At 42.6% G+C, this 102487-nt stretch overlaps 2 protein-coding genes and 1 pseudogene across 5 annotated transcripts; 2 read left to right on the top strand and 1 right to left on the bottom strand.

The window, feature by feature from the left end:
* Positions 1–10366: 10366 nt before the first annotated feature.
* On the top strand, positions 10367–10859 carry LOC133088515 (CDP-diacylglycerol--inositol 3-phosphatidyltransferase-like). The gene is made up of 2 exons (XM_061186481.1): positions 10367–10756; positions 10803–10859. Exons 1-2 carry the CDS (start codon positions 10367–10369, stop codon positions 10857–10859), a joined length of 447 nt encoding a protein of 148 aa, XP_061042464.1.
* Positions 10860–21718: 10859 nt separating this feature from the next.
* Positions 21719–95587, top strand: AK4 (adenylate kinase 4). 4 transcript variants are annotated; one of them, XM_061184066.1, is made up of 6 exons: positions 21719–21803; positions 22361–22632; positions 56673–56792; positions 83758–83930; positions 87080–87198; positions 89830–95587. In XM_061184066.1, exons 2-6 carry the CDS (start codon positions 22488–22490, stop codon positions 89942–89944), a joined length of 672 nt encoding a protein of 223 aa, XP_061040049.1. In that variant the 5' UTR covers positions 21719–21803; positions 22361–22487; the 3' UTR covers positions 89945–95587. The 4 variants fall into 4 exon arrangements, with proteins under 4 accessions (XP_061040049.1, XP_061040048.1, XP_061040050.1 ...); XM_061184065.1 differs by lacking the exon at positions 21719–21803 and adding an exon at positions 21813–21891; XM_061184067.1 differs by lacking the exons at positions 21719–21803; positions 89830–95587 and adding exons at positions 21813–21891; positions 88759–88919.
* LOC133089042 (phosphatidylinositol polyphosphate 5-phosphatase type IV-like) lies at positions 69176–69958 on the bottom strand (annotated as a pseudogene).
* Positions 95588–102487: the final 6900 nt, after the last annotated feature.

Raw genomic sequence — 102487 nt, 5'->3', positions numbered from 1 at the left:
AGACTACTTTGAAAGCAATGGTAAGATTGAAACCATAGAAGTTATGGAAGACAAGCAGAGTGAAAGAGAGGATTTGTTTTTGTAATTTTTGATAATCATGATAACAGTTGATAAAATTGTTGTTCAGAAAGACTACATTATCTTTTTTATATATAAATTTATTTATTAATTTTTGGCTGCATTGGGTCTTCGTTGCTGCACGTGGGCTTTCTCTGGTTGCGGCGAGCGGGGGCTACTCTTCGTTGCGGTGCGCGGGCTTCTCATTGCGGTGCGCGGGCTTCTCATTGCGGTGGCTTCTCTTGTTGCGGAGCACGGGCTCTAGGCACGCAGGCTTCAGTAGTTGTGGCTCGTGGGCTCTAGAGCACAGGCTCAGTAGTTGTGGTGCATGGGCTTAGTAGCTCTGCGGCATGTGGGATCTTCCCAGCCCAGGGCTTGAACCCGTGTCCCCTGCACTGGCAGGCGGATGCTTAACCACTGCACCACCAAGGAAGTCCCGAGACTACACTATTAATGAGCATAATTTTGAAGTGAAAAAGGCTTTTTCTTAACAGGAAGCACAGTCTGCTGGGTTACAAAGAGGTCATGGAGAGGACGTGGCAACTTTAGGGGTCGTGGAGGAACTTCAGCTATAGTGGTAATTTCAGGGGAGGCAACTATGATAATAGAAGTTGTGGCAGCACAGGTAGTTATGAAGGGCATAATGGTAGATATGGAGATTTGTAGGTGATGGTGGCAACTATGGCAGATGGTAATAGAGGGGGGAATGGACCAGGATGTGGAAACCAAGGTGGAGGATATGGTGGCAGTGGTGGAGTATATAATGGCTGCAATGAAGGAGAAAATTTTGGCAGTGGTAACTATGGTGGTGGTGGGAACTATGATTTTGGAAATTATAATGGACAACAGCAGTCAAATTATAGACCAACAAAGGGGGGCATTCTCTATAGTAGTGCTTATGGATCTGAATGTAGTGGTAGAAGTAGTGGATATGGTAGTAGAAGGTTCCAAAAACTTGGCATAAAAGGGCTACAGTTTTAGTAGGAGAGAGAACAAGGAGTTGTCAGGAAAGTTGCAGATTACTTTGAGACAGTCGTCCCAAATGCATTAGAGGAACTACAGAAATCTGCCACAAAAGGAATAATGAATGACGATCATCCACAGTCAGAAAAGTTACTGCAGCTTAAATAGGAAACCCTTCTTGTTTAGGGCTGTCATAGTCAGTTGGCACAAAAGGCAATTAATGACTAATGCGATGTAGTGTCAATTAGATGTACATTCCTGACATCTTTTAACAGTTGTAGCTTTTTCCTTTTCTTTTTATTGCATCAGGCATATTGCCCTGATTTGCAAATTGTGGTAGTAGTACCAGACATTTTAAAAATTAAGGAAATTTTAACTACCCCACCAAAGAAAGGTGAGGCAATGTTTGTTTGTTTTTTTTTAACTTTTTGGGTTTATTTATTTATTTATTTATTATTTATATTTATGGCTGTGTTGGGTCTTCGTTTCTGTGCGAGGGCTTTCTCTAGTTGCGGCAAGTGGGGGCCACTCTTCATCGCGGTGCGCGGGCCTCTCATTATCGCGGCCTCTCTTGTTGCGGAGCACAGGCTCCAGACGCGCAGGCTCAGTAATTGTGGCTCATGGGCCTAGTTGCTCCACGGCATGTGGGATCTTCCCAGACCAGGGCCCGAACCCGTGTCCCCTGCATTGGCAGGCAGATTCTAAACCACTGCGCCACCAGGGAAGCCAATGCAATGTTTTTAAAATGTCAGTATTTAGGAAATTACTTAGGAAATTACAGCCTTTGCAATTACTTCAACTAATGATAAAACCTTCTAGATGTCAACATGAAAAGGTACAAGGTGAACAAAAATACTTAAAGACCACAGGTATAGAGATAAGAGCACACAGGCTTTGCTGTGAGGAGGCATAGGGGCTGTTTGTCAGTTGTGTGTCCTTGGGGAAGTTACTTTACCTCTGTTCAGTTTCCTCCTCTGTGTATGCAATCCTTGTAGGAGGATTAAGTGAAATAGGACACATAAAAGAGCGTGGAACAGGGTAGATAATAAAGAAATAGAACTTCCTTCCTCCTTACAACAATGCTTCAAGAAGGTATTGATTGATTCATTCAGCAGTTATTTTTAGCACCCACGTGTCTGTCACTATTCTAGGACCTGCAGATAGGGGCTGAATAAGGTAAACAAGGTCCCTAGAACATGGATAAGAGTGGGCTCTTGGAGCCAGATTGTCTGGATTTGAATCCACTCTTTACTAGCTGTATAATCATTGACAACTTATTTAATTTGTCTCAGTTTCATGACCTGCAAAACATGGATCATAACAGTACCTCAGAGGGTTGTTGTTTTGCATTGTAAAGGAGCTAGCAAAGGAGCTGTGTGTTTACCTGGCACACAGTAAACACTCAGTAAATTTTACCTATTAATGTGATTCTTCATGAAGCTTGAGGCTGATGTGGAGAGAAGGGGGGAGAGAATATTGGTCTGCATTTTATAGGTAAAGAAACTGAGGTTCAGAGAGGTTAAGTAAACTGCCTAAGTCAAATAGTAGGGTGAAGTCCTCTGTTGCATCAGACTTCAAAGCCTGCGTGCTCGACTATTTCTGTCTAACCGAGTGGACTCTTTCATGGCCTGTCTTCTCCCGGACATTCCCCTTTACAAATTCCATTGGTGGGGGCAGGAGTTTGAAAGATTTTTCAATGGGGATGTAGGAAAATCCAAGAACACAATTTGTAAGCCTCCAGAGCTCTTCATTATCAGGTCTGTCCACTGCAAAGTCTAGCTTCTGTCCCTTTGGATAAAAGAGAGCATCAAACGAGTCGTAAGGAAGGAACTCAGAATAAGTCTCAGGAAACATGCCATACATGGAGGTGGGGATTGCCTTAGGTTCGATACAATATCGACACTGGCCTTCTGTTTGTTTGTTTTAAATTTTGAAATGGTGCCATGTTACAGGCGCTTTCCTACATGATGAGCATATCAGGTCAAATACAGTAGTCTCTGCCTCTTCACAGCACGCAGAGTCCCACAGGTGAAACCAGAAACCCTTGCACAATGAGCTGTATCCTACGATAATGATATGAAAAGCCAGCTGTAGGACTCCTGAGAAGGAGCGAGCTCTAGGGCCAAGTGAAACTCCAGAGGAGGCAGCATGCAAACTGGACCTTGAGGCATAAGTAGGTGCGTCCTAGTTAGAGAAGGGGAAGTAGAATATTCTGGGATCTGAACAAAGATCTGAAGAGAGGGAAGGAGAGTTAGATGGAAGGGGCTGAGACACAATGTGCAGAAAGGAATTTGGTGGACAGGCAAGAGGATGCAGTGCCATGATGGCAGGGACTTTCCTTGTTCACTCTGATGCCTCAGGTGGTGCCTGACACATGGTTGGTACTCATTAATTACCTGTTGGCTAATTGAATGCTAAAACACGTACCTACTTCCGGTGATTCTGACTTGACTGATCAGGGAGAGGGCTGGGGCACTGGTATGTTTTAAAAACTCACCAGGTGTTTCTAATGTACTTCCAAGTTTAGTACTGAACTGAATGAATGACCTGAACCAGTGGAGCTGAGAAAATTTATCTTTCTAGTTTTCTGTGGGTCAGAAACCTTACTCCTTGAAAACGTTTTGGGTGAAGGTACAACGGTATTTTCCTGTTTTATACAAGGGGGAAATGTAAGCTGCCAAAGATTTGTTTAAAAAATAAGTCTGGCTGATACGGTAAAATATTCATGGTAGAATCTTGGTATACAGGTGGGTGTATAAAAAATTTCAATTTAGATGTTTTCAAATTTTTTCTTAATAAAATGTTGGAGAAAAATTAGCTTGAATCAGAGCTAAAACATGATAATTGAGTCTCAATGAGAAACTGACAGAAACCTGAATGTCATTTAGTCCAGTATCCTATGAGGAGGCAGAGAGGAACAGTAGAGGCCTCCCTGGTAGGAAACAGTGGTGCTGTGGTGGTGTGTTGGTCCGCTTGGTTGGAGCAGAAGCAGGGGTCTCTGCTAAATGAGCCCAGGTTGTTGATTCAGCTGGGTTCAAGTGACTTTAGGTAATTGGTGTGATGTTTCTGCCCCTTAGTTTCCTCATCTGTTAAGTGAGAGTCATATTAATAGCTTTCGTAAGTACCAAACTCACAGAGCTGCTATGAAGATCAAATGATGTAAATGGTATAAATCTAATAGTTTTCAAAGGTAGTTACAAGGACTTTCCAAGAAATCGGATGATACAGATACTGTTAAGGGAATTAGTTTCTGGATCTTGGTTTCCATAAGTAATTCTGCTAGAAAGGATTTCTCTGAGGAAGTGATGAGTACTGAGGTGTTAGGCCGGTTTTCCATTCCCAACTCCCCATGCATAATCATCTTTATCCCATTTGATAAAATAAAAAGACATAGTTGTCCCCATCTTATTATGGTAACTTGCACTGGGTGTAAAAACCTCCAGGCCTCCAAAGAGACTATTTAAAATACTAGGGTAGGCTAAGCCTCTTCTAATCCAGGCTGCCTGCACCCAAAGTCGGGCTTGTGTTTTTTCTTGACTTATGCCCACCCTGTGAAGAGGGAAATGTGGCCTCTGGGATGGACTATTTTGGCCCCTGTTAGATGTTTTGAATCTAGTTACACTGTAGAGTAGGGACATGATGGCATTTTTTATTTAACAGCCTCAACCTTTCTGTCCCCTGACTAATGTCAAAGAATCTATCACTTCTGGAAATTCCCTGGTGGTCCAGTGGTTAGGACTCCGCACTTCCACTGCAGGGGGCATGGGTTCGACCCCTGGTCAGGGGAACTAAGATCCTGCATGCCATGCGGCGTGGCCAAAAAAGAATCTATCACTTCTGACAGTCTTGTGACAACAAACAAATGGGGGTGGGGGAGGGGTGGGGAGTGCTGATCAAAAATTTAAAAACCTAACGGTACTTTATATACTTTATTTCATTCAGGAACAAATTTCTCAGCAAGATCCTCTCTCTCTTTGAATTCAGAAGTGAGATGGTTGTCATGAGGATGTGTCTTAATATATTTATTTGGATAGAAAAATGTAGTCAGATCTTTTTTGACAGAAAAACAATCTGATTTGGCTGGTTGGTTTGACAGTGAGGGCTGACTTTTCCAGTTAGGTGTTAGGCAGATATTTCCATGAGCTAAAAATACAGCACCAAGATTTTTGAATAAAATATATTTAAATCACACTATTTAAGAGAGAAAAATTCCTTGTCAAAATTTTTATTACCTAAGGTATTTTGAAATTAATGGTATTTTCATTTTCTAAACCTTTCTGAACATACCAGGTTAATCAAAATGCCTCTAGGTGGAAAAGTAACAAGTCCGATTTAATAATTGTTTGATAATTCTTGAGAAAGCCCTTTTGATAAACTTCCCAGAAATCCAGAAAGTCAATGGCTCTCCTGACTGGATAACAAATGCTTTTGCAAGTCAGGTATTTTCTAATTCTTTGCTTGCAACAGAATTGAGGGAAGAATCGAGTTTCAGCTAACAGATAAAATGCATTTTAATGATAGATCATTCTGCAGTTTTTGGAATATAACTTGGAAGGAGTTCAAAGAACTGAATGATATTGCTGCAACAAAACTCTATTCCCATCCTCTGATTTGCGTGGAAAAGTTTTCTTAACGCTTATGTCTATAAAACGGAAAATAGAGTGGAATTAATGCTGAACATTATCTCAGCCTGGCAGTAACATTTATATGAGGTAATTTTTTTAAGTATAATTTATCTTAGTAAGAGAGGCATTTATAATAAAATATTAATTTTATTAGTATGGCAGAGCTGCTGTCCCTCACCCATATCCCCTTAACCCTCCCATGAGATCACCGGCAGACAATTCCTATCATGCAGATGGCTTGCTGTGTTTTTCTGCTTGAGGGCCGCCTCAGGAGCAACCTTCTACCAATGAAAACAAGCTGGTGGACTAATATCCCAGGACAGTTCTGAGCTGTGTTCTACACAGTCATTCAAAAAGTCCCTGTGAGGATGAGCTCCAGTTGCCTCTCGAGGTGATCCGCTAATTCATGTGTACTATATCGGGCTTTTTTCTCTTTTCCTTTTTCGCTTCTCTCCCTTACCATGCTTTCCAGGATCACCTCTCAAAAAAAAGACTTACGCCCAATTCCTTTACTCAGGATCTGGGAGAATCCCAAGTTAAGAAAGTCAGATTCTAAGGATACAACAGTGAGCTTTCAATATATGTATTTCATTATATGTATTATATTGCATGAAAATAGTATTGTAAGCTATACAAGGACAGAGATTTTTGTCTGTTTTATTCATTGATATATCACAAACGTCTAGAACAGTGCTTGAATCATAGCATTTAATGAGAAGTAGTAATAGCTAATATTTATTGTGTGCTTAGTATGTGCTTGATATATGATTTTTTCAGAAAGCATTTAATCATCAAAAAAAATCTTATGATATAGCTATTATTATTATTCCCCTTTTGGATATAAAGGAATTAAGGTTGAACAATGGATCCATAGCACCCATCTTGTAAATTGTGGATCCTGGTTTCTAATTAAGGTCCCTTTGATACTGGACCCCATTCTTTTCCAATTTTTTGTTTTTGCTTTGTTTTGTTGTTGTTGTTGTTATATGTCCGACTCCTCCATTGGTCTTAAATTTTATGAAAGGTAGGGTCCCTATTCAACTCTATATCCCCAACACCTAGCCTAGAAGCTGGAATAAAGTAGGAACTCAGTAATGTTTGTTGAATGAATAAAATGAATAGTGGCTTATTTATACATATCTATGTTGAGGAAGAAAGGAAAAGGATGTATTCTGGATCCAATTGGAGAAAAGCCTTGAATATAACCTGAGATATGGTCTACTTTAAGACAAGGCATTTTTAGGATGCTGCCATTTAAAACTCCCCTGAGATTTTTTTTTTTCCCTTGACTGCACCCCATGGCATGGGGAACTTTCCCAACCAAGGATGGAACCCACATCTCCTGCAGTGGAAGCTCGGAGTCTTAACCACTGGACCACCAGGGAAGTCCTCTCCTGAGATTTTTGATTCCACCACCAATTCAACCTGGACTCTATTTTGGCTAGTGTTTGGAACTGACTTCCTTGTTGAATTTTCCTTCATCTAAGAATTTAACCCATATCTCTTTTTTTCATTTAGGGGTTTCCTCACAGAGGTATTTAAACCACTTCTGAACCTGAATTCCTTGTATCCGATAATCTGTAAGTCAATGAAAATGGGACTCTTTTGACCATTATTGTATTAAGTGCCTGGCATGCAGTTGGCACTCAATAAATGCTGTTAAATGAATGAATGAGGCAGAAGTAGAGAGTGGAAATTGTCTAGTTTCCAGTGATTATCCATGAACAATTAAAAAATATGTATATCTTCAACGCTTTACATAAGTTAATACTTACTGGGTTTGCGAAAAAAGCAACTTCAATTTTATTTATTTATTTATAAATTTAATTTATTTTTTTGGCCGCGTTGGGTCTTCGTTGCTGCATGCGGGCTTCCTCTAGTTGTGGCAAGCGGGGGCTGCTCTTCGTTGCAGTGCGTGGGCTTCTCATTGCAGTGTCTTCTCTTGTTGCGGAACATGGGCTCTAGGCGTGAGGGCTTCAGTAGTTGTGGCCCATGTGCTTAGTTGCTCTGTGGCATCTGGGATCTTCCCGGGCCAGGGCTCGAACCTGTGTCCCCTGCATTGGCAGGCGGATTCTTAACCACTGTGCCACCAGGGAAGTCCCAACTTCTATTTTAGATAATGTGAAATGTTAGCAAAACGAATCTTAGTTCTTCAACTATGATGTGAAAATTGTAGCTTTTAAATTTTTCTATGACTAAAATTAATATTTATTATGAATCTATGTCAGGATGCTTTAACTGTGGGCAATAGAAAATATAACTCAAATTGACTTAAACAATAAAGAATTTATTGGCTAATGTAAGAGGACATCCAAAAGCAGGGAAGAATTCAGGGTTGGTCTATTGGTTGAATTATGTCATCAAGGACCAAGTTCTTTTCATCTTTCTGCTCTGTCATTCATGCTGTTGGCTTCAAACTCATTCTGGTCCCCCTCGTGACTGTAGGGTGGCTCTCAACAATAGTTGGGTTACAAAGACGTCTTGTTTCAAAGAAAGATAGATTGGCCCCCATTGCTGACTCTGAACTTTCCCAGAAACTTCCATAAATTGCTTTTACTCATAATTGCTCAGAAATGGATCACTTATCATTCTTGAATTAATTAATGGCAGGGGGCAATTGAAATGCCCTTGGACCAATCAGGTATATCACTTGAGTCAGGATCAGTTTCCCAAGTTTCATTGCTGGTCCTCAATTAGAGAGAGAGGGAATAGCTACTAGGGAGTCAAACACAATGTCTAACCCAACCCTAGCTTATACCTAGGTTGTAAAAGCTTCATCTCAGTCAATTCAGTGTTGCTATGCTTTGCCCCAGTTTTGGTGGAGAGTGGGACTTTGGAAGTGCCATAACTTTGAGGAAGCATCCTGGTCTAGTTGTCACCCATCCACATCTGTTCTTGGTTTTGTTTTGTTTTTTTGGTGGGATCTTAGTTCCCAGACCAGGGATTGAACCCCTGGGCCCTCAGCACTGAGAGTGCAGAGTCCTAACCACTGGACTGCCTGGGAATTCTCGTGTTTACATCTGGTTTTCAACCACAGCTGACCCGTCCTCTTTCTCTTCCTCTCGCACCACTCTCTTTTGAGTAAACAGAAATACTCTGCTGAGGCATATTGCGAACTGTGTGGAGTATTTTCATGTCTGTCTGTCTAGTCAGGGATTTTAAACTCAACGCCTGGGGACTTCCCTGGTGGCGCAGTGGTTAAGAATCCGCCCGCCAATGCAGAGGACAGGGGTTCGAGCCCTGGTCTGGGAAGATCCCACATGCCGCGGAGCAACTAGGCCCGTGTGCCACATGAGCCTGCACTCTAGAGCCCGTGAGCCACAACTACTGAGCCCACGTGCCACAACTACTGCAGCCCGCGTGCCTAGAGCCTGTGCTCTGCAACAAAGAGAAGCCACCGCAATGAGAAGCCTGCACACCCCAACAAAGAGTAGCCCCCGCTCTCTGCAACTAGAGAAAGCCCACGCACAGCAACGAAGACCCAACTCAGCCAAAAAATAAATAAATAAGTAAATAAATTAAAAAAAAAAAATAAATAAACTCAGTGTCTGTAGGGGAAAGTCAGTATAGTAGACCAGGTACAAGATAATAGGGATTGAGGACTGGTGAACCTAGGAAGGGCATGCTCCACTCAAAGTCATTCAAAATCACATAGTTTAAAAACCCTGTGCTTGCCAAACAAGACCTGCTTGTGGACAAGATTCATTCTGTGATGCACTTCACTCTGGGGTTTTGCCATTTCTCTAGGTCCTACCTGGGGAAGCGGCTACACACCTTCCCTGCATTTGGATCTTCCCAGTCTCTGTTGTTTCTTTCATCCTCCCTGCTGGACTCAGTCCTGGGAAGTAAACAGGTAGGCAGGTAACCCCTTCTTTCCAGGAAATCATTTTCACTTAAATTCTCCTCTGACTCTCTCATCTTCCTAACCCAGGGGATTTTTCCAATTTCAGGATATGGGAAGTAGAAAGCTTTCTACCATTTGCAGACTCCCAAATCAATTGTATTTACTAAGCACAAGCATGTTTTTCCACTTCTTCTGGGTCCCTAGCCCAAAACTCAAAGCCAAGAAAAGACTCTTGGCTTCTCTCTTTCTGCTGCATTACCTTTCTTAAGATGATGGGCATAACATTCCTCAGCTGTTGCATGAAGAAGGAGAAGGATCATGGGGTGAAATAGGGGAAAATGTTATCCTGCTATAGAAGAAATATAGTGTCCAGAACAAGGGAGCGTTCATCAGACTACACAGGGAATGTCTTGTATGTTGCTGTGTATCTCATCTTAGAAAGAATATATCTATCCACAGAAGATCCAGGGAGGTGAAGGGATTCTGAATCACATTATATAAGTATCTAATCAATAAGACTTCTATACAACATTCAGCATCCAAGGCTGAGGATGTAACAGTCAAGATAGGCTAGTTTATGCTGTGATAGTAAATGACCTCTGCTCTACGCACAGCTGGGTTGGCCCATGCTCCGGCTGGCAGCGAGCTTTAACATCTGGGACCCGACTGGGGCAGCGGGGACCTGCGTGCAGTGGGCACGGCCAATGCACCGGGCTGGAGGGTGAGCCTTGTGCCCGGGGTGGGACACAGCCGACACTTCCAGATAAGGCCCAGGGTGGCCAGGGGACCTCCGGTGCCAGGAGAAAATATCTTCCTGTTTGCGTCTAACCTCATCAGTTATGCACAGATTGTCTTCGCCATCATTTCTTTCTACTTCATGCTCTGCTGCCCCCTCACGGCCTCCTCCTTCTACCTGCTCAGTGGACTTCTGGATGCTTTTGATGGACACGCTGCTCGAGTCCTTAATCAAGGGACCGGGTTTGGGGCCACGCTGGACATGCGGGCAGACTGCTGCTCCACAGCGTGTCTGTTGGTCAACCTGGCCCTGCTGTACCCTCGCGCCACCCTTCTCTTCCAGCTCAACATGAGCTTGGATGTGGCCAGCCACTGGCTGCACCTCCACAGTTCTGTGGTCCGAGGCAGTGAAAGTCACAAGATGATTAACCTGTCTGGAAATCCAGTGCGTTGCATCTACTACACCTCCAGACCTGCTCTATTTATCCTGGGTGCTGGAAATGAGCCCTTCTACTGCCTTCTCCTCTGTCATGTTCTCTGTAATCCTGGGGACCAGTCCCACCCCTGTGATCTCTCAGGGACCTTTAGTTGGCTTTGTGGGTCTTTTCCGAATGCGCCTCTGGATCACCACCTGATCACAGCCGCCTGCAACATGGCTGCCTTGGACGCAGCAGATCATGCCAAGAAGACGTGACCCTGGAACCCCCAGTCCCTGGCTGCCCACCGGCCCTGGGAGTCTCACTGTGCCACGTGGCTCCCCTGTCCCTCCTAGGAGGTCCCAGGCTCACATCTTCCCAATGTGTCATCCAACCTGCTGGGAAGGGGGACCAGCCTCTTTGGTGATGTCATGTTCTCCGTAATCCTGGGAACCAGTCCCACCCCTGTGATCTCCAGGGACCTGGACTTCAAATCAGGAAGGATGCTCAGGAGCCCCCATCCACACGGGCAGTGCTCCTGGGGCCCCAAGAGAGCTGTCTGAGGACTGGGTATTGTCACACCCGCTGACTCAGCCCTGGGATCTGGCTTGGCCTGAGACCTTAGGGACACTTGAGCGAGGGAGGTGGGGTTGGGGCCAGGTTTCCCAAAAGGCAGGGATTCAGACCTCTGCCCCTGGCTAGAGGAATCCTGTGGGTCTAGTGGTCAGGAGAGAAGGGGCTGTCGAGATCCCCATTGCAATCTCCTCTGTCCTGGCTCTGAAAACCTTGATAATGAAGGTGGGAGTGTCACTGGAAAACAAACTAACAAACAAACAAAAAAACCCTCAAAAATCTTGTTGACTTACAAAATTAAAAATTTATTTCTTGCTCCTGTTACATGCCCATCACGTCTCATTCTTTTCTAGGGAGATGGAGTCAGCTTTACTCTGGAACACACACCATTAGCTGACCATTTTGGCCAAGAGGAAATGGACAAGGGGAACCCTGACTCTTAAAGCAATTGCTAATATTTGCTAAAGTAAATCACATGGCCTGAGATGGCAAAATGAGGAGGGCTATTTCATGATGGGAAATCAGAATACTTCATGGACAGTTATATAATCTACCATGTGGGAAGTCCTGTATCATCTTCTTTGGGGGGCCTCTGTGGATCATCGAAGAACCCCCAGGGATTTACATGGTTCAAAATGAGGTCTCATACAAGGCATAGTAATATTTAATACATATTAGCTGTTATTGTTATTATTATTAATATTTCATTAAGAAGGGAACATTCTATATGTTACCTATATATAAATCTTTTGAGGATGAACAGGAGAAATTTCTGGTATTTTTTTTTTAATTGAAGTATAGTTAATTTACAATGTTGTGTTAGTTTCAAGTGCACAACAAAGTGATTCAGTTATTTATATATATATATATTCTTTTTCAGATTCTTTTCCATTATAGGTTGTTACAGGACATTAAGTATAGTTCTCTGTGCTATACAGTAGGTCATTGCTTACCTATTTTATATATAGTAGTGTGTATAATTTAATCCCAAACTGCCAATTTATCTCTCCCCCCCTTACCTCTGCTAACCCCTTTGGTAACTATAAATTTGTTTTCTATGTCTGTGAGTCTATTTCTCTGGTATTTCTTGCTTGAACAGCAAAGGACACACTGGTGTGCTAGTCTCCAGCAAGATACCATATTACATAAGGAATGGTTGAGTAATTCAGAATATTCAGCACGAGGAAGAGAAGCCACAGGTGGGACAATACGGCTGTTTTCAAATATATGAAAGTCTTTATGTGAAAACAAATTACACGAACAACGTGCAGGTCCTCGGGAGACAGCCCTGGTAGTGGAATAAATTTGTCTGGCAGGCTTAATTCTTCAGAACCTGCCTTTAGTGTCATGAAGCACAATGAGCTTTGTGGTGGTTGAAGAACCAATAATAATGAAACTTACACTTATATAGTCCTTAGTATATGCCAGGCATTGTTCCAAGTCTTTACATATACTAATTTAAGCTCTAAACAATCCTATGAGATAGGAACTATTATTTTCCCATTTTTCAGGTGGAAAAAATGAGGTACAGATTAAGGAACTGCTAAAGTCACACATCTGTAAGTGGTAGAGCCAATGATTGAACTTGCCAATCTGTCTCTCGGGTGCATTCTCTTAACCCTTGTGCTATATTGCCTTTGTATAGTTGGAATTCACTTGGAAAGCCTTATTTAATCAGTCTTATAACTGGTCATCGAATTTCTGATCTTTGTTTCCCCTCTGGGTCTTCTGTGCAACTCTACAACAAGACACTTTTAAAAAAGTTGAAGTACAGTTGATATACAGTGTTGTGTTTCAGGTGTACAGCAAAGTGATTCAGTTATATATATATATATATATTTTTTTTTTTTTTCAGATTCTTTTCCATTATAGATTTTTACAAGATCCTGAATATAGTTCCCTGTACTATACAGTAGATCCTTTTTGTTAATCTATTTTATGTATAGTAGTGTGTATCTGTTAACACCATACTCCTAATTTATCCACCCCCCTTTCCCCTTTGGTAACCATAAGTCTGTTTTCTATGTCTGTGGGTCTGTTTCTGTTTTGTAAATAAATTCATTTGTATTATTTTTTAGATTCCAGTGATGTCATATAATATTTGTCTTTCTCTGTCTGACTAACTTCAGTTAATATGATATTCTCTAGGTCCATCCATGTTGCTGCAAATGGCAAGATTTCATTCTTTTATGGTTGAGTAATATTCCATTGTATATATATACCACATCTTCTTTATCCATTCATCTGTTAATGGACACTTAGGTTGCTTCCATGTCTTGGCTACTGTAAATAATTCTGCTATGAACATTGGGGTGCATGTATCTTTTTGAATTAGATTTTTTCATCTTTTCCAGATATATGCCCAGGAGTGGGATCACTGGATCATAGGGTAGCTCTATTTTTAGTGTTCTTTTGTTTTTTGGCCTTGCCCCACAGCTTGTGAGATCTTAGTTCCCTGACCAGGGATTGAACATGGGCCCTCAGCCATGAGAGCACAGAGTTCTAACCACTGGACCACCAGGGAATTGCCTATTTTTAGTTTTTTAAGGAACCTCCATACTGCTCTCTATGGTGGCTGCACCAAATTACATTCCCACCAACAGTGCAAGAGAGTTCCCTTTTCTCCACACCCTCTCCAGCATTTACTGTTTGTAGACCTTTCAAAATTTTTATTTATTTATTTATTTATTTATTTATTTATTTACTTTTGGCTGTGTTGGGTCTTTGTTTCCGTGTGGGCTTTCTCTAGTTGTGGCAAGCGGGGGCTACTCTTCGTTGTGGCGTGTGGGCTTCTCATTGCGGTGGCTTCTCTTTGTTGCAGAGCACAGGCTCTAGGCACGCGGGCTGCAGTAGTTGTGGCACGTGGGCTCAGTAGTTGTGGCTCGTGGGTTCTAGAGCGCAGGCTCAGTAGTTGTGGTGCATGGGCTTAGTTGCTCCACGGCATGTGGGATCTTTCTGGACCAGGGCTGGAACCCGTGTCCGCTGCATTGGCAGGTGGATTCTTAACCACTGCGCCATTAGGGAAGTCCCATGTAGACCTTTTGACGATGGCCACTCTGACCGGTGTGAGGTGATACCTCACTGTAGTTTTGATTTGCATTTCTCTAATAATTAGCGATATTGAGCATCTTTACATGCACCTCGTGGCCATCTGTGGGTCTTCTGTGGAGAAATGTTTATTTAGGTGTTCCGCCCATTTTTTGATTGGGTTGTTTTCTGTTTTGATATTGAGTTGTATGAGCTGTTTGTATATTTTGGAAATTAGCCCCTTGTCAGTCACATTGTTTGCAAATATTTTCTCCCAGTCCACAGGTAAGACACACTTTTTAAATTATACTCAATTTCTACCCCTTTGGTTTGTCACTCAGAATGAGTTGTCTGTAGTGACCTCTCACACAGTTGGGGGGTCTATGACCGAGGCTGGAGAGCTGGGAGCCAAGTTTGGAATTGGTGTGGTAGAGAGGTGGCAGTGGTGGCGGGGGAGGGCAGCTGGAACTTGACTCTGGAGTTGGTAGGCTGGCCTGTGGTCATGGGGTGGAGAACAAAGTGAGAATGCCATTTGGGAGCCAGATCCACAGTGAGCCAAGCTCCAGTCAAAGGGGTCTGGAAGAAAGATCTGGGGCACAGCAATGACTTGGCAACAGGCTGGCAGTGGGAGGCTGACAGATGAACTGGCAGGTTCAGGAAGGAAGATGTAAGTTAAAACCTGCAGAGATTCCTGAGACGGAGGGCCCAGTGGGAAGAACCTTTCATAGGACCCTGCTGCCCTCACCTAGCGAGTAAAGCCAGGTTGAACATAAGTGACTTTCTCCTTGCTGTTAGTATTTCTCTACAGAGCAGCAATCCGGTGCAAAGCCCTCCTGACAGAGTCTTAGGACCCTCTTCACTCAAGTACTGGGGAGACTGGGTAGTGTGTAGTGGTTATGTGCCTTGACCCTGATGCCTGGGTTCAAATCCCAGCTCTGGCTCAGTGACACTGGGGGATAAATTACCTAACCTCTTAGTGTCTTAGTTTCTTCATCTATAAAATAAAAAGATAACAGTGTTACTCCTGAATCAGCGTAGCACAGTGATTAAAGAGCACTGTCTCTGGAGTCAGGATGCTTGATTTATGTCCTTAATCTTCCACTTATGTCTGTGGGACCTCAGGCAAGTTACCAGATGTCTTGCTCCAGGTTTAAGGTCTATAAAATGGACACAAAATAATAGGCACTTATGACATAGGGCTGTGACAAGAATTAATATTATATATAACATAATAATAATATAATTATATATTATATAATAAAATATATATATACACACATACAGAGAGAGAGAGAGAAACACTGGCACATAGCAAATACTCAATAAATGTTAATTATAGTCTATACTGCCCATATCAGAAGACCAAACTCAGAAGGCTCCCACAAGCAGGATCCCCTTTACCCATCGAACCTGATGAGCAATACTTGGGCGGAATAAACTCAGTGTTCAGTTCCAGTCCCTTCATCCAGTTGCAGCAGGAAGAAAGTTGCACTCCCCCTGGCAGTCAACTTTGCACAGAGGAAAGACACAGTCAAAGGCATCCAAAGTAGAGACTTGCCTACTAATCCCAAGGCAACTCTAAGAAGGAGTGATTGTGGTTAGGAAGGTGGCGTGAAGAGTGAGAATGACACAGTCTTGTTCATCCCCACTACCAGATGTGCAAATCAGAGCAAAGTTCTGAGCAAGATATCATCATTAGATCACTACATTTGGAGGGTAGAGCTTAACAGATTGTTACCTTGCTTTTTAGTGTTTCACAGTGAAAAGACCTAGGGTGGGAGTTCAACACCTTCATCTCCTGAGGAAGCACCTCTATCATAGACTGTTATTCCAGGAGCAATTTGTAAGTAGTCTTTTGCTCATGGAGAATAATGGGTCATGCCAGGTAAACATGAAGAATGTTGATTTCTTTCCTCCCAGTTCTTTTTTTTAACTGCTTGGGAACTTTTTTTTTTGTCTGAGAGCAAGCTTGTAAAAAAAAAATGCTGCTGCCTCTTTTCAATAACTGTTAAGATGTTATAGGTTAATAACCATGTTAACTAGTAAAATTTGGAGATAAGATGATTCTTTCACTTGTAAGAATGTACTACTGTCACACATAATGCCATGTGAGTCCTCACCATTTATTCTTCTCTCAATACAATTGTTACTGAGTGCAAGCTCACTCTACTCGCCACATGACAGGCCAATAAATCGGGAGGTGAGGTGTTGAGGCAAGGAATGGTGACTTTATTCAGAAAGCCGGGCGTCTGAGAAGATGGCAGACTAGCGTCCTAGAGTACCATCTTATCAGGGTCTGGATGATAGTTTCTTTTATAGAACAGAGAGGGGGAGGCGGTGAGGAAGTAAAGTAAAAGTAAAAAGGCCATAAGTCTTGCAAAATATCTCCTGGTTTGGTCAGCCCCGGGGAGGGGATGTGTTAATTTCTTCTTTCCTACAGCCATTCACAGGTGGGCAGGGTCAGAATGTTTCCCTGAGAACTGAACAAAGGCACTTTAGTTTAACATTCAGGCAGAGGGGCAGGTTCCCCGAGGCAGGCCATTTTGTATGCTTAAAGCTATAGACAGCATCCTTTTAGTGATTATAGCAACAAAAAGCAACGGAGAGCAAAGGTTAAAGTAAAAGAAACAGGTCCAACATAGAGTCAGATTTTGTTCTTCCCTGTTACACAATCTTTTGGTGTCTTAAATATTTCATAAGTGCCTATAGGGAGAAAGGAGTCAGGCACTCTGGGGCTGATATCTTGTCCCTTCTTCCCATTATTTTACATCTTTCTTTTCTGAACCTTGCCATTTCCAAGTCACTAGCCTTTCTTCTGTCTGTCCAGAGACTTTATCCACTCTTCATTCAGCTGTGAGTCAGTCATTCAGTGATATTTACTCTCTATGTCTGGAATCGATACCTAACTCTGTGGAGGCCACGATATACAAGATGAAGCCACTTTGTAAGCAGATAGATTGCAGGGGCCTTGGAGAAAGAGAACCAGGAATGGCTTTCTTGACACAAGTGAACTCATTTTGGCCTAAGCCATTTTGTGAACTCACTTTGGCCTAAGCCTAGCCAAAATGAGTTTACAATGCTCGCCCTTGAACAGGTCTTGGTAATTAATGATCTTAAGGGAACAAAGGAATGCAGGAACAGAGAAAAGATGGTCAAACGATAGTGCAGTGACAAAGCAGAGTTCTGGTTCCTCCTTAAGGGATATACATAATAATATATCTTTGACTTCTGCAGGAATTAAGACCCCCACCCAGGTGGAGGACAGGATGATGATGTTGACCCTTCTTACTTCAGTCAACTAAGACTTGGACTCTCTGGACCTTTGCCCCAATTTTATGCTGAATTCTACTTTACTCAAGCCCCTTCTTGAATATGCATGTACCCTTAGCTTAAAACTTCCCCAGTTTGGCTGTTTGGGGGGACATTGCTTTGGGAAAGATCTCTGGTGGTCTTTTTACTTGCTGCAAGTAATAACAAATCCTTCCTTCTCCCAATCTTTGGCTTGGTTGTGTCTATTGGCTCAACACCCACCAAGAGGCAAACCCAGTTTTCACGTAACAACTATGTTCAAGGAACCTACAGTCTATATTAAATACAGCAGAAGTAAGCCTGAAATGATGATAGAAAGACAGTGATGGAGAATGATAGTGTGAAGAATGGGGGTGGGGGGGGCGTGAGGGTTAATGTTTGAAGTGAGAGCAGCATAATATCTGTGAACTATGGTTGAAGTGGTCACATCATTTAAAAAAATCCTGGTGAGGTTATATTAAATTACATTTCAAGGGTACACTTTGAAGTATGTGAAAGCATCCCTGATGAAGCAAGAGATAATTTGATGTGGAGCTAGAGCTGACTCTAGGTGGTACATGGATCTGGCTTTAGATAATAATAAACTAAATGTTAAGAAAGTATTCCCTTTCTAATCCTATTTTTAAAATATATTTTTAAAAATTTATTTATTTGTTTGTCTGTGCCGGGTCTTAGTTGCAGCACGTGGCATCTTCGTTGCCACGTGCGGGATCTTCAGTTGTGGCATGTGGGATATTGCAGCACGTGGGATCTAGTTCCCTGACCAGGGATCGAACCCAGGCCCCCTGCATTGGGAGCGCGGAGTCTTAGCCACTGGACCACCAGGGAAGTCCCCCTTTCTATTTTGAGCTGTATGTTTATAGACAAACAGAAAGTCTCATTTAGATGCTGCATGTCTTTTTTTTTGTTTTTTGTTTTGGCTAACACTTGGTAAACAATACACTTTTTTTTTTTAAACAAAGATTAAGCTCAGAAACTCAAGAGGTAGATTTCAGCTGGAATTTGGTAACTTTATTTTATTTTTCTTGCATTTATTCTAGTGTATCCTTTTATTTATGGTTAGTGAGTTATATACAGTTTCTTTTCCAAATAAATTATTTAAACAAATTGAGTTGATATAAAGAAACATGATAAGCAGATTAGAACCAAGGTGGTACAAGGTTATGGCAAAATTGTGAAAGTAGTATGGAAATGACTGAAGTTTAGTAAATAAGACACTATGCCTGGAATGAGAAAATCTGGGTTTGAGTCCCTGCAATACCACCAACTAGCTCTGTGACCTTGGGAAGTTCACCTAATCTCTCAGAACCTTAGTATTCTCGTCTGTAAAATAGGAAGAAGAATCTCTACACAAACTTCTTTGCAAGCTTGTGAGAATCTGATGAAGGAAGGTGTAAAGTGTGAACAAATGTTGACTTTATATTATGTGAAGCTGCAGAGAGGCAACATGGCTTGATGGTGAGTGTGTTAGGATGGGGAGGGAGATTTGCCAACATTTACAGAGTACTTACTATTGGCAAAGTGCTGTAGATTTTTGAAAGTAGAAAAATGAATTCAATTTGGCCTTAGCCCTCAGAGTTTACTGTTTGTCTATGGACTAACACATAGATGTGTATTATTTTGTAGACTGTGATACATATTATAAATGGGTTTAAAACCCTAGGCAAAGCAAATAGGAAGAAGCTGATTACATGAGCGTTTGTGATAAGAAGAGCTACCATTATGGCCCTTCCAAGGGCTAGGGAGTCTGTTAGGTACTTTGTCATACTAGCTCATAACTCAGGAACTGAGATCAGAGAGGCTAAATAATTGTTCCATGGTTAATCATGGTGATGTTCGTGAATAAATACTTATTATATGCCCAGTCCTGTGCTAAATTCTCTTATACATTGTTTCATTTAAGCCTTATCACAAGCCTGTGAGATAAGTCCTATCTCCCTTTTACAGATAAGCAAACTAAGACTCACAGAGATCAAGAGGCTTGCAGTTAGTGAATGGTGCTGTTGCAGTTTAATCCCGGGGTGTCGTTTGATTCCAAAACCCATTTCTTCCAATTCTACGGCTTCCAATCAGCGGCTGAGTTGTGGGACTGAGGATGGCTGTGCACAAGGAAGGTCCATTCAGGGCTCTTGAAATGTTAGGTTCTAATCTCAGCTGGGCTTCTCTAAGTTTACTATGTCAGAACTCTTTTGTTTCATAATATATGTTCCTAAACTCTTAAAGGACCAAGTCCTAGGACCATGTGAGTGGCTAATATGGCTTCATGACACCATAAGATGATATTGGTGAAGACATTTCAAAACTAGGCAAAAGAACTGGGTGAGAGGGCAAGGTAGGCTATCTACATCTAGTTTGAGGGCGCTAGAGGCTCTCTTTCCTGTGGAAACTTATAGGATCAATTCTTGGTAAATACAAAGGGACCTTGTGCTAAATCCAATCTCCTCAATTTCGAAAGAGAAGACATTAACGGCCAAAGGTCCCACAGCAGGCAGAGGAATCAGAGACCCGCACATCTCCCCTGTCTCAATGCTCATTTCCCAAGACCAGTGGTTTTCAGTGTGCTTTCCAGATCAGCAGCCCTAGCACTACCTGGGAACTTGTTAGAAATGCCCACCTCAGAACCACAGAATCAGAGACAGTGGAGGTGGAGCTCAGCACTCTGTTTTAACAAGCCTTCCGAGTCATTCTGATGCATGCTCAGGTTTGAGAATGACTGCAAAGTATCTGCTATATACTATACAGCACATGGCAGGAAGAACAGTGGAGATTTAAGTCATCCCCTCCAAACCCCCAGAAATTCTTTTCCCTCTTTGTTCCCAGGAGAAGGGCTGAAGGGGCTCAGTGTAACCACCTCCTGAGATCCACAGAACACTGAGATATTTTAGACAGGGGGATGAACCTATGGAACAAACACTGGCCGGGGGTTGGCAGCCTAGGTGTGCTCGCAGGTAGCCAGAGACAGGTGCTGTCTGGCCATCAGTGTGTGGAGGAGAAGGGCTGGGACCTGGGATACCATCAGGCTTCCCCATCCCCCAGTCCCCCAACACAGACAGAGCAGCCAGGAATCTAGAGAAGGCTCTTCTCCACACTGTCCCTCCGAGTCTGTGAGCCACGAGTTGGGCGCACTCAGAACCCTGCAGTGGATTTCCCAAAGGCAGGAGGCAGGAGGCCTGTGGAAGGAGGGCAGAGGACCAGAGCCGGTGGGATGCAAAGGTGTATGGGAGGCACCTGTGTGCCCCTGCTGACGATTTTTTGCTTTATGTTGAAGGGACGATAAAATCTGAGGTGGGGAAATAATGGAAATTGATTTGCACTTTAGCAGTATCTCTGGCCGCTGCATTACGGATGGATTGGCGGAAGCCGGAGACTTGTGGGCAGGCGGTTATCACGCTAAATCTGAGTGGGAAATGAAAGCTGTGTGTGGTGTGGGAACAGATTTCAGAGAATATGGATTGGGATATTTGGTTATGCCGGGGAGGCGAGGGAGGAGACAGCACCCACCGGGACTTAGTGAGTTGTAAACGTAGTGCCAAAGTCCTGGCTTCTGAAGTCATGGAACCAGTCGGCTATAAGACCCTGAGGGCTGGATGATCTCCTCCCTCCCCGCCCCACCTTCTCCTCCCAACCCAAGGAACCTGGGCTTTGGAATCCGGCAGATGAGAGCTCAAAATTCCCGCTGGAATGTAACTTCCACCGGGGCAGGATTCTATCTCTGGTTCGCAGCTATATACTGAGGGACTAAAACAGTGTCTGGCACATAGTAGGGGCTCAATAAACATTTGCTGAATGAATGAATCAATGAATGAATGGCCATACTCCAAGCCTCCCTTCCTCCCTTGTGCATACCCTACTTGGAACGGTTGTTGCTGAAGGAAATCACCTAGCCGCGAACTTGACGCACAGTAGGCGCTCAGCATGTTGTGTTTTTCCTTCCTCTCCACAGGAGACCGGGTCCCCAGGCGACCGCAAAAGAGGGGTTTTTGTCCCTTGCGTCTTCTCCACCTCCCTTCGCCCCCGCGGACCCCACGGGGTCTTGGGGAGCAAGCGGGCCGGGGAGGCGGGTGGGAGCGGAGCTACGGGGCGGGGAGAGGCGCGGGCGGACTGACAGGCGGCTAGCGCGGGGCCGTTCTCCCCGCTTACGTAAGGCGCGAGTCCCGCGCGGCCGGCCGGGGCTCCGAATGGGGGCGGGCGGAGGCGGCGCCGCCCAGCGGGATCCGGGCTGGAAGCCTCGCAGAGCGCCGCGTCCCGGCGGAGGTGTGTGTTTATTTGACTGCTCCGGGTGGAGAGGCGCCGAACTCCGGCTCCTCACAGCTGAGAGCGCATCCGTCAGCCCTCGGCGGAGGTGGGCGCTGGGCCGTCCGCGCGGCCGGCAGCCGCTGCGACTCCCCGGGAGGTGACAGCCGCCGGGGAGGGGCCGAGGCGCGGACCAAACGCTGCCCACGTGCGGGGACCCGGGTTGGGGCTCAGCCCCCAGGACTCCCGGGGCGTGGGCGACTGGAGGCGCGCCTGGGGTCAACGCCTAGCCCGGCCCCCGCACTCGGGGGAGGCTGGCGTGGGGATGCCCTACTCCCTCCTCGGACGGGGCGTGGGGCGCGAGGTTTAGGAAGGGATCGAGGTGGGACGGGCCGGGTGGACCTCCGAGCTCCCGACGGCTGCCCCCACCAGGGGCGGGCGCTCGGGCGTTCGCCAGAATCGCAGCGTGGGGGCGAGAAGGGCGGGGAGGTGTAGCGTGGCGCTTACTCCGCCTTCGAGCCGCCCCGCCGCGGGGCGGAGGCGAGGGGTTGTCTCAAAAGTCTCTCCTTCCCCTGCAGGGGCCGCGGCAAGTCCCCGCGCGAGCCCAGGGTGTCAGAGGCTGAGGCAGAAGAAGCAAAGTTCCCGGGGCTTCTCCGAGGCCGCTGTCCGGGTTGCCAGTTCGGCCTCCCCCTCCTCGCCAAGGCAATGGCTTCCAAACTCCTGCGCGCGGTCATCCTTGGGCCGCCCGGCTCGGGCAAGGGCACCGTGTGCCAGAGGATCGCCGAGAACTTTGGCCTCCAGCATCTCTCCAGCGGCCACTTCTTGCGGGAGAACATCAAGGCCAACACGGGTGAGGACGTGCGGAGGCGAGGGGCGGGGTGAGCCGACGCGGGATCGGGTGAGGCCGGGAGGCGAAGGGCCGGCGAGGGGCCGGGTCTCTTCGGTCCCCGGGCGCCCTTCCCCCGCCCGCGTGTGGTAGTGCAGGCTCCTACGTGCCGGGGCGCATGCAGCCGGTGGCCCGCGGCCGTGCGGCTTAACCGCGCCAGGGAGGAGGCCGAGGCTCGTTGGGAGGAGGGTGGGAGGTGCACGCGGCCCCTCTCTCCGCGCGGGCTGCTCTTGCCGTGGCGAGAAGCCGGTTACCACCCAGCTGAGGAGCGAGATCCAGGCAGCTGAAAGCCCCGAGCTTCCCTCTCGCCCGGCTTCCTTAAGGCCAAGCCATCCCCGTCCCTCGGCCGCCTCCTACCCCGTCCACCGCGTCCCTGGTGACCCGCAGAGTCCCCTCCTCTCGCCCGAGCCCCCCGGGCCGAGCGCCGCCCACCTGTGGGAGTCGGGCGGGGCCGCGCGCTGGGGAACCTGTGGCGCCGCGGGGCTCGCAGCCGCGCGCTGCTCCAGCCCCTCCGCGCCGCCTGGGACCGCTGGGCAGAGCCCTGGGTGGCTTTGAAAGGCCTGTCTGTTCCCTGCCGCCTTCTAAGGTAAACTCTCACCACTAACTCCCCCCTCCTCTCCAAGCCGGGGCCTGGCCGTTAGGAGACAAGGAGGAGACTCGTTCTGATAAATTACATTTTTGAATCCAGCTTCCCTGGAAATGGCTTCTTGAGAATGCCTCGTTTGGCTTGCGTGGTGAATTGGGGGCTATAGATCGCCTGCTCTCTTACCCTTTCAGTACGGCCCTTCTCCCCTCTCCTCCCACCCCACGTTCACACCAGTTCATAATGAATTGGCGTTCAAAGGCGAGAGGTAGCTGTGGTGCTGCTGCGAGGTATATACATGGCCCTTCTGGGATGCAGATGCTCACGATTAGCAACTCCTTTATGAAAACTTGTTATTGCAAACGGGGTGCTACACTGTGGCTTCTGTTCTCATCAGTGTCCTGGGTGGTTATGGCCTATTATGGGCTAATTATACAGGGATCTTCATTACAGAAGCACAGATTAGTTTGGCGAGGTAGGTGGAGGACGGTGCTGGAAAACAGAAAGCCTGAAAGCGGGGAATTAAGATGTATCTCAAAGGTGAAGTTTTGTTCATTATCTCTTAAGCAGGTTGTAAAAGCAAGCTTTTATTTTGATCTTCAAGAATCCTGTCACCCACCCTCAACATACACAAGGCCGAGTTCTGTGTACCAGATTGCACCTGGAATTTTCTCTTGTGGGTATTGTTACCACGATTGGGTCTATTTTAATTTTAATACCACATTCAAATGCATTTTATTCCTTCCATGTTTGGAATGCAGTTTGGGCAGGGGGGAGAACTGTGTGAGAGGGAAGGCTGGCTCTCTACCCAAGGGTTTTGTGGTCAGGTGGGGCTTCTCCTGGTAGGCATAATGAGGGGAGGAAACTGCTGGGTGGGAGCCCATTTTTCTGCATTCTCTATAGCAACTGACTTGGTAACTTGTTTCTTCTGGCATGAAGGGCTTCACACCATCCATCCTGGTTCTGGATTAGTGGCTCTTTCCATTTTTAAAGAGAATATGATGGGAAATAGTTTATTTCTGCACTTTTTTAGGGGTTTTGAAAACTTTCCTCTTGCTGTTTTCCCTTATTTTGTTCATTTTAACTTTCCTTTGTTCTGAATTTTAGTTTCCATTCTCTTTCAAATGCTTTTATTTCCCTCCCAGTGTTTCTCCCTGGAGTAAGAAGTGACTCTGCAATGTTTAAATTATCTTTTTCTGTTGGGAAGCAAGTAGTTTATGCATGAACAATTAAAAAGCTTTATCAGGGAAACAACAAGAAGAGAAGGAATAAAGGACAGTGATTCGTTTTGAAAGTGGCCTGTTTCTAGTGGACTTGGAGGATGTTCTCAGATTATTTTTTCTCTCTCAGAAGGTCTAAGAGTCTTACCGGCTCATTGCCTGGTAAATAAGAAAACATTCCACAGCATTTATTTTTCTGTTAGCTGCTGTTTGCTTTTCCCTAATTTCCTGGTAGAGAAGCACAAGGATCCCTCTGTAGGTACCCCTTTACAGTTGAAGGTTTGAAGGAGATGATGAAGCGCAGCAAAACCCCAGGAAATAAAACCTTGGTAGGAATTTGAGTTGGAAAGTAGCTCAGGCCATCTGCTGCAGCCTGGATTGGGGCATACTCCTGTCCATGTGGTTTTCCTGCAGCCACTCCCTGGTGGCTCCTCCAGGGAAGGGCTGGCTACTCATTGCTTTTGGGCAGTCTTCCCTCACCTGCCCTGGCAGAATTCGTCTCTTTCCTCTGCACATAGCTTGTGGATTCTGTTGCTGCCGTCACACACAGTTATGATGCAGTGCAGCCAATGTCTTCTGATTTATCCAGTAGAGACTTACTGAGTACCTGCTATATATCAGTGTTCTAGGTGCTGGGGGCTAGAGTGATATTTTTTCTACCTTCACCATGTTCCAGTTTCTACTGAGAGACTTAAAGGACAGGGATCTGACAAACTGCCTAATGCATAAAAGGAGTTCAACAAGTCTGATGAAGGCATGGGTCACGGATTCTATCTACATTTTTTCCAGAAAAAGTCAAACAGCCTCTAGCGATCAAGTCCATTCTGCTTAATTAGCTCTGATTTATGGTAAAAGTTTGTATTTACTGTGTATCTGAGATTAGCCTCATGATAGATGTCACCCATTGGCTCTGCCTAGTCTGCCTGGAGCAGTGCAGGCTGAGACTTATCAAATACCTTATTTGAAGACCCACCCCCAAGTCTTTGGCTCACATTTTCTTTAGCAAGTGAGTGAGTAAATAGAAGGGAGAGTTCTCTTAGGTTGCCAGAAGCGGGGTCCTACACTCTGTCATAAAGAATATTAGCTTTCCTTGGGGCTTCCCTGGTGGCGCAGTGGTTAAGAATCCGCCTGCCAATGCAGGGGGACATGGGTTTGAGCCCTGGTCCAGGAAGATCCCTCATGCCACAGAGCAGCTAAACCTGTGCACCACAACTACTGAGCGCGCATGCCACAGCTACTGAAGTTCGTGCGCCTAGAGCTGGTGCTCCTCAACAAGAGAAGCCACCGCAGTGAGAAGCCCGCGCACCGCAACAAAGAGTAGCCCCCGCTCACTGCAACTAGAGAAAGCCCGCACAGCAACGAAGACCCAACGCAGCAAAAAATAAATAAAATAAATTTAGTAAAAAAAAAAGAATATTAGCTTTTCTCTATGTGTGTGTGCGTGTGTTGTTTGCATACATATGCATGAGCCTGTGTGTGCACGCGAGTGCATGCGCACACAGGAACACACACACAGCTGGCACTCAGTAGTGAGTTCCATTGAAACTTATATTTAGCGGTAGCTTCTTTTGTTGAGTGATGGGTGACTGAAACTTCCCTCTGAAGGGTATGAGAATCCTGTTTTAAGGGTTGTACTAGATCTACTATCTCAAGTGCAGGAAAATTGGAAAGTTTCCATTTGGAAGCATCCTGGACTTGAGAGAAAAGATGTTCAAGAACAAACCTGTTTCTGCTCTTAATATTAACTGCAGCTCTTGCTGAGGTTTGCAGATGGGACTGGCATTTCAAATTAGTCAGTGGGCTGAGCCTCTCCTCTGAAAAGATGACCTAGTTCAGAGGGCTTAAGTTTTTTTTTGTTTTTTGTTTTTTTATACTCATTAAGTATAAATGTGTGTCTTTTCTTATGTAAGAATGAAAACTTCTGAGAATTGGAGAAGTATTAAAGCGACTAAGGTTCAACAATGTATCTAAAACAACTTTAAATAGTTCACCTTTTTGTAGATCATACAAAGTCTTGGCTTATTCTGCAATATCTGGAGTATGGTATATTCCTTTTTTTTTTTTTTCCCTAGCTTGGTGAGACTCGGGATGTAGCCCAGGTCAAGGGTTTGACCAGCTTGGAGGCGTCTGTCCAGTCTACAGGTCCACTTCCACATCCCCCTATTTTTTCTGGTTTCTTTGTCTGAGGGTTTTCACGTATACTTCGGGAGAACTATTTGACTTGAATAAGGTGTCCCATGACAGTAAGACTGACTTTGTCACATGCACAGCTGAATCTGAGCATCCTTCCGGTGTGGTCATTTTTTTAAAGTAGCTTTTTCTGATCAAAGTCACGCCTTGTAGAAAATTTGGAAAATGCGAAGCTGTGGAAGAAACTGAAAAGGCAAGTGAAAATTACCCACAGTTCCACCCCAACACTTGGAAATTCCAACAGAAGTTATTTTACTTTTTTTCTTTTCTGTGTATTTGCCCCGCTACCCCCAACAAACTTGGTGTTCCATTAGTTGATAACCGTTCCCCCTCCCACTTAGATATGTATTGTAAGCATTTTCCTGTGTTCTTAAAGCTTCTTCAAAAACATTTAACATTTCTGTATTATAGTCCGTTCAGATATTTTTTTGAGTATCTTTTGAGTACTCAGCTATCCCTTTGTTCTTTTTTTTTTTTCTTTTTTTGTCTGCGTCGGGTCTTCATTGCTGCATGCAGGCTTTCTTCTAGTTGCAACGAGCAGGGGCTACTCTTCGTTGCAGTGCGCGGGCTTCTCATTGTCGTGGCTTCTCTTGTTGCAGATCACGGGCTCTAGGCACGCGGGCTTCAGTAGTTGTGGCTCATAGGCTCAGTAGTTGTGGCTCACGGGCTCTAGAGCACAGGCTCAGAAGTTGTGGCTCACGGGCTTAGTTGCTCTGCGGCATGTGGGATCGTCCCAGACCAGGGCTCGAACTTGTGTCCCCTGCATTGGCAGGCGGATTCTTAACCCCTGCACCCCCAGGGAAGTCCCTCCCTTTGTTCTGAGAGGCGAGAGTCCACAGCAAGGTGAGGGGATGCGGGCATTGAGGAGACAGGAGATAGCACATACGGAATAAGCAGCATAGTATTTGATGAAGGTGCCTGTTATGAAGGACATGAAAGGGTGATGAGTTAGTGATGAGGCTAAGGTGATTATCCTAGGTTGTGTGATTAGGGAATGCCTCTCTAGGAGGTGAGTAACCACAGGGATGAACATATAATGATCCAGGAGCAGAGTGTTCCAGGGAGAAGGGACAGCAAGTGCGAAGGCCCTGAGGTGAGACTAGCATAGCTTGTTTGAGGAACAGAGAGACAGGGAATGTGATTGGTGCCTGCTGAGCAAGGGGGATGTCGAAGGAAGTCAGGTGGAGCCTTGAGGGTCCTGGGAAAGATTGGACTTCAAAGGCACTGGAAAGCTATTGAAGGGTTTTATAGGACAGCAGCACGAGTGGATTCACCTTCTAAAGGTTGACTTGGGATTCTGTGTGAGGTGACAAGAGTGGTACCAGGGACACCAGGTGGATGAAGAGAGTGGACCGTGGCTTGGACTGGGCGGTGGCGGTGGTGGTGCTGAGAAATGAAGGGCTTTAGGGTGTGTATGAAGGCAGGGCTGACTGGACGGCATGAGTTGGCTCTGAGGGGTGATGGAGGCAAAGCAGTGCACAGTGAGTCCTAGGATTTTGGCCTGAGCCTCTGTGTCATATGTACCTTAGGGTTGAACTAGAGTCTGTCTAACCAGTGTGGTATGGAACATTTGGGTTATTTGCTGTTTAGTAATGCTCTTATGAACATCATTGTATGTAAACCATTGAGCAGATATCCTTTCCTTGGGCTAGGTTACTAGGAATAAAATGACTGGATCAGAATAGTTTTTTTAAAAAAATATTTTATTTGTTTAGTTTCACTGGGTCCTAGGTGCGGCAGTTGCGGCTCGCAGGCTCCTTAGTTGCAGCTCGCCAGCCCCTTAGTTGTGGCATACAAATTTTTAGTTGTGGCATGCATGTGGGATCTAGTTCCCTGACCAGGGATCGAACCCAGGCTCCTGCATTGGAAGTGCAGAGTCTTAACCACTGTGCCACCAGGGAAGTCCCCAGAATAGTTTTTAAACCATAGGGTAATGAGAGTTTTTTTTTTTTTTTAATGTGGACCATTTTTAAAGTCTTTATTGAATTTGTTACAATATTGCTTCTGTTTTATGTTTTGGTTTTTTGGCCCCAGGCATGTGGGAACTTAGCTCCCTGACCAGGGATCAAACCTGCACCCCCTGCATTGGAAGGCGAAATCTTAACCACTGGACTGCCAGGGAAGTCCCACAAAAGTTTTAAACTTAGCTTACAAACATCCAGACAAGGTCTTGGTGTAAAGGTATCTAATAGGTGCTACTATATTCATGTAATTTTTGGCTTACTAAATATTTTATTTAAGTACAGACATAGATACACATACATTTGTACCTATGGGTTTTTTTTTTTTGGCCATGCCGCATGGCTTGTGGCATCTTAGGATTGAACCCCGGGCTCTCAGCAGTGAAAGCGTGGAGCCCTAACCATCGGACCACCAGGGAATCCTCTGTATCTATGTATTTAAACTCTTTCCTTGTTTTTCTGATTATAGAAATAGTTTGTATTAAGTTATCAAAGGTTTAGAAATCCAAGAAAGATAAGGAAGCAAAAAACTTGTAATCGCACTAACTGGGAGGAAAAAATACTGTTAATACTTTTTATATGCAGTATATCTTCCAGACTGTTTTTCAAGAATATATTATGTATTAGTGTTTTAAAAATTGCTTGTTTTATTTCACAATGTATCATTTAATATTTTACAGTGTCATTACAGTCTGTTCTTTAATGTGAGTTTAATGCTTTGTACTATTTCAATATAATTTTTATTCCACTCTTGATTTTTTGAAAAGGTAATACATGCAGATGGTAAAATTTTCAAATACGCTAGGAGTGGAGTGGACGATCTCTCTCCCATCCTGCCCTCTGGTTCCCCAGTTACTGTCCTCAGGGATACCTACTTTTTTACTTTTCTTGGATGTTCATCCAAAGAATTTGTGTATACATATATCTCATGTATGTATAGTGGTGCCTCTTTTTAAAAAAATGTACACATATATACTTTGTTTTGCCTTCTTTTTTTAAAACTTAGCAGTATAGCTTCGACATTGGTTTCTACTAGCACTTATCAACCTACCACATTCTTTAAAAAATAAGGCTGGATGCATACTCTTATTGTACAACTGTACCATTGTTTCTTTTTTTTTTTTCCTTAATTAATTTTATTTATTGATTTTTGGCTGCGTTGGGTCTTCGTTGCTGCGTGGGCTTTCTCTAGTTGCGGCGAGTGGGGGCTACTCTTCGTTGCGGTGCGCAGGCTTCTCATTGCAGTGGCTTCTCTTGTTGCGGAGCACAGGCTCTAGGCCCGTGGGCTTCAGTAGTTGTGGCACGCGGGCTCAGTAGCTGTGGCTCGCGGGCTCTAGAGAGCAGGCTCAGTAGTTGTGGCGCACAGGCTTAGTTGCTCTGTGGCATGTGCGATCTTCCCGGACCAGGGCTTGAACCCATGTCCCCTGCATTGGCAGGCGGATTCTTAACCACTGCACCACCAGGGAAGCCCCATTGTTTCTTTAACCAACCATTCTCAGGTGTTTTGGTCTCAGGACCTTTTAACACGTATAAAAATCACTGAGAACCCCAAAGAGCCTTTTTTTATATAGGTTCTCCCTGTAGATACTAACTGTATTAGAAATTAAAACTGAGAAAATTTAAAAATATTTACTAATTCATTAAAGCTAACAATAATAAACCCATTACATGTTAACATATTTCTATAAAAACATAACTATTTTCCAGAACAAACGCCAATGAGAAAGAGTAGTTTTGTTACGAGTATTTGCCAATCTCTTATGTTTGGCCTAATAGAAGAAAGCTAGATTCTCACATCTGGTTCTTCACTCAGGCGGTGTGCTATTTTGTTTTGGTTAAAGTATTGGAAGAATATGTGTCTTCACCCAGATATGTAGTTAAAGGGGGAACTCACAGACTCCTGGAAGGGTCTCATGGACCCTCAGGGATCCTTGGACCATACTTTGAGAATGGCTGGTTTAACCAGTCCCCTGTTGATGGGAGGGTAAGTTATTTATAGTCTTTCAGTATACAAAGCATGCTGGGCTGAATGTCCTGTAAATATGTCTTTCAACAAACGTTTGAGTGCCAGGCAGTGTTGGCTTATGGAACAGAAAGAGGTGAGACAAGGTCTATTCCCTGAAGGAGCTGCTAAGTTTATTGGGAGAGGCAGTCAGGCAAACAAGCATGAAGTCGTGAAAGGGTGCAAGATGTGCGTTTGTAGCTCCTGGGGACATAGGGAAGAGGCAGCCTACCCGGCATTTAGGAGGAGGTAGGGTTCAGGAAGGCTTTTTAGAGCTGGAGGAGACTCCTGAGCTGAGTTTTGACAAATGAGCCCATCTGCAAGGTGAGGAAAGGTGGTTGTTGCCACACAGAATTGGAGCTCCCCCTCTAGAGCTTGTTTGTGGTTCACAGGGATCTTTTGTGTGCTTTTGTGGCTTGATCACACCTTGTATAGCATCGTTTCAGACCTCATTCATCTCTTAGCTGTACGTACTATCAAAGGAAAGGGTTATTATACCTGCTCCAGATCACCTTTTCCAGTTTCCATTACTTGTGCTTACCTTTAAGATACATACACATATGGTACCAGGAAACCTTTAGTCTTCTGCTTCAGGCTTCCTGGAACTCACGGAATGGCAACTGATCATGAAACTAGTAAACTGGGTACTAGACTATTAGCTATAAATCCACCCATTGCGAAGGGCATATAGAATTGCCTCTTTAACTAACAGTCTACCAAGTAAATTGTTACGTGGTGTTATATTATGCTAGTCTGCTCAGTAGCACTCTGTGTGGTGCATGTTGTGAGAAGATTTAAGACTCGGAAATTGTTTTTCTTGTAAAGTTTTAGACAGTATGCTTTCACAATGGATCAGATAATATCAACTGCGTATTGTCTTTTAGCAAACTAGATAGATACACATTTTTATTCATATATTTTTAAAGCAGGTAGTAGAGGCTTTGGATTACTCTGCCTTTTTCCCTCCACCACTTGATATTTAGTTCAGGTTGGCCTTTAAGACATAGTACAAAAGGTCTCATTTGTAGAGCTTCCTGCAGTCCAGTTAGATGGCTGATGTTATATTTTAACAGTCTCACTTCCAAGTTCCAAGAGTTCTTGTACTGGTTAAACGACAGGTCCAGCAGCAAGCATCCCTTCCTTAGCCAGAAAGACTGATAGTATTGAAATAATGCAAAGTCAGTCCTGCTCATCAAATTCCCAAGAAGCTAGAAATCAACTATTTTCTGTACTAAAGCACTTTTTTTTATTGACCAGCAACCTGTGACCCTGGCACTTTGTAATTCTTGTGACTGTAATTCTTGTGACTTGGTCATTGTAACTAACGTTTGCAGTGGGTCAAGCGTGTACTAGGCCCTGCAGTGGCTAATGTACGCACATTCTCTAGTCTACACACACATCTACAGGGCAGTTGAAATACATCATTTTACAAATAAAGAAATGGCCTCAGAGAGGTTGACTTACTTACCTTAGGTTAAACAGTTAGTTAAATAGAGAAGCTAGCATTCAAACTTGGGACCGCGTGGCTGGGATTAAACTTCCCATTATGTCGTGCTGCTATGCAGGTACTCCAGTAACTACTGAAAATCCACTTCATGTCTTAGAAATGCCACACTGGGACAGGAATGGCAGGGAACCTTTGCAGCTTAGTTCTCCACAAGTCCACTGAGATTCAGCTTTAAGGGTGACCTAGAGATATGTGGTTTGTTGTTGTTATCATTCTGTCCTTAAAACATTAAAAAAAAAAACCTAAAAAAGGACCGACTTCCTCCTTTCTCCTAAATAAAGGGCCAGAAAAGGTCTGCAATAGAAACCATGTGTAATTGTGAGGAGGCAGAAATTGCTTCTCATCAAAATGGTAAGATTTCTGGAATAGTACCTGTACTTGTTTTTTTTATTAGTTGTTTGACAAATGTTTCTATGCCTGCGTTAGGTGGGGGGAGGCATGCACAAGTGCCCTTGAAGCACTTATGGTTTAAGATTCAAGTTCTTGGTTCCACGTTACAGTCCTGTGAGTCATGGTGGGGTGTATGTGGGTGAAGTGCTGGTCACGGACACGGTCGGGGAGGGCGTTATGCAGAGGTACCTTTCTCCCATAATGCCTTTCACACTTCCATTAATCTCTCAGTCTATTTTCAGTCCCATCACTTCCATGAAGCTTTTCCACAGCTGTTGCAGCTACATGTCATTTTCTAATCTGGAATTTCTCTCATACCCATCTGTACCTCTAACATGGCATTTATTAATACCTCCCTGTAAGATGATCTATTTCTTAACTTCAGTTACAATCTTTCACCATCTGAATAGTAAGTTCATTAGCGTCAGTTCAGCTCAACAGATGTTTTGATAGCCTATTAGGGCAGGAGGGACAAACAAAGGAAAAATAATCAAGATAACTTTGTACACCTCACGCCTTATAAGTACTATGAAGAAAATGTAATAGTACAATGACAGAGTGACTGGGAAGACCACTTGGGAATGTGAAGTCGGAGGAGGGCTCTCTGAGGAGATGATGTATAAGCTGAGCTCTGAACATGCGTGTGGAAGCCAGGTGTATGTAGACTTGGTCAGAGGGAAGATCATGTGACAAGACTGTAATGTAGGAGTGAGCTTTCCATCAGTGGAGGGGAGAGGAGGCAGGTGTCTCCGGGGTACCATGAGCATGGAGGAGATGGCAGAAAAGGAGGCTGGAAAGGTAGGCCTAGGGCCTTGCAGGCTGGCCAGGAGTTTGGGCTTCATTATAACTGGATGAGAACTGATGGGGTTTATTGTTGTTGTTTTTTGTTATTTTTGTTTACTTTTTATATATAAACAGCTTTACTGAGATATAACTTGCATATAGTAAAGTTTATCCTTTTGGAGTGCACAAAGCAGTGCTTTTTAGTATATTTTATCGAGTTGTGCAACCATCACCACTATCTAATTTCAGAACATTTTCATTACCCCGGAAAGAAACCCTGTACCCATTAGCAGTCATTCCCCATTCCCCCCTCCCTCCAGCCCCTGATAATCACTAATCTACTTTCTGTTTGTATGCATTTGCCTTTTTTGATGTTTCATATAAATGGACTCATACAATATGTGATTTTTTTGGAGCTGGCTTCTTTAACTTTGCATGTTTTCAAGATTCAACTATGTGGTAATATGATATGTATCAGTACTTCATTCCTTTTTATTGCCTGATAATACTCTATTGGATGGCTATACCACATTTTGTTTATTCTCTCATTTGTTGATGGACACTTGGGTTGTTTCCTGCTATGAACATTAGTATACACGTTTTTGTGTGGACATATGTTTTCATCTCCCTTGGGTGTATACCTAGCAGTGGAATTGCTAAGTCATGTGGTAACACTATGTTTAACATTTAGAGCAACTGCCAAACTATCTTCTAAAGCAGCTGCATCATTTCATATTCCCACCACCTATGAATGAGTTTTCCAATGTTTTCACATCCTCATCAGTGCTTGTTATTGTCTTTTTCTTTTTTCTTTTAGCCTCCCTAGTGGGTGTGAAGTGGTATCTCATTGTGGTTTTGATTTGCATTTCCTTAAGGACTAACGGATGTTGAACATCTTTTCTTGTGCTTCTGACCATTTGTATGTCTTGTCTTCGTTGGAGAAATGTCTATTGGAGAAATCCTGTGCCAGTTTTTAAGATTGGCTCATTTGTCCTTTATTGTTGAGTTCTTTATATATTTTGGTTATAAGTCCCTTATTAGATACATGATTTGCATATATTGTCTCCCATTCTGTGAATTGTCTTTATTTTTTTGTTTTGTTTTTTTTTTTGGCCGTGCCATGTGGCTTAGTTCCCCGACCAGGGATCAAACCTGGGCCCTCGTCAGTGAAAGCACCGGGTCTTAACCACTGGACTGCCAGGGAATTCCCTGTGAATTGTCTTTTTACTTTCTTTTTTTAAAAAATAAATGTATGTATTTATATGTTTATTTTTTGGCTGCATTGGGTTTTTGTTGCTGTGCGCGGGCTTTCTTAGTTGTGGCGAGCAGGGGCTACTCTTCGTAGCGGTGTGCGGGCTTCTCATTGCAGTGGCTTCTCTTGTTGCGGAGCGTGGGCTCGAGGCACATGGGCTTCAGTAGTTGTGGCGCATGGGCTTAGTAGCTTTGCGGCATGTGGGATCTTCCGGGACTAGGGCTCGAACCTGTGTCCCCTGCATTGGCAGGCGATTCTTAACCACTGTGCCACCAGGAAAGTCCTACTTTCTTAATGGTGTCCTTGGAAGCATAAAAGTTTCGAAGTTTGATGAAATCCAGTTTATCTGTGTTCTTTTATTCTTTTGCTGCTTGTGATTTTGGTGTTGTGGCTAAGATACCATTGCCTCATCTAAGGTGAAGCCACTGTTTTTAAATATGGAATTGACAATCTGGTTCACATTTTTTTTAAATTAATTTTTATTGGAGTATAGTTGCTTTACATGATTCACATTTTTTAATAGATCACTCAGGCTGTTTGGAAACTGGACTGGATGGTTCTAGAGTGAAACTTCCAAAGACAGGTAAGAGGTTGTTACAGTATCCACAGACAAATGGGTAGACTTTAAACTTCAGTAAGCACTTGTTTAATCAAGGTATTCTAATAGCATCCTGCTAGTAGGAATAAAAAATGGTCTCCACCTGTAAAAAATTCACAAGGTAGGGACTTCCCTGGTGGCGCAGTGGTTAAGAATCCACCTGCCAATGCAGGGGACACGGGTTCAAGCCCTGGTCTGTGAAGATCCCACGTGCTGCTGAGCAACCAAGCCCGTGTGCCACAACTACTGAGCCTACGCGCTAGAGCCCATGAGCCACAACTACTGAGCACGTGTGCCACAACTACTGAAGCCCGCGTGCCTAGAGCCCATGCTCCACAACAAGAGAAGCCACCGCAATGAGAAGTCTGCACACTGCAACAAAGAGTAGCCCCCGCTCGCCGCAACTAGAGAAAGCTGGCGTGCAGCAACGAAGACCCAATACAGCCAAAAATAAATAGATAAATAAATTTATTAAAAAAAAAAAAGAAATTCACAAGGTAAAACATATAGCCAATTAATTGTTTTATCAGGCAGATTTTACTGAATACTGTAAAAAAAGAATGAAAATTCTATTATAAGAACAGTGAGGAGAGTTCATTTTTGTATCTCCAGTGTCTTAACATACAGTCAATGCGTAATAGTTGTTTTGTTACACTTCTGGATGACAGAGTAACTGAAAGCTGTGACATTAGAGCTGGGCCTTGACAGATAGGTAAGGTACTGGCAGTTGGAAAAGTGGGAGCAGGTTGTTTTTGATGGAAAGATCATGTCTGGGAATAGGTGATTAAAATTAAGGGTATTTTGGTTGAAACCTAGAGTTGGGGAATTATAGGCAATGAGGCTGGAAATGTCCCTGGGGGCTTATATGTAATTCCAGGTTGAGTTTGTAACTAGGAAGACTGTGGGGAGTCAGTGCCTTCCTCAAACTCCTTTAGTGGTTTGATTGTTTTTCATAGCAAAGTATGGGGTCGACTGTGATGGAGAGGGAGTGGAGCACAGCTAAGGTAGTGTCACAACTGTTAGATCAGGTATACGGTAAAAGTAATGGAAAGAAGCGTTTGGGAGAAGTTGAGGTGGTGATGGCAGTACCTGATGTGACTGTGTATGGGAATGGTGGGCAAGGGCAGATCCAACTGCAGCCCTTTGAAGTGCAAAATTTCAATGATTGTGGAGAAAAGTGGTCTCATTTAACAGAAGGAGGGCAGTCCATACCTGTGGGAAGTTCCAGTTGGAAGTACCCATGTAGGTTTGGCATAGCAAGTAGTTGGCACGGAGGTTGGCTCCATGGCATAGAGGAAATATAGTTGGGCTTTGGAGTCATGCATACCTCGGGCTCGACCTCTATTAATTGTGTTGTCCTTCTGTTTTCCTTTGAATTTTCTTGGCGTTTCCATTCTTGTCCAAACAAAAATACTTACATTAAAGTTACGTGTGTGCCTCTTTTGGAAGACTCCCTTAACGTAAAATTGCTTTTTAAAAGTTGTGTCATCATTAAAAGGGACAGTTTTCTAACTTAACCTATTTGTCTGATTGGATAGATTTTCTCAAGGTCTTTTAATATACAGGTAGCTGACATATCTGATTCAACTTTTGCTTTGCTTGGTTTTCCTAAATTCTAACACAACTGCTTCTGTATTTTTTCTCCTACATGACCCCTGTAGATCTTGGTAAAAACAACCCATGTGATTTGCAGGAGAGCTATAAAATATTGATTGCATATATGACTATAGTTTCCCAGTTTTGTTAAATGGTGACTATAAATACCAACCCAGGACATAATTTAGTTTTTCCAAGAGGGAGACTGATTTTCAACTTGCATTACTTCAGTGGGCTTAGTTTTTTAAAAAAATCAAGGGTACAGCTTGGAATGGGATAAAAGTGCAAAACTTTTTCATTGAGCTCATAGTTTTGTTTCAGTTTTCTAGGGTTCTTAGGAACTAAACACTATGCATAACAATGACTGTATTAGTTTAATTATTTGTTCCATTTCTTAACATCTTGGAATTGGAAGGGATTTTAAGTCCTTCTGTCCAAGTGGCCATTCTGTGCTAGATCTCCTCTATAGAAGCTGACAGCCAACTTGCAGGCTCTTTCATTGCTGGACAGGTCTAATTGTTGGAAAATTTTTTTTCCTTATACTGAGATGAAAGCCAGCTCCTTGAAACTGTCATCCATAAACTGTCATCCACTTATCCAGCTTCAGTCTTTTGTTGTCACATAAATTAAACCCACTAGCTCTTCAGATAATTGAAAATAGTTGCTAGGCACCACTTCCCTGACTTAAGTTGCCTTTTTTTTCCCCAAGAGAAACAGCCCTAGTTCCCCCAGCCATTCTTCCCATGATACCATTTCTAGATTCTTTTGCAGCCTGATTTCACTATGACCCTTTTAATCTGCAATGGCCACCCTTCCGAACAACTGGCTAAATGTGGCAGGATCATTGTAGCTATGTTACCGGAAAGCCAGGTTCACCTCTTGGTGGGTGTCAAGCCAAAACACACAACCAAGGTGAAGAATGGGAGATGGAAGGACTTATTACTTACAGCAAGTAATTTGGGATCTTTCCCAAAGCAGCGTCCCCGAACAGCAAAACTGGGGAAGTTTTAAGCTAAGGGGGCATGCATATTCATGAAGGGGCTTGAGCAGAGGAAAATTCAGCTTAGAATTGGGGCAAAGGTCTAAGTCTTGGTTGATTGAAGCCTAGTGGGTCAACATCATCATCCTGTCCTCCACCTGGGTGGGGGCTTTAGTTCCTGCAGAACTCAAATATGTATATTGTGCTGTGTATCCCTTGAGGAGGAAATAGGACTCTGCTTTATCACTGGACTATTGTTTGACTGCCTTTTCTCTGTTCCTACATTCCTTTGTTCCCTTAAGATCATTGATTACTGAGACCTGTTCAAGGGCAAGCATTGTGGCCAGGCTTAGATCACAAAATGGCTTAGGCCAAAATGGGTTCTCTCATGTCAAGAAAGCCATTCCTAGTTCTTTTTCTCTGGGACCTTCTAACCTATCTGCTTACAGTTATAATAGATTTACTTATATATTCTACTCTAAATGAACATGTTATTTGGGAGTATTTCTGAACATTGTCCTGCAATGCACAGTGTAGTTAAAGTAGCCTTGTAAAGCTGACAGTATTTGAGGGTATGTACTAGGGTCATCTCAGACCTAAGTACAGACACCAGCTACTCCACACTACTCAACTCTATAGTCCTGTCCTTGAGTGAGGGTCCAGAGATCCTCTCTCTTCCTTGGCTCCTTCTGAAGGTTAGAATAGCTAAAAAATTAGGGACAAATTAGAAAGATTCCAGGACGAATTCCAGATGGAATTAATCACTTAGCCTAAAGATTGCAGGACACGGATCAGCGATGAACAACTCATGACTAAATTTACCCAGATTGTCATTAATTATAGTTTATTTGGATTGTTTTCCACATATTATTTTATGAAACCCAGGACTGTAGAGACTTAGGTTACTGAATGAGAGTTGGAGTGCCTGATGCACAGTGAGGCCAAATGAACGGAAAAGTCGGAGTTTGGAGCAGGCAAAGATTTATTGCAGGGTCAAGCATGGAGAACGGGTGGCTTGTGCACAAAAACCCCTGAACTTCCTGATGGTTTCTGGGGAAAGGTTTTTATAGGCAAAATTTGGGGTGAGGGCTGCAGGATGTGTGACTTTCTTCTGATTGGTTGGTGGTGAGGTAACAGGGCGGTGCTCCAAGAATCTTGAGCTCAGCCTGAAGTTACCTTCCTCCACCTGGGTGGGGCCTTAGTTCTGCAGAAGAACTCAAAGATACTGTTATGTATATCCCTTGAGGAGGAACCTGGATCCTGCTTTAATCCCTGCACTGTAGTTTCTTGATTGTTCCTCCTTTGTTTCTTCATTCCCTATTCCTCTGATTAGTAGCTGTTTGAATCCGCCCTTTGGAACTCAGGGAAGGTTTAGGAGGCTGAAGCCTTTATCCTGCAAATAAGAAGTGGGAACCCGGAAAGGCTTTTGTGCCCAGGAGGGCCCCACAGGGTCCTGCTCAGTTTCACTTACGCTAAATATTTTAGCGATGCAAAGCTCTGAGAGGTAGTCTTTAAGAGTTTGGGCTCTGACCCACAAAGCTGGGTTTGGAATCTGACTTGGCCACCCTACCTGTGTGAACTTGGGTAAAGTAGCTAACCTAACCCTAAACTTTTTGTGTTTACTCATTTGTAAACGAGAGTAATGGTAGAGCTACCTCACAGGGTTTCCTTGTGCATATTAAGTTAATATGAGTTGGCAGGGTGGAGGCTAGGATGAGATGAGCAAGGCACTCTCCTTGAGTAAAAAATTTAAAGGGGTGCCAAAAAATCAGTAAACAAGATAACTAGTAGTGTAATGCAGTAAAATGAACAAATACCAACATTTTAAATAAAGACCAGATCTGACAGGACTGAGTTTAGGGTGAGGTGAGTGAGAATGAGTTGTGTGCAGGGTTGGATCCTCTTTAAAATTTTCATAGTTTTTCATCATGGATTTTTTGCCTTAATTTGATATTTGAAAACACTGGATTAAAATATCTATCTTGGTTACTAGAGCTTGTTTTCTCTTGTACCCTCTCCAATTTTTTGCCCAAGGTGAGTGCCCTTTTTGCAGGCAAATGTGTTGTGTGTTGATGTTTGTTTGTAGTTATTGCAGGGGTGTTAGTTTTGCGGAGGAAATGCATTCTAAGAGCCTTGTGGAAGGATTACTTTCCCCAGCATAGATATTTCTGTTACGTTATCTCAGAGTGCCAGTCCAAATCTCGTAATCAAGGTCAGTTTTAGGTTTCCAAATGCCATGTTTCAAACACTGCTGAAGTTCACACCCCAGAGAATAAAAAATGCATGCACTGAGCTTATGTCGAGAGGAATCCAGCCAAACCAAACAGCACTGCAACATTGATTCTCCTCGATGGTGGGGATTGTGAAAGATGAACACAGACGGTGGCTGAGCCGGAGCTGGAACTACTGTTAGTCGGCACGAGATGTTCTAAGTGACAGAAGGCAGGACCCCACTGGGGGTTGGGAAGTGGTGTTTCTAGAAGTTAAATTATGGTGATAGAGTCTTTCTGTAATTCTGGTTCTGCTCCAGTTTGCCTTTAGTTATACAGGCCTGATTCTTTTTTTTTTAATTAATTAATTTATTTTTGGCTGCATTGGGTCTTTGTTGCTGCGCAGGGGCTTTCTCTAGTTGCGGCGAGCGGGGGCTACTCTTTGTTGCGGTGCGCGGGCTTCTCATTGCGGTGGCTTCTCTTGTTGCGGAGCACAGGCTCTAGGCGTGCGGGCTTCAGTAGTTGTGGCACGCAGGGTCAGTAGTTGTGGCTCATGGGCTCTAGAGTGCAGGCTCAGTAGTTGTGGCACATGGGCTTAGTTGCTCTGCGGCATGTGGGATCTTCCTGGACCAGGGCTGGAACCCTTGTGTCCCCTGCATTGGCAGGTGGATTCTTAACCACTGCGCCACAAGGGAAGCCCCAGGCCTGATTATAAACATGTCCTGCAAATCTTTTTCATAGTTAGTGACCAGTGAAGGGCAAAAAAAAAAGCTGCAGAATGTTTTAAAGCATTGTTCTTGACAGTCCAGATGTCACATAGGCAAGGCAAGGTATCTTCTGGGCACCACCTTATTGCAGTAGTCTTTCCTTCTTTCCTTCCTTCTTCCCTTATACAGATTTATCCAATGTTGCTTTTCGCACAAAGTAAGAGAAATAGTTGTTCTTAAGAGGTCACGTGAACTGGGTGTTGTTGATGCTTTGCATAAAATACGTAAAGCTAAATAAACTAATAATCACCATAGCAGTTATCATTGGCTTTGATTAGGTTTAAATTTACCTGCAGGTTTTCTCATTTTGTTTTTATATTCCAAAGAGTGGAATCCAGTTATATACTTGAGAAGTGGAATGAGTTAAAACATAACTTCATTTTGTTGGCTGCTGCCAGACAGTTCTGCTTTGCTGTGTCGAGGTGGCTCTATTGCATGAATTTGATCATTTTTAGAGACTCCAGGTATGTTCTGGCTTAGCATTTAAAAAAAAAAAAGGGGATGAGAAATTCTTGTCTCAAAAGAGTGTATGTCACCTTCTTTGTACCAATTTTTAGAGAACAGCTGTGGCAGCTGCTGAGCTATATATGTCCGCTTTGTTTTCCTTCTTTCATTTGGTGGGTGGAGAAAGTGTGAAAGTTTTAAGTTGAGTCTAAAATTGTATACCTGGTGGAGCATTCAATTTCATGTATATGCATATCTAGCAGAAGATGTAGAGACCTGAGTATGTATTCTACACTCAAGTGTAGTGTAGAATTCAGCTTCATCGAGGGGCCAGCACACTAGTGGCGCTTTCATTTACAAGGGAAACATCCTCAGTTATTGAGGAACTCCTTTTGGAATAGAGGCAACTAACTGTGGGCATACATTGTCCTAGCCTGAAAGCAATCCTTTGGTTTAATGGGCAGAGGTTTATGTTTCCTGTTGGGTAATTTACAAGCTCATCTTCAGATTAGTTAGTGAGGTAAGACTTCCAGAGTCAGAGAATGAAATCCAGTGCTTTCTTCTCTTCCTCCTCATTACTTCTGCTTCTGGGCCAGCTTGGACTGAGTTTTAAAGAGATTTGCAAACCACAAATCCTGGTCGTTAGTGTTGAGTCATTATGATGTGTGGCCTGGGAGTGACTGTGCTCAGGCTGTCACGGTGTGGGTGATGGGCGACGCTGGGGAACAGTCTGTGGCACTTGGCTGGTCCTCCAGCATTATCTGTTGAGTTAGGACGACTCAGGTTCCCATCACCTGCTCGGTCAGTACACAGCATTTCACTCCACCATCTACGGTACTGGCCACTCTCTAATCACTCCTTTTTCAGATTTCACGCTTACCTGGAATTCTTCACTTCTGCTTTTCAGTCTTATAAGGGCTGCCGTTTTCTGCATTCCTGACTCCTTGTTGGACATTAATCTTCTTCTTCCAAAGGACTCCTAATCTTAGGTGGTTGTGTTAAAGGTTTGGGGGTGATGAAGGTTAGAGTCTGGCATAAGCAACATCTTGACATGGCATATTATTATTATTTTTTGGCCACGCCACGCAGCTTGTGGGATTTTAGTTCCCCAGTCAACCAGGGATCGAACCCGGACCCCCCTGCAGTGGAGTCTTAACATGGACTTCATGGAGTCTTAACCCCTGGACCGCCAGGGAAGTCCTGACATGGCGTATTAGACACCACTGTCTGAAAACCTGCCTGCCATTCCCTACACACCCCTTTAGCCCTGCCTGCCCCTCTCCTACGTTAGAGTTCAGTTTACCTTCCTGTTCTTTTCCCTTCTGGAAAATTTGCTCTTTTTCTGTCTACCAGCTTTCAATCATCCAAAACCTGTTGTTACTTTCTTATCCAGAGCAGTTTACCTTTTCAGCGTCTACCCCGCAGATAAATCCTAGCCCTACCTTTGCTGAGCCAAAAACTCACTAAACTGCTTTCCCTGAATGAAGTGTAGACATATGCTTTAAAACTTTAGTGTGCTTTTTAAATCTCATTAAATTTTAGATAAAAGTTTCTTATGTCCCCTCAAGTACTTCTAAGAAAGAGAAGAGTATTATTAAGACTTAGTTTCCCAGGACTTCCCTGGTGGCGCAGTGGTTAAGAATCTGCCTGCCAATGCAGGGGACACGGGTTCAAGCCCTGGTCCAGGGAAGATCCCACATACCACAGAGCAACTAAGCCCGTGCGCCACAACTACTGAGCCTGCGCTCTAGAGCCTGTGAGCCACAACTACTGAGCTCGCGTGCCACAACTACTGAAGCCCGCGTGCCTAGAGCCCGTGCTCCACAACAAGAGAAGCCACCACAATGAGAAGCCCGCGCACTGCAACGAAGAGTAGCCCCCGCTCGCCAGAACTAGAGAAAGCCCCTGCGCAGCAACAAAGACACAACACAGCCAAAAATAAATAAACTTATTTAAAAAAAAGACTTAGTTTCCCTTTGCCTAGGACAGACCCTCAAGTGTCAGGGTTTATTTATTTTTTTTCTTGCTACATTTTGCTTTTCTTCCTTTTTAAAAAATTCTATTTTTATTTGTTTGCTTATTCAACTTTGAAAACCTCTTGAAGGCATCCTTTGCTCCCTGAGGCTTAGTTTAAGTCACTCATCTAGACCAGACCTGCAGTTGAGATGTTCTCAGTTCAGAAGGGGAGAGGGCAGATGGCTGAACAAAGGATGGCACTGTGGGAGGAATTGGGAGGAAGAGACTAGTTGCTTGAGGAAGTGGAGAAAGGCTTGGAGGCAGGGCCAGGGAATTCAGCACTTTCGGGCATGTAAGATACAAGCTCTGGGAACGCATCGCCTGGGAAGCTAAAATACTTCGTATCTCCATTTCTTCAACTATAAACCAAGGATAATAATGGTACTACCTCTGGGACTTCCCTGGAGGTCCAGTGGTTAGCACTCTGCGCTTCCACTGCAGGGGGCACGGGTTCAGTCCCTGGTGGGGGAACTAAGATCCCACATGCTGTGCGGTGTGGCCAAAAAAAAAAAAAAAAAATGGTACTACGTCTTAGCCTTGTTGTAAAAATCAAATGAGATAATGCATATAAGTGGTTTGAGTAGGGCTTGGCCCAGTGTTAAATTTTTTAATGTGACGCATAATAAGGTTGAAATAAATTTCCAGGCCCAAGACAGAACTGCTTCTGCTTGGTGTGCCACACCAGCAAACCGAAACTTAGATAAGCTTCGTGTCCATGTCAGTGTTCTGCTTGACCGTAAACATGGTATATCCAGTCAGCCAGTCCCCAGATGCCAAGCCAGCTCTAGGACTTCTCACCCTAAACCAGATCGACTGACGATGTGGCCCCAGCCAATCAGATATCTTTTTCTTGTCTCTTCCTTGTTCTTTATTCTTTATCCTATAAAGGGCTTCCTGCCTTCTGCCCCATTTTGCAGTTCTCTGAAAGGAGACTGTCTACTTCATGAAGTGTTTAAAGTTTGTTTGTATCACCTAAATTGTCATCTTTAATCATTTTTTTTAACAGTAGGAATTAGTAGAACCTTGCAATTAACTATATACATACAAATACATAGAATGACATACATTTAAAAAATTTGTAATATTCTCCCTTTTTGTGTACAAAACACTTTTTAATTTCAAAACCAGAATTGTGATACTGACAGCAGTTTGACAACCACTGGACCAGCACTTAATAAGTGTTTAATGACTGTTGCCTCTGGTATTTTCCCCCATTACACTCTATCTATCTGTCTGTCTATCTGTCTATCTTATCTATCTATCTATTTTAAATTGACCTGCTTTTATTTTATTCATTTATTTTTATGGAGGTATAGTTGGCATACAACATTATATTAGTTTCAGATGTACAACATAATGATATTTGTATATCTTATGAAAAGATCACAGTAAGTCTAGTTAACATCTGTCACATAGTTAACAGAATTGATTTTGTTAATTCTCATCTCTCTCGTGATGAGAACTTTTAAAATCTACTCTCTTAGCAACTTTTCAATATGCAGTACAGTATCATCAACTGTGGCTGCCATGACGTACATTACATTCCCCATGACTGACTTATTTTACAACTGGAAGTTTATACCTTTTGACCCCCGTTACCCATTTTACACATCCCTCACCCCCTTCCTCTGGCAACCACCAGTCTGTTCTCTGTGTCCATGAGCTTGTTGGTTTTCTTTGTTGTTTTTTTTTTAGGTTCCACATATAAGAGAGAGCATATGGTATCTGTCTTTCTCCGACTTCCTTCTCTACTTTTATTTATTTGTTTATTTAATTTTTGGCTGTGTTGGGTCTTAGTTGCGGCATGTGGGATCTTCGTCGCAACACGCGGGCTTCTCTCGTTGTGGCACGTGGGCTCAGTAGTTGCGGTGCGCGGGCTCTCTAGTTGTGGCTCAGGTGTTCAGCAGTTGCTGTGCACACAGGCTTAGTTGCCCCGCGGCATGTGGGATCTTAGTTCCTGGAACAGGGATTGAACCTGTATCCCCTTTATTGGAAGATGGATTCTTAACCACTGGACCACCAGGGAAGTCCCTGTCTGACTTATTTCACTTAGCATGATGCCCTGAAGGTCTATCCATGTTGTGGCAGATGGCAAGATTTCCTTCTTTGTTATGGCTGAGTAGTATTCCGCTGTGTGTGTGTGTCTGTGTGTATATGAGTGTGTGTGTATGTATGTATGTAAGTATGTATTTCTCTCTCACATTTCCATTATCCATTCATCTACTTATGGACTTTTAGGTTGTTTCCATATCTTGGCTATTGAACTGTAGTGAACATGGGCCTACATAAGTCTTTTCAAGTAGGTGTTTTCATTTTCTTTGGATACATACCCAGAGTGGAATTGCTGGATCATATGGTAGTTCTATTTTTGATGGTTTGCAGAACCTCCGTACTGTTTTTCATATGACTGCCCTCTGGTATTATTATTATTGTTGTTGTTGTTGTCCTTGCTGGTGTTAAAGGATGATTGCATGTCGGCCTTCTCAGTGGACCATATGACCCCACTGGGAGCCCTAGCAAAAAGAGTGGTAGCATCAGCTGTTTCCCTCCTTCTCTTTCCCTTTGTTCGCAGGACTCTCTCCTACCAGCCGTGGGAGGCTGGGGAACGTGTACCTCTTCGGTGTTCTCAGAGTAGTGCTTGACCAGAATATTGCCGGAAAGCTATGACAGAGGGAGGGAAAAGGGAGGGAGGCAGGGAGAGAGAAAAAAAAGTCCCCCATGGGCAGCAGTAGCAATCCATTCTGTTTGAGCAGATGGCACTGGAGGAAACAGCAGCTTCCCTTGTGCAGATCTGCAGCCAAGATCCTGCCCAGAGAGGCAGCCGACAAGACGCCTGGTACAGCCAGATCCACACCCGGGATCTTCTGCAATGGGAAGGAGTTCCTTTTATGTTGCTTTAAAAGTGAAATTCCTCCCTGTCCTCTGAATGGGGCTAGTAGTTGGGTTGTGATAAGGTTACAGGGGAGTTGAGAAAATCTAGAGAGCTTGTAAGATTTGAAGTATGAGCCTACTCCTTGGAGCTGAAAATTCCCGGTATGGTGGATGCCAAGGCAGACTTGCAGAACTCGAGCTTGAGGAGATGGTTAAATGCTCTGGGTCTAAAACTCATCTTTGATTTTGGTAAACCTTGTGGATTACTATTACTTGCCCTTCCCCATTTGTTCCCTTGCCCAGATTCTGTTGCCTTCATCCCAATCTGCTTTTTCTCCTTTGCTGCTTATGTAAGGCAGCATGTGGTCCTTCTCCAGATGTTCGTGGTGTGTCTATAAATGCATGTGTTCCTATTCTAGGCCAAGAAAATATTCCCGACATAGGACATCCAAATTTTTTTTGGCTTAATGAAATTCCAGTATCTTTTTCTTTTCATGACTTATTTAAAGTCTTAAAATGAAGTTACTGTACAATTTTATTCTTTGAATCTGTGTGTGTGGGGGGGGGCAGTCACATAATTGATCTGCTAGTGGGATGAGAAAGCTTAAGGGTATTCCTTGTGCTTAGATATTGGATCACCTTCTTTCTCAGTAATGCTAGCCCCTACCCTATCCAAAGTCATGGCTTTTGTCCATGCATATTTTTATCTTGGCTATTACAGAAACACACCCACTGCCAACACATTTCTGGACCTAGGGTACAAAATTAGACTAAGTGAATGTAAATATCCAGTCTGGCTAGAGAGGAAAAAAAGCAAAGAGGCCAAACAAAGCATTGGACCTTATTCCCAGGCAGACTGTCACGCCTGAGTTCTGGTCCGGATGCCACTCGTCACATCTAGAATGGGTGTAATGATCAGCGCCTTAGCTGCCCATGAAGGCAGGGAGAGACTGTCAGTCTCTGGGGTCCCTGTCCTCACCTCAGAGGTAGAGTCTTGGTGGTTGAAAGGATCCTGCTGTGGTTTCAGGCGTACTGAGAATCCAGCCCTCTAAGCCAAAAGCCAGGTACAGGAAATTGAAATTCCACCTCTGAGATGACAGAGGAAGAGTCCACCTCCCTCACGCAGATGAGGAAACTTGAGGCTGCGATAAGTGAAGGACATTGATGTGTTCAGTCCTGTGGGCAGAGACTTGGAGGCAAACTTCAGATCAAGACTCCAGATTCCCAGCCTGGTGGTAATTCATTGTAGCGTTTTGGCTCTTTGCCTCATTATGAAGCCATTACAGTGTTTTTTGAAAGGGTATTGTCCCTTGATAAAAATGCAGATATCAAGAGTAAATAAACTGTATGATCTCACTTATGTGGAATCTAAAAAACACACAAAACAAAACAAAAAAACCTTGAGCTCACAGATACAGAGAACAGATTGGTGGTCAACAGATTGGTGGTCGCCAGAGGCGGGGGCTTTGGGGGATCAAAAGGTACAAACGTCAGTTATAAGAGTCCTGGGATATCATGTGTAACATGGCGGCTATAGTTAATAAAACTGTATTACGTATTTGAATGTTGCTAAGAGAATATATCTTAAAAGTTCTCATCATAAGAAAAAAAGTTTGGGGACTTCCCTGGCCGTCCAGTGGTTAAGACTCCGTGCTTCCACTGCAGGGGGTGCGGATTCGATCCGTTCGTCAGAGAACTAAAATCCCACATTCCATGTGGTGCAGCTGAAAGAAAAAAAAGAAAAAAAAAAAGTTTGTAACTATGTATGGTGACAGATGTTAACTAGACTGATGGTGATGATCATTTCAAAATATATGTGAATATCAAATCATTATGTTGTAGGCCTGATGTAATGTTATATGTGAGTCATATCTCGATAGAAAAAAAGAAATCACATTACAAATTCTTTCATTTTAATCTCAGAAGTAGTGGTAAAGAGATAAACATTTGTACTTTACATAAATTTGGGTTCAAATCTAAAAAGAAAAATAAATTTTTTTACTGTTAACATCCTTTTGACATAGGGAATGATTGATTATATAGATCGCGGATTTAAATAATTTTTCGCTGCAATTTCCGTTGGTTAAAACACAAATAATAATTGACCCCATGATGAGCTAAATTTTTTACCCTGAGACTGAATGGCAGAGGAAAGGTTTTGAAGACAGGTGTGGTTCATGTGAAATCAGGAGAGACATGTGGTCAGTGACTTGATCCTGTTGGGCATCTTAGTCTGATGATGTCCAAAGGAACAAAGAACAAATAGGATTAAAGTCTTTATAGTTTCAAGGTTTTGCATTATTTTACAATAAATAATTTATAAATTTATCTCAGGTACCTTCTTTTTAAATTTTATTTATTTTATTTTATTATTATTATAGTTTTTTTTGGCTGCTTCGGGTCTTCGTTGCGGCTCAGGGGCTTCTCTTTAGTTGCGGCATGCAGGTGTTCTCTCTCTAGTTGTGGCGCGCCGGCTCCAGGGCGCGTGGGCTCTGTAGTTTGTGTCACGCGGGCTCGCTTGTTGAGGCGTGCGAGCTCAGTAGTTGTGGTGCGTGGGCTTAGTTGCCCCGTGTCATGTGGGATCTTAGTTCCCCGACCAGGGATCAAACCTGCATCCCCTGCATCGGAAGGCGGATTCTTTACCACTGGACCACCAGGGAAGTCCCAGAGCATACACTTTTTAATAATTCTGTTCATGAGTCTGTCCCCACTCCTCATTCTTGGAGGTGTTCTTATATTTGTATCTTTTGTGCCTTGCGTGTAGTAGATGCACAGAAAATTTTGGTTAGATAAGTGGCATGTTCCTGGGGAAGAGAGTTTTCACCTGTGGTTCTGAGTAATTGGAGTGACTCTCATACACTAGGGGTAAAATGGGAGGTCTCTGGTAGGATGCTGGCAGGGTCATTGCACAGCTGGTTGGAGGCCCATGCCACAAAACACCCTTGTCATTGTTGTCCTTATGCTGGCACTTTCTGGGCTAGTTATTGAAAAAAGTATTTGACAAAGAAAGACAAAAGACAGATATAGTCAAATAAAATAAAAAGACCTCACTGCCTTTGCTTAAAGTATTAATAGTAGTTGAGGTTTGGTTTCAAGAGACTTCCATTCCAGTAGTGGATTTTACCTGACTAAAGTTGATTATCTTTCTTAATCTCCACCTTTGTTAAAACAAATCTTTTTGTCTCCAGTGTCAAGAGATTAAGGGAGCCTGGTTGACTTTCTGTAACTCTGGACTAGGATTTTAGGGATAACTCTTCAGTGGTCAAAGGTGAATTAGCTGGCAGGTTGAATATTTGACCAAATACCCTCATTTAGTTTGTGACTAATAGCCTATTTCTGTTTCAAAATATATTTATACGGAATTTTATTGGCAACGTAAGAGCTTGTATAAGTATAACTTAATGTGATAATTACCGACTATTTAATTTTTTTGCCTGACAGAGTAAAATTCCGTAAAATTTTGCTATTGAAAGCTTTCTGTGGCTGGCACCTGACCCCAGTGTTTAGGTTCTGAGCTCTGGGACAGGCCTCCTCTGAGGTTGGCACAGGGCCTGGCACATGGTAGATGCTGAATAAATATCAACTGAGTGAGTATTAAGTGGATTCAGAGAGTATTTAAACCATAAAACCAACCAAATCCCATATTCTCCAGTTTCCCCTTAGTGAACAGTGTTTACCATCTCCCCCCACCGCCCCATTTCAGTAATCTGTCTTTCACATTTTGGATCTTTATGCATTTATTTCTTTTTGGAAGTCATTCAGTCTCTAGAATGTTTGAGCTGGCAGTTGTGAATATTTAGGGTGGCTATAGAATGGATTTTGTGCCACCTACATATCTGTGAGTGTTTTCTCATGGTTTTTCTAAAGAAATGTTATTTGCTTAGTGGCTCTCCTAGTTATTTAGACAAAGATTTTTTTTTTTCTTTTCTTTCTTTTTTATAAATTTATTTTATATTTGGGTCTTTGTTGCTGCGTACAGGCTTTCTCTAGTTGTGGCGAGCGGGGGCTACTCTTTGTTGTGGTGGGCGGGCTTCTCACTGTGGTGGCTTCTCTTGTTGCGGAGCACGGGCTCTAGGCATGCGGGCTTCAGTAGTTGTGGCACGCAGGCTCAGTAGTTGTGGCACACGGGCTCAGTAGTTGTGGCTCGTGGGCTCTAGAGCACAGGCTCAGTGGTTGTGGCGTACGGGCTTAGTTGCTCTGTGGCATTTGGGATCTTCCCGGGCCAGGGATCGAACTCGTGTCCCCTGCAATGGCAGATGGATTCTTAACCACTGCACCACCAGGGAAGTCCCGGTATTTTCTTTTTAATCAAGATAATTCAAATCGTGTGCCCCAAATCCTCCCCTTTTAGCAATGGACGGTGTTTTGCCATATTTGCTGCCCGGAATACAATGATCTGTGTCAGTCTGTTAAGGTGAATATGGACAACTTTAATGTGAAAGAACTGAGGTCAATAAAAATGTCCTCCATAGCCTGGAAGCCTGACTTTTGGAGAAATGACCAATTTAATAGGTACTTAAGTTCTGTGTTATCTGAAATTTTTCTACTTGGTATTATTTTAAATATACAACTTAATAGGTAGTGTTAAATTCTGAAAACTTATATGTTGTCTGATCTGGCTAGAAATTGAAAATATGTATTTCTCAAGGTAACCAAGGTCATGTCTATTTTAATTTATATTTAGTAGTAATTAAATGGAATAGGTTTTTAAGATGCATTGCTACAAAATTTATATTGTAAAAGAGGTGGAACATTGATTTTCTTCTAATACATTTAACATTGACAATGGTAATATATATCTATACATATACATACATAATTTTATAATACATACCATTTTGTAATCTGACACTTTCCATTTCTGAAGAAAGTTTTTCCAAATGTGGCCTTAATCACTGGTGTTCTGGTCAATCTCATAAACACATGATTAGCTTTATTTTTATTTTTTAGTTGTTGTGACACTTAAGAAATGCAAAGCTGTTGGCCTTTTTTTGAGTTACTCTTAATTTATTAAGTTTATTTTTGAAAACCTCCTGGTGGTTTATGGTTTATTATTTTAGTGTGTGTGTGTGTGTGTGTGTGTGTGCATGTGCACATACGTGTACACACTAAGGATGCAAAAGCAGTGTAAGACAACGTATGTGTATGTACAGCCTTTCTTTGGAATACTGCTTGAGGAATTGGAGCAGGTATGTGTTTTATCCAAACATGCTGGCATTAGCGTTTAATGATACTGCTTTCTCCTCCAAGCAAACTGACAAGGGCAGATGAAGGTCCTGTTTTCTGGAATGGGCTTGTCTTCTGACTAGTGTTTTATTTCAGATTGCTGTTGTAGTGAAGTCTTCATTCAGATGTAGATACGTTAAGTCCATTTTGCTCTGGCTGCTGTTGACTTTTCTTGGTTTTTAGGGGGGGTGGGGTGTGGAGTGAGAGACATGGAGCAAGTTTGATTTTGTATCAGGTTAGAGGGCATGCTGTCTGTCCTGCTCCAGAGAAGAGCCCAGGCTGCCAAAAATGGGAAAAGATGCTGCTTAGATCTTTCTCTTCACTAGTAAATTGGATTAAGATGGTTCTGGAAGTCTTCCACAGAGTTATTTTGAACTTGGAGTTGCACAGTCTCCGTTGGGTTAGCTAAAGGTACTCTCAAGGGCCAGAAGGTCTTCTAATGTTGCCTCTGCTTTGGACCAGGCCTGTTTGTGCTTGGATTATTGTCACAGCCTCCTGGGCTTTCACCACTCCAACCCTGTCCAAATTTCACATCGCCGTGGGCATTGACTTGTGTAGTCACACAAGGCCCTGCACTTAGTGTAATGCTCTGCTGTTGCCATCTAGAAATTTTTAGTTTTTGAACAAGGAGGCTCCATATTTTCATTTTGCGCTGGGCCCTGCAGATTAAATAGTTGGTTTTAGCTGTGGGAATGGCATTTCTGGAACTACCCATTTTTCCTTTAGTCCCTCGAAGCCCATGCTCCGTAACCTACCTGTCTAGCTCTCTCTCATGGCGTGGTTTTGTCAGATGTCACTAATTGAAGTTCCTCCAAGTATGCCAAGCAGCCCCATGCCTCTGCAACATTGGGTCCTGGTGTTTCCTTCTCCCCATTTTCCGTCCCCGACCTCATTCATTGCTATTCATAGTTTGAAAAGCTGAGGAAATAAGACTGAGCTATGAAACCCTACATGGCCATCTCACCTAATTAGTACTGACCACACTTTGTCTATATTTCCCTTGAAAAAGTTGATACCTGGCAAAGTTGAGCTATCTATGATCTTGGGGAAATGGTTCTGTAGTAACTGTATAGGAAGATCAGATTGATTTTTGCCAGGGGAAAAGAATTCTCTGTAATCTTCAGTGTATTCATTCATTCGTGCAACAAAATTTTGTGGAGTTATCTATACATGCCAGATTATATTCTAAGCACTGAGGATATGGCAGTGAGCAAAGTAGTATTATTTTTTCAATGAACTAATAACAATATTCTAGTGGGGGAGGACAGAAAGTGAACTCACAAATACATCAATATACAATATGTAAAGTCTGTAGTTCTAGAAAATAGTGCACAGTAGGATAAGAGAGTGGAGGGTGATAGGGGTGTGTGTTTGTGCTTGTGCTGTTTAGATAGGGTGGGAAGCCCATTTTGAGGTGATACTGAATCAGAGACCTGGATGCAATGAGGGCTTGACCCATGTGAAATTCTGGGGGAGAGGGTGTTCCTGGCAGAGAGAGGAAAGAACAAATGCAAAGGTCCTGGCGAGGGCACATGCTTATGATCTTCAGGAAAGTGCAAGGAGGCTGTTGTGTCTGGACTAGGATGGGCAATGAGGAAATGAGGAGAGAAGTAGGAGATGGGTTCAGAGAACTAGGGCCTAATCACACAGGGCCTTGGAGACCAAGGTGAGGACTCGGCTTATACTTTCAATGAGATGGGAAGTCATTGGAGGGTTATGATGGGCTTGCATTTTAAAAGGATCACTCTAGCTGCTGTACTTATTGCAAAGGAGCCATCTCGCATGCTACTGAGAAGTCAAGTAAGCTAAGAATTGAGAATTGGCTGTTTAGGTAATCTAATTATTTATTCTTTTGGTTGACTGATATGTGGAAGACCCCAGAAGCAATCTTTTGATTTTGTAGATGGTCTACGATTGGTATGGGTAAAGGACCCACTTTGATCTTAGCTATGAGATGGTTTATCAGTCTGTTGATTCTTTGACCAATTGTCTCCTCTTCACTATATAAAGATTTCTAAATTAGGTTTTGTAGTGTATCTAGCTGCTTCCTTCCTTTGGCTCAGCTTTCTGATAAGCCATGCGCTCCTGTTAACTACCAGGGTGGTCCAGGGCCATCTCTGCACTTTTCTCTCCTCACAACGACATAGCCTGTTCTGCAGCATCTCCACAGCTTGCTCAAGTTTGTTGACCAATAGTTACTGTTGCACTATTATGTTTTGATCAATTGTCTTGGATATGAGAGACACTGTGGAAGTAGAATTTCAAAATCTTCATGTTCAGTTAGATATAAAAGAATGGGAAAAATCAAGAAAATCAAGACAACTGTGCTTAACCTTAGGTGACATCCCCTTATCCATGGGGAATAGGTTCCAAGGACCCCAGTTGATGCCTGAAACTACAGAGAGTACTGAACCCTATATATATATATACACTATGTTTTTTCTCTATACATACATACCTAGGATAAAGTAATTTTGATAAAGTAATTTTATGGTAAAGTAATTTATAAATTAGGCACAGTAAGAGATTAACAACAATAATTAATAAAATAGAACAATTATAACAATATACTGTACTAAAAGTTACGTGAATGTGGTCTCTCAGAATATCTTATGGTACAAATTTAATGCTTTTTTCATCTTAACTAAGCCCTTATCATGCACTGTGTTCATAACTTTCGCAGTTTGAGGTTCAGCAGCAAAACTGGCATGAATTTCTTTTTCCTTCTTCTCAATTTCCCGGATAGATTTGTTCTTACCATATACCTTAGCAGCCTCAGCATACAATGTTTTTCCTTCCTCCTTAAGTCGAACTTTTACCTTTTCACTTAAAAGAAGCACTTTATGGCTTCTCTTTGGCACATCCAAATGGCCAGCAGCACTACGCTTGCACTTTGTGTCATTATTATGTAAAATATGGTCACTTGAAGGTACTGAGACAGTTGATCTGATAAACAAGACAGCTACTAAGTGACTAACAGGTGGGATACTCTGGACCAAGGGTTGATTCACATCCCAGGCTGGACGGAGTAGGATGGCAAGAGGTTTCTTCATGCTACCCAGAACGGCACCCGATTTAAAACTTACGAGTTGCTTATTTCTGGAATTTTCCATTTAATATTTTCAGACCGTGGTTGACCTTGGGTAACTGAATCCAAGAAAACTGCGGATAATGGGGGACTCCATTACTGACAAGGCAAGAAACACTAGGGCAAGAGCAGAGTGGGAGGGGAATATTGATTTTGGACAGGATAAGTTTGAGGTGTCAGTGGAAGCCATTTAGGAGAGTCAGGAGATAATCAGAGGCCTTAGACGTATCATTTTTGATACTCTTCTTCATTAAATTACTGAATTCAGATATATCCTAATACCATAAATCCTCCATCTGAAGGGACCTAAAACATGAATTAAGCCCAATCCCCAATCCAGTTTTCAAAATCTCTCTATAATATCCCTTCCTGGGCAGTCTCCATTCAAACATTTCCTTAGGCAACTTTTCCTGTCCATTTATAATTCCTATTACTAGTCCTAATTCTAAGCCCTGAGGATTAAATAAATTAATGCCTTTTCCATGTGTCAAGTATCAGGTTACGGGTAAATTGTTGTCATGTCCTTCTCTGGTTCTTCTCTTTTCCAAACAAGACAATCCCTACCCATTACTGTTTCCTCATGGGATATTTGGAGCCAGTTCACATCTTGGTCTCTCACCTTGGAAGATGTGTATTTGTTGTTTATATGTACCTTAAAGTTTGGTGGATGGGACTAAAAACAGGGCTCTGGGGCTGGCCTGACCATTGCAGAGTAAACATCAAGCTTGTCAGTTACTCTGAGCATTCTGTCTGACAATGATTTTTCAGATATAAAACATATATACCTTACAGGTATTACCGAAGAGAACTGAAAGCATGCATTCACACAAAAACTTGTACATTGCAGCATTATTCAAAATATCCAAAGAGTGAAAAAAAATATGATATGTCCATACAATGGAATCATAATATTCACCCATGAAAATGAATGAAGTACTGAGAGGTGGTGCAACATGGATGCATCTTGAAAATATTATGCTAAGTAAAGGACCCAGACACAAAAAACCACATAGTGTGCTTCCATTTATGTGAAATGTGCAGAGTAGGCAAATCTATAGACAGAAAGTGGATTAGTAGAAGCCAGGGCCTAGAGGGAGGAGGGAATGGGGAGTGACTGCTAATAGGTACAAGGTTTCTTTCTGGGGTCATATAAATGTTCTGAAATTAGGTAGTGGTGATGGCTGCACAACACTGAGGAAGTATTAAAAAGCCACTGAATTGTACACTTTTAAGATGGTGAATGTTATGGTGTGTGAATTATATCTCAGTAAAGCTGTCATTAAAAAATATGGGTATTACCTCCTGTCTAAAGTTGAGGATCTTAGGAATCAATGAAATAACACGTATACGTGCCTGAGATAATATGTACTCTCAGTGAAGATTGTTATTGCTGCTCTTAAGGAAAGTAATACTGCTTAGAGATCAGTAACTGCAACTTTTAGTCACTGTTACATTTGTAGAATATTACCTGTTAAACCGTGTGCAGTCAACAAATCCTTGTTGAATGAATGTGTTTTGTTCACATTCATGTTTAGCCACATATACGTTCTGTTTCTTGCACGTTACCGAATCCACATCATTGGGCCTAATTTTGGGATCCTTGTCCAGTGATGGGAACTCTTCACAGCCCACGTTTCAGTGTTGAAGTCAGACTTGGCAGTATAGGCGCAGTCTGGGGAAGGAAGGGCTCTGCCTTAAATTCTAGGTGAATGTGGAGGCTAAATGATTCTTGAGCTTTTTTTACCTAGTAATATAATTCTGCTATATGTTTTTATAAGAACTTAATTGTCCTGTCAAGAATGTGTTTCTTAATGGTTCATTATCAGATCCCTGGAGAGCAGAGGACTTCATCTTGGTTAAAAAAAGAAATTCAGTTCCTAGAAATTTAGCAGATTTAAACTGCTAATTTGTTCTCCTGAACCCAACTTACAATTTCCACATATAAGAAATTGTTATTTTAAATTATGATATGAGCATTTTTTCTTTGAAAAAAATTTTAAAATTCGCATCTTTTTATGAACTTGGCATTCCACTAATAACACTGCGTTGCTTCTACAACTGCGTCAGCAAGGTGCCATCTGCTTATCCTGAGGCTCATGAAAGGAAATAAACCGGTTGATGTTTGTGTCATCCAGCATTCTTTCTAGAAGAGCAGTGGAAAATTTTTCCTTTGGTCTCTAAGGAATGGTTGTGCCTCTCAGCTTCCCCGTGCCATCAGGGAGAAATGAGAAAGAAGGCAAAACTGTCAGAAAAGAGTTTGTAAGTTTTTTTTTTTTTTTGAAGCTTCTTTTTTGAGAGTGTCTTTTTCCTGTCTTTAATAGAAGTTGGTGATATGGCAAAGCAGTACATAGAGAAAAGTCTTTTGGTTCCAGATCACGTGATCACACGCCTCATGCTGTCAGAGCTGGAGAACAGGCGCGGCCAGCACTGGCTACTGGATGGTGAGTTGAACGTGTGGGTCCGCTGGACCTCTGCCAATAGTGGGTCATGGTCTCCTTGCACACTCCTGTAATTTCTTACAGGTTGCAAAATGCCCTTTTCCCCTAAACGTTCAGTCATCTATTTAGACATATTCCAGTTTGGCAACGTGATAGAAACCTCACGTGGTGAAGCCTTTTAATTCCTCTGTCTGCAGACCACCATCCCTAGAGCCATCAGCTTGAAGCAAACCTTCACTGAATTCCTGTTATTGTTCCAGTTTTGATCGTGCCTTTGTTTCCATGACTAAGTCGTCATAAGTATGACTCATCTTAAATCAGAGGTTCTTTCATTCAAAATAGGCCACATAAATTAAAAGCATTAGTTATCATTTTTTACCTGTCAGATTAAAAAAGATCGAAAATCTGAAAACCTTTTATGGAGAGTATAGGAAGTAAGTATTCTTGAGAGTATAAAATGGGCAGCCTTTGGAGGGCAGTTTACCAGTCTTTATATTTTTTGATTCAGCAACTCCCTGCTTGATTTCTTGCCTAAAGATGTATGTTAAAGGATGTTTGTTTTCAGTGTTATTTGTAAATAGCAAGACACTGGTAACAACCTATCTATCTATCATAGGGTTGCCTTAAATTTTGGTATGTCCATTAACCAAATAATCTGTACCTCTGTGTTGATATGGATAGAGCTCTAAGATAAACTGCTGAGTGAAAAAAGCTAGTTGCAGTATAGTTAATATCATATACTATTATCTCTATAAAAATGGAGTGACAGTATAATATTACTATATATACTTACAAACATATACATAAGCTGTCTTTGGAAGGATATAAAAAACTGATACTAGTGGTTGGCTCTGGGTAAGGATTAGGGTTGGGAGAGAGATTTACCTTTCACTGTATATACCCATTCCTATTGTTTGATTTTTAATATTTAAATGATACATATACATAGGCCTGATTTTTAAAAAAAAACTCAGACAAATATCATATGATATCACTTATATGTGGGACTAAAAAAATCATACAAAATCAACTTACTTACAAAACAGAAATAGACCCCAGACATAGAAAACAAACTTATGGTTACCAAAGGGGATAGCAGTGGGGAGGAGATAAATTAGGAGTTTGGGATTAACATACACACACTACTATATGTAAAATACGTAAACAACGTGGACCTACTGTATAGCACAGGGAACTATATTCAATATCTTGTATTAACCTATAATGGAAAAGAATATGAAAAAGTATATATATTCAGTTATACATATAACTGAATCACTTTGCTGTATACTTGAAAGTAACACAACATTGTAAATTAACTATACTTCAACTTTATAAAAATGGTTAAGAAAACTCCGTCATTCCTATGATACTTAACCCAGGAAGATGCATACAGATGCTCACACACAAAATACTGCGGTTTTGTACTTGAGGAAGCTGGAATTAAGGATCATCTACTTTTAAGTTTTACCAGTATAAATCTTTTCATTTATTAAAGGAAAAAAATGGACTGGATGGATTATTTGTGTTACTCTTTAATAGCGGGAGTCCTTGGCAATGAAAATCAGAACTTGATGAATACACTGCTTTCTAGGTACAGAAAGGGTAGTGAGATCTATATATAAGAAACTTCTTTCCATTGCAGAGTAGTTTTCCTTTAGTTCACACAATGCACTTTTCCCTATCTCAGCAAGTTGCGACAGCTGAAACTTTGATGTTTGCCAGCCACAGAGAAGCCAGAGTGAATTGTCCTACATTTTAACTATCAGATTGCCTATATTTCTCCTGAAGTCTGGAGCCGTAAATCTCCATAATGACCAACATGTGGTAGAGTATTTATTCTATATTGGTGTTTCTCAAAGTGTGTAGTGTGCAGTGTTAGTGATGGCTAGACCAAAAAAACAGACTTTGTTGTTAAATGTGTTTAGAAAATGTCAATTTAAATATTAAAAGTTGCTTGAATTTACTGAGCACTTACTGTATGCCAAGTATTGTTCTGAACATTTGATATTTATTATCTCATTCAATTTCTACAATAACCATATCAAGGTAGAGACTGTTATTTCCATTTATTGATGAGAAAACAGAAACAAAGTAAGGTTCACTTGCCTATCCAAAGTTAGTAAGTCCAAAGTTAACCAATTTCTTAGGACTTTCATGAACCTTTAATATGATAATGTGATTTAACTCTTCATAGAAGGAAATGTCACGAGGCGTTTTCTGAATGTATATGACCATAGAATCTCCTACCCTACCTATAACCTCTGGGATTTGTTCTATGGTCCATTCTTTGTGAACTCTACTATTCAACATTTATTCTTCACTTTGGAGGTGTTCTGAAAAGTTGACTATAGAGTAGATCATATCTTTCTAGAATGCCTTCCATTTAAAAAAATCAGGACCTATGTTCTCATGGGGCTGGAGGGAACCAAGAGACTGAACTGAAAACTTTTGTCAAGAGAAAGGCTATAATGGCCCGTGGAAGGCATGTGTTTATCAGGCAGTAATGAATAAAGCTCCTACTGTGTGTCAGGCACTATCAGGTGCTGTTGACAAAATGACAAGACACTTTCTGTAGTCTTACGGGACTTATATTACAGTAGGGGAGTCAGGTGTGTAAAAAATTGACGGTATAATAAAATCATATACACGTGGTACACTGAAGACACAAAGGAGAAAATTGTCGGTTCTATTGGTGGGAGGCAGGAGTGGAACAACTTTATGGAAAAAGAGATGAATAAAGAGATGTCCTGCAGGTTGATGAATGGGGGTTGGGAAGAAGGATTTTTTCAGCAGAGGCGCAACGTGAACTGGGTAAGAGAGGAATGACTTAGCCTAGTGTTTTCCTGGGCCTGCAAACAGAGAGGCAGGGGAAATCCTGGGATGATGGACTTTGATTCTATACAAAGATGGTGGAACTGGAAATTTTTGGCTATAGGGACCACCGAAGAGTTAAAAAGGGGAATAACATAATTGGATGTATTTGTGTTTCAGAAAGACTACTCTGTTAGCAGCAGAGCTATTGGATGCTGGGGTAGGGGAGGAGGTGGTGACTAGAAGCTGAGTAAGAGATTGTTAGCACAGTTGGACCAAGAGATGTTGAAGGCCTGAATTTAAGCATCAGCAGTGAGATGGCGAGGAGGCACCATTCCTGAAAGACTGCATTGAGGAGGAAGAATTGACAGGAGTGTGACTTATGTTAGGCACTGTAGCCCTGGGGTTTTCTTTGATCGCCTTCCCAGCTTTTGGAGTTTCTTGACTGTCATCACCTTCCCTACACTTCTCCAGCTATGCTAATTTCTCCAGACTCTAAATATTTAACTCAAAAAAGTTAGTCTCCCACTACTTCTTCTAATGTGTTTGTTTGCCGGGACTGATAAACTTTAGCTCTGCCACCACCTAACAGTAATTTCTCTAGTTTAAATTCTTTAATTGTAAGGCTTCTCACCTTATAAAATAAACTTGTGTAGTTTTAAGTAAACTTAACTGTTTTAAAAAAGGATCATCATCTATGTTAAACTCCTTTGGGAAGGTGGTTAGTATAATAACCACTAATCCCAGTTAGAACCAGACTACCCCCTTTGAATCCCAGCTCTGCCATTGTCAGTGCCCTTGGGCAAGTTACCCGTAGGTCTCTGCATTTTTTTCCTCATGGAAAACAGAGATTACAAAAAGGATGAAGTAAGTGAATATACGGAAAGTGCTTATATTTGCCATATAGTAAGTGCTATGTGAGATTGTGTGATTTGTTGTACATAAGGTACAGGTCATGAATTTTTGTTTTTAGGTTACTACATGAAGTGGTAAGTTCAAAAATAGTTTAAAAAATATTCAGCCACGTGAAGTTGGAAAAGTCAGCTTCAGTTGTGAAATGTTTTATGTATCTTTTCACTGCTTTGTTTTGCTATAACTTCCTCTCGGTGAGTAACTGAAGTTCTTTTACATCATAGGCCTGTTTTTAGTAAAGGACGTCAGTCTCCTAACTGATTTAGTTTGTATCTTTCTAAACACATCTGGTCACGGTTTCGGTTGTGATTTTTCTTTAAAGCTCTGGAATAAATCCATTTGGCAAAGTGAGGACCATCAAGAATGCTAAGTTCTGTGTTCAGTTTGAAACTCCTTATGTTCCAGGGCACGTGTTCTGCGGAGGACGTGCCTATGGAGTGTGCTAAAGGTGATTGTATGTGGAAAGGTCAAGAAAAGAATTTTGGATGACAGATGACTCATCATCTTGGTCCATATGGCTGTAAACAGGCATCCTGCAAATGGTGGGTGGAAACGCGTAGCATGGATGCAAACCAAGGGAACGCCAAGGGTGGCAGTGGATGGGCTTGGTGAGTTCTCTGTGGTTTGGTCAGCTATGTCCTTGCTAAAAACAGTTCAGCACCACCTTGCCTTCACAGTGTGCTTTTTAGTTGGATAAGAAACACTCTTTTATGTGTTAATATGTGTATATAAGTGTGGTTTTTTCCCCTCTTTTTTTCTTTTTCTTTCTTTAATTTCTTTAGACGTTTAATGTGTGAGAGCAGTTTTCTGAAAATAATTTTAATTTTTAAGACAAACATTCAACCAGAGGAATGTCATACACAAGCCTTCTAATTTTGCTATGATGGTTTTGTTTTGTTTGTTTTTTGTTTTTTAAAGAGGGTGTTTACTGCTTACTAGGTGATCTTAAGGTGAAGTAACTAGGGAACAATAACCAGATCTTATAAATAACCAGCTCAAATACAAATTCTTCACTTTTTAAAAAGCAGCTGGCAGTGAGATGGGGCCCGTAGGGAGGTGTGTTAGGTAGTAGATTTTTTTTTTTCGTTTCTAAACTTGGTTGCCGAAACCTGTGCATTTAAACAGTAACCTGCAAGTTCTCAGGCTCAGTCCCAATTTATCTCAAGATGTAACAGACTTGTCTGCCAGGTGACTTTAGGTGTCATCTAAATATTTAAATTTGTTGTCAGATTTCGGTTTGACAGAAAGCAATCTTAAATTTTGGAATTATAAGTGGAATATAATTTAAGCCTTTTCATTGGAGATAAAGGTAACTTTACAAGGAGAGTCATCATTCAGTCCATGGTTGTGTATTCCATTTGATTCATTCTGAGCACTAGCTGGTGCTTTCTGTGGGTAATTCTGGGATTGATTTATTTATTTATTTTTAGCACAAGTCAGAGCCACTTCAGTGTGTGCAGTGTTTGTATGTGTTTGTTTTCCCTGAGAGGTGAATGATCTCAGACCTAAGATATTCCGGGATACATGCTCATTCAAAGCCCTTGGTATCCAAGTAAAAGGTGGATGCTGGGAAACCAAACTACAGATGCTGGAGCTACAGTATCTTGTCCTGGTTTTGCAAATGTGTTTTACCATACTGGACTGTACATAACTGCTCTGACCTTATCCCCTTCATATTTTTCTTTCTGAATCAGACCTCTGAATGGTTTTACATCCCACTGGGCAACATATGCCTACAGAAAAAAAGCTGACAATCCCGTGTCTTCTGAATCACATCTTTTAAGAAATGCCAAGGGCAATTTTTTTCTGTTGCCCTTGTGAATGTAGGGTATGTTTCAAAAATAAAATGTATAATAGGTTTGTTTGGAAGGTCACTGAAGACATTCTCTTTGGAAAAAAAGAATCAGGCTTTCTTCTTGCGCGTGTGTGTGTGTGCACGTGTGTGCGTTTAAGAGGGTGATAGATTATTTTAGTCATTTACCTTCAGATGTGTTTTTTTTTTAATTTTTTTTTTATTGAAGTATAGTTGATTTACAGTGCTGTGCCAGTCTCAGCTGTACAGTAACATGACTCAGTTATACACATATAGACATTCTTTTTTTTATATTCTTTTCCATTATGGTTTATCACAGGATATTTAATTTAGTTCCCTGTGTTATACAGTAAGAGTACCTTCAGATGTTTAGTCCTGAAAAATATTGTCAGATAACATTTGTGTCTTTGATCACTGTTAAGGCAATATGTATACTGTCATACCTTGAACAGAAGGTTTGAAGCAATTGGAGTGACTGCTAAAGAATGGAGAGTCATAGACTTGATGGAACTTTGCTGGGTACAGTGGCAGTGTTCATGCCTGCCAAGCATGGATTGAACAATTGTAATCTCTGCTGCCTCACCAGGCTCATCCTTCTTGACACGCTCATATGTATAAGAATGAGTATGAATATGAGAAAGATATGTATATGTACAGACACCAATACAGATATCAGAACTTAGCGTTTCAATAATAAACTGCTGAGAAATTTAACAAAATGTTAAGTCTTCGTGAGGGTCATCTTTGGTTTAAATCACAGTATAAGAACTTTTTTTTTTTAGACTTTTTATTGTATATTGGAGTATAGTTGATTAACAATGTGTTAGTTTCAGGTGTACAGCAAAGTGATTCAGTTATACATATACATGTATCTCTTCTTTATCAAATTCTTTTCCCATTTAGGTTATTACATAATATTGAGCAGAGTTCCTTGTGCTGTACAGTAGGTTCTTGTTGGTTATCCATTTAAAATATAGCAGTGTGTACATGTCAATCCCAAACTCCCTAACTACCCCCCACCCCCGGAACCCTTCCCCCCGGTAACCATAAGTTCAGAGAACTTGGTTTTTATTCCATGACTCTTCCTTTGTTCAGTGTCCTTGGTGTCTGAATGAGCTCAGAGTATGTGACTGAAAAACATGGTAAAACTCTGGATCTCTTCTTCTTCATTTTGTTGGATTCTCTCCTGAGACCCTGTCCTTGTGTCCATTTCTGCTAGGTTTCTTCTGATTGATCTGACTGCTGCCCCTGGATGAGGAACAATCTTAATATAGTAGACAATCCTGACTTTGTTTAATTCGGTTTGTGTTTTCAGGGAATGACTAGATTTTAACATGCGAGCATTAAGGGCTATATGGGAACCATATGTATACAGATATTTGAACACATCCTAGAAAAACTTGGTTCAGAGTTCAAAATCAAATTGAGTATACATGATTTGTGTATCCCATCGATCCATCGGAGGAAGGAGTAGCACACTTCCTGACCTCATAGCCCAGGAGGAGCAAACGCTGCATTAAACAATCATAGTGTAGGATCTTGGGAGCACCAGTGAAGGGGGTGAGAGGGGAGAGGTAGCACAGAGGAGAAAGTGACTGGCCCTCTCTTGGGGGCGAGGGAGGCAGCTATTAGGAAGGTTTCTGGGAGGAGGTGACACCAAGAGCAAAATTTGGGAAGTGAAAATAAAGCACATTCTAGATGGAGGGAACATCGTGTACAAAAGGTACAGAGGCATGAGAAAAGAATCTAAAAAAGAGTGGATATATGTCTATGTATAACTGATTCACTTGGCTGTACAGCAGAAACTAACACATTGTAAATCAACTATACTCCAATAAAAATTAATTTTAAAAAAAAGGTATAGAGGCATGAAACAACAAGGTGTGTTCTGGAAACCACAAGTAGTTGGATAATCCTAGAGCTGAAAATATGAGCAGACGAGGCTGGAAAAGTGGATGGGGCCAAAAGTTAAACACTTCTTGAAATTCAAAAACAGGGAGTTGATTAAGTGTCAAAGTTAATATTATAAATGAGGTGGAAGGAAGTTAAAAATAAAATTTAAAACTGAGTTTGAAAGAGTGAATAATTTATATTTTAACTTTCCTTTCAACTAACATTTAAAAGTTAACTAAATTTAACAAATTTTAAATTCAGACATACTTTAGGTATTAAAGTATGGTTTCCCTGTATTTGGGCCTGTCTTGTCATACACTTTCAGATGCACTTAGCTCATTTGCTAATGCTACTTACTTAGAAGTCTGTAAAGTAAGGCACAGGATGAAACTAATTTTAGATGTTAGGAGAGGCTGCTTCCCTAATTTATGAAGCAGGTATCTTGGGAATTGGATGAACTAAGACAATTCATTGCAAAACTACATCCAAAGCATATGAGGTATACTTGGCTGGTTTAATAATAAAACAATTATTGTACACTTACTATGCACAAAGTTCCATACTAAGAGAACAGTTATGTGGTGGAAAAAGCATGGACTTAGGAGTCAGGCCTTATTAGCTTGTAGTCTTGAGCAAGCAAATTTACCTTTCCTGGTTTCTTTTTTTCTCATCTGTAAAATAGGAGTATGTATGTCGTAGGTTTGCAAGGATTGGCTAACAAATGTAAAACTTGTAGTGGAGTTCTGGAACACAGTAGGTGGTCAGATGTTAGATGTGTGTTCTTATTTTCAGTGTAAAGAAAATTTAATTGAAAATTATTATTAATGTAAATATATACATAGACACTGATATAGATGTTAGAACTTAACATTTCAATAATAAACTGTTGAGAAACTTAACAAAAATATTGTCATTCTAATAAATAAGGATCATCATTTTTACCCCTCATTAAGTACACTTGGGTAAAGCCTAAGTAAATAAAATCAGCCATCTTCCATTAAACCTTACCTAGTAAATATAAAACAAAACAGGATAAAACTCTCTTGATTCTCCTATTACTAATATGAAAACTCTGATTTTGGAAAGAAGAACAAGTTGATTAGGGTTAAAAGTAGAAGGTGATGTGGAAAAATGCAGACAATTTATTTTATTTTATTTTATTTTTGGGCCGCGCTGTGTGGCTTGCGGGATCTTAGTTCCCCAACCAGGGATTGAACCCAGGCCCTCGGCAGTGAAAGCGCCAAGTCCTAACCACTGGACTGCCAGGGAATTCCCACAGATGATTTAACTTCACCTTTTTTATACTGTTTTTATAGAAATTATACATGATCACTATAAAACACTCAGGCCGTATGGAAAAAGGCAAAGAAAGGCAACAAATTGCCTAAAATCCCACTTGCCAGAAATAACCAGGGTTGACAATTGCAAACCATCATTGTAGATACCTCTCCATGCACATATGCAGATAAAAATCTGTAAGAATGATATCATACTTTACATTCTTTTAAAAATGCAATTAATTTTACTCAAATTTAATATAGGAAAAGCTAAAGTGAACCCTAAGGAATTATCACTGAATTTCAGATAAAACTTTCATCACCAGGGATATTAATTCCTATGGGAGCCCCTTAAGAATATGAAAGATGGGACTTCCCTGGTGGCACAGTGGTTAAGAATCCGCCTACCAATGCAGGGGACACGGGTTCGAGCCCTGGTCTGGGAAGATCACACATGCCGCGGAGCAGCCAAGCCTGTGCGCCACAACTACTGAGCCTGCACTCTAGAGCCCGTGAGCCACAACTGCTGAAGCCCGCGCGCCTAGAGCCCGTGCTCCGCAACAGGAGAAGCCACCGCAATGAGAAGTACGCACACCGCAGCGAAGAGTAGCCCCCGCTCACCGCCCGCGTGCAGCAACGAAAACGCAACGCAGCCAAAAATAAATAAAATAAAATAAATAAATTTATTTTAAAAAAATGAAAGACATTAGGAGATTGACAAATTTGTTGTTTTTTTTTAGCCTCACATTTCAAATTGAGAGAATATACTTATACTTCCATCTCCTCTCCCCTTCCTTCCAATTTTTTTAGCTTTTATTGTTAAAATTTATTATAAATTTCTCTGTAACTTTAGTTTCCCTTTTTTTGGTCTTACAGTTAAGAAATTTTAATGAATTCTGTGCACTCATTTTTTTCCCACTACCGCTTCTGTTAATTTTATTTTGATTAATCTTAGTTATATCCCTGAATATACCAGGAACCGTTGAATAGTACACTTTAAATGAGTGGCTTGTATGGTATATGATTTATATATGAGGAAGGCTGCACTACTTTTAAAAAAATTTATTGTATTGAAGTATAGTTGATTTAAAATGTGTTAATTTCTGCTGTACAGCAAAGTGATTCAGTTATACATACATATATATATATACATACATACACATTCTCTTTTATTTTTTTTATTTTTAAATGTTTATTTATTTATTTATTTTGGCTGCGCCGGGTCTTAGTTGCGGCACGCGGGATCTTCGCTGCAGCACGTAGGATCTTTTAGTTGTGGCATTCGGACTTCTTAGTTGTGGCATGTGGGACATAGTTCCCCGACCAGGGATCAAACCCGGGCCCCCTGCATTGGGAGCATGGAGTCTTACCCACTGGACCTCCAGGGAAGTCCCCTGCGCTTTTAAATGGTTGGGAAAAAAATAGTATTTTGTGACATGGGAAAATGCCCTGAAATTCACATTTCAGCCTCCCTGAACAAAGCGTTCCTGCCACATAGCCATGCTGTTGGTGCGAGGCCTGGGGCTGCTTTTTCACCCCCACGGCAGAGGTGAGCACTGCCACAGAGACCACACGGCTCACAAAATTGAAACAGTCACTATCCAGCCTGCTGACCTGTGTCCTAGGACACACACGGAGAGTCTGGAGGTGGGGAGCCCATCAACCCATTGTTGGCTGCTTGTGTGAGAGCAAAGCTGGGGATCTGATTTTGAGACGTGCTTCTCATTTTTATATAACAGGCGCGTCTACATAAATTGCATGAAATTTAAACAGTGAAATCATACTGTTTGGCTGCTCGGCCTGCAGGATCTTAGTTCTTGGGGTGACAGCAGTGAGAGCGCCAAGTCCTAACCACTGGACAACCCGGGAATTCCCTGTGAAATCATACTTTAAACGCACTAAGAGATCTCGCGCTTTATGAGAAACATGCTGAATTACTTTAACAAAGGAACCCGTTTTTGTCCTAAAAGAATGCCCGGCGCTGATGGAGGATGCAGGATGGAGCCTGGGGCCAGAGGAACCGCCTGCCTGGCTTTCACTGCTGGGCTCACCAAGGGCGGGGGTGGGTAAGGATTACTTTCCATCTGCCCCCTGACCCCCAGAATCTGCGAATGTGACCTTATTTAGAAAAGGATCTTTGCAGACAGATATAATTAGTTAAGGATCTTGAGATGAGGTCCTCCTGGATGAGGGTGACCCTAAATCCAATGACCGCTGTCCTTATGGAAGAGGAGAGACAGACACAGAGGAGAAGCCACGTGAAGACGGAGCCACAAGCCAGGGACGCCTGGGCCCCCAGCAGCTGGAAGAGGCAGGAAGGACCCTTACTGGAGGCTCGGGAGGGAGCGCGGCCGTGCCGCACCTGGATTTCTGAATTCTGGCCTCAGAACGGGGACGGAGTAACTCCTGTTTTAAGGCTCTCAGTCTGTGGTGCTTTGTTGCAGCCGCCCCAGGACACCAGAAGAGGGACCGCCTCACTCTTCCCCTCCCCTGGCCCACGTCCAGAAGGGTTGGCGCAGGCCTGGTCTGGATGGGAGGGTGCGGCGGGGGGCGGTGGTAACAGAGCTCCCCCCGCCCCCCGGGGCCTCGGGTGCCCCGGCAGGGAGTGGGTGGCGTGGGGTCCCCAAGTCAAGGCCGTGGCCCGATGTGCGCTTGAAACAACCTGCCCAGCCCCGGCCGACGAGGCAGGAGCCGTGAGAGCCGGCGGTCAGCAGCCAGGCCCAGCACAGACAGGGCCGGGGGTCGGGGAGAGCGCAGGGTGGCCTTCCGAGTCACAGCGTGGGCACCGCAGTGTGGCCCGACACCAGGCTCCCGGAGACGACGGGTCAGGAGAGAGCTGGTGGGCATGGATGGGTTGGGCTCAGAAGCGCCTGGGACCCGGGTCCTGGTGAACCCTCATGGCTCTGGCTCAAGAGAGGTGGGCAGAGGTGCGAGATGGGAGCTGAGCAGGAGGGCGGCGCCCGCCTCCCCTTTAAACTATAAAGAAGTCAAGACGGACTAATTCTTCAAGTCCCCTGAGGGGCCCGGAAGCCCGGCGTCCTACGAGATGCGAGACCCCTCTCCTTGCCCACGGGGTGGGGGGGTGGGGCGATTGCTGGGCAGCCCTCGGCAGACGGAGCCCCGAGCATTGAGAAATCCCGGGGCGCTCCTGAGAGCAAAGTGCACAAGTCGGGCTCTGCCTGCGCCCCTCCCTGCCAGAGGTGGGCCCCGGGGACCCTCCCCTCGGGGCAGCCCAGCCGCTGTCACTGGGGCCCCTACTCCTGTCCAGCTCTCGGTCCTGGAAAAGTGCCAGCACGTGCACAGGGCACAGCTGACTAAACGCTGGTCCTAATCAAAGCGGCTACGTGGACGCGGGTTCCACGACCCACCCCGGAGTCCTGGGCCATCCTGTGTCCGTGGATGCGGGCTGCTCCCGACGGAGCAAGAAACGGGAAGGAAAAAAGGGCCGCCCAGTGCGCGGAGGGACCTGTGTACCCCATCATCTGCTTCATAGGTGCCTGTGGGGCTGAGACGCAAAGGAAAAGCTGGGGAGGGCCTGGGAGATGGGGGTCAGTGGAGGGAGACCCGCTGCAGCACGTCACACGCTTTCAGGGGAAGCTTCCTGTGGTTCTCACGGGGCTTCTGAAGGCCAACGAAGGCCACAGACGCAGGCCACGATGCCGCCCGCTCCCGAGGCCCTACCTGCTGCGGACGTCCTTGGTGCGGATGGGCACCAGGAGGCTGAAGGTGGACCTGGCCGAGTGAAGGGAGCAGTCGTCACGGGCCAGGGGGCTTGGGGCCGGCCGGGGTCCAGGCTGCTGTGGGCCCGGAACCGTCTGGCCTGTAGCCGCACCTTGCAGTCCGCGTGATCCCACTCCACCTTGTTTGCTGTCCGCAGGGCGTCGGAGGCGGCGTTGCCGTCCATGGCGGCGTTGCCGTCCATGGCGGGCAGTGGGCGCGGGGGAAGCAGGCTTGTCAGCCGGTGGATGCTCCCGGCCGAGGCCCCATCCCGGTGCAGGAGGTCCAGGGAAGTGCTGATCATTCCGGAAAGACAGTTACCCCACGAGCAGGGGCCTCCGCTGCCCGGGGCCCTGTGGGTTGTGGGCATCTCCTGCAGGGAGGTGCTCAGGCAGGGCGGGGAGCCACTGCGGGTGGGGGTCCCGGGGGCCCTTGTCCTGCGGGGAGCCCCCGGAGGGGCTGGCCCCATTCCTCGCGGCCAGGTCCTCACGGCTGGTTCGAAACCGCCTCTTCCTCTAGCCCTTCTCATCCTGGGACAGTGCTCGCTCCAGCCTGGACCTCGGCGGCGGCGGCTCCAGACTGAAGGGTCTCCCCCTGGCCTGTGGGTCCTTGTTGCTGACTTGCGCCGGGGTGTCCAGAGGGAGCGCTGGGCTCTTCTCGGGTCCCCAGTGGTGGTCAGCGGCCGGGGACCCCGGGCGGGCGGCGAGGTCTTCATCAGTGTTTGGAAGCTGCCCCTTGAGCATTCTGCCTTCAGGCTGCAGATGCCGCTGGGCGCCCTCCTAGTGCCCCAGGCTCGCCAACTTGGATGGCATAGTCCAGGGGCCAGCCCTCACACCCGGGGGCAGCCTGGCCGAGCCGGGAGACGGCCCCTCCTGGGGCTGCCAGCGACGTCCAGTGTCAGGGATGCGTGGACAGCTGTCGCTGGGCGAGGTGCGGAGGAGACAAAGGGCAGCAGCTCCCCCTCGGGCTGGGGTGGTCCAGCTGCTGCATGGCTGGGAGCCCTGATGGTCTGGAGTCCCCGGCAAGTCCCTCTGGGCGCCGCCCGCTCCCCAGCCCCGCGGGCTTCGGCCGCCGCTCCCCGGCAACCGGCGGGCAGGGTGGCCCACATTCTCTTTTAAAAAATTTTCATTGGAGTATAGTTGATTTAAAATGTTGTGTTAGTTTCTGCTGTATAGCAGGGTGAATCAGTTATACATATACATATATGCACTCTTTTAAAAATTCTTTTTCCATATAGGTCATTATGGAGTATTGAGAAGAGTTCCCTGTACTATACAGTAGGTCCTTATTAGTTATCTGTTTTATATATAGTGGTGTGTATGTGTCAATCCCAATCTCCCAATTTATTCCCCCCACCCCTTACCCCCCCGGTAACCGTAAGTTCGTTTTCTACATCTGTGACTCTATTTCTGTTTTGTAAATAACTTCATTTGTACTACTTTTTAACACAACTTTGCCATTCATCACTTGGTTGACTGGATTTTGTTCAATCCCTCTCTCCTCTCCTCTCCCACCCTCCTTGCAGAACAGCTCATGAGGTGCTATAGTCCATGAGTTTTTGCGTTTGAAAATATCTCCTTATTGTTCAACAGCTGAGCTGACTGTGATATTCTTGAGTGGTCCTTGGGTCCTTTGCAGCCATGCTTCATCATCTTCTGGCCTGGATTATTGCTCTGTAGAAGCTTAAGGCCAGTCTGACTTTTTTTCCCTTTTGTGAATATGATTCTTTTGTCCCGTATAGACTTCCTGACGAATTGTTTCTTCATACTTTAAGTAAGTAGAATCTCTCTATTGGTTTTGTTTTTCCTCTTATATATAGTGTGTCCTTTTAATCTCCAATTCAGTTCTTTCCTTTCAGGGAAGTTCTCCTGTATTATGTCATTTTTTTGGTCCATCTGTTTAGTTTTTCTGTTTCAAGAATGCCAGTTATATTGGATGCTATGTTGAATATTCTTTGTCATTATCGTATTTTGTTTAAATTTTTCTTACGGCTGTGTTTCCTTTTGCCTTCAAACATGTTCAGGGCAGAGGAGAGCAAAACTTTATTTATATTTCCATAACTACTTTATAATTTCTTTACCTTTTGTTGCCATGCATGTTATGCTGTAGGGCCTTTGCACTTACTATGCCCTCTGCCTGCGATGCCCTGGCTCCTGAAATCCATGTGGATTGCTGCATTCACATCTCTACTCAGGTATCCCCTCCTCAATGGATCCTTCGTGTACCATCCTATCTACCCATGTCACTCTTTCTTCTTACCTTATAATCACATGACATTAGATATTTATCTGCAAATTTGGTGTTGTGTACCTTCCTCATGCTCCCACCCCCAATGAAGTCTTCAGAAAGCAGAGATTATATCTGTGTTGTTCGTGGTTGTATTGCCTACCACAGTGTTTGCTGCATAGAAAAGGCTTATAAGTATATGTCTGATTATAGAGAGGTCTGGCCCACAGCCTGTAGCTAAGCCTACGTAGGGGATACTTGGGGCAAAAATGTGGGCCCTGGTGAAATCATTTACAAATCCCTTTTGTCTCAACTGAGATACAATGGGACCAATTTTCCCCTAATTTGTTTCTAGAGACTTATGTTCAAGGAATGAGCAAGCAGAATTCTTAAACAGAAGAGCCTTTAAGCAAAGGATTTGCAGATGACGGCTACTTCCTCAGTGCAATACCCATTTTCCCTTACTGGTAAAAGGGCTCAGTGCTGTTAGAATAACCTGTTTAAGAACAAAGGTTTTAAGTTAGTAGTTGTCCTCTATGTCCTTAAACAGGAAAAATCCTTAAGCTGATGCCAGAGGATGTCCACGCCATTTGGGAATGTCCCCAAGAATGCCTACCTAATAGAAATTAACTTTAATTTCAGTAAGCCATTTTGAAGATCCAAACTTGTGGTTTAAAGCCAAATTTTCTGTATCTTGTATTTATCAGTGGATCACTAAGTAGTGATTATAGCGTATCGGTTTTTAAATCATTTACTGCTAACCTATATAAGCTCTTTGAGAGCAGTACCCATTTATTACAAATCTCTTAAACTCGAGGATGTATAACAGGATTTCCAAGTGTCCCTGGGAGGTTTCAGTGAGCAGGAATTAGGCCCTCGAGCTCTCTTGGCATAGTGGGAAATGTGGAGCTCACAAAGTGATAGGAGGTAGCATAAGCTCCGTTTGTCAACATCTGGAGCACAGCTGCTTCTTAATCTTTTCACCATCTGTTAATAAAAACTGGCTGAAAAGGAATATGGAGGTCTTAGATACACATACAAATAAATATTGAATAAACAGATAAGATGTAAGAGAGAAAAGGCCTTCACAAAACAGATTTTGATGGTGATTAATTTTAAGTTACAACTAAGGCTTCTGGTGGGTGGTGTGAAAGGTTTGAATGCCCCACTGGGTTAGGGAAGACCGTGGAAGAATAACTGACTGCTTTCAACTTTAATCCTTCAGTGATTAATAGTGATGAACAATCTGTAACCTGGTTCTTGTTTTTCTAACAACTGGGAAGAGATGGGTGGTCAGAAGCCACCATGTTGGCCCCAGATCTTAATGGCGGTAGGAAGGGGGCCTGATGTTGCTTGGCCTTTTCACAAGCTGCCCATCCCAGGCGGATGTTGGAAGTTGCCCTTCAGAACTGCCCTTTTATTTCCGTCAAGTGGAGGGCTTGCTTTTCTGCCTGGGAATGTGGTGGTGGACTCTGGCTCTGTGCCCTTCCTCTGCAGTGAATGCACTCCAAATTAGAAAAACAAACGTCCTAGTTCCCTCTTGCCCTCCACTGCCTGAGCTTGTTGCTGTGGCACCTCCTGCTTCAGCTGCCCTCCCTCAGGCTCTTGGCATGGCTGGACAGGAGTTGGTGCCAAGGTCCAGTGGCCAGCACTGCTGGGAACATAATACCAGTCAAGACTTTAGTGACATCTCCCTGCACCTGGTAAATCTTTTGGGGAGGTTTTTTTTAAAATTTTATTTATTTATTTATTTTTGGCTGTGTTGGGTCTTCGTTTCTGTGCGAGGGCTTTCTCCAGTTGCGGCGAGCGGGGGCCACTCTTCATCGCGGTGCACGGGCCTCTCACTGTCGTGGCCTCTCTTGTTGCGGAGCACAGGCTCCAGACGCACAGGCTCAGTAGTTGTGGCTCACGGGCCTAGCTGCTCCGCAGCATGTGGGATCTTCCCAGGCCAGGGCTCGAACCCATGTCCCCTGCATTGGCAGGCAGATTCTCAACCACTGCGCCACCAGGGAAGCCCTTTTGGGGAGTTTTTAAAAACAACCTGTAAGGCACCATAAGTAGTGATGCACCATGATAGCTTCTGGGAGACTGTATAAAATTTCAGCTTTCAAAGTGGATTGGCTGTTTGAACAGGACAGAGCAGCTTTTCCAGGCCAGGTTATGAGATGAGACAGGGATACCATGAGGTAGGTTTTCCATACTCCTGATCAGAGACCATGCAGTGGAACAGTGTCATATGGGTAGTTAAAGGGAGGAAGCAAGCTTTCTATGCTTAAATATGATCTTTCTTTTACTTTACCTGTTGGGCTTTCTGGTTTCCTCAACAATGGAATGTATTCACTGGGAACAGGCTGTCTAAGGAGGCTGGAATACTGCTAGTCATTTAGAAGCATGTCTTTCAGGGTTAGTTTTAGTAAAAATAAAAGCATACCACAATTGTTGCAGTTCTTTAAGTGGAAAAATTATTAATGCTGCCACCTGTTGACACAATTTGAGTGTGCATCAGCCCACTTGGTTAGTAATCCCTGCCTGCGAGGAATACCATAACCACATGAGATCTGACTGTATCCTGGGCATTTCAGGAATAAACATAGCCCCAGCCCTCAGGGATCTTGTAATTTTAATAGGCTCCGTGAGCAAGCATATTTAAAGAAGAATAAATATCCACAACTAGAGTGGCAGGTTCTCCTTGGGCCTGCCAGTGTAATCATAGCCTGCCTCGTCTAAATCACTTAATTAAGAGACGATAATCTCTTGGTTAGAATGTATTTAAACACTTTGCATATGCACTGAAATACTTTCATGTTCAGAATGGCTATTCCTATTTAGATACAGATTTTCTGTTACAAGACTTCCATGGGATCGTGGTTTAACGTTCCATACATTAGCTAATTATTTGTTTCCTTCCAAATCCCAATAGCCTAGCAATTCAAAATAACAACGAGTTGAATCTCATACCAAGAGTAGATCTCTAGCAGAGGACTTGGATCAGTGGATATCAAATGGTAACTAAGTGTATTCTAGAGCAAATGCCCACATTTACCCCACCCCCGAAGTCAATATGAACATCTCATGTCCTGATACAGGGGCATCTTGCTTGACAGGTTTCAAGCAGTCTTCATACTCTGCCCCTCTGACATTATGTTCTTTTTATTTTTTTTAATTTTTTATTATTATTTTATTTATTTATTTATTTATTTATTTATTTATTTATTTATTTATTTATTTTTGGCTGCGTCGGGTCTTCGTCTCTGTGCAAGGGCTTTCTCCAGTTGCGGCGAGCGGGGGCCACTCTTCATCGTGGTGCGCGGGCCTCACACTGTCGCGGCCTCTCTTGTTGCGGAGCACAGGCTCCAGACGCGCAGGCTCAGCAGTTGTGGCTCACGGGCCTAGCCGCTCTGCGGCATGTGGGATCTTCCCGGACCAGGGCATGAACCCGTGTCCCCTGCACTGGCTGGTGGACTCCTAACCACTGCACCACCAGGGAAGCCCTATGTTCTTTTTAAAAAATATGTATGGCTGGATAATAACGCTTTTTTAAAAACGGTTTAAAATGTGCTGGTCGCATTGCACCTCTTCTGACATTCTCTTCTTGGCAGCTGATTGATGTGAGAAATACAGACGAATGACTTTGGGACTTCCCTGGTGGGGCAGTGGTTAAGATTCTGCCTGCCAATGCAGGGGACACGGGTTTGATCCCTCGTCCGGGAAGATCCCACGTGCAGGGGAGCGACTAAGCCCGTGCGCCACAACTACTGAGCCTGCGCTCTAGGGCCCGTGAGCCACAACTACTGAGCCTGCGCACCACATCTAGTGAAGCCCGCGCCCCTAGAGCCTGTGCTTCACAACAAAGGAAGCCACTGCAATGAGAAGCCCGCACACCACAATGAAGAGTAGCCCCCGCTCGCCAAAACTAGAGAAAGCCCACGCAGCAACGAAGACCCAACACAGCCAAAAATAAATAAATAAAAGAAACAACAGACAGTTATAAAAACAAACAAAGAAAAAAACAAATGAATTACTTTGAGGATTTACTCAGCCCAACTTGAGACACTGGTGTAAATCAATTCAAGGAATTCTGGTGCTACCATGCTGCCTTTTATTTTTTTATTTTTGGCTGTGTTGGGTCTTCGTTGCTGTGCGTGGGTTTTCTCTAGTTGCAGCGAGCAGGGGCTACTCTTCGTTGCAGTGCGCGGGCTTCTCACTGTCGTGGCTTCTCTTGTTGCAGATCACGGGCTCTAGGCACGCGGGCTCAGTAGTTATGGCTCTCGGGCTCTAGAGCGGAGACTCAGTAGTTGTGGTGAATGGGCTTAGTTGCACTGCGGCATGTGGGATCTTCCCGGGCCAGGGATCGAACCCGTGTCCCCTGCACTGGCAGGCGGATTCTTAACCACTGTGCCTCCAGGGAAGCTCCCATGCTGCCTTTTTGAGTACCATTTCCTATTGTCTGCCCTGAAGTCTTAAAATTAGGATCTGTAGGCTGAAGGATATTCATTTTTTAATTATCTTATAAGCAGATAAACAGTGCTCCTCACTCCATGGAGCCTTTGTCCTTACGCCTAACTAGAGTGACAGACAGGACCTGTGACCCTTCAGGCCTGTGACATTGTACCCCAAACTTCAGTGGGAGCCCCGGCCCATCCCCAGGGCCTTGGTGACCACTTCAGAGATTAGGACACCACAGCTGCCCTGAAAATTATACTATTTGAGACTGGTTACTTCCAACTGTGATGCTTGATTATTAATGGAAATGTAAGTCATCCCTCTTACATTACATCCCTCACATGACCTTTTAAAAATCCTCTTCTCTTTGTTACTGATTCCCCTCCTCCTGCCCCCTAATTCTTGACTCTTCCACCGTACTCTGGAATCCTCTTTCCTTATCAATTTTCTCCACCTTCCACGTGCCCTCTCTTTGTAGAATGCTCTGTCTACCTTCTGTCTTAAGGAAAACCTGGGTCTCCCCTTATGATGCTACTTTTTTTTCTTTTCTCTTCTGTTTTTGAGGCGACTCATTTCTCCCACGTGAAAACATCCTGTTGGGTGATTGTGGTGGCGATGGTATTATTCTGTCTCCCTACCACCTCTTTCATACTTTTATAAAAGCCCAAGCTTATCTTCATCCTTCATGTCTTTCTTACTGTCAAACTTGCTATTTGTCTTTCGACCTCCAGCTCCACATGGTTTTCATTTTCCCCCATTTTCCACTCCTTCTCCAGCAGTTTGCCCTGGGCCAGCCACCATGCTGGGATTTACATATAGTAATTTTTTGAATTAGGTATCATCATTCTCAAAGGTACAGAAAGGTTAGGTAACCAACGTCGCAAAGTGAGAAAACCATAGGTGAACCGCCAACCGAGGAAGTTTGTCTCCAGCGTCTATATTCATTCTCAGAGTCTATATTTGCCATGCTGTTTTCCCCTAGTCGTGTGTTTAATGGTGTGTGCAATGATATTTATTGGAGTATACTGGAAACCGTTTAGATGTCCAGCAGTAGGGGGATTGGTTAAATTATGACACATCCAAACTAGGGAGTACTCTGCAGGTATTAAAGAGAGTGAGGGAGCAATGTGTACTATGTATAAAAAATCTTCAAGATATATTAACAGAAAAAAGCAAGATGCAGAATATTTATTATGCATATGTGGGAACAGAATCTGGCGAGTCTGTGCCTGCAGCACTAGACCAGGCAGAACCCCTGAAGCCACCAGGATTTGGGTTTCTCAAGTCATTTTGTAAGCTGACTGCTCTGGTCACCAGCAGCAGGCAGGCACTGCTTCCCATCTGAGAATTTGCTTCTCATAGTATGCAGTTTTCTGTTTCAGAAGGAAGACAGCAAAGTGTGATACATGGTGTGTGATTCTGAAGTCAGATAGCACTTCGTTCCTTGGTTCTAGGTTCCTCGATTATTAAATACGTGGTCTTGGGCAAGTCACTTAACTTTTCTGAGCCTCAGCTTTTATAACTTTAAAATGGGGATGATGCTTACCTGGCAGAATTGTGACTTTTGAGATATTTATTAATTCATTCAACAAATATTTATTCAGCACCTACTATATGCCAGGCACTGTTTTAGGCAGTAAGGATATGGCAGCAAATAACCTTAAAAGTTCTGCCCTCACTTCGCTTACATTCTGGTGGGAATAAAAGCACTCAGAAAATAAGTCATAGACAAAAAGTGATGCAGAGAAAAAAAGAAAAAGAATGAAGGGTGAATGGGGCGCCAGTGGTGGGCTGGTTAGAGAAGCCCTCACTAACAGACCTGCTTCGAGCCAAGGCTTGTGAAGCTGAGGGCATACCTGGACATCTGGAGTGAGAGCCTTCTAAGCAGAGGGGACGTGAACTATAAATGTCTTAGGCGGGAGTGAGCCTGCCTGCTTGAGAACAGCAAGGATGTCAGTGATGGGCAGGGAGATGAGGAAAGAGAAGAATCAGGAACAAGAGCAAGCCTTTGCCGGCTACTGCAAAGTTTTGGTTTTTCTGTTGCATGTAATATATCTGGCACATTGAGGATGCTCAACAAATAGTAACCATGACGACGAGGATGTTACTGTGATGCTCTGCTCTTTTGGTTGAAGAAAGATAGATGGGGTGACATTTAGGATTCTTTTAAGTACCCCCCTTTATACCCCTGGAACAGCAGCATAGTAGAATAGAAAGAGCACTTGAAAGACCAGAGACCCGATGTTAAATCCAGGTTCCTCTGTTGACCCTCACTGAAGGCAAACATACTTATCTATCCAACAGAGGGTGATCTTTCCTGCTCTGCCCACCTCCTAGGGTTGACGTGAAGAATGAAATAAGTAAATTTATATAAGTACTTTGTAAACAGTAGACTAAAAATACACGTGAAGCATAAAGACTGTGTTTGCTGAATTATTATTGGAACGTGGAAACTTATCTAGTCCAGCTTCTAGAGTTTCCTTGTCTGTGTGAATGTTTCTAGAAATGGGGTGCACACTGGTGGAAAGGACTGCAGAGCCGTACCTTTCTCGGTGTGGGTTCTGTTACAGTTAGTGCAGCCTGCATGTAGATTAGTTCCTGGCAAGTTGTGTCCCATTGCCGCCACGAGGCACACCTGTACTACCAGCAGCTTGAGGCTGAATCTACCAGTCTTCTGAATTTTAACCTAAGTTAAAGCTCATCATGATAAGGTATTGAACTGGATCAGGAAAGTAAATTTAAAGAGCTTTATTATCTAAAAATGAGGCGATGAAAGGGGCAAACAGATAACTAGAGTGGGGAGGTTATTGCCGTCATGGCTATGCTGTGCCAGGCTCTAAGCTATGCTTGGGTTGAGTTCCCTGGTGACTGGGTGGGACCAGAATGCAGAGTCTGTGTGCTGAACTGTAATTGTGGCAGAGAGCAAAGAGCACCAGTGACCCCCAACACTCTTAGAAAATCTCAGAAAAGGAATTAAATATGGGTCTGAATGTGAGAGCCCAGTAGGTTGGCACTACCCAGCATGTTTTTGAAATCTGTTCCTTGGGAATTCAGCTTATTTTGTACACAGTTGCATTTCCCACCCATTCTTCCAGAGGCCCCCAAAGTTCAGAAACAGTTCTAGGGGAGCTGAACAGACGGGCTTCTGAACCTCATTAGACAAGGAAACTTTAACCAATAATATTTGAGTTTTTATTTGTTGAAGGAATTGTTATATTCTGTTTTAGATCTGCCTCTTCTTTCCTACGGCTTTTTTCAGCTCTCAACCTCTACCCAAAGGATAAAGAACAATGTTTTCTTGTCAGGGTAGTGACTGGTGATGCTGGAACACAAGGCCCCAGGGACTGTGGCTGAGAATTGAGGTCTTTAAGTGATTGCCAAAATTCTTTGTGCATAGTCATCAATAAAAATGTTGTCTACATCTTCAGTATATGGATATTTATGTATAAATATATAATTACATACAATTTTATTAATATAAAACTGGTAAAATGGGCCCTCCAAAATAGAAGATTAAAAAGAATGAGAAAAAAACAATAGAAGTTCTGTTTCTTTCTGTACTCTAAGGAGGGTCTCTGGAAGCTGCTGCTTTAGAAGATGGCTTTTCCTTGAAATTGGATTTGAGGAAAGAGCAAAGATTGATTTGGGATTGTTTTGGCTGTAGACATCTTTCTAATTCCAGTTGTCATCTTGAAGCTTCAATGAGGAGTGGGTTATACAGGGAAAGGCAGGACCTGGCCATCAGTGGGAGAGTGCCTTTATGTGGAAGGCTGACTGCCCTCACTTTATTGGTGTTTCAATGTAGATTGTACAGGGCATAGCACCAGGAGATAACAAGGGGAGTGAGACACGTCTTAAATCCCCACCTCAGGAAGCTCATCTTCTAGGGCAGACTCTGGTGCGTGGTGTAGGCTGAAGTGGACTAAGAGACTTGGCATAGTGCCTGGGCCTGCTACCAAAGTGCTCACTCTAGCATCCCCAGCCTGACCTACAGTGAGCTGTTGGGAGGAGGGAGACAGAGGAGAGAACCTGGCTGAGGGTGTGTGTAGTATTCAAAAGGGAATTTGGTGGGAAAGAATTTGGTGTGGTTTTATCTGGACTCTCCTAAGACCCCTCCCCTGTCCCCCAGTCTGTGTAGCCGTAGATAGAATTGAGCCGTGAGCGCCCACATGGGTCCAAATCTTGCTCCTTGGTGACCCAGCTAGCATTACATTATTATTTACCTGGTAACTGTCACATATATGGGGCTCCAGAGTACACTCAAATGCTATGAAACCCCAATTCTAAAAGTCAGTCTGTTTTTGAACTTCATAGTAATCAAAAGAGAAGTTGCTTAATGAATCAATTTTAAAGTAATCAAGCCATTCCATAATAGAAAGAGGGTTACATATAGACTTTACAGAGCTCAAGAGTCATATAATTTCATGGAATTATTTACAAATAAGGCAGACTAATCAAAGAAGTATATTCACTTAATAGAAAACTAGAAGGGGACTTCCCTGGTGGTCCAGTGGTTAAAAATCCGCCTTCTAATGCAGGGGACGCGGGTTCAATCCCTGGTCGGGGAACTAAGATCCCACGTGCCGCAGGGCAACTAAGCCCACACGCCGCAACTACTGAGCCCGTGTACTCTAGACCCTGCGTGCCACAACTAGAGAGAAGCCTGCGCGCTGCAACGAAGATCCCGCGTGCTGCAACTAAGACCCGACACAGCCAAATAAGTAAAATAAATAAATAAATAAATAAAAAAGAAAGAACAGTAGAAGACAACTACCCTAGTGTTTGCCCACTGTGTACCAGGCATTGCTGCCTTCTAGAGCTAAGGCCAAGGTGTCTACATTGTACTTGATCTTAGGCAGATATGATTTGACCTTTTACTTCCCCATATACCAAGCAGTCATAATCTGATCTGACAGAAATTATGTTGAGTTTTGAAAAAAATCTAGTTAGTTTATTTAAAGGCAATATTGTTTTCTATTTTGAAGGTACTGTATCTCAGTTCCCATTGCAGAAGCACCATGAACACACTTCCAAGCATAATCTCCCAACATGCGGGTGCCTTTATGTGAAGGGGATGCTTAGCCAGTGTGGGAGGAAGGAGAGGATACAGCTGAGTGGCTATTGGCACAAGAGCCTAGGCTGCAAGATTAGAAATACCTATTTCTCTGATGAAGCCAGCCTGAATGCAAGAGAGATCACAAGAGGACAGCAAATGAGGATGTGAAAGCAGTTTCTTCTGATGCTAGCTGTAATGTTGGAACAGCTCTTTTGCCTGGTGGAAGCATGTGTTTAGCTTAGGTTGGGCACATGATAGCCGATGAACTTAGATGTGCTCTGCAAGATAAGCCTCTCCTCACCTCTGTTTGAACACTCTGTCTTTCCTTGTCATTAAGAATAGAGTTGAAATGTGCCCTGGGTTTGGGTCTCTCTGTTCTTGTATCCCTTTGCAAAGAGATACCACTTAATCTCTTAAGAGATTCTGCAATAAACAACATCAAAATTTAGAAACTTGGGCCATTGGATAATTTCCCTTACTGGAGAAATTAGAAAAGAAGCTCCAGGGGAAGCCTAGAACAAACTATCTGTAGCGAAAATCCAGTTTTATTTGTTTTCCCAATCCACTGCAGAGCAATCTTTTTTGCCAAATACAAATTACTGGAAAAATTAAAAGGAAAAAACCCAATAAATTCAAGCCCAAATTTTAGATTCAACAGAGTTAAAATTACTCTGTGGAATTGCTATAAAATTCCTAAATGTTTTTTCTCATTTCTGTACTTACTGTGACCAGGGCTTACATTGGACTGCAGACCAGATGTTGAGTTTAGTAAGATATAGGGAATGGATAATTTCTGATGGAACTTGCAAAGATACTTAGATACAAAGTACTATAAGCTCATCAGGGCATAAACTTTGGAAATAGCTACAAGGCCCTATACTAAGTTGCTCATCTGTGTTAATTTTTTAGGAGCTGAAGGGTACAGCAATGATCAAGACAGAAAAAGTCCCTTTTCTCAGAGTGAGATAGGGATAGAAAATAAGCATAAATACTTGGAAATTATTCATAGTAATAAATAATAGAAAATAAAGAGTAATGAGATAGATAGTGGAAGGGGAATGGGACTATTTTAAGTATACTAGTGTAAGAAGTCTCCCTGAGGAAGTTACATTTATGCATATATTAAAATGATAAGGAGTCATATTCAGAGACCTGCAGGAAGAACATTTTAGGCAGAGGACAGCAAATACAAAGGCCCTGAGGCAGAGGTATCTGACACTACAAAGACAGAAAGGAGCTAGTGAAGAGAGCAGTATTGAAAGTAAGTCGATGTGGCCAAAGTCAACCTTGGGCATCATGTCATGTGATACTGTACAAAAGAAGAATAAATTATGGAAGTGTAGATAAGGAAAATGGTCTCATGGGTAGCCCAAAGGTGAAGTTGTGGGAACAGGTGAGTTGGGTTGCAGCTGGGGAACATGCAAGACCAAGGAAAATCAGAAATATCATCCAGAGTCCTGGTGTATGGAGAGGAGGGGAAGAGGGGAGCCTATTTCTGTGTGCAGAAGATGATGGATGAGGACCCTGGGAGGAATGGGCTTTGGAGAAAAGGGCCTGGCCTCACAGGCAATAAGGAAGGCATCAAAGGGAACAGAGGTTGGTACCTGGAGCGGGGGCATAGAGACAGCGTTGGGTAGGTTTTGTCACATTGAATGCAACAAACACTCTGAAATCACCTTGGCATTCAAACGACTTGGGGATTTTAACACAGAGTGCAGCACATTCATGTTTGAATAACTGACTTCCTGTAATAGGAAAAGGAGTTCTTTGATTGTTAAGTGTTTTAGGGCCATGAAGAGCCATCTTTACAATGTCCTCTTGATACTTCCAATGATGAAAGGGTGGAGATGGTCTGGTTTCCTTATCTGAAGTGACTTAAGTTTGTCTTCTGAATATTGCACCTCCTATTATACTTTCTTTCCTGCTCTCCATCCACCCAGCTCTTTTACCTAACTAAGATTTAAAGGACATTTTTTTAAAAAGTGATAATTGGATACAGTAAGGTTTTTAACAAAACAGACCAACTTGACAAACTATTTAGGAACAAGATACTACTGTGTACCATCCCAGCCAAACCTGGGGTTACATTTAAAGCAGGTCAATCCCCAGGGGGCGGGGAGGGAATATATATATATATATACAATTTGGGGTCAACTAACTGCAAAAAAGAAAGTGATGCCCATGAGTCCAAATTTCAACTGCAGTTTATTTTCCGACATTTAGAAAAGTAGGGTGAATTTATAAGTTTTGCAGTATCCAAATAGTTTCAAAAGCACCAGTTCTTTTAGAGATTGGAATTTTGCCCACCTTGTTACTAAGGTGCAGGCTTAAATGAAGGTCTGAGTGAAGGATCCTACTTTAATTGATTTAGACTTAAAAAATATTTGTGTGTATATATAGTGGTATCCTAAGAATAATATGCCCATAAGCTGTTAGAACTAAAAGGACACAAATAAAATTTGCCCCTTTGATTCTTTAACAGAAGAAGAAATGGAGGTGTTATAACTTGCCCAAGGTCACACAGGTAGTTAAGAGCAGAGCTGAGACTAGAGCTGGGACTAGCCTAGTGATGTTTCGCACTTATTGCTTTTATCATGTGACTCCTTAACCTTTCATATTCCAAATGCTAAAGCTAGGTTGTAAAGTAGCATATTTTCTTCTAGTATTAAATTTATAGAAGTAGATATAAATTCCTGATTAAATCTCCTTTCAGGGTAGTGTATGTGCAGATTTGATTATTCTGTCTCTGAAAATATTTCAACAACTAATTGAATTAGGAAGTGTCTCACATTTGATGTGTTTTGTTTTGGCATTTAGGTTTTCCTAGAACATTAGTTCAGGCCGAAGCCTTGGACAAAATATGTGACCTGGACCTAGTGATCACTTTGAACATTCCATTTGAAACGCTCAAAGATCGTCTCAGCCGACGCTGGATTCACCCTCCTAGTGGGAGGGTATATAACCTGGACTTCAACCCACCTCATGTACATGTAAGGATATACAAAATACTTTCACATATTGACAAGAAAGAGGTAAAACATTTCAGTTGAAAAGAGGGGGAAAGATATGAATAGGCTGTTCCAAAAAGAGCAAATATACATAGCCAACAAATATTTTAAAATCCTCATTCACTAGTAGTGAAGGGATGTAAATTAACGTTAACAACATTTAGTGCTGGTTGGGATCTGGGAAAATGATACTCTTATCTGTATGAGGTATATGAAATATTAACAGTCTTTTAGAAAAGCAACCAAGCAACCTACATTAAAACTTTTAAATACATATTTCACTCAACCCACTTCTGGGAGTACAGTCTATGGAAACGTAAGCACTTGCAGCTCAGGTCATGTACATGATGAGGCTTATTTCCATGTTGTTTGTAGTGGGAAAAATAAAACAAAACTTGAAAACAAAACGAATATTCATCTATGTGGATGATTAAATAAATTTGAGAATATCCACATTTTGCAAAATCATGTATAAGGTTAAAAAAAAAAAAGAGACATAGTAGTACATTCTTTGGCCCGGAGAAATATTTCCCCTGGGTATTGTTGAATGAGAAAAGCAAATAGCAGAATGATTACATTTTTCTAAAACTGTGACCGCCCTTCTTCTTCTTCTTTTTTTTTTTTGCTTGTGCTGCACGGCTTTTGGGATCTTAGTTCCCCAAACAGAGATTGAACCCGCCCCTCAGCAGTGAAAGCACAGAGTCCTAACCACTGGACTGCCAGGGAACTCCCTGTGACCACCGTTCTTTATGTATATCTGTTTACATGTCTCTAAGTGCTCTCTAGCTTCATAGGAGTAGTGATAAAGATATAAAGGAACTATCCTGGGCTGGCCGATGGTTGAGGCTGGGACAGAATAAGGAACAGGGTTAGAGTGAGTGGGGTCATGTGAGTGGTGGGAGTGAGGAGGAGGGACTAGGTAGGACTAAAGGCATGAAAGATTGCCCTTAAAAAGAAGTTCAGGGCTTCCCTGGTGGCGCAGTGGTTCAGAGTCTGCCTGCCAATGCAGGGGACACGGGTTCGAGCCCTGGTCTGGGAAGATCCCACATGCCACGGAGCAACTGGGCCCGTGAGCCACAATTACTGAGCCTGTGCGTCTGGAGCCTGTGCTCCGCAACAAGAGAGGCCGCGACAGTGAGAGGCCCGCGCACCGCGATGAAGAGTGGCCCCCGCTTGCCACAACTGGAGAAAGCCCTCGCACAGAAACGAAGACCCAACACAGCCATAAATAAAATAAATAAATAAATTAGAAAATGGTCCACATAAAAAAAATCTTAAAAAAAAAAAAGAAGTTCAAAATATAACACCTATGCATCTGCATAAGATTAAATACATGTAAAGGTATACGTTTAAAGAAACTTTTGACAAATTCATTTAAAGAGTTACTGTTCTTTCTGTTAAAGACATGAATTAGTTCAATCTGATAATTCTTCAGTTATTTGGTGGTAGATACTATTACTTGTTCTTATCCAAATGTGGAAGGGGTGGCTATTGTGTCTTATTGGGTTAATGTTTGTGGAATAGGCTAGACTTGAATATAGATGGAGTCAGTAGTAACTATAGAAAACTACTTCAAGGGGTTAAGGACGCCTTCCTAGCTCTGTAAGTCTTCATTAAGTCCTGATGAGTCTTTTTCATTTGGGCTAAGCACTGGTCTCCTTTTCAGGTTTTCTTTTTAAAATGTAAGTAGTTCTGGACGTCCTTTATTAGAGCCCTTCCTCCATTCCATCCCCAAAAGCTAGTATGGGAAAAAAAAATGTATAGGGAGGAAAATAGGGTTCTGAACATGCATTGGAGTCTAACACAAAAGCTTCATATTTTGGCTCTGCCTAGACCTGCTGACGCAGACTCTCCCAGAATTTGAGAAGCTTTAACACTGAGTTGCTTTCCAAAGACTGGGTATCCCTAAAAGAACACCTGCAATTACAGTGCTATTTCCAAAGATAGCAGTGAAAGTGCTACTCTGGGCTAAGTCAACCAGCTGTTGTGGCCAAGCTCCCCCAGGAGAGATGCTGATGTCCTATTCTGCTCTTTCTGGAAGCAGTTGTTATCTCCTGATGCTCTGAGGTCCTGGAAATGGCTTCTGAGCTTTGCAGCAGTAAGTAAAATGAAGGAGAGGGAACTATAGGTGACGTACAGCTTTCTCCCATGCCCATCTCTCATGTTTTGTTAGGGTAACAGCCCTGGAATACCCATGTGATAATTATGTGGCTCACCAATAAATCCTAAGTGTAAGTTATGTACCTAAGGCCCTGAGCTATAATAAAATTTTAGTGAATTTCACACTTACAGCCAGTTTCAGACTATCCCGTTGAGTTGCCTGAGCCTTTTGATTCTGCTTTAGCCTATCTTTTGACAGATTTATTTCTTGTTACTCTCTCCCCTGGTAGGCAATAGCCATGGACATGGGTGACAAAATTCTCATGTGTCCATTTTGCTATTTGTAAGTCGGTATGGCTCCTGAAGTTAAAATATATTGAAAATCAAATTTTCTAAAATTGCAGTTTTTCAGTTCTCAGAATGTTTGTTCCTGATTATCATGGGTATAATGATTCATGCCTATTCTACCTTCAGATGTCATTATTTAATTTAGTAAAATAACCTGAGTAAGTTTAATCTCAGAAGAGCTATGTGACAGAATTTGAAAGCTAGCAGAGACAGGACTGAAATACCTCCTCCTCAATTAGGTGTTTTCCCTAAGTAAACCGTTCGGTTCTTTGAGATATTTATTTTCCATATTATGAACTCAGGCTTTAGAAAGGCAGCTAGTTTTAGGAATATTTAGAGGGCTAGAGTGACATTGTCTAATGGCTGTTTGGTGTTGGGGGAGACAGCATGGAATTTTGAACTGTGAGTTGAAGGTATCATTTATCAGAACCACTGGAACATGTTTGGAAAGACCTGAGAAGTTAATAAAGATTTAATGTCAGCTCTTATGAAAACAGCTTAACATACTGTTACGAATGCTATTTCTTTTTCAACTACCTTCACCATTACTATTGTACCCCAGGCCTAAATCATCACGGGGTAGGAATCAAAGGTGAATATATGGTTTTGCCCAGGAAGGTTTTATTAACCTATGGAATAGCCCAACTGTTGGCCATACTAACTGGTTTCTCTGGTATTTGTAGGGGATCGATGACATTACTGGTGAACCATTGGTCCAGCAGGAAGATGACAAACCTGAAGCAGTTGCTGCCAGACTAAGACAGTACAAGGACGTGGCAAAACCAGTCATTGAATTATACAAGTGAGTGTGCTTCAGTGTTTCCATGGCAGATGGCCAGCCAGAAAGGTGTGGCTCCTCTAGGGAAGGACATTGGGCTGCAGTGGGGTAGTGTTTCTTTAAGCTTGATAAACCCAAAAGGCCCAGTACCTCTCAGATGAAAGTCATATGAAATGCTGACATTGTACGTGGGAGACAATGCCTGGTACTTTTATGCTGAAACTCTTATAAGGACCAAAACCTCATCATCTCTGTCTGCTTGATTGTAAAACTGCATCTAGACTTTTCGTTTTTCTCTTAAGGGACTGAAATAATGGCTTACATTTTGATACTCCCATATGTAAATATCTGATTTGGGTAGAAGATTAGAAGGGACTTTTGGCCCCGACATGTCTGGAGGGTGTTTAAACAAAGAAGAGCTAAAACTACAGATTGCAAATTCACACGGCTACGGAGGCAAGGCAGTTATTGGAAATGAGTGTCAAACCTGGTGGGAGACTTGTCAAGCTGGGCTGTTGAGTGACAGTTGAACTGGACAGCTTCCTCTGTTTCTCCAGCCAATTATCACCCCAGAGACACTCAGACTCAGTGTGACCAGTGATCCCTGTTTTTCAAGAGAAGCAGAAATCAGGCTCTCTCTGTGGAAGAAAATCCCAATTTTAATTTTTTAATTTAATTTTTTAATTTTTATTTTTTTTACACAACATTTACAGCTTTATTGATAGGGGATAGCCATTATGCCAGAATTCAGCCATCATTATACAACCTCATTTCCCATCTAAAATAAATGAGAATATATTTTACTTTCAATGGGACGTACTGGCAAAGTGCCAAGAATTAAAGACTAACCTTAAAGTCTTAATTTCATACTTCAAATATCACAAAAAGCAGTGATTCCCAAAACCATGAAAGCATAATGAAATAACTACACAGAAAAAAAGAACATTTAACTCATTTCATGCTTTCTTAATTTTATATAGTGAAAACGGACATATTTATAACTTCAGCATACTTTGTAAAATCATTATTCATCGGAAATAGACAAATGTTTACAAAGAACATTTAACTTAAATTTCATAGTTGCTTATAAAAAAGGCACTTGAAAGATTGACCTAGATAAAGAAATGAGTCTTGTCAAGAGATGGTAAACTGTAAATATAAAATATACCACAATGTTAAAAACCTCATAGTGTTCTATAGGAAAATCTCTAAAGATAACTTAATCTTTGGGGGGGAAAAAGTATTTAGCATTACAAATTTAAAATGCAAATTTTATATATGAATTCAGTAAGGAGTACATTTAAACCTTACATTGCCACATAATCATCTATTTTGTGGAAAACAATAAAAATTATGTACTTTTTGAACATGTGTACATCAAAACCAAAAGGTTAATTTTTACTTTTTCCTTTATTGGCAACTTTGATACATTTTTAAGTTTTGGTTCCCAGAGGGCATTTTTTACAAATCTTGAAGCTGCCCCCCTGTCCAGCTTGCCAGCCTTTTTCTTGTCTGTTATTTCCTTGACTCTGTTCATGTATACTCTGATTCTTTCTAATTCTTGCTTTACTGGATGTTCCTTAGGATTGATTCCCTGAGTTGCCAAATAAACCCAAAACACTGAATTTAATGTGTAAGTAGAAACTAAATCCACTTTTCGCTTGTTCGAATGGGTCCAACTTCTGCAACAACTCATTTCTAGAAACAGACATCATGGTCTTCAGCGTCTCATCCACAGCACCAATGGAATTCTGAAACGTTGATAAGTACCATGAATTTCTACAGGATAGTCTTCATTAATTTCTTCACCTGCCATTATGACCAACTCGCAGGCCTTCCATTCCTGCCTACCTGAAATCAGTCAGCGGCGGTGATGTCAGTGGTGCACCGGCTCTCCCCAGTTTTCATATTGGCAACAAGTTAAAAAAATTTTAACCTCATGGAAGCCAAACAAACCCTATATGTGGACTGCATTCAGGACAGCAGTGTACAGCCTCTGCTATAATCAATTTCTGACCTTGTACCCCCCGAATAAGTTAGCAACCCTGTAGATATGAGGTTTCTGATAGTATTATTAGGACACATCTTGTATTTCATGATCTATTGTTGTAAGTAATAAAGGTTTTAGAGTAGCAAGGATTGTCAGTGATTTGCTTTTTAATGTGGATATTGAGGCAGATTTGGGGTTGTCCCTATAATGTTATTCTTTGATATGTTTTTATTATTTATTTATTTTTTTAAGGTTTTTTTTTGTTTTTGATGTGGACCATTTTTTAAAGTCTTTATTGAATTTGTTACAATATTGCTTCTGTTTTACGTTTTGGTTTTTTGGCCCCGAAGCCTGTGTGATCTTAGCTCCCCGACCAGGGATCAAACCCGCACCCCACTGCATTGGAAGGCGAAGTCTTAACCACTGGACCGCCAGGGAAGTCCCCTTTAATATGTTTTTAAAGGGGAGAAGAAAAGGTGACACGATGGCAAGCTTGCCAGAATTAGTGGGGGTGTTGATACATTTGTAGGGGCTGTTTTGGCACTCAGTGATGTGTGATATAGACAATGAGATTGTGCTTATATTATGCCCGGGATCTTCTTCTGCTCTAATATCATGTCAAAAGGAAACCTAAAATGCTTTGTATGTTGGACTTTGTTTTTCAGGAGCCGAGGAGTACTCCACCAATTTTCCGGAACGGAGACTAACAAAATCTGGCCCTATGTTTACACACTTTTCTCGAACAAGATCACACCTATTCAGTCCAAAGAAGCCTACTGAGCCCGCCCAGTGGAAGAACCAGGAAGATATGGTCATCCATTCAATTGTATGTGTAGTGTTGGTGCCATGTCCCAATTAGCAGCTAGCTGAGATAGCTTGCAGCATCTTTTCTAGTTTAAATGGTGAACTGCTATGAAAACTAATGAATAGAAAGAGTTAATGAAGAGGCTCTTCTCTGCCTTTCTAAAAGAGGGGCTACCTGCACATGTTTAAGATGTCCCTGCACATGTCTCAAGTCCTTCACAAGAAAGAAAGCAAGTACAGGCTGGATTTCAAGTGGTGTATAACCCAAGCTCTAGCTGATTTTCGACAGCCATGTTGTTGCCACAGTGGCCTTTTCACACGTGATGGTGGGGGTCCCTGGTTCTCCCCAGCCCCCAAAGGCTGTTGAACCATAGCACCAGGAGGCCTGAGAATGCCAAGGGCTGTAGCTGCCTTTGTCCCAGGTTCTCTGGTATGTGCCCTCCTGGTGACAGTGGGATTGAAGCTAAGCTCTCGGTGGTTGCTTCTCTGGCCTTGAGTCACTCTCCACGATTCATTTTTTCTGTTAGGAATGACGCCTTCTCTCTGCATCCATACTCCATAGAATCTCTCCTTTCCAGACATCCTGGAATGAAGGATTTGGCTTTTACTACTTTTATTAGACATCTGTTTTCTCCCTTCCTAGACTATTAAGTAATACAGATTGTTACTGCTTTTATCCCCCTCAAATTCCTTTCTAAGAGCTGAGAGCTAGGGGACTGTGTTGAATCTCTTTATGCACCAGGAACTGAGCTATGTGGAGGGTCTATTTAAACTGCTGGTCTGACTCTCATGGGTTGACACTGCTCCTTTCTTTTATTGTGGCAAAATAAAACCCTCAGAGTCTTTAGGGAACCCTCAAAAACTGGCAAATATTCACCTCCATAAATGTTAAAAGATCATATCATATCTTATGTATAGAAGTAAATAAGACCATATGGAATTACTGGACTAAATGAATAGTTTAGCTTTTTAGTCAAGACAAAAAAATGTATTTTGAAAATGCTGCTAAATATTGATGCTGACAGTGTTTTTCTCCTGTGAGTGACCCAAGCATATTATAAATAGTTGGTGAAGGGAATGGAGCCTGTGGGGTTGAGGAAAACGTTGCACTAGCCATGCCTAGACTGATGATGGCAGGTTTACGATTATGGGATTTGACAAAAATCGTAATTTTTTATTCTATTCCAAAGATGCTTTCTATACGGTGGCCATTAAGTCTAGAAATATAGATCGTACCATTTTGTCATTCACTGAAATGTAGTATCAATAAACCATTTATTTAAGGATTTGCCTGGTTTCCAGACTTGGTGGCCATCTTTTATAATTCTTGCTCTCCTCTGGGAAGGACAATGAAATTTATTCCTGTTGCCTTAAAAACAGATATTCCTCTTCATGCATCGTGGTTGTCCCCAGGGAGGGTCCTTTACTATTCCTGGGAGTGACTTTTGTCTAACTCTTCATACTGGTGAGAAAACAAAAGAAGCCTATTTCAGCATAGGTGGTGTTGAAACACATTATTTATTTTCCGAAGATGTCGCAGTGAATCCACGGTCAGTTCACTGACCCATGGCTTCTGTATGGTAGCCGTACATCTTCCTTACAAATACTTCCCCCACTCTTGCCAGTCCCTCTCCCTTTGTCCCTTCATGTGAATGTTCTTTGGCTACCTTAGTGGAAACACAGAGCAGTTTCCTCCTTATCCTCTGAATCAAAGTGAAATAAGATTATTTACTTTTTAGGTTCATGCATTTAAAATGCCCAGTTCAGGTATTTGAAACATCAGTGCATGACAGTGACTTTTTAGAAGAGTCGTGTTTGAATGCCAGTTGATGGGGATAGGGTGAAAATCAGACATGCAGATACAGCTCAGGTTTCCTGGGGAATCAGGCAAAGAGAAAAACAGGCCTGCGCTGAGGAAAATTGCATCTGCCATGGAGACAATTTCCACAAAGTGGGAAAAGTAGAAAGTTAAGGTTATTACATGGATCATTCAGAAGAGGAAAGTGTGTGCTTTTTTGGAAGCGGAAAAATCTTCAGACCTCTTTCTTCACTTCTCTCAATGTTTAGCAGATGTTCCAGTGTAACCACTGGCTTTGGAGTTTTTGAAAGAGGCATGGGAAACGGCCTAGGTGGCCCCTGACTCCATATACTCTGCTCCTCCATCCTCCCCTCCCTTCTGCCTTCCAGCAAAATAGACACTTAGTGCCAGTGTCTCAACACTGTGCTGTTTCTGAGGTTGCCCTGCAGTTGAGGGCAATCACCTTTGCTGGGTGAGACCAATAAAAGCCAAACACTGTTTCTGTGGGCTTTGAAAGATGATGCTTGTTTCATGTTCAGTGGCCTAAAAAAATCTGTTTCTGGTTTTCTTCAACAAAGTCTAGTTTTTCCTTCAGTGATTTTGTAAAAAAGAATAAAATTTTCTTGAAAATATTTTGACAAAGGTCAAATTAAAGGGATATCTTTCTTTAGTTTTCCTTCTACTGCCACACATGAGGTTCCATTACAGTTAGGCAAAAAAGAGTAGTTTGGATGGTTTCTAAGATTCCTACGTGTCCCCACCTTCTGTGATTCTAGCCGGCTCTGCGTTCATTTTGCTTTCCACTATCCTGACCGGCTTCCCGCTTACTTGGAACTTGAAAATATTGCTGTGTTTAATACACTCTAACACTAAAGCAAGCATATAATAGGTACCATTTATTGAAGGCCTACTGAGTGCTATGTACAGTTTTAGGACCTTTACAAACATCTCATTTAATCTTTCCAGCATCCTTTGAGATAGGCACGATTCCATGTTTATAAACAAAGAAGGCGAGGGTCAGAAAAGTAAAGCATCTTGCCCTGGCTCCTGCTGCCAGTGCACAGTGTAGACAGGACTCAAACCCAGGTTTTCCTGACTCTGCTCCTGGATGTTAACTACCTGTGTCCTGTCCCAAGCAAGGCAGGGCACTGAGCTGCTTGGTTTTGCTTATATTTCCAAGGGGCCTCACATCAAAAATAGCGCAGTTCACTATGGTGACATTCAGCTCTGTATGGGACTGTTCCCTTTTTTTTAATGTTTTTTTCTTTTGCTTAAGCAAAGGAAGCTGCTAGAGGAGAGTCTGAACCCTTGATCCTCCATAACTACTCATTTATAAATAAAATGAAAGGCTGTCAAAGTAGGCTTGGGTCCAGGCTAATCTGTGGCAGAGGCAAGCTCATGGTCTTCACCTACCCTTTCAGTGTCCCTGGTATTGTGCCCCTGAAGGGACCTTTATGCTTGAGCCACCCCAGCCGTGGTGCTCACACACAGGCCTGGACTCGTGCAAGTTCACCAGACACGACTCACTTTGCTTCCCTGACATCAGAACAAATCCCTCCCTCACTCCCAACCCGAGACAAGGCCCTGATAGTAACTGATCTTCCCTAAATGGCTAGCAGGTGAACAAATGGTGACTGAGCCCCTAATACCCTTGACTTTCATACTATCTTCCCTGTATGACATTACACATTAACATGATCCTGAATGCCAAATCCACGCTCGGATGTGGTGGCAGTGCTTATCATGCACAGTTCTGGCAGAAATGGGATATTGGCTTCCTGTCTCACCTTCCTTCCACAGGGTCACTCCTGGCATCCTCCAGCAGCCCAGCTTCACCCAGGCTGTGCCCCTCTCTTTGGTAGGGAAGGGGAAAAGGTAAGAATAGGCATAGGTGACAGAGGATTCTTGGGAGAGAGGTGATGCTGTGGCCTTTTCTGCCATTAATAGGTTGTTGACAGGATAAATTTAGATAGAAAGATGCCTATATATAAACCCATAAATAGGATTTTTGTAAAATTTAGTTCACTGGGACCTGAGTTCAATATCTGACTTTGGCTATTTGTTTAAAGAGGTCTTACCATCTGCTGGGGGTGGGGAGTGTCTCTGCCCAAATCATAAAGTCAGCAGATTTCCAAATATGTTAAGGTATCAGCATATTCTTGGTAGTTACTGTTTATTGGTACTTGGTGCTAAGTGTGCTGCATCCATTGTGTAATTAAATCCTCCACAATTAACCTATGTAACAGATAGTATTATCTCAATGATCTTGCCTCCTTGTATTTAAAACCTGAAATAATCCTGTCTACTTAACCTTTTCCTTTACCTATAGGGATTAATCAGGAAATTCAAAAAGGCCTTTTTTGTACGTTTCTGTAGTTTGAGCTCCCTGTTCTCATGAATAGGTAAAACAATATATTTGCTCCCACCTGGAATCCTTGCTTTTGGCTCTGGTGCTGAGACAGGAAATGGGCACTGGGTGGGTCCTGGTGGTAGTTGCACACTGTATATACAGAGGGCATGTGTCTCATCTGTACTCTGCTGGGTCACATGATCTCGGAAGGCATTTGTATCTACCTGATGAATTTCATTTCTTTTCATTTAATAGACGATATCTTTTCTTACTGCAGTAGTTTTACCAGAAAGGCAATTCATAAGACAGAGTTGTATTCGTAGTATGAATTGCTTTCTCTCTATTCCCCTCCATTTTCAGTACTCCTTGTCTGTTTGGTGTTTCAAAAGAAGAACCCAGTAGCAGAGACTTCTTTTAATAAGGGAATGTGGTCTGGTCCTAAGTTATCGTCCCTTTCCATAAATAACTGACCCAGTCTGGTTTCCAGATGAAAAGTGTGCAAGACCCAGGTGTCGGGGAACCATGAAGCTGTATTTCAACTATGAGGAAAAATCTGCTTCCTGCATCTGTTGAGACATAATTACAGTTGTTGAGAAATGCCGGACCTTATCTTTCTTTTAACAAATTGCACAGTTCTTGCCAAAATAAATGCCATTATCTGTATGCTTCAGGGAATTCCCTAAATTGGTGTGTGTGTGTGTGTGTGTGTGTGTGTGTGTGTGTGTGTATGTGAGAGAGAGAAAGAGAGAGAGAGAATATTCATTCCTTCTTTGGTGACAATTAGGCTATTCCAGAAAGCACAGTGTTAATTCTTGACCTAAAAGATTTCCTGTTTAAACACATGTCAAAGAGCAGCGCACCTTAAAGATTCTCCCTGGGGTTGATGTGTGTCTAACTTCATTTCATAAAACCTTTCTTTTCTTCATTTAAAGCTTTGGATATAAAGTCAGAAATGTGTTAAATAAAAACAATGTTTTGTGTTTAATTTAGAGAAGAATAAAGGGAAGAAAACAAAAACTCAGTCTTTATGTAAGCTCCAGGGTGTCAGGGCTTAGAGCGCTTTTCTAGTTTTATGAGAATTTATACTACTGATTTTTATATGTTCTTGTTTTTTTTGAGATGAATAGATCTCGGGAAATTGTTGAGTTACAATGACATTTCACTATGATTCCTCTCGAGCTTAAATCAGTTCTCTAACCTAATGACAACTTGTCTCTGGTTTACTGTCCTGTGAGATGTCAGCTCCATTTTCCCAGAAGTCGTGTGTTTACGATGAGTCAGTGCTTTTCCTCAGTGTGAAAGTTGTCGGCCCTCTTGATTTTGGTGTATGTGCTTAATTCAAAGATTCTAAACCTGTAGTCTAATCTGTACATGCTCTCTTAACTGTTAATTGTGTTATTGATTTTTTCTTGCTTGAAGATCGATTCATACTTTTTAATTTGATAGAAATAAAGTTTTTTTTTTCTGCTTATTACTAGTGAGTTCATTTAACATTTCTGTAGCTTTTTACACTTGGCAATGTACATCTTCACAGATATTCTCATTTATGCCACTCTGCAACCACCCCATTATCAACAGTGTTTTCTCCAATTTGTAGATGGGGAAAATAGGGAACATGGTGTTCGCTGGATAAGGCGACAGTTGGTGGCAGAGTGAGACCCTGAAACCAAGAGTTATGACCTCGAGTCTCATTTTCTTGTCTGTTCATCATGTTGCCTTACTTTGTTTACCCTCAAGCTCCTTATTTTCCAGCACTTTATTCTTAACATATTTTCATGGACCTTCTTTAGTTAATTCTTAAAACAGCTGGATGATGTGAGCAGATCCCATCATCCCATCCTACACAGATCACGTCCTACAGATTAGGAGACTGGATCAGAATATGTGAATACGTGACTCTAAGGTCCTAGAGTCCCGGCTTACTCAGCAGAAGCAGGACCCCCAGGCCTGTCTGGTGGGAGCTCGAGGCGTGGAGGAAATACAGCCTCTGCAGGAGGAGCTCCCTGTGGCAGGGAGAGTGGCAAGCGCCCTGGCTTCTCCCATCCTCATCTTCTCCTGCCTCCTAAAGGGCCTTCCGTTAGCTGCAGCCAATCAGAAGCCAGCTGACACAGGCCCTGTGGCAGGGAGAAGGGCAAACACCCAGGCTTCCGTGGCCCTGAAAGGTGAACTGGACACGATGGCAATGTGGGAGATTGTTTTCAAGTTCAAACCATTCACCTTTCAGGAGGATTTTACATCTCTGCCCCATTGGCTTCATGCTTGGGTATGTGATGTGCTTTAGCCCCTGGGCTGTGAGCAGAAATGAAGGTGCCGCTTCTGAGAAGAAGCCTTGGGAGCCAGAACATGGGCACCCATCTCTCTGTAACGAGACTGGCAGCCTTATGGGGCTTTTCTTTTACCTGAATCCTGAGGTAAAGACTTGGAGCAGGGCTGCAGCCAATCCATGATGGACGAGCAGTGTGCATGAAAAACAAACCTTTATTTTTATAAGCCACTACGATTTGGGTGGAGTTTGGTACCATAGCATAATTCATCCCAAGCTGACTGATAGAAATGGGTCCAAGATGAGTGTGTCATCCAGTTATAACTTTCTCTTAACAACACTGTTAGGCTGCGGGGCTGCAGAGATGAATAAGACCCAGTTTTTGTCCTTGACCTCCTTACAGTCTCCTGGAGGGGATGGACACGATTAAATAACTACACATAACTGTTGGAGTTAATCACTGGATTACACTTGACAGAATATAGGTGGAGTGACTCTTGGCTGGCTAAGTAGAGACCAAGGGAGAGTTAATACTTGAGCTGAGTGATGCAGGAAAGAGGGAACCCAGGCCAAGGGAATGGGATGTGTATGGACGTATAAGCATGTATGCCAGGTGGAGGCCAGGACTGGGGAGATAAAGGTAAGATCAAGTTGCATCGACCTGGTCTTAAAATTTGCAATAGACAGTACAGGCTCTGCTGGGAAGTGACTTACCCGATTTGCATGATAGAATTGTAATTGTACTACAGATCTGAACTATGATGTAGGGTTCACCAAAAAGGAATGGTTGGATTATAACGAATGCCTCCAGGGGAGAGTTAAATGCCTCCAAGGGAGAAGTCAGGAACAAAAATCAGTGAAACGAGAGTGAGGGGAGGTGGTGTGGAGCCTCAGGGTCTGTGAGGAACTGCGGGACACTGCTTTTGCTGAAAGGGGAGCCACTGTGTGAAATCTTTTTTTTTTTAATTAATTTTTATTGGAGTAGAGTTGCCTTACAATGTCGTGTTAGCTTCTACTGCACAGCAAAATGAATCAGCCATACATAGACATATATTCCCTTGAAATCTTATTTTTAAATGTTGGCAATTTAAACGTTAGAAAACATTGCACGGGCCAAACAGCATATCATTTTAAGCTGGTGTGGGACTTATGGATCAGAGGCACTCAGGAGGTAGGAATGAGGGTCTTAGTCTAGATATCTATGAAGTGAGGGGGTAGGATATGTAAGGGTAAGGCACAATGAAGGGGACGATTTTCTAATTTTGATGACCAAAAGAAATGCATAGTTATGTAGAATTTTGCTTTATCAGAGAACAACACCTGTTTAAATAAATCACTTGAGTTTTTTCTCCCAGAGTTCAACTGGGTATGATTTTCCCCATATTCATTTCAGCCACTGAATATGTAAGCAACCAATAATTAAACGAAAACCATACCCATACTTGAGGGAACCTACCTAAACTAGTTATGTTGTATATGCATTTTATATATGTGTGTGTAAATAGAATTATATATGTATATGTGTGTACATATATGCATATGTTACAGAAGATAACAGTTACAGTTTACTGAAGGTTTACTCTGTGGTGGCAGGCAATGGGCCAAGCATTGTGTACCAGTTATAGATGATGAACCTCAGGCTTAGAGAAATTAAATAATTTGCTCAAGACCACCTATTCAGTAAGTGGTAGAATGAAGACTTCAACTCCAGTGCTCACTTACGATTATTCAGCTGTTCTTCCTCATTCTCACTCTCACTACCCAAAGACCCAGAAGGACCACAATTAAGGGCCCTGCAATCAAGGCATCTTTGGCCTTGGGCAGGACTTGCAGGAGTCAGGGTGGAAAGCCTTGCCACTTCGAGGTGACTAGGACCTGAGCAGTGTTGTGTTCCTCCTGTGACCAGCTTTTCTCCTAGCCAGTATCCTAGCGCCAGTCCCTTTAACAAGGCAAGAAGACCTCCCATGGAGAGATTAGGTCTCATATCCCATCAGGCGTTGCCATCTTGCACCCCCATTCTAAGTCCATGCACCCTGAGAAAATGATTCCCTGCCAAGGAGGAATCAGGGATACAAAAAGGAATGGTCCATATCCAGATTAGTCAAGACAGATCAGCCACTCTCTTCACATAATGGCCCAAATACACTGACCACTCTAGATCCACTATGTCATATTCCATCAACCACCCTGGGTGCACTGACCATCTCAGACTACTCCGGACATGTTGACCTCCAAGATGTACCCTGGGCACATTGATCATATGCACTCAGCACAATATGGAAGCCTTCTATCAGCCCAGCAGGGTCAGGGAGAAGGGGGTACTGGCTAACGTTGCTTAAAGACCTGAATGAACCATCTTCCATATTTTATCTGTATATAAAAAAAAAAAAACTTGTGTTTCCCCCATATGAAGCCAATAAAACAGCCCAATTATTTAGTGTTCATATGAAAACCTTACCTAAAAATTTATAAATGTTGGTATTTATCAATAGAGGTTAGGGACTTCCCTGGTGGCGCAGTGGTTGGGAGTCTGCCTGCCAAGGCAGGGGACATGGGTTCGAACCCTGGTCTGGGAAGATACCACATGCAGTGGAGCGACTGGGCCCGTGAGCCACAACTAGTGAAGCCCGCGTGCCTAGAGCCTGTGCTCTGCAACGAGAGAGGCCACCGCAGTGAGAGGCCCAAGCACTGCAACGAAGAGTAGCCCCCGCTCACCGCAACTAGAGAAAGCCCGCACGTGCAGCAACGAAGACCCAACGCAGCCAAAAATAAAATAAATAAATAAATCCATTTAAAAAAAAAAAAAATAGAGGTTAGATGGTGAGGGCTCTTTGAAGATGACATGCCTCAATCTTACTGTTTCTACATGTCTTCCCCAAACTATAGAGATCAAAGAAAGCAAACAAAATCACAATTAACTCACCACATAACACAATTATATCTACCACATAACCAGGAAACAGAAGACTGCAAACTCTCATTGCATTTGAGTGGAGAAATAAATATCTGTAATTAGTAGCATGGAGCCCATGTGGAAATGGAGAGTGAGGCAGGGATTATTTGGAAAAAGGAGAGTGCAGTGGCATCCCAGAGAGTCCCACACTAAGTGGAAAAATACTGAGGACAGCCATGCTGGATTAGAGACCTCACTAATGGGGGAAGGAAGGGGCTTGAAGGTACATGGGTCTAAATGTTTCTAAACATGTATGAAGAGGTGTAGCTTCTGGGAGAGAACAAGGAGCTTGGAAGGAGGAGATATCTCTTGGAGAGTTAGTGACGAAGAGGGAAGAATAAAGAAGTTGGTGGAAATTAAGTTTTTCTAAACTCTCCCTAATCATCCTTCCTTATCCCACAGAGCCTCTTTGTTAAAGAAATTGTATTTCACTGTACCAACTGAAGAGGGCACTCTTGAACTAAGAAACTAGTAAGTCACTCAAATCCTTCAACCCTATCCGTAGAAACATCTGGTCCAGAAAAATCCAAAAGCCTTGAAAATGAACAGGTGAAAGCAGCCAACATCCACACAAAGTCACTTTCAAAAGGAAATAGAGAATCAAAAATCTTCAGCTGATGAAAACACCCAAGACCCAACCTTAAACCAGAAGAAACTGTAGTACAACACTCCAACATGAATCATATTGTTAGACAAGGCATAAAAGTTATGAAAAAACATCACAAATCAGTAATTCACAAATGCAAAAGAGAAGTGGGCACAAAAAAAGGTGTGAAACAAGAATTGACTGAATGCAGAAAAGAAAGTGATTGAAATGACAATGATCTCCAAAATGAGGACTAAATTACAAGATGTACAAGAGGGAATAGATTCAACAAAGTACACAAAGGAGATATGGAAAAGTGAAATGAAAATTTCCATGAGGATGAAACAAAATAAGAAAAAGTGAAAAGCTCAGAAAGAAAATAATGGCTATAGAAGATAGACAAAGAAGACCTAATACACCTATAACTGATTCTGTAAAGAAGAAAAACAAATAATAAAGCCAATGTTTAAAGCTATAATTCAATAAAAACTTACCAATAAATAAATAAATAAATCCTGAATCTATATATTGAAAAGGACACTGTATATTGAAAGTTACACCGTGGAACTTTGAAAATTGACTCAGAATAGTCAACTTTAAGACATATTCTTGTATGTCCAGGAAAACTCCTCTAAGCCTTCAGGCAAAAAGACCAAGTGATTCAATGTACAAACCAAACCAACAATGGCACAATATTTTCAAGGAAAGAAAGTGTGAACCAAGGATTTCATATCTAGCCAAGCTGGCCTTCAGTTATCAAGGAGATGTGGCAAAAAAAAGAGAAAGTTTACAGTTGATGACTCTGGGTGAAGGGCACCAGGGGTAGTATTCTTTTAACTTTTCTACAGATGGGAAAAATTTTAATTACTAAGTTGCAAAAAAATTTTAACTTTAAAAATGTATTCACTATTTTGAGTATTTACTGATTTCTTAATTCCTCCCTCTCCCCAGCCCCTGGTAACCACTAATCTACTTTCTGTCTATGGATTTGCCTGTTCTGGACATTCCATGTAAATGGAACAATATATGTGGCCTTTTTTGCTTGGCTCTTTCACTTAGCATCATGTTTTTAAGGTTCATCCATGTTGTAGCATGGGTCAGTACTTCATTCCTTTTCACGGGTGAATAATATTCTATTATATAGGATATACCACATTTTGTTCATCCAGTCATCACTTGGGTTGTTTCCACTTTTTGGCTATTATGAATAATGCTGCTATGAACATTTGTGTACAAGTTTTTGTGTGGACATACGTTTTTAATTCCCTTGATTATATACTTAAAACTTAAGTTCCTGGGACAAAAGTATGGATACCAAGGGAGAAAGGGGGCGGTGGGATGAATTGGGAGATTGGGATTGACATATATACATTATTGATACTATGTATAAAATAGATAACTAATGAGAACCTACTGTATAGCACAGGGAACTCTACTCAATGCTCTGTGGTGACCCAAATGAGAAGGAAATCCAAAAAATAGTGCATATATGTATACGTATAGCTGATTCACTTTGCTGTACAGTATAAACTAACACAATATTGTAAAGCAACTATACTCCAAAAAAAAAAAAAAAAAAGAATTAAGTTCCTGGGTCATATGGTAACCCTATGTTTAACTTTTTAAGGAATGGCCAAACTGTTTTCCAAAGTGGCTGTTACCATTTTACATTCTCACCAGCAATGAGTTCCAGTGGGTTCCAATTTCTTCACACTCTTGCCAACACTTGCTATTGTGTCTTTTTTAGTATAGCTATTCTTGTGGATGTGATCTTACTGTGATTTTGATTTATATTTCCCTAATGATGTCAAGCATCTTTTCATATTTCATTATTGGCCATTTGTACATCTTCTTTGAAGAAATGTCTATTTAAATAATTTGCCCATTTAAAAACTGGATTATTGGGCTTCCCTGGTGGCGCATTGGTTGAGAATCTGCCTGCTAATGCAGGGGACACGGGTTCGAGCCCTGGTCTGGGAAGATCCCACATGCCGCGGAGCAACTAGGCCCGTGAGCCACAACTACGGAGCCTGCGCATCTGGAGCCTGTGCTCCGCAACAAGAGAGGCCACGATAGTGAGAGGCCCGCGCACCGCGATGAGGAGTGGCCCCCGCTTGCCGCAACTAGAGGAAGCCCTCGCACAGAAACGAAGACCCAACACAGCCATAAATAAATAAATAAATAATAATTAAAGGTGCTAATAATTTAAAAAAAAACTGGGTTATTTGTCTTCTTATTGTTGAGTTGTAAGAGTTCTTTATATACTGCATACTAGAATTTAATCAGATATAAGATTTGTAATATTTTCTCCCATTGTATTGGTTGTTTTTTTCACTTTTTTGATAGTGTCTTTTGAAGCACAACAGTTTTTAATTTTGATGAAGTGCAGTTTACCTAATTTTTCTTTCGTTGTTTGTGTTTTGGTGTCATATCTAAGAAACCATTACCTAATCCACAGTTCAAAAAGATTTATCCCTATGTTTTCTTCTAAGAATTTTATAATTCTTACATTTAGGTCTTTGATCTAAATATTATGAGTTAATTTTTGTATATGGCATAAGGTAGGGGC

The sequence above is a fragment of the Eubalaena glacialis genome, chromosome 3 (genome assembly GCF_028564815.1).
Source record: "Eubalaena glacialis isolate mEubGla1 chromosome 3, mEubGla1.1.hap2.+ XY, whole genome shotgun sequence".
Classification (NCBI taxonomy): Eukaryota; Metazoa; Chordata; class Mammalia; order Artiodactyla; family Balaenidae; genus Eubalaena; species Eubalaena glacialis.
This window is presented reverse-complemented; position numbering and strand designations above follow the sequence as displayed.

Bases quoted from the DNA above. Each gene is read 5' to 3' on its own strand.
- LOC133088515 (XM_061186481.1), top strand. From the start codon at position 10,367: ATGCTCTGCTGCCCCCTCACGGCCTCCTCCTTCTACCTGCTCAGTGGA. The intron at 10,757-10,802 runs GTTCTCTGTAAT...GTGATCTCTCAG, and splicing joins ACTGCCTTCTCCTCTGTCAT to GGACCTTTAGTTGGCTTTGT.
- AK4 (XM_061184066.1), top strand. From the start codon at position 22,488: ATGGCTTCCAAACTCCTGCGCGCGGTCATCCTTGGGCCGCCCGGCTCG. The intron at 22,633-56,672 runs GTGAGGACGTGC...TGTCTTTAATAG, and splicing joins GAACATCAAGGCCAACACGG to AAGTTGGTGATATGGCAAAG. The intron at 87,199-89,829 runs GTGAGTGTGCTT...TTTGTTTTTCAG, and splicing joins CCAGTCATTGAATTATACAA to GAGCCGAGGAGTACTCCACC.